At 41.1% G+C, this 135,481-nt stretch overlaps 1 protein-coding gene across 3 annotated transcripts; it reads right to left on the bottom strand.

The window, feature by feature from the left end:
- Nucleotides 1-14,287: 14,287 nt before the first annotated feature.
- On the bottom strand, nucleotides 14,288-122,902 carry cacna1ab (calcium channel, voltage-dependent, P/Q type, alpha 1A subunit, b). Of its 3 annotated transcripts, XM_085355563.1 has the most exons (47): nucleotides 122,726-122,902; nucleotides 120,990-121,129; nucleotides 93,004-93,095; nucleotides 92,509-92,661; nucleotides 91,911-92,098; nucleotides 89,706-89,809; nucleotides 89,468-89,583; nucleotides 89,286-89,330; nucleotides 88,917-89,009; nucleotides 88,521-88,718; nucleotides 86,052-86,164; nucleotides 85,210-85,322; nucleotides 84,611-84,742; nucleotides 84,443-84,515; nucleotides 83,102-83,222; nucleotides 82,722-82,789; nucleotides 81,875-81,981; nucleotides 80,668-80,821; nucleotides 78,224-78,837; nucleotides 70,949-71,256; nucleotides 69,907-70,039; nucleotides 69,571-69,700; nucleotides 68,327-68,386; nucleotides 68,022-68,128; nucleotides 58,003-58,102; nucleotides 57,292-57,452; nucleotides 56,831-56,968; nucleotides 56,267-56,468; nucleotides 56,004-56,168; nucleotides 55,805-55,915; nucleotides 55,398-55,481; nucleotides 50,605-50,721; nucleotides 50,447-50,512; nucleotides 47,585-47,676; nucleotides 47,258-47,408; nucleotides 45,908-46,035; nucleotides 44,760-44,856; nucleotides 35,688-35,793; nucleotides 35,264-35,371; nucleotides 31,718-31,821; nucleotides 28,019-28,140; nucleotides 26,618-26,753; nucleotides 25,214-25,327; nucleotides 22,952-22,987; nucleotides 18,899-19,091; nucleotides 16,191-16,429; nucleotides 14,288-15,016 (listed from the first exon to the last, which is right to left on the bottom strand). In XM_085355563.1, the coding sequence occupies exons 1-47, from the start codon at nucleotides 122,900-122,902 to the stop codon at nucleotides 14,288-14,290; spliced, it is 7,038 nt and encodes a 2,345-aa protein (XP_085211689.1). The 3 variants fall into 3 exon arrangements, with proteins under 3 accessions (XP_085211689.1, XP_085211687.1, XP_085211688.1); XM_085355561.1 differs by lacking the exons at nucleotides 58,003-58,102; nucleotides 68,022-68,128; nucleotides 68,327-68,386; ... (20 more) ...; nucleotides 120,990-121,129; nucleotides 122,726-122,902 and adding exons at nucleotides 18,088-18,092; nucleotides 29,272-29,280 and having other exon boundaries at nucleotides 16,191-16,444; nucleotides 18,895-19,091; nucleotides 57,292-57,398; XM_085355562.1 differs by lacking the exons at nucleotides 58,003-58,102; nucleotides 68,022-68,128; nucleotides 68,327-68,386; ... (20 more) ...; nucleotides 120,990-121,129; nucleotides 122,726-122,902 and adding an exon at nucleotides 23,453-23,470 and having other exon boundaries at nucleotides 55,392-55,481; nucleotides 57,292-57,398.
- Nucleotides 122,903-135,481: the final 12,579 nt, after the last annotated feature.

Here is a 135,481-nt window from a genome sequence, read left to right as displayed (position 1 = left end):
AGAGCAGTTGTGTAACCGAGACCTGGACAAATTAAACAATAGACTGTGTGTTTATAGTGCATCAACTGGACCTTTATGCAAAGAGCTATTTTTTGGCTTTATTTCCACTGATCATTTAAAGGATCAGTTCATTCTGTGGACTGTTAATTGATTATATTTTGATGGTAAGAATAATAAGAGAATATGTCCAGGCCTAGTTCTCAAAATGAATGAGGTAAACACAGCTCTTACATATCACGCTGTTGCTACAGCAGCAAAGCAAAGAGATATGATGGATTCCCTGGATCAGTGCTGCCTTGTGAAAGCCATGTAAGAAGCTGCCTGATTAAAATGCAGAGTGCAGAGGCCAGGCAGAGGCATGACGTAGAGCTGTAGCAGCTCGGAGCTAAAAAAAAAAGAACAGGCAGGAAATGTCACAGGATGTATGCATGCGTCCAATGACGCCGCGCTGCCTGTGATGGTGGGATATAACCTGTGTGATCGTGTACATGGGCGTAAATACAGATATTCTACACATTATAGCGCTGCATTACACTGCTTAGATGGTTTCAATTAATGTATCTGACATTTATATAAGCACATTAGCTATCGACATGTTAAAACAATGCATGTGCAAACATTAGCAGGACACAGAGCGGGATAGAATTGCAACTGACAGTCTCTGATATCTTAAAATAAAACATTGGCATTCACCACATTAACACATTAATGATTTCATGACAGTCACTCAGCCCACTTAGCACATCATACAGTCACAGGCTACAGACACCTCAGAAGGTCTGTTAGTACAATTAAGTGCACAGGAGGGCATGTTATTTGTTACATAATGACTGAGGTATAGTAGTATAACTAGCTGCTACAGTTTCCGGTTACAGTTATAGTCACAAAATCAGCATAAGATATACAAGGTACACCTGTTAAACTGTTGGTTAACACAAATATCTAATTAGCCAGTCTCATGGTAGCAACTCAGTGAATGTAGGCATTGACACATGGTCAAGATAATCTGCTTTCACATTTCCTACTTTATTCTGGTGACTTGTGTTTTGCTTTTGGTTTTACTTCCCTTATCTAATAAATGGTTTGCTTTTTGTGAAACCTTGCCTCCATATGTCTGCGCTTGGGTCCTCCACACTAAAGCTCAGGCTGCTATAATGGTCTGGGGGACTTTTTCTGGCACACCTTGGACTCTTTGTCTTCATTTAAACATCAAAGTATCTGAGTGTTACTGCTGACCATGTCCATCCCTTTATGACCACACTGTAAAGATCCTCCAGCATGATGTCACACAACTCAAATAAATCCAAAGCGATTTCTTGAAAATTACACAAAGTCACCAGATGTCAGTCAAACAGAGCACAACTGGGATTTGCTGGACTGGCAGATCATGGAAGTAAGAAAGTGCAAATGAAAATGATGGTAGAAACGTGACAAACGCAGCAACATGCAAAAACATCAGCTGTCTTTTTCTCAAATAAACAAATGAAACAAACATAAATGGCTATTTCCTCTCATAGCTACCACTTTAATTGCACGCTCTACTTGTGCAATGTTTCATTACACCTGATGGTAGAATTAGCACCACCTACGCCTTATGCTGCATTTCCATTACTGGTGAAGAAACAACTGTCCACAGGTCATTTTTAACAGAAGCCCACGTGATTGGCAGGAAATAAAAGTTTATCTGGCCTCAGCTTTTTTTTTCTTGATTTTTTTTTTTTTAATGTTTCTGCGATGAAAGGGTGAAGCATCAAGCAATTAAGAGATCATATGAGCCATATGAGTAATTCAAAGACAGGATTTTTGGGGGAAATTACCTTCCCAAAACTTGTCATGACTTTTTAAACACTTCATTGTCCTCCAAAACCCCCCTGCTGAACAAACTGAAGAAAGTTCTTTGAACAGGGAGTCCCGCTCTGTCAAAATGTGGTTAGTGAGTGGCCTTGGGCTTCTCCAGAGAGGAGAAGGAGGAGGAAGTAGTTAGGAGTTGCGGCTCTGTGCGTGTGATTGCTCGATGAGTCCATGTTAAAAGGCTGTGAACACATGATATCCCGCTCTATTAGTGCTGACTGATATGTTTCATTAAAGCAGAGGAACTATGAGCATGAATGAGTAAGATAGCCTGTGTGTGTTTGTGTGTGTGCGTGTGTGTGCGTGTGCGTGCGTGTGTGTGCGTGTGTGTGTGCGTGCGTACGTCTGGCAGCAGCAGAGCTGGCAGAGATGGGAAATGATGCCGACGGGCAACACATTGTGTAGGAGGAGTCTATTTTAAGACTGCAGGAGAAGGACAAAGCGCTCTAATGTATCTGGCCTTGTGTGACTGTGTGTGTGTTTGATGCAGTAGGCAGGCTAATGGCCTGTGGGTATGCTTTAAGTGTCCTTAAAGCACACAGATCATTGTATCTTTTCATAAAAATCTAATTAAGACGCAACTCTTCTCATGTTTTTAGTCTATTTGGGTATCTGTCACGTGCCACCCAGTGAATATTAGTGTGTGTGTGTGTGTGTGTGTGTGGGAGGAGGTGGAAGACATCCATGTGAGTGGAGACGCAGGCAGACAGAGAGGAGGAGGAAGGATAGATGTGAGAAGAAGGATGGCTCCAGGAAGAGGCATTCAGAGAGACGAAGGGAGGAGGGATGTCAATAAAACGTGACTCCGTGGGGAGGAGGGGAGCGTAGGACACAGCAAAGGCTGCATGTGTGCGAACATGTAGGTGTGTATGTTTGTGTGTCTTCCACGGCTGCCATCAGTGACGTAGTGCCAGACGTAGACAGAGAGTGGGAGGAGGAACAGGAGGGAGGCACTCTGGGGACGCTCGGTGAGGGGGCGTTTGATTTCAACATGCTTCAAATTCCTAAATAGAGAGGCAGCTTTTTTTTTCAGGGTAATCACACCTGTGATGAGCTGGCTGCATACATGGACCACTTTTTCATTCACTAACTCGCTCATCCATTCAGGGATCTAGTTTGCAGGAGATACTCAGGAACATCTCAGTGACGTATATATTATCACACTGATAGTGATTAAAGTGACAGCAGTGATGAGATGGTAGTAAATCAAGCCCTCTCCAGGTTCTACAGTGAAATGAAGCTAATATAGAGAAAAAAGAGAATCTGAAAAGAATGACTCATTAAGAGATAGAATTTGGATGACAGATGCTGTTGAATCATTGCAGTTTAATTGCTTAGCAATTGCAAAACTCTAAATTTCTAATATTGTGCAATAAATCTGCCTGTTTGTTTGTTTGTTTGTTTGTTTGTTTGTTTGTCCGGAAACTCCTCACGTATGATCAGGATCTGCGCAACCAAAGCTGGCACAGGGTGCTTCACAGATCTCTGAAGGTTCTTATCGATATCAGATCATGTTGCCTAGCAATCACCTACCAACAGGCCAAACTGACTTATTTGTAGCATTTATGCACCTATAACATATTCAAGAGAGTAACGACTAATTTATATCTGGAAAAGTTGAATTTTACACGATATATTGTAATGATTTCAATGAATAATAATATGCCATGAAGTTGCCTAGGAACCACCTAACAATGGGCAAAATTACCTGTTTTTTGCCAGGGCAATGGGGCTGTGACCCAGCATTTTGAGTTTATTATGTATGTCTGATTTCTTATGATGTAATGGTAATTTCTAGTGTTATTATTAGTGTGTCTTAGTTAGGTTTGGTTTCATCCACGCTCCCTTGTTTATGTGTAATTTTCGGTTTCCTGTGTAAGTTTGTCCTTTATGTGTGATTTTTAGTTACGTATGTGCCTCGTTTCCCTTTATCTGTTTCACGTTCCTCTAGTGTATCAGTCCTTCTCCCCAGACTGTTATGTGTTTCCTGTCTGTGTTTTCCAAGTCATATTGTCAAGCTCGTGTTGTCACAGTTTTCATCTCATTATGTTTCCTGTTTTATTTTTACGGTCTTGTGTTTCCATGTTCAGTGTGTTTAGTTTTGCTTCCCCTGTATCATCATTCATTTGTGTCAGCTGTGTTTCCCATGTGTTTCTACTTCCCTTGTTACTCTTCTAAGTATACATGTCCTCTGTCTGCCTTTATTCACTTTCATGTTTTTTTCAACTTCATGTTTTGTTCTTTGTCTCTTGTGTTTAGCATTTAGTTTTTCCCAGTTTAGTTCTAGTTAGTTTTGCCTCAGTGTGGATCGGCCTTTTGTTTTGTACTTTCTCCCAGCCACAAATAAACAGCTCGCCTTTTGTTAGATTATAGTTTGATTCCAAGTGTCTGTATTTGGGTCATTTCATAGCTAACAGCATGAAAAGATTATAATCATTATATTAACACTTACATTTATAGCTGCTTAGATTATAAATGACCACAATGTAGATATGAATGCTCAAAGTAATTTTTGCTGTGAGAAAGATTTTTCCTCTTTTGTATCTTTCGCCCACTTAAGTGTTTCAGTTCATCAAATCATTTCTATCATTACACTTAATACAAAATACAGTTTTTAAGTGAGGATTTCATTTCTCAAGGGAGAAAAGCTATCCAAAGCTATGTGGTCTTGTGTGAAAATATAAGTTGTGTGAGCGTAAATAAATCCCACAAACTTAGTTTCCCTGATACTGTTTGTTGCTTTTAAACTAAATGCAGATTAAGTAAAAGTTTCACCACATCATTCCTGCTGTTTCACTGTGAGCACGTGTGTCTGCTGTCATCCTGTTAGTGTGTAACACTGTATTATTCACATATTACTCTGTCATACCAAGTTGCTCTGATCTTGTGACGTCTGTTTCTGTCTTCTTGCTGTGACACTGTGAATAAAGTAGACAGCTGGTACAAACTAACATAAATGGTTTAAAAATGCATATAATAGTTTAAAATTGTTGTACTGACTTTTCTAAAACATTGTTCTGTCATCCATAATTTGGTTTAGTAATGAAACAGTACAAGAAGAAGAGCCACTGGTTACAGTGCTCACTGTCCCCGTATTTAAATCACCACACAATTTATTTACTCCTGTTACATGTGATCGTACAACATACGTCCTGAAAGTTCAGAAAACTCTCGCACGGACAGAGTAATTCATCTGTTGTTCTTCTCGGGATCTGGAAGCTAAAGGTTTAACCCTGAGTTGTCACGTGCCTCATTTATTTGGTGTTTTTTCATAATGAGAATCAATGACGTCTAAGTCCTCAGGTAAATTTAAAGAAAAAGTTAACGGAGAGCAATCTCTCAGTAAGAAAAAGAATCATGACAGATAGCTATTCCTATATGAACTGGGTAATGTCTTTGGATCCCACATCATTTGATGGAAATGAAAAGTATTGAGCTACAGGGGGCTGAATGGAAAGACAACCTGAAAATCAAAGTGACAACAGCTTTTTTTTTGTTTTTGAGCAGTGTAAATGACTCTGCTCCCAGCACGCCTGCTCATGTTTCTCATTGGTCATATGGTACCAGCACCTCCTCGTAAACAGATGGGTGATTTTTTCTTATCTTAATGAGATCTTAACAATTCACTTTGAGATGACAAAGTAAAAGAAGGCAGGCAAGTGTTTTGGGAGGATGTCTGGGCAAGGTTAGGTGGAGTCTACAGCAGCTAGCAACAAGAATAAATAAATAAATAAAAGTGGCACAAATATTTATCAAGACTTTTAACTAGCAGACACTATGAACTCATCCAGAAAGTATTTATTGCACTCATGAATCAGGGAAGGCAGAAAGTTGTTTTTTACAGACTTCTTTGCAAGTTGACTTTTATTTTAACACAAGAAGAGGCACCCTGCAGGCCATTAGAAATACTGCAGAGTAAAATGTAAGTAATGGTCATCCTTTATTTCCAGTTTGTGACTGTAGCATTTGGATTTGCGTTCAAGTTTGCAGAACATCACAATAAGCTTCTCCTCTCACGAACAACCGAAATCTATTTACATGCATTTTCCATGTGATCAATTCCAATGAGAGTTTGTTCAGTCTTGTATTGATTTCAGTGAGTCCACCTACAGTTCTTTGTGGAGCTAAAACAAGCTATTTCACATCTGTTATCACACCAACTGTGATTAGATTATGTGTACTCTGATTCGTCAGCGGTGTCACGGTGTGTGGCATCAATGAAGCAGACAGGAGGATGGTTAGAATGCATTCTCTCTGGTTTATTCAGGTTCTTTAGGAAGAGTTCTGTTTGAAATTACAAAATGCACTGGTAGAAACAGCAGAGATAGAGAAAGAAACAGGGAGAGAAAGAGATGGTCAGAGAAAGTGAGAAAGAGAGAGGAAGAGAGAAAGAAGGGAATTCATAAACGGGAATAACATCACCAGATTCAGGTTCAGGCAGCTCTTTACTCTCAAAGGGATTGTTTATCATCCAGGAAAAGTTTAGTATTCCTTCTCCCCCCTTTTTAAAATCTTTTTTTCTCTCTTTTTTCTTGTAATGTTATTTTAAGTGTTATCTATCCTTCTTACCCCATGGATACCCTCCCTCCCTCCCCGTGAAATAACTGGCAAATATAAGAAACAAACATTCTTTGATTTTATCATCAAAGTCATTTCCATTTTTTTTGTTAGCATGATTTTGTTTTTCCGTTTTTTTATTTGTGTTTTTTTTTATTTTTGTTTTTAAAAATAGAAGAAAAAAGAAACACATTGCTCTTAAAAACATCTATCTATCTATCTATCTATATATATATATTTTACATATATATACTTTTTCTTTATATTTAATATATTTTTTTTAATTCCTGAAGTTGACTTGTTACCCAACATAGTGGCATGCACATTGCACATGCAAATCTGTAATTAAATACTTCTCTTTTATCTTAAATTGCCATGTATGATTATATTTTTATCTTTTTTTTCCACCCCGACTTGCTGTATGGTTTTCTACTGTGGCACTGGTTTTGGTTCTACTGGGTCGAGGGTCGGATGGCGTGCGTGGCGATGGATGGCTGGTGGCTGCTCCAGAGAGATTCCCAGCTTTGCATCTCAGCGCTGACAAAGCGTTTTAATCGGCTGGTATTCGGATCCCTTGAAGTCAGATTGAACCCTTTGTTTTTTAACAGTTGATGGAGGGCTGTGTAACTGGAGAAGGTCACTCTGACACCTTTAACTCCTTCTGTTTGGCTCGGTGTGACTGTTCCACCAGCTGTTGCCTAACTGTCACAAAGCAGCAGATTAAACATCTCTAGTGGCTTGAACATGACGTAATAGCTCGTTTGCTGCATCACTAATATTCCCTAAACTGGTTAAAGGGATTCAGAGTCTTCTTCACAAGAACATATTTAACAGTATTTTCAAACCTACAAAACAGTCCAGTTTTGGGATCTATCAGCCTGCAGTGTCTGACGTTGAGAGCAAAAAGCAAAAAAGAAATCGAATCTTCTGGAGGCAACTCTTCTCTGGTGAGCTGATGGCGATGCAAACAAACAGAGAGCACAGAGATGGTGAGGGAAGAATGAAGGACATGGATGGAAACAGTGGGGAGCTTGCTTGAGGGTTGCAGCGGCTACAGCAAGAGGCATTTCACCCGTGTTTCTGAAGAATCGATTTACTGATTGGATTAGGGAACCAGGCAGGTGTCATGCTTTTGCATTAATAACTCTCTCCTTCAGTGTAAATGTAAAGACCTTATCTGCTAAAGAGATTATCGATACGTTAAATGCAGTTTAATCTGCTAACATACAATGTAAGGGTTTGCCGGGCTGTATTTGCTGTTCTTCTGTTTCCTTGAGGTGAGAAACTGATCACTGAGAATGGTTTCTTTTCTCACTGCTGATCAGATGAGCTCATCTGAGTTACAAATTATTCATCTAAGTGAATAAATTCAGCCCCAACACCTGCCAGGCTCCACGAGGAACTGAGCAAGGCGCACACGCGGCAGACAGACGCCTCCAAACCAAAAATGCGCACACAAGCATCAACTCACTCAACCGATCCACACGGGCGTTTCACAATGAGCGATGACTGTGAAAGCTCAATCCCACCACCTTGCGTTCACGGGTGGTATGACACGATGAGGGAGGGCGAGGGGACGGAGGGAGAAGAGAAGCGACACGAGTGTAGAATGAATGGAGATCTGATGAACACAGAGAGTTTTTCCACAAACTTTATGGATTGTATACACAAGAATTACAGAGGCAATATACACATTAGATGGCATCGGAGAGAGAGACGATGGGTGACACATGTGACATGATGATCTACCGAGCCCCACCCCATCCCCACCCACCCCTTACAAATACAAACACGCACACACACACCCTCCACACCATCCTTACCAATGGGCAATGAGGACGTTAAAACGTAATGTGTGTGCGCTGTGAATATCTCAGATGAAGAAATCATCTTAGTGTCCTGTACAGTGTAAGGCACTGAGGATTACCTTCTGTAGCCGATGGTGCCAGGACACACACACACTCACACACACACTAATAAACGGACGAATGCATGCAAACCCAGTCCCGTATCTTCTCACATGTACACACACACACAGTTAGTGCTGAAACGATTAGTCGATTATAGAGACAGCCAACGCAACCTTCCAAAACCATTTACTACTTTAGACTTACTTATTTAACTTGAACCAAACTTGACTGTTATTTTATTCCTTTCAAATAAAGACCGGGCTCATTAATGAACACTAATGGGAAAATGTGTTTTCAATGCTTGTAATCCACATAACAACAAACCTGCACTTTAACAGGAACTCTTAAGCCATTGCCAAAAATCTTAGAAGCTTGAAGTGATTTTTATTAGAAAAAAGCTATTAGTCAATCAGATATTCACTGGCAACAGTATTGATACCAGCGGTGCCGTGTTGGCCTCCCCCAGCTGACACTGAACTTCACACACTAGCAGACAACTCAACAGCTGAAGGAGATAACGCTCATAACTCTGAACAACAATGTCGTATTTTTTGCACACGTTCGCACAACTTAAAAGTACTTTTGCTGTTGATGTTTCTTTTTTAAAATATTCTCTCACTTTTCCCTGTGGTATTGACATTGGTTCTGAGGATTTTCCATGGCGTCAGTATTGACTTTTAAATTCTAGTATCGTGACAAACCTGATACGTATATGTATAATAATGACAAGGCTTAGCGATTAATCACACAAATCGATTTCAGCACTAAACACACTTGGACGCCACTCGAAACACCTGCTCAGTCATATACACTCACACACTGTCACAGACATCACAAACAGAGGAAATGTCTCCTTATGGCAGCAGTAGCCCCGCCTTCCTCACAGCGGGACAAAGCGTGGATGGGTTGACGGTGGAAAACATGGCTTCTGAGGATGAGTCTGAAAAGTGGTCCAGTGCCATTGTGAAATTGTGTAAAACATCTCTATGACCTCTGCTGCTGCTGCTCCCTGTCCTCCCCTCCCCCAAACTCCCCCCTCCATCCCCTGGAGTCACCAAAACCTCTAAGAAATTGCCTTCGGCCCCTCCCACCCGTCCCTCCCCTGCCTTGCTCTTGACCCCCCTTACACACACACACGCATGCACACATTTAGTGCTGTACAAAGGGGAGACCACAGAGTGGCTTCAGCTACATAAGCACAACTTTTGGCAGCACTACTGTACATTAAACCCCACGGTGTACTGTTTCTTCTTCTTCTTCTTTTTTTTTTTAAAGAGAGCCCTTATTTCTGTGTTTTCGAAACGTTGCCTCACGACTGACCCGCTGACACAATTTCACAGCCAACTGAGCGGATGGGTTGGTGCATCTGTTCGGTTTTCCTTTATCCCACAAGGAAGAAGAAAATCCAGAAATGATTAGTCACACATTTAGAAAGGTGACAGAAGCCAGAGGTGAAGATGCGAAGGAGATGTGGAGAGAAGTGATGACTGAGCAAAAAACCTTGCAGACCCTCCCCTCCCTCCCCAATCCTGTGCAAAACAAAGAGAAACACCCACAAAAACTAATAAAGATCAAATGCTCACTGATCTTTTATCGTCAAAGAGAACGGTGTTTGTTTTTGGAAATGCTCACACACAACATGCTTTCACAAAAGGGCAGTGTTGTGTGTCGGCCATTTTGGATCTGCTGTTACAATTCTGGACAAGCGAGTGGTGTCATGGAGCCAAAATGGAGGTGGCTTTTTAATGCCTGCCTGTCAACAGTGTGGCGTGTCGGCATGCTGTTGACGGAGAGGAGTCGGTGTATAATGTGCTAGTGAAAGCAGAAAGGTGGGGTTACCGTTCCAACCTCTGACACCACACCAGGTAAAACCATACAATAACTCAATCTGACGCCTGCGTGTTGTCGTGTAGCTGACTCTTTGTTATGTTTTCTATCTAGCTACCTAACTCTAGAGGGACCTGAGAAGTAAGCAAACTGCCGTGCACCTCTGTGAAACTCTCACTACACCGCCTGAAACTGGACCCAGGACATCTCCGGGATGGACACGAGATGGTGCCACACCATAGCCAAGAGGGCTAGCCAGTTAGCAGGATCCTGAAATGATGGTCATTTTAGTCTGTAGAGGCCAAAACCTCAAGGCTTTGATTCCAACTGTGTGGATCTCTTAGGATTTTGGCAACTTTTACAAAAATCTGTATGTCTGAATGGGAGTTTTAAAGTCGTCCGTCCCACTCTGGATGCGATGTGGCTTTCCTGCTTCGAGTCTAGCCTTTTGACCGTTTCCTCACTGTGGCCCAGTTTTAAAGTCACCACTCTCCCCATTTCTATGCTAGTATGGGCGCCAGTGGGACTCAACTTTTAAGGCGTAGTGTGGATGATCTCATCTACTACAGTGGGTTAAGGGTTGAGGGGGGTGAGCGATGGACAAGATGGGGCATGACAAATTTGACTCGGATACAGAAGGCACTGTGGCTCTGTAGGGGGCTTTGGGGAACATTCCCCACCTGCCGTAACCTCTTGATTGTAGGTGAGGACAGAAAGGGGGTTTCGTGTTATGCGCCCCTTCATGCCCACCAAGCAAATGAACAGTTAACAAAAAACAACCACCCCCCCAATCCACATCTTTCCTACGCAATGCTCAACTACTAGGCCTGGAGGCAACACATCTTTTGGAGAGAATAGAAATTTGTGGAGGAAAAAAGGGAATCGTCATCAGGAGGAGGGAGGGAAAAAGACAGCTACAGAGGTACATGAACTGTGGGGGTGTGATGTCATGTGAAGTCTGGGGAAAAAAACATCGGTGCCAGTGTTCACATTTTCTCAGATCTGCATGTTCCCGTTTCCTCGGCCTGTTTTACAGAACCACTGCGTCGTAGGTTCACCTTTTTGAAGTAATATGATGAGGATGCCTATGAGGTCTGCATAGAGTCAACACGTGGACTGGGGTTTGTTTTCTGGCTTTTGCAAACAGCGCGAGGTTTTAAGAGTAGCTCGATTCTTTGACTTCTTTGTGAGCATGATCGGTATGCAAAATAAATATTTATCTGAAACTCTAATTATACTCTTTTGTCTATAACTACATCTACGATATCATATCTAGGTTTATCTGTAGGTAATCAACTATATTTATCTATACTTTATCATTTTGTCCTAGAGTTATTGAATATTCAATAAGTGTTATCCCTCATAACAATAAGGATGAAATATTATTAGTCCTAAGTGTTTCTGTCCTGAACCTTCAGCATCACTCTCTACCAAGCTGAAAGAACAGACGTCAAATGGACAGCAAAAGAAGGATAAATTAGGGAAAAGAAGGTCGGTGGATACTGAGGTTGGTTTTGGCAGGGAATGGTTTGCTACAACCGTATGTGACTGAACTGGGATGACTAGTTGACTCTGGTTAGCCAGACCTGAGAGAAGGGGTTGTAGGGTGGGGTGGATGGTCAGCATTGGCGCAGACAAGCAAGCGGAAGGGCGGACTGACAAACAGATATTGTCTCTCGGGCTGCATCCATGTTTCCTGCGAAACACAAGGACTTAACATATATATCTTGCAAAGATATAAGGTAAAGATCAGCTTTGACTCCTGATCTTGAAACTAGGATGTGGCTCAGAGACTGTCCTGTAGACAGGAAAGGTAGGGCCAATAACATAATATGTTTATCACTGCCCCCTGGTGGCAAAAATACTGACCGACACCAACACTGTACCACTAATACTGTGCTGTTCTCACTACAAAACTGCAGAGCCCAACAGATTGAAAAGCTTTTTTTGGCAGCAAGTGGGAGAATTCAATCTCAGTAGAACTTTTAACTCGGTAAAATGACCTTTTCTGAGCACCTCTTAAGCGTGAAGAGAAGACAAAGTTTTCACGGCTCTCAATAAATTGTCCTACCTCTGACTCTGAACCTAAATTACTGATCTTTGGGTTGGCTTGACAGAGTTCTGACCCCTTTTGAACCACTTCAGGTCAGATAACTGAGAGTCCATCTGACCTCCAAATCCACCATTCCAGAGAGAAAAAAGTGTGTCTTTAAAGATTTGCATTATAGCACACAATGCTGCTCAGGAAGAGTTCCCAAGCCGCAGTTGACTTGAAACATTGCAGCAAGGCATCAGGAACCCGATAAACATCATTGAACGGGGGAATAATAACATAATGGATGTAAACAGGATGAACATAGCATACACAGCATAACTCCAAATAACATGACAACAAATCTACAGCAACAATTCAACCAATCATCACCATTATCATCATCATTGTCACCATCATTTTGCATTGACATTGATATCATTATTCATAAAAGTGTCATCATTAACAATAATAAATAAAGTGTGTTAGAGGTTCGCTTCTCCATGCCCTTTCTCCCTCTTGTTTCTCAAGTGCAGACAGAAACTTTAAGGTGCTCCTTGTCTTCTAACAGGTTGCAGTAACAGAGCTTTGGGCAGAAACGGAGACAAATAAAATACCCAACTGTCAAAACCTGCTTCAGGTACAAAGAAACCACAAAACAACATTTCTGCTGAGATCTGAGAGAGAAAGAAAGAGCTGGAAAGAAGGGAGCTTCTTTTGTAAACCTAAATGCAAAGTTTCCTACAAAGCCCCCCAGGTCCCACCCACACCAGTTAGATTTCCACTCTAATATGTATTTAATCAGTCATGCAGGTTTCCATCAAATTTTGAGCTCTGAAAAAGATCAAAGGAGGCTGAGCGAATGCAACAGAAGAACCAAGCTCCAATGTCCTAAGAAGAACAAGAAGTAAACGACAGAAGAAATACTGAAGAAATTAGTCTTTTTTTCCCATCCCTCCTTTCCTCTCCTCCGCCCTATTCAACTGTGTGATGTCATTTCCTGTCGGGTCATCCTCTGTTGAGTAACAGAGAGGGAAGGGGCTTGACAAAGTGTCCGACTCCCTTTCTCTAGTTACCTGAGCCCAGCCCACAAGTGCAAGTGAACAGGAAGTGAGCCCACACTGTGGCTCTCCCCCCTGCCACCACTATTACTACTACTACTACTACTATCACCACCATCTGCTGGACAGGAAGTGATGTCACATCAGTTCCATCAGCACTATGCGAGTCCTTAACAGTAAACAGAGATGATAAAACTCATCAAATATCAGCCAGCGCTGTGATTGGCTGGTTTTTGCAGTATAGGCGGAGCTTCCTGGTTCTGTCAGTTGGACAGGAAAAAGGTTCTAGATAAAGTGGTTGTTCTCCCTTTTTTTTCTTTTCAGTGTTTGTCATGTAAAGTTTCACTGTGTTCTTCATTGTTCAAGTTTGATTTTCTGGAGGCATAGCTTGGCATGTAAGGGTTGGGGGGGTCCTGGCTTTTTATTAATTGATGTATCTTTAAACATATCAGTCTAGGAGCAGAGTCTAAGCGGCGGACTCTGTGTTCCAGCTCATTTTCAGGCTTTTACAGTAGCAGTCTGGCCAGAGACAAATAGCACACGTCTAGCAAATCTAAGCAATCAGGCATCAGTCTGAGAGAAGTGCTTTTAGGCCTCATAACATCGCACTTGAATAACCTCGTGCTCCTCCCTTGCTTGCACTCCCACACCTCTCTTTTCCTCCTGCAGCCAGGTCTTGATGATCAAGGCTGATTCTGGGAAGTGTAGTTCTGAGATTGAAAGAAGCAGAGGTAAACTGTGTCCAGGCCTTGGCGGTCCTTTTTTCTTTTTTACCCATATGCTGCTCTGCCACTCATTTGAGTATTACACAAAATGTGTAAAAGGCTTTTCTGCTGCCCCCCCCCCCCCCTCCCCTCCACCCCTTCCACTCGTTCATAGTCTGAGAGCTGAAGGTAGAGGGTTTTGAGGGTATCCAACCCCTCCCACCACTCTGTTTAGTTTTTTGTTTTTGTTTGTTTTTTCTTTTAGTCTACATATCCAAGGCCAGAGCACTGGAGACTGCTGTTCTTCTTCTCCTCTCCTGCCATATCCCAAGCTCTTTATGGTTGCTAGCACCAGTCATCCTCATCCGTCTCACTATAAGGTTCATGCAGGCCCTTGCGGGGCCCTCTGGCATGGGCAGGCCGGTGGTGTGGGTGGGGTGGCACCCCTGGTGTTCCCCGTCGGTGTGGGGAAGGTGAAGATGAGCGGTAACCATTGGGTACCCTGCGTGGATGCGGTTGAGGGGGTGGAGGAGGCCCGTGGCGGGCAGTCCTAGGTGAACGTGGGTGTGGGTGAGGATTTCCTCCATGTGGGTGAGGGTTGCCGTGGGAGAGGCTCTGCTCGTAGGCGGGAGGCTCGTGGTGACGCTCATACTCATAATCTCTCTCGTAGAAGGGCCCGTCACACTCCAGGCTGTCCCCGGGTGGAGGCCCGCTCCAGCGGCTTCGGTGAGGCGACCTGGGTGAGCCGTGGAGGGGCGAGCGTGGGGACTGGTGCCTAGGGGAGCGTGGCGAACCATGCCGGGATGAAGAGCCCCCGTGGTGGGGAGAGGCGTGGCGTGACGGGGGTCGGTGGTGGTAGCCTCTGTCATGGTCTGGAGGGGAGAAGTGTCGTGGAGAGGGTGAACGCAGGCGACCTGGCCCTGGGGGGCCATAGCCAGGCTTGCGGACCGCGGGGGAGTAGGTGACATGTGGGCGTGGGACTGCAGGGGTCTGAGGCAACTGGCGGCGGCCTCTCCTTGGAGTGCTGGTCCCCGAGGTAGAGGGAACCGGGCTGCCGCTCACCGAACTACTGCCCTACAGCAAAATGTAAACAAGGAAAATCAAAACGCACCACAACAATAACAACAGAGACCAGAATAGAGCAGAACGGAGGTGAGATAGATAGACAGAAAGAAAGAGAGATAGATGGATAGAAAGATGGATACATAGACACCATTAAAAATCATCCAAAAACATAGTGATGAAGCAAAAAATTGACATCAAGAAGCCACATGTCACATTGAAGAAAAATGGACAGAGAAATGGTGACAAAGAAAAAAAAGCATAACAGAAAAAAGAGAGATTGATATCCATAAATAGAAGTGTGGAAATAACCTTTTGTGAACTCTTACTGGAGATTAAGGGTCACAATATATGTGAAATGATTAACTACTGTCCTCAAATCATAATAAGAAGATCCAAGTACATCAAAATATAGATCTAAGACAAAAACAGGTCATACCATACTATAATTGCATGTTTACACTGGTGCTTGAGACTTTGTGTACTCTTTTCTATATTTCTGCAAAAATGAAATTAAAACTTTTTGTTTTTAATATCAGCCCTAAAAGCAGATCCTGCAAATGTGAAGTATTCTACTTTGACTCTTCCCAATGTTACTTGGCTGTCAATAAATAGTACCTGAACCTGTTAGCCAGTAATTATTTTTTTAAACTGATCATCTCAAAGTATTTGCAGAAGTACATCGTTCAGGGCAAAAGAGGGTGAGTTGTTGATGTTCATTAGGCTGGAAATGTTACAGAACTATTTCTGAAGATATTGGATTTCATCAACCCACAGTTAGACACACTGTCTTTAAAGAATGAATTTCAGGACCACTATTATCCTCCCCAGGAGTGGTCGGCCAAAGGGATCGGCTGGGAGCTCACAAAAGAAGACTGGGTAACTTTTAAGCAGTAAAAAGCCATCCCGACATTACTGCATTCCAGCATAAGGACCTTATCCTATCTGTGAAACCGGGTGCTGACAGGATCATGTAGTAGGCCTTTTCTGATGTCCTATTAATGCCACCAAAATAAAAATCAACAGATCAAGTCATCTGTCTGTGAACTGAAGCTCAAGAGAAAGTGTCTCGTGCTTATGCAGAAATAGAGAAAATCTCAAACAATCCAAAATGCTCCCGATGAGACATTCTATAAAGAAATTAAACAGCTGAACCTTGACAATAATCTTTGCTTTTGGAGCCCACCTGTCTGTGACCTCGTCCGTCAGGCCCCTCGCTGGGTGACCGGGACCAGTGACGGTCGTGGGGATGCCTGTGGGAGTAGTCGTGGCGGTCGTGGCCGTACCGCTCCTTGTCCATGGAGCCGTGATGATGGTGATGGTGATGGTGGTGACGACGGTCCTTGGTCCGGCCACGGTCCCGCTCGCGCTCCTTGGGCGGCAGATCACCTGACTGTGTGGTGGTGCTGAGGTCTGTGCCCAGGCCTGGCAAAGAGACGTCTCAGTTTACATTTAAACCAATAATTTTATTATCCTTGAGAACATATTAACAAAAATTCTACTCAAAGATATTCTTAATTCTCAAGAAGTCTTTATCCACTTGATTAACACAATAAACTTTCCATGTTTACTGTAAAGCTAAAGTTCTTAAAACTGCAAAAACATGCAAGAAGAAAATCTACTCCAGTTGTGCAGTCAAATGCAGAACATCTCCACTCCAGAATCGATGTGGCAGAGCAGAGGATTCTCCATTAGATTAGAGAGCTCTTCAATTATAAAAGGGTTTTAGAGGTTAACTCTGTCAGCGTTGTTGCATTAGTTTTACAGCTGAAGCATGCAATTTGGACTCGCAATTAATGATGAAGTGGGCTGTCTGCTTTGTGCAATGTTCTTTTTAAGGACTTCTCTGTGCCAAGATTTGAATTGCACTAATATTTGTGAATATGATGATCTGTAAATGTATGTTGACTTAGGTAAATGGAGTAACTGCTGCTGAATTACTCTTGACCTGGCTGCAAACAACACTGCACGCAGTACTATATGTAGAAGTTTCTAAATGTCCATATGTTGCAATCTTAAAAGGTACTATCAAGGTACTATTTTGTCAGAAAGCAATTGCAAGTAGTTGCAGTCACCATCTGGTCACCCAGAGGTTCATTGGGCTTTACTCTGAATCGCTCAGTGACCACTTTCGATCACGAGGTGATTATACAGGTTGCATGGTGGGAGACAACCTGTCTCCAAACAATTATGGTCCTTCTAGGACTAACTAGAACCACTGATTGGTGAAGGTTTGTAAACCATTACCATCTAATGCATAAATGCAGTGTTAACGGATCGCAATTATGTGCAAAACACATCTGTCACATGATCTTTGCAATAGGAGACTCAGCTGATTGTATTTCGGTTCTATTCCTTTATAAAAGCAAGGTTGCTGAGTCAATTTGCAATTAAACCATTGCCCAATAATGGACCTAGCAACTAGGTCACTATTTGTGGAAGAATTTCTGAATTTCTGCTTCAAATCTATGAGGTTTGGCTCTGAATGTAAGCAGTTAATGTGAATTTCTGTGCATGTAGAAGGCAACAGCTTTCTGATGCAAAAATATTAATTTGAAGATGGCAGGTAGTTGCAGACATGGTCACCCTTGTTGAAGTCAAAGGCAGCAAGATTACAAATCCATTGCACACAGTTGCAATAAATTTTTGGACATGTTTTGGTCCTTAAAAACGTAATAAGTTAGATGAAGACAACATCGAACTTGAGGCTAATGTTTAATTTTAAAATATCCATTTGAATCTAAATCAATTCCTATGACCTTCCAGTCCTTAACTTTAGAGAAGGAAGAAGCATGTTTATAGCCTGGTACAAAAAAACCCCACTTTTGATTTCTATAGCTACTTCCCCTTGACCACAACTATGTTAAGGTTGCCGTGAGTCCTAAAGTATTCTTCTAAGTGATAGGCAGCTAGCTTAGCTGAACTGAGCTTTGACTGCTTATGTGTCTTTTGTAGCATTTTTAACTCACTTATTTTGCAGTTGTGGTTATGTGTACTAGCATATATATTACAAGAAGTCTATGTTACAATTTTTTTGAGTAGATATTCTAATACATTATTTGTATTTCAACATTAATAAGCACCTAGTCTCTGAATACATCTTGCTAACCAAGCTAATGTTACTAACAAATATTGTTACATCAATGACAGCCTTAAATAATAATTGATTTCTCATAGTGTCACAAATCACAAACCAATGGGTATTTTTTTTTATTCAGTCTACTGGTCAAACAAACGTTTCTTATGCTAACATGGCTAACATGCTAAAGTTTAGCATGCGAGGTAGAATTTTCTATTTTTCAGCTAAACCATCTATGATGTAGTATAGCTTAGCATAAAATGCCACATACTAATACAAATGGTAGCCTGTTAGCAAGACTTAAGTTTCTCCTTGTGTAAAGAGACTTGGTGACATGAGAAAACTCCTTTCTTCCAAAGCACAACCTGTGCTTGAATGAAATGACAATAACATATTTTCCAAATTAACTGTGAAGTCTTATGATTTTGTCTACTTATTTCCAAGCCACAGTTTATTTTTCATATAAAAGCAAAGTTAAATCAACAAATAAGTCAAATGCTCATGAACAGCCACAACAAACTTGCCCTATATTTGTGATTGTCCGTGATGCCAATTGTACAACCAATTTACATTATTTAATTTTAACACTAGCCCTCAAATATGGAAAGTTACAGTTTTAGGGATCTTCTCATGGTGTTAAACATGACAGTCTGACCACAGCAATCAAAACACCAGTCAGCTTAGCCACACCATCTGTACGCAGACGATGCACTGCTCTCACACTGAGATTTATGGCTCATCTTTCTTTGGTGAACTGAACACTGGTGCAGATGTTGGTCTGATTTCAAAGGAAATAACCATTCTGAGTTACTCACCCGTGTCCGCGTCGGTGTATCTGGTCAGGGAGCGCTGCGAGGTGCGGTGGCTTCTGTCCCTGCGTCCTCCATGTCTCCCCTCCTCAGACACCACCCTCTCCAGCGAGTAGTCGTCCAGCCTCACGCCCCTGCCTGTACGCCCATGAACTAGGCTGGACGTGGAGCGACGCATCGGACTTGTGTCAGTAATGGTCTGCGAGGACAAAGGAGGCAGAGTAGAAGAAAATACAGAAGAGGGAGATAGAGGCAGATAGAGAAATCATAAGGTAGGGGAGAGAAAGATAAAAAGAAGTGAGATTTAAGGCCTTGGACTGCTGGAGTGGAGTCCGTCCTCATGTCTGAGAAGGACACCAGTCACTTCAGTGACTTTTGCTGAGTATATAACATTATGGTATTGGGCGTATAAGTGCTTTATGATCCAATGCCAACTCTTGATTTAGATGCGTGGTGGTTCAGAACAAGACGGCAATTCAGGATTTCAGAAGGTGCAGTTTGATTTGATAATATGAATATTTGGCTTGTGTGCTGTAGTGTGTGGTGACCTATACAGATCTAAATATGATTTCTGAATAGCCTAATCTGACCCCAGCTAACGGCATTAGCATTCATGTAACTTGAAGGAAAGGACCTGAAATCCCTTAGTATTAAGTCTAAGTATGAAACAACATGTGACACCATGCCTCTTCACCAAAATATGGTGATATGAAACGCACAGATATAAACAGGGAACTCACAGGGAGAGGAGAAAAGGGTAGCGCGACAGAGAACAAGCATGAGGTTGAGCTTTAGAAACCATGCCTCACATGCACAGAGGAGCTATATTGCTTTTCCCCACAGCAGCCATATTTCATTTACATGAAACTCGGGTTGAGATACCAGACAGTCTTTTTATGGTTTGATTTATAATTAAAAACACAAAATGCAAAACTGAAAATTCCACATTACTTGGCATTTCTTAAAAAATGTGTATATATTTATAGCCATGAAAAAGAACAGATTTTATGTAACTTTTGCTTTTCAAACTGGCATATTATAATTAGCTGGATGACATAAATGTCATGCCAGAGGTATGAAACACATGGTAAGGAGAGCCTTAGTCCTCATCATTAATGAGAATGATGCAAAGATGGTGTGGGAAGAAAACATTACGCCAATCTGACAATAGAGCAGCAAGGGTTACATCTTATTCAAAGACTGATCTTGTTTCTCACTACATGCATACTTTCTTTCTAAGTATGATCGAATATAAATCAAATATGGACACTCTGCGGATAAGACAATCCATCATTCTAGGCGCTCTGAGCCAGAGCAAAAGCTCTTCAAGAACTCAACAGGAAAATCCTACACTAAAAAAACTACGAGACAAAATGTTTCACTGTCCACTGTCTGTTTGAATAAACAAAATAATAAACAAATATCAAAAGTGAGCTGGTGATGTGATTTACTTCCTGCTCACCATGAAGGCTCATCTACTCATCTCATCTACTCACAGCTGAAATGTGACCTACAACATATATACTGGGACCAGTTCTACATGATTTTCCTGCTGGGTTCATTGTCAGGCTTCTCTGATCAGGAAAAAGACCCTGCCCACACTGTGAACCCCCACAAAGCCTCACATTAACTCGATGATAAAGCAGGTCAGTCTGCAAGCAGCAGGCCAGACAAAGACAAACACAGGAGGATTCTCCGCCCTGAGACGAATGTCACCACTTACAGCAGTCTGTACACAAGCCATGCATGTTCTCTGAGTAGCTGGCAGTACAGAAATGTGTACACCCTTAATCCATCCACCCACACACACACACACACACACACACACACACACACACACACACACACACACACACACACACACACACAGAGAGAGAAAAACTTGTGTCGGACTTCAAATAGTTTATTTTGACAAAAAGCCTCATTTCTCCATTTTAAATTGATGAGTTTGACAAAACAGCATTTTGTAAAGTAATGTTTTATTGAAGAATAAATAAATATCATTAAAAACCATTAGATATTTACAAAGTTATATTCTTTTCCCCCATTATTTGGACACTACAAAGGCCAAAGCTAATATCAAAAAGTTGCATTGCTACACCCATAAATCGCAGAAACTTTACCTGCTGCCACTTTCATTGTTTTCAACATGGATCTTCAAGTTTCACAGAGAGGATCAAACTCTGTGTCAAACTGACCCACCCTCGACGTAGAGGAGCTCCACCCTTTGTGAGAGCAAGATTTCTGGCTATAATCTAGAGACCAAACAGAACTTTTGAGTGGAAGAGTCCAGCTGTGTCCAAATCTGAAGACGGCACATTAGGTGAGGAGCATGATCAGGAGTATATCTGTCTTTTTTCTTTTAATTTAAAAGGTTGTTCCCCAAGAATATGTCCCAAGAGTCAGACTGTCAAAGCAGAGTTTTAGGGAATGTTCTGAAAATTCTGACTGAGAACAATCAGCACTGGAGTGTGTTTTTGTGAGATGGTACTTTTTTGGCTAGAATAACAATATTTAGTCACTACCGATCCGACTTTCCAGATTTGACTAGTCTTCCCTGGTTTTTAGTTAGTTTATCAGTCTCTTTTGTGGTCTTATTGTATACCTTTTGAGAGCAGTTGACTCACATTCTTGTAGACATCCAAGCTCTCAGTAAACTAGTCCATTAACGCCTCATCAGGCAGGTTTCTTTCAGTTTTTCATTTTTGTTTCATCCCTAGTTATACTGTTAATTTTGAATTGAAAGCAACTTAATGTAAGGTGCTGAACACAACGCAGCTACATCATGAGCATCACACTCTGCCTTTCATGCCACCTTTTATGCTACTGAACATCAGGCTTTGACTAAAGCAACACCTTGCCTCATTGGCACACCACTTTCTCTCGCATCCACAGTGAGACTTTGCCACGTCATGCATGAGTAATGACATGCTGGCACCCTGCCTATCCCCGGTACTGGCCAACAGTCACATATCAGGGCAGTCCATGCTTTTCATCATACACTGTTGACCCGGTCTGCAGTGATGCAAAGGATTCAAATGCACAGGTAATAGACACACACAGACGAGCACACACAGACGCTGCGTACGAGCTGAACTCCTGTGAAACTCTCACAGGGAGTGAAAACAATGGAGCGCAGAGCGAGCTCAACATGAGCAAACTCGAGAGAGAAAAAGGAAGAAGAAAAAGAGAGACTCAGATAGCTCAAAGAAAAGCCGACAGAAGAGGAAGACAGAGGAGAAGGCCTGATCAAAGTAGATCTGAACAGTGACAATTAGGTCAAAGCTGAACCAAAGAGGCTCGAGTGCCAGATGGGTGGGGTTCACTGCATTAATGTAATAGAGGTTGACTTTTTCTAAAGGTGCATCAATGAAGGAGAACACAACCCATTACCACAAAAGACTATATGCAGACAACACAGAGATTTCTTTTAAAAGGCATAAAATTCCTGCTTGATGCTGACTTTCATATTGTGTCTACAGACATGAACACAAAAGTGTGGCACAGCACTTAAAATGGTGGCTTTTGAAAACTAGATAGACGTTTGATTTATCTGAAATTTGGGAAAATCGCTGAGTTTCTGTCCAAGAGATGAATACCCTTTGCTCAGAACACTTGAGTGTGCAGCCACTCTGGAAACACTGGAATATTTGGTGAATGAGCAGAAGAGGTTTTGAATTTCCATTCAACCGACTGACCCACTTGGTTCCATCTCAGTGTTTGATTGAAAACTCAATCATGGCCCGTGAACACTCTGAATGGCTGTTGAAGAACAAATGTCGGCCACACAGAGTGCTGAAAATTTTGCTAAAATGGAAAGGATTTGGAAATGCAAACTGCCCTGAATACCAGGGCAGGGGCAGTTTCTTTGACACCGAATGGCGAGTCGAACTGTTTCACTGCTGTTCAGCTCCACCCATATGGCACCTGATGTGGGGCGAAATGACCAGCAAAACTACAATCTGCTGCAGATCCAGTTTGGAAAGACAGACTGTCAGAGAGAGACAGAGGAAACGAGCGGGGGAGAGGGCAGATGGAGATAGAGCAAGAGGTACATACACTGAGGTTATTTCCGCGAGGCCTGTGTCTCCTCCGCTGCAGAGCAGGCGAACACAGAGATGATAACGTATAGCAGAGCAGTGTAGCACGCACACGCACGTACACACACACACGCACACAGAGCACAGGCCCGACGTAGCATAGCCACCAGGACCCGAGGAGAAAAAAGGATGGAGAGAGAGAGAAATCGATAACAGGATAAGACAGTGATTTGTGGAGGAGAGAAAGAGAGGATTTGTTTTTTGAAGAGGACAGATGAGGATGTCGGACAAAAACACAGGAGGATGAAAAATGAAATACAATAAAATGATATAAAGGAAGAAATGAAGGAGGAGTTGGGGTGCAGAGACAGGAGAAAGAGAGAAAGAGAGAGTTCAGTTAATTTCAGGATGTCTAGCGCGCAGCACACATCAGAGCCAAGAGATCTGCGGGCGAGCAAGAGGAGACAGAGGACATCCCGCCCCCCCCCCCACACACACACAAACACACACACACACTTACCGAAATAGCACGAGCACTCTGGAAGGCAGAGCAGTGTTAGAATACAGTAAGTAACAGTGTACAGACGCACATGTATACTGTTTACACAACACACACGCTTAAACACAGATACACACTCACAGATACACGCACAGGATATTTTCTACAGAACGAGCTAGCTTTCCGTAGTTTCTGGATACTTTACGATTATAGAGACATTTTTCGTTTCAAAGCAGCGTCATATTAAACTACACTAAACCTCAACTCTATTTTTCAGAGTTGAAGACTTAGCAATGTTCAAATGTATAGGTAACAGACCTGGGTCAGGCAGTGTTTGCTTTAATGAGTGCATACTGGTGCGCAGATACTAAATATGAAAAGCATCTAAGACAATACAGTACAATAAATCACAGCCATTGGATAACTGTACAACAATGTGAGGGTAAGGTGATAACCGTTAGCTTTATTGTAACGTTACATTTAATAAGTGCTTCCACAAAAACGTAAGTAAAAAGGTATAAGCTGATTTTTTATTATGTACACAATCCTGCTGTTTACTCCAACTGCTCGGACAGAAAAGCCTTATGAAGGAACCAACATACCAAAGTGAGAGCAACATGACGTGATGCAGTGAAATGCTGTGGACATGAATGTGTTGGTGTGTGTGTAACTGCAGCCAGAGGCTTCAAAGTAAGTACGTAGGTCCACAAGTGCTGTATGTGACATGTGCTGAAATGTTTGATTAACTGAGTTTCAATAATCCTTCTTTAAAGTAAAAAGCAGATTTATTGCGTTATTTAATTAGATCCTTACTGAACTATTGCAACACCTGCCTTGGCGTGACAGGTTTAGCTAACACACCTCCGACTGTGGAGTGCTGGAAAAGCTCTCTGTTGGAATGGATTTGTGTGCCACAGTTAAGTGAGGATACACAAACCTGATCTGCAGATGTATCGAATCTTTTTTATTTTTGTCAAAGTTTTGTCAGTTAAAAAAAGGCATGCCTTACATGCGTGCACCCATCATCATACACGCCACAGCTTCACTTCAGTGACAGCGTGGGTAGCTGAGATCATGCTCTTCATCCTGTCAGTCATGGCCCAGTATAATGAACGGATGACCCACTTTATGTGTAACTTTCACGTCAACAACCGTGTGCTTTGTTTCCCTTTAAGTGTTGCAGACGCTGAGTTTTATTTATTTCGCAGCTGAAGAGTGACTCTGGCCACAGTTCACACGGGACAGACACACCAAGGATTCAATGGAAATGGAGCGGGGAGCAGTGACAGGGGAGGGGTTAAATATTCTCTACACACAGGTCTTCTAGATGTATATTAATATACATATCTAGGACACTGATCCAGCCTTCAGACCCAGTTTTACATTCTGCAGTGCTGCTCAGAGATGGAGCTTGGAGATGAGCAGTGATGGGTCAGCTGCTGGAGGAGTGAAGGGTGAAAGGGAGGCAGTGCTGGTTAGAGGATGGGTGGAAAAAGAGGAGGGAAGGGAAACGAGACAGAGGGAAGTGAATTTACAGCAGTCTCCTGTCCTGACATTGCATCCTAAGTGGCACGTCTCATTCAGAGACCCAGAGTTACCTGAAATGCTTTAAGAAATATGAAAAATTATTATTCGAACGAGAAGGTTTTAGATGATGTCAGACTCGTTCCTTTTTATTTGTTTTAGGATGCAGAGAGAAGCTTTTCCAATTCACTTCAGCTGTCAGGCATAATGTGAGAGAGTGAGGATGACAGTGAGTGATGGTGAGATGAAGGTGCTCACTTGGTTGTCTGCCGAGAGGCGGGGCATGGAGAGGGTCCGCCCATGCCCATCCATTGGGTGATAGGGCTCAGTGTCGGAGTACCCGTCCCGCCCCATCTCCCTCATCTCTACCGTCTGTAAAACACAATGAGAGGGGGCGTGACCACTGTCTGCTGAGGGGGAGACTCACTGACCAATCGAGCGAGGGGCATGACATGATGTTAATGAGTTACAAGGATAGGATTATTCATATGATATTAGTTTTCTTTTTTTTCAATTGCAGGACGAATAATAGGACAATTTATGCAACAAGCTGCATAAATTTAGTGTGGGGATGGATTAGGTCAGCTTATAAACTATAAAACCACATAACCATAATATATTTAGATCCAAAATCCAACAAGGAAATACTTCTTTGGAACCACTGGAAAACTATTTTAATATCAAGCTGCCAACCCTCTGAAAACTGGAGCCTCTCAAGAGCTCAACAGCCAACTTACACAACTTGTAATTCACATTTCGTCTTTGTGCAGCCGTCATGGGATTCAGAAGAGAGACGAGGCACTGGGGAGTAGGAGCACCCCAACAGACAAGCGGAAGTAAAGGAATAGTGGGGAGGAAAAGGTGTAGGTCACAAAACACATCTGTAAACTTTAAGCCACTGACTCGAGAGGAGGTTGGAGAGGAAACAGGAAAACTCAAGGGAGAGGAAGATGGTCAGACTGAGAGAATAAGGCCGGGGGAACATGGACTAGGGGGAGGAAGATGGAGAAAGAGAATGAAAGGAGAAAAGTGGGCACATCTGGAAAAAGAAAAAGACTGCTGTTGTGCCTGCGGAGTAACAGCAGCAACATCGAAACGGCAGGAATGAAGGAGCTGATTAAGTGCAAAAGTCCAGGTCTGTAAAGGTGTCTTCCATGGCTTAGATGCCTATCCATCCACTTGTGTGCTTAGATAATTACAAAAAGACATTTCTAAATAAAATGCTCGCCAAGGAGCAAAGGAAACCAGGAGGTTAATGACACACCTTACCTGTCTTTAACTGCTCTCTTTAGAAAGCTGCGCTTTTCACTTTACAATGTAGAGCTCTGAACATTTTTACAGGTTAATATAAGATCGTTTCAGCTTTGAATTAGCAGCGGACACTGAAGTGGAGAAAAACCCTCTGAAATGTTTTGAACTGTATTTATTTAGCAGGAAGTTTTACATGTTAGATGCTTTAGAAAAACGTAATAGCAAGTAGGGTCACTGAGTAGCTACACAAACTGAAAAACCCTGCAGAAGTAGGTTGTTGAGTTGGGATTGCAGTTTCTTCCCTTCTCTATTATGTCCACAGATATTACTAGACCAGTGTGGAAGCAGGGACTGGTTGGGTTTAGACTGATGTTACCACGGTGACAACATGCATGTTCGGTGTCATTATACCTGGGGGTTGTGACGGTTGTCGTGGAGGTCGTCGGGGTAGGGTCTGTCCGGGCTCCAGTTACCCGTCTTTTGGAACATTTCCTGGGCTTTGGCCGTCACCCATGACTGGCTCTCAGTCATGCCACCCTCAGGAGGTCTGGCACCCACACACACACACACACACACACACACACACACACACACACACACACACACACACACACAAACATAAATATGAATATTATTGGAATGCTAGGGATACTGTAATTTTTCAGTAATCCTTAATGCAACAACACCGAATTTGCAGAAGACCAAGGAATTAATTTAGAGTGGGATCAATATGTCGGCTACTATTGACCTGTTTACTGATTTATAGAGTCCGTCTAAACAGGAGCTGTACTTCAAGCTTAATTTTAATCTTAGCATGGTAACATGATTACAGATACTATAATTATCATATTGTTGCTTATTTATTAATCCTTTATTTATCCAGGTAAAAAATCTCATTGAGATTAAAAATCTCATTTCCAAGAGAGACCTTATACTCATGTCTTGATAAACAGCGCTTGTACTTTTTCTGTATCTGATCTGATTTATGTTTACACTACATTTAAAATCCAAGGTTTGGAAATGAAAATGAAAACAAAATTACATTTTAATCTACACTTGAGGAAAAACTAATATCATAATTAACTGAAAAATAACTATGTTACAGAGATCACAGTGTATATTTGTCAGAGGTTTGTTTTAAGGATTAGGGTTTCTTTACCTCAAACTTCTCAATCACAGTAAAACATCAGTATATTATTTTGTTTGATGTGATGATATGATTTAAAAAAAGAGAAGCATGAGATTCAGCTGAGGTGCTGTGGATGAGCTGGTGCGAGCTAGTGGCACCATCTTTCTCTGCAAAGACTTTAATAAGTCTTTAATAAGAGAATAATGATAAAGTTATCAGAATTCCAGCAAACTTTGAAGCATCCTAACTGTGGCATGTTTTATAATCAATATCTTTCAAAGTTTAAATAAGGAGACCAAACTAAATAAGAGTTTTGATAACCTTCAAGAAGTCACATGATGCCTTATATTCTAAATATGGCTCCTAAAATATTATAGTGAAAAATGTACAAAAACTGTAATAAGGCATAAAAGGTCTGGTCAAAAAAAAAAAGAAGAAGCACATTTTGCTTGTTTTTACTTTCAAACCTTTCCTTTCAGCTCACTATAGCTCACAATCAGTGTTAAAGGCATTAGCTGGAATGGAACTGGCACAAAAGGGGGGAAAATAAAAAACAAACAAACAGATTTTTTGAATTGATCTACAGTGTGGATGCGACTGTATGCTTAATGTATTTGTACTGGACGTTTCTGTCTGAAGCGCCTCATTGCAGTGTGTATGGGCTTCCCCCGTTTTCTACTCACATGCTGTTGATGTTGTCTAGCTGCGTGCTGGAGAGGCCGTTCTGGCCCTGGCCTCCCTGGCCGTCCGTGCCGCCTCCCTCAGAGGGCGGCTCCATGCGCTGAAACATTAATGGCGTTCGGTTCTGTGTGAGATACACGACATGGCCTGCAGGCTTGCATCAGGCACACTCAGGGGGGCAGACACAGGACACAAACACAGGATGCACTCGCAGCATGCACCCACACGGGGGCGCCATCAGCAAGCACATGGCTGTGGGTATCCAAGGTAAAGTTTCCCCAAAGACTACTTGATCTGGAGTCTGCTTGCTACCCAGAAAGTGTTAAAGGGACACTGTTAACTCTGATATGTTGGGTAGAGATTCAGGGTAGCAAAACTGATCTCAGATCTGTGTCAGAGGGGAGCTTTTACCTTGAGGTAAGATTGCTCTTAAATCTCAGGTCTTGGACCAGGTTCTCATACTCACAAAGTATATCTATATAGAGACATTTTACTCAAAAATCATATACTGATCTGCCAAGTTGTTTTGAGTAACATGCCATTTCAAGAGAAGTAGTAATCTGATCCTAAACCAGCAGTATTAAAAAGCAACTTCTGCTTCCATCAGACAGGTCAAAGGTCAAGCCGTTTTACTCTCAGGAGATCCTGTTTCAACAGAGTCCTCTCTGGAGTGGCTTAGCGTTGATGGTTCATGACTGCGAGAGCCCATGTCATGTCCCTCCATGGTCTGGAAGCTAAAGGCTGGAGGATAAATGACTGAAGAGCTGCTCAGAAACAAATTCAAACCTCTTCAGACACATCAGGCTGATCTGTTGGACAGGAAGTCCGGCTACAATGTGCACCATTAATAATGGCCAGCTTTGGTTAGCTGCTTAAAAATGCTGACATTATCTAAGCTCGCCACAGGACACACGTCATACTGATTGTGTCAGACACAGAGACAACCGATATGACTTCTGTTTGTTCTCACGAATGAAGTCACAAAGATATCACTTTAAAAAAAAGCCATAAGTTTTTTGATCCTGTCCAACTGTCTTTTCCAGTGTCAAGGAGAAAAACTGTTTAAGTTTGTCTCTGAACAGTTTTGTTCTAGCACCAGAGTCACTGATGGATCCTGACAAAACTCATGGTAGAAATGTTTAGATGGATAGGATAATGACAAACAGAGAAACACTGAACACCTCTGGCTCCAACTGAGTATGTTTCTGCAGTTGTGTGTGTATGAATGAATGCTTCCATGACAGAATGATTACACAGGGAGACACTGGTCTCAGGAATCTTCCCTCAACGTCCCCGCAGACAGAGAAGGGAGCAGGCAGATTCAAAGAAACACAGGCTGAAGAGAATGGGTCTCGGTTAGAGAAACGTGGTGGCAATCAACCTGGATTGACCAAATAGGGAGAGCTTGACAGGTCAAAGTCTCTAGCTTCCTGGAAGGATAAATAGAAGACAGAAGGACACAGATGGCATGGAGGATGGGCACAAGGGACATCAGACAACATCCATGCCAAGGAAACAAAGTAGCCAACAAAGACAAAACAACAAAATACTGACAGACAACGATAACAAACAATGACTAAGACATTTCACACTTGACATGTGCACAGCAGGAATGAATGGAGGCAAAGAGGTAAACAGATGAGTTGTTAAAGAAAGGAGCCACCCTTAGCTTCTTTTATTAGTCATTTTAGGTCTAAAATAAATATTTGTCAATTTTACTTATTTTCTCTTTCTGATTTGGGGTCTGAGCAACAACAGGAAGCCGTCACGACCCGAACGCCTCACTGAGGACCCATCAGGAAGCATTCTGCCTCAACTGCCTCCTTTCAATGTGGAGGAGCAGCACCTGTACTCTGCCTGTGTGTGCAACCTCATTCTTCAGGGTCACTAACCACAGCTTGTGGCCATAAGTGAGGGTGGGAACATAGATCGACAGGTACAGCATCTAGATGAGGTCAAAGATATCACTGACGTTAAGTAACCTTAACCATTAACCATATGTTTTGAAGAAAAAACCCCTCAAGACTTTGGAGAACATTTTGCAAAAGCCCAAAGATCACACATTTTCATTGTACAGTGCTGCTAGACCTTAGAGCAGAGGTAGGGAACTCCAGGCCTCGAGAGCGGGTGTCCTGCAGGTTTTACATCTCAGTCTGGGTCAAAACACCTGAATCAAATGATTAGTTCATTACCAGCCTCTGGAGAACTTCAAGACATGTTGAGGAGATAATTTAGCCATTTAAATCAGCTGTGTTGGATCAAGGACACGTCTAAAACCTGCAGAACACCAGCTCTAGAGGCCTGGAGTTCTATACCTCTGCCTTAGAGGGTTAACCAAAAGTGGGCTTGTTGGCTCAGAAACTAAGGAAAGCAGCTTTCACTAGGGAGCACTTAAATCTGAAAAGCCACATCCAGGCAGTTCTGTTCACTAATTACTGTTTGCTGAAGAAATCAGCGTTCTATGTAAATGTGAAAATGTTCCATCATGCTGGATGTGAAAAATTAACTTCTGGCACGTGTGTTTCTTTTTCACTTGTGTGCCTTTATTGTGTGTGCATTGGCCACACATTGCACATTACAGAGGGTGGATAGTGTTACTTTAACGGCAGGATCCCAGTGGCAATGCTATGGGTAATGCCGCAGGGGGATGATAGGATGACTGAAAAGTGAAACCAAATGCCCAACCCTACTGGGTATCCAAACCTGATGCTACAGAAAAAAAAAGACTTCTCTAAATATACACGTGAAGATTGTGGGTGGATTCTTCCTTCAAAGCAGCACGGTAATATGAAAACAAAGACTGCAGCAGAAAAGAGGAAAGCAGTGGCGAGATAAAGTAGAGATGACGAGATGGTTAAAGTCATCGTGCACTGCTGATGTTGAGAGAGCTGGTGTCGAACTGTCCGTTCAGTCCGATGGGATAGCCTGCATTCAGGACACACGCTGTTTTTGACATGATGTAGTGTTGGTAAGAGAAAGGAACAACATACTCTCCATTCACCAATGCACTCCTTCATTCGACAAAATGGAAATCTGGAGACAAGACATGCATCTGAGTCAGTAAGAATGCGCCTGACACCATTTCATGGGCAAATCTAGGAGCGATTGCACAAGTGGAGAGATGTTTCCACACAAGCGAGTGCATCTTAAAGGCATTCATTGACACAAGGGGACCAGCACTGACAAGGAACAAAGGTAAGGCCATGTGGTATCATCATCATCATCACTGTTCAGAAGATTACAAGCAACAAAATCCTTAGTTTAACCTTTGGTTATGCTTTATCCTCCTTACCATGCTCAAATTATCCATGATACAAAACAAACAAAACAAGTGAAAGTGTGGGGGAGGGTCAAGTTGCTAACTGTCTGGAAAAGATTATATAAAATAACCCTTTTAGCAAGCTTTGTAAAATAATAGGCTTCTTGATCTCTTGGTTAGCCAAGAAAGCAAGAAGGTACTAGAAAAAGTATGCAGATTTTTAGAAGCATGCTAAAGAGACGGTACAGTGCAAGAGGGAGGTAACCTGTGCTCAGAAGTGTAGCTGGGAGTCAGCACAGGATTTAAATGTATAAGACATGTTTCTTATTCTTTTAAATCCATATCTGGCAGAAGAACGGCAAACAAGAGACGACCAGGAGGAGGAACACAAAAAGAAAAAAGTCTTTCGGTATTTGGAATATTTCTCTGGCTTGGAGTCTACCTGTTCCTCTCGCAGGGCCTGCAGCTTTTTCGTCTTGCTCTGCCGGTAGTACTCCATGATCATCATGGCAGCGTAGATTTTGCCCACCGTCAAGTCTGTGGCTGCTGAGAAAATGACAAGTTACCCTGCAAGATTAGACCCGAGTGTGATGGGACCCTGAGCCATGGGGGAGGGATGGGAGTGGGGGACAAGACACAAACACTGACAGAGAAATACACAACATGCATAATCCACCAGCAGCTGGACATCCTAGCTTAGCATTAAAAAATAAATAAAACTGTAACGTCAACAAAATACTCAGCATTTGCTTTTTCTGAGCTGAGGAGCTCCTAGCTTTAGTTGACAGAGGTACACGCCGAGAATATTTGATCAGAGGTTACTGATACTTCTGAGCAAAGAAAAACTTTAGTTTCAGCAGTTTTGGTATGTGGATAAATAAATCAAATATATAAATTAAATACATTAAAAGTTTACCAACCATTTAAGCAACTGGAAAGCTTTGGGTTTTGCTAGGAAGCATAAACACTTGACTCTGGACCAATAAAAGAAGGTAATGTGGTCTGATGAGCCCAGATTTACCCTGTTCTAGACTGATGGGCACGTCCCCGTATCATCGAGCGATGACGTTTTTCTCAAGAAGGCAGCAGCAGGGACAATTTCATGGTTTGAGCCAAGAGTTGTATCATGACCGCTTTCATACATTTCAGAATGTCAGTGGGACAGTTTGAGCTCTTGTTGGGAGAATAGGGACCAAATCTATTTAAACTGCTTCAGTCTGCACACAGTTACTGCTGCCACTGCAAGCCGATTTGCAACCCACCTCCACCCCAGCTTCTACATTTCATTCCATTATGACTTAATCAATGTCATGTTGACCCTATCTAATGTTTGTTATCAATGATGTCTGCTCTCGATTTTACTGGCGTTCTTCCCACCTTAGGATTTCCACATATGCGTTTTACAGGGTGGGAGGATCCCAGAACAAAGCCATCCCGGCAAATATGAAAACAAATGAATTCTTGGGAGAAATTTATGAGCAAGCACACAGTCTGAAAGTTCACATAGCAAATACCTTTAAATGTTAAAGGAGCATTTCTGGCAGTTCTTAAATTATATCTTGCTCATGAACACTGTAGCTTGTCATGTTTTAAAAAAAATTATATTGCACTTTCTAAGGGCAAATAAGAACCTGTATTACTTCATCAAAATACTTAACATTCAACAAACGAATAAATTTTTTTGTTTTTTTGAAGAATATCAGTAACCACTGTGCAAACATTCCCGAATGAAGCCTTAACTGAAACAAGGTTAAGCTCACTTGCTGGTGTACTACAGGCATATACGATATCACAACACAGTACAGTAACAAAGCTGGTAGTCTTTTCACAGGCAGATGCTGTTCTTATATCTTTTCAAAGGACATGCTCTTATTATTTCGCTATCATCTTATCATACAAGGAAAAGAAATTCCTTATAGATTAATATGAAGGCTTAGGACTAGGCAGCCACCTCATTAAGAAACGTGGACACCACAGCCAAGTGATCCCTGAGAAAAAAAGGAGCTCAATTTTTTTCCAAAAACTCCGGATACATATCCCCAGAGTTTGGGTGAAACACATAAATATTTAAAATCAGAAAAATATTGAGCTTTGTTTCGACTGTCTGTGAACAATGTGAATTACTAGATTACACCGCATACTTGTGGCGCCCTTTTCAAAGTGGCGTGGCTAAAAGTCTTCGAGCATTAAAACTGATATTAATGTGTGATAAGATATGACCACACATATCTTATATCTCAATCAATTCCATGCAAGTACTAAGAAGTAAACATGCACTATATACATTTTCATAAACTTATTTTTAACCAATCAGGCTTTACATTCATTACATTTGTATAAAGGTTTAATCCTAAAGTCTTCCTGTAGTGAAAAGACTTCTATAGAGGATCTTCTATAGTAGGCACCTCCTGATAACAGGAATGACTGAATGGGTGGATAGTTTCATGGTGTGGGTTTGTGTCCTGCTGTTTCTACTCTTATGTGATGTGTCTGTGTGCCCATGTGAATCTAAGTATGGTATGCTGTATCTGTACATGTTATCTGAAGGGTAATCCCATTTAAAATCAATGAAAGCTGAATAAAGTTCCCACCTTTTTTATGTACAATCACTTAAGTATAGTTAGTGAAGGCATATCAAATTTTACTTTACTATAAACACTTTTTCAACTACATGAGGGTGAGTCAAAACGTTGGTCCCTTAGTTTGCTGAATTTGAGCCCTTGTGTCTTTATGAGATAACCTCTGCGTATTCAACTTACAACAAAAGCCATCTTCAGGACTAAATTTATCTGATCAATGTGATATGCCCAGACTATATTATGGAACATGTGAGCACTAATGATGCTCTTCCATTTCAGAGCCATAAGCTATATTAGCAGATTACAGTGACACAGGAGTTACAGCTAGAAGCTGAGCCTGATACCAAAACACAAGGACGAAGTACAAGTAATCAGTTTTTCACATTGTTGTGGAGGAATTTTGGCCCACTGTTGCTTTTGTTCACTGAAGTCTGCAGGCATTCATTTAACTCTCCACAGCATTTTAATCAGGTTGCAGTCTGGACTTCATTGCAGCACCTTGATCTTTTTCTTTTTCTATTGTAGATTTGTTTCTGTGCTTGGAATCACTGACCTGCTGTATGTTGGGCCAAGCTTTAGCTGTGGGAGACACAGCCTCACATTTGAATGAGTTCATGGTGGACTGAATGAGTGCAAGGTGCCCAGGTCCCATTGCTGTAAAAAAAATCCCAAATCATCACTCCACCACCGTGCTTGACAGCTAGTATGAGGTGTTGTTGATGACGACATACTAATTTTTTGGAGCTAGTCATTATAGTCCAACACTTTTACTTTGGTTGTCCTGTAGAAAATGTACACAGAATCCTACAAGGAGGTAAAAAGGAGACCTTTTGTATTAACATTTTAACCAAGTTTATCCAAAATGCCCAATTTTGAAGTTTTCCCCAGTGAATGATCAGAAAACAAGTAAAACTTCCCAGTTACCAAATGATTTAGTGCCACAAATTATTCTCTCCTGGACCTGGAGTTAAAATTATTCAAATTGATTAAGTGCTAAATTTTGACCCAACCTCATGTACAGTGAAGGCTTTGAAGTAACTTTGAAAACTTCTAAAGTGTAAAGTTAACTGGATTTGGATTCATTAAATAACTGACCTTGAACACAAATGACACGGTGTGACAAAGAGGCATCATCCATCTAAATTTACCGCCCAATTGATGATATTAGTCTGGCTTTATGCATGTACTATTTTGCTCTGGCCCAAAGTATTGGAGCAACATTTGCAAAGAATTTACATTTGTAAATCTATGCATGTGTGTAAGTACTGTTAATGTGTGTGTTTTTTGTTGTTGTTCCCCGATCAGGAGATGCAAAGCAGTGAATGACACTGGCTGGTAGAAGCTTTCCTCTTGGTGAGTTGGTGATCGGACACACACACACCACTTTGTGCTGTTTTCCAACAACTTACCCTTGTGAGGGGTAACCAGCAAGTCCAGTGTCTTCTGCGATAGGTTGGGCCAGATAGCCATCATCTCCTTTCTAAGCTCTGCATCCATCTGGTGCTTATCTGCACCACCTGGGTAGCATGTACCAAAAGCGTCCATGCACACACATTGAAAATTTGTAGACACATGGAGACGTCCGACCACATGTGAAGAGCCCCCAGACACAAAAAGAGCAAGGTACCGACCAAAAGAGAGGCACAATGGCATGAAATCCAAAAAGAAATATATTTATCCATTCAGGCATCCAAACATTCACCCAAAAACAAAAAAGTAATTTGTTAGCAATTTGTCATATTTGCTACAATAATCTAAAACATACTTCTCAAGAGAAAGAGACAGAAACTGTGAAGAAAGAGACTCAAAGTGTCACAGTACTTCATACCATACCCTTAGCAATCTTTATGTCCAGTGCTGTCCTTATCAGAGCCATGAGCGTGGAGTTAAAATGCACCGTGCTGTCATCAGCAACTGGTAGATCCATGCGCAGCAGCCTCTGTGGAAAGCCAGTCAGGGATGAGAGGATGAGAAAGGGATGTGTCCCTGCTGAACTGTGGTGTGCCTGAACCTCCAGGAAGGGGAGGGGATGAGGGGTTGGGGGCAGGGTTGAGAGAGCTCCATAGACTACAGCCAATTCCAGCTGGACCGGATTTGCCCAGGTTTTAGTCAATATTCCCTGAGAGAGATTAGAATTAAGGCACAGATGCCTGGGTGTAGAGTCAGTGAATCCTCTGATAAAGGTGTGCCATATAGAGTGACTCTTGAGAATTCGTGGGTTAAGTCTGTTGCACAGCTTTGCTAATTTTTTGCATTGGCAAGTGCAAGAGCATTTACGTGATGACAGAATGTTGAATAGTCGAGTTCCAGTGTCTCCTGTTTCTTTTTTTTCCAGTGATACTCTACGAAACAGCACAGCTATATCCAATGAGGGCCATCTGCTGCTAAGCAACTGTGAGAGCTGAGAACCACAAGGAAGAACAATCGGAGCCGAAATGGCCTCCGACCCAACCTGTGCCCATGTTCCCTAAATGTGTGAATGCATGGGTGCATTTACACATCTCTGTTGTTACACACATATAGATAGATATAACAGTACACATACACAGACCCGACCCCCCCACCCCCCACCCTACCCCAACAATCATCCCTTCCCTCTACACTTACACACAATTATTTGCACAGACTCCAATTAAGAGTGCTTAATTGGAGTCCTTTAGAGACAAAATAAGTTGACTGAAGAACAATAACAGTATCACTGGTGTAATTCTGCTATTTTTCAGGAGACTGCTGTGGTTTTGTTTAACTGAGGCAACTGCTATAGAGCTCCCCCTACCTCTAAAGAGGTTCCCTGTCTTTACATGTCTATACCAGGTAAAACCAATGGAGAAACCTGCAGATAGAACTGAACAAGCTAGGCCAGCTGGGGTCGCTTGCCGTTCCTATCTTGACCAGTTAACATCCATCAGATTTACCTACGAACATGAGCGTTGGGCACTCACGATGGCAAGCACGGTAGTACGATGGCGGTGGAGTTGTGTACGTGCTCTTGTGTTCCTGAGTGTGTGCAAGTGTCGGGCATGCCCAAAGCCAAGTGTGCAGCAGGCAGAGGGCATCGGCCAACATCCACAGCGCTCGACAGGCAACAGGCAGGCAGGCTCGATGTCGCCCATAGCCATGCGACAAAGAGGATTTCATGCAACACCCCATCAAAAAATCCAACAAACCCGGACACAGCATGCAACATGCATTTACTTCACTCCCACTATCTAAGCCCAAACTCTTCCCACCCAGCCCACTACTCCCCATTACTTCCCTTAAAACCCACTTTTACAATACAAGCAGCCGTGCATCCGCGCAAAGAGAGTATCCTCAATCCAATCGGATTGATCCTACTGATTGACAGGTAATTTCACACTTTTTGGATTCTTCTTTTGTTTTCTCCTTCTACTTTTTACATTCATGGCTGCCCTAAAGTCAAATTGGACAGCGAGGTGTTACTTCGTATCAAGTCAAGATCTCTCTCAATGCCAGACGGGTGCAGTGTTTTAAGGGGGTGTAAGAGTTAGAGAGGATTAGAGTTGTGGCATTCCCTGAAAGAAGAAAAAAATCATATAGAAGTTTAAAAAACAGATGATTGAAGTTCTGTTTTTTCTGTTTATTTTATTTATTTTTTTGGTTTTGGACCAACCAGACTTTGTGGTAATAGAGCTGTAGGGTAAGGGGACCGGGGCGTATCAAAGGGGACACATGGCAGGGATAACAGTTAGTCGGGCTAAACTAGTCAACTCTAAGCTTGGTCATGAGATGTAGTTACAGATAAAAAGGTAAAGGTGAGAATGAGCAGGGAGAGGAGGGTTGTGAAAACACTGAAAGAGTAAAAGAGGAATCAGGAGAACGTGAGTCAGTGTGATTTAAACTGAGAGGAGAACTGAGAGTGTGTGTGTAGATAGAAAAGAGAAAAGAGAGGCTGAAAATTACAGAACACGACAAAAGATAAAGACGAAGACTAAAAACAACACTGACAGAGGTCAGTTCAAAAGAGACAATCTGTCGTAGCAATACACATTTAACAGCTTTTTCTTTTTTTACTTTGAGTAAAGGGCTTTGTGTCCACTAAAGTGAAGATCAAGAACTTTGCCTAAATATTAAGGGCAATGTAAACCTTCCCCTCTTTATTCATTAACTGTTTCTCATATCACAAGGTTCTTTAATTGACTTCTTTTTGTCGGATTTGTGTAAATGAATACTGGAAGGTTCTGATGGCTGAAGTATGTGATGGGTGCTAGTGCCAAGACAGTTTGACATACTGGAGAGGAAACCAAGAGAAAGAACAGGAAGGAGAGGTAAAGTGGAGACAGAGTGGGCTTGACAGAGGGATGTAATGAAGGAGTGAAGATGGCTCCTAATTGGTGACAGACAAGTGGATGTAGAAGTAGAAAGACAGAAGAATGTGAGGGAAAGGATGGCTGGCAGGCAGAAGGTCAGTGGAGAGAAGAGGAAAACAGAGGAAAAGGAAGAATGAGAGAGGCAAATGGATAGTACAAAGATTACTGACATCCAGATTCAAAAGAAATGAGTAACGCTGGAGATTTTCTAATAATTGTTAAAATTACTGCTTTTCACTCACCACATATAATAAATGGGAGGCTACTGTACACACAGATATTTGGAGATAAGTGGATCGACTGCACGTACAGATAATTGACTTTAGGAGTCATATCAGGTGTAGCTCATTACAGGAGCAGGCAGATCTGCTGCAGATGACTGTACTGTATTTATTCTTATTGTATTCTAATTTTTGCGTCATAACTTTTGCACTGTCCACTTCCTGCTGTGACAAAACAAATTTCCCACGTGTGGGACTAATAAAGGTTATCTTATCTTATCTTATCTTATCTTAACTTATCTAATTTGGTGCTGGCTAAACAGAGTTGGCCAATTCATTAAGTATTTGCGTGAATTAGTGACTGTTGTTTCTTGGGAAATAATTTTAAGGGACTTTTTTTTTTGCTGTGAATTCTTCAAATAATTAACATATTTGTAATAACTTTGCAAAAATTTAAAGTAAAGTAAAATTTTGAGGTAATAAAAGACATTTAAACCATTTTGGAATAAAGTTGTAACATTACAAAAGCTGGAAATAGTGAAGTACGGTCAGTACTTTCTGGATACACTGTAGCTATCGATTCCCAACTTTCTGAGCTACTATTTCTGAGCTCCTGCTTCAGGTAAGCAGCATGTTTCTAATTTCTTTTTTCAACCAACACCATCGCATGTGAGAGATTAGATCCTTTCACGCCAACCCTACAAAGAAGACCGTGACCATAAATATTACTATTTTTTAAAGAGTATAACATTTCAATAACTATAGTGTGGTTCACCAAAAAGGGAACACAGTCATTATTAATAATTTTCCAGTAGTGTATTTTACAACCTACTCACTTGTGAGTAGCTTTGTTTCGTCTCCCTTCTTCTCAGTCCTCGCGACAAATAAATTGAATAAAACTGAATAAAAAATTGACATGAATTTTCTGTGAAAAGTGAACCACAAAACCCTTTAAGCTGCTGCTGAATTTCTAGGTGTAAGTAACATATTTCCTGATTTTAATTAAAAAAAAAGCTTAATTAGATGTCATTTAAAAAAATAAATAATCAGAGAAATCACTTCCCTCCTGGTTGAAGCACAAAAAGCACCAAACCATCTTGTCAACAGTGTTTTAGTGAATCTGGATGGCAATAAGAAGAAGGACAGGTTGAGAAGGACTCAGCTGAGGTGTAAAGAGAGAGTAGACAATAAGACGAAGAGACAGTGAATGCTGAAATGCTCAATCCAAATCTCTACACTGGTGGTCTGAGGAACAAAGAAGCCAGAGATGCTTGAATGTCAAAAAATCATCTTGAAAAATGAGGAAAAAAACTACAAGGGCCAGAACATGGTTGTATAAGCATTGTATATGTGTATGGTAATGTGTGTGTGCGTGTATATAATACACAGAATAATAGAGCCATCCACAGGAATAAGAGGCACAGAGGTTTGAAGACAGAAACCACTGCCGGTCCTTCTGTACCCGCATCGTAAGCAAATATTGCACTGCGTGAACAAAACCCTTAATAAAATTATCTCAATTTAAGTGTTGCTTGTATATGTTTCCTGAAATAAATCAATGGCGTGTGGAAATTATGTATTTTTCACAAATTTTCAAGCATGATTTCACTGCACTAAAAATTTCTATAAGCATTTTATAGGACATAATTTTAAAATGCAAACCTGCAATAAATAATGAATAAATGTAGATTAAGTAGATGTATATATTTTAAAACAATTTTTTTTCTTAAGTTTGAATATTTCAGAACAAAATAGGCTATAAATAAATGAAAACTGAAAGTAGTCATTAATATTTAGTGGACTTACTTACACCAATCTAAAAACACATGGACGTCTGAAAGTTTTCTTACTTTCTAAGTTACACCTGTGCTTTAACTGTGTTTTGCTTGCGTCCGTGCAGGTTGCAGAAGGACTGGCAAAGCCTCCTCCGTTCCCTTACTCCTGTGGCTTGACGGGAGGAAATCAAAGAAAGAGGACTGACTACCAATCCACTATCACTGCACTTCACGACAAAAGCCCATCCCTCCATCCCCGCGGTCGGAGAGAAAGAAGAGAGGACAGCGCTCACCACCACCACAACCACCACTAACAGACAATGAGGAGAACACCGCTGGGAGGAGGGAGGGAAGAAGGGAGGGAGGTGGAGGAGAGTGGGTAAGAAGGAGGAGGAGGAAAAGGGACAGGGAGGCTTGAGCAAATGAAAGAGAAGAGGTTCTCTTCCCCAGCGATGGGGAGGCTGAAGAACGGAGACTTTATGGATGGGGAAAAGGAGGAAGAAATGAATGATGGGAGAGGGGAGGGAGAGGAGGAGGTGAGGGTGGTGGCTGAGGGGGGTGGAGGGGTAAGGTGGGGGGCGAGTCTACCTTATAGGCGACCCGGGCGGGACACCTCTTCCCGAGGCCTAGCGGCGGACACATGTGTCTTAGCATCTGATACATGTCTGTGTAACTGATCCGGCCGCTGGAGTGGCCACGAACACACATACACACACGCACACACAAACACACACACGTGCACCATATATGCACATGCATCCAACACCCCATACGCCAACACACCCACACCAGACAAAACAAAGACGGACGACGTAAAAACGTAAGAAAGAAAAACAATGGGGGGAGGGAGGAAGAGGAGGATTAAGAGGGAAGGACGGAGACAGACAGACAGAGGTGTGTTCGGGGGAGACATGAGGAGAAATAAAAAGAAACCGACAAAGGAAAGGAAGAGGGGGGGAAACAAATACACAGAGGTTATTGTTTTGATCACTGTGGATATGTGGTTGCTGTGGTGAGAGAAAAAGAGAAGGAAAGAGAACGAGAGAGAAAGAGGGGGTGTGTTACGTGGCTTCTAGTTTGATATATTGTAACGTTAGTGGAGAGAAGAGGAGGGAAGGGAGGAAGGCAGGGAGAAAGGTTAGGGAAGGGGAGGGTTGGAGGAGGTGTTATTTAGTTTAGTTACTTGCTATTAAGATACCGTTCTATGCGAGTCGAAAAGGGGATTTGAGTGGGTATTTTTTTTCGTTAAAAGTCGGTGCCCTCTTTCGCCGCTCGGATAGAACTGGCAGCGGGGCTTCTAGCAGGCAAAGAAAGCACCGCTGCAGAGATCGGAGTGAGTCACAGTGACAAGTCAATGCAGTCCATTATTGAGGCTTAGTCTCCACCAGGAACCTCCACTCACAGCTGTGCCTTTAGATGTTCAGGGGAGCCCTCCCTCAAGATGGGAAAGGTCACGACACATTTACAACAAGGGTAGCAGCTGAGTAGAAGGTATTCAAAAAGTTTTGGTTGTTTGAGAACCATTAGTTGTTTATAATACAATAAAATGCAACTGAATTAGCCTGTCCAGATAGCTTGTACCTATTAGTTTAGGTTGAATGAAGTGGAATATCTACTGAAGGGTACAAAGCACCTCAAAAAGAACCATTCAGTTTCAAAGTACTTCAATTTCGCAGCTGTTCAGCAGTAATAATCAAAAGACGTACTGTTAGAAAGAGTGGATTTGAGAGTTTTGCGTAATTGCTAGAGGCTGCCATGCCTCCAGACATGCTCGCAAAAGTATAGGATGAGTTTGATTATCATATGGATGTATGTTATGCATCCGGAGGGAGACACATCGAGCACTTGTGAACATCGTAAGTAAAGCTTTTTATTCAGCCATGTATTTAAAACTTTACTACAAAGTTCTATGTCTATTACTTAAACAAATATAGCCTTTTGAAATTGGGTGGTTCTTCCGATACACCCTGTATACAACAGGTCTCATACTACAGACATATTAGACGTCTCACAACTCAAATATAACTAAGTCAATAGAGGACAAGAACAACTTAACAAATGGAAAGGTGTAACATTGTGAACACACATATCTGCAGCCCGATGCAGATTGTTTGGGTTTTTTAACTGTTAAATACTACAATGTGAATTAAAAATAAATTGTAAGTTCACTTCAACTGGCTACTTAGCAGTAGCTTCAAAAAGCAAATATAAACGGTATGACTAACAAATCTTCCCACGAACCTCTGCTGACACAAGCAGTTACTAAGAGGTACCTGATGGACACAAGACTATTTTTAATGTCAAGAGTCCTCGCCCCAAACCACACACACACCCTGCCCCTTTCTTTTTTGTCCCCCACACACCAGAGCCACAAACAGAGCAAGTTTGGCCATCTCATCACAGTACTTCAGATAACAGTTACCCAACTCCTGCAGATTGATTTTACATGAAAATTATACTTAAAGAACTATAGGAGGTCGTTTGATAGCTGATTTGTTGTCTTATGAAACTAGTTAATAGTAGCTAGTCCTTTTAGCTTTAGGAAAAGTATTGCAAAAGTATGTTTAACTTCGATATTACTGTGCTAAAAGTACAGGGTGCATTTTATATAAAGGTAATGTAACAGGCTAAATACTGGTTTTGGTGTGTCTAATTTTTAAAGCCACTACGTGTACTGGTTTGAAAGTCCATACAAGTTAAGAAGGGTTTAGAAAAGAAGCTACTCAAAAAAAAAAACCCTTTCAATCATTATATTTATCATTTACCATTATATCTGAAACAACCTTTTGTGCTACAAGGACAACCCAATAAGGAAGTGAAGAAAAACTGCAATTCCTCAACTGGACACTTGAGGCTGACTCCAGTCCATTATTGAGAAAATCCATCTTAGTTTATACTTCGACTTTGAATAAATGTAGAGCCTACCATACACACTATACAAGTAGACAATGCTGTTAGCATTTATCCCCGTGCTCTGCAATTTTACCACCAACACCAGGTGGCAGTGAAGTTTCCTCTCTTCCATTCTCAATCACCAAATTAATTTCCAGTTACTAAAAAATTAGTAACTGGAAATCCATATAAACAAATGCTGATCACAATGGGCCATTCACAGCCTTGTGACCTGAGCTGATGTGACATGCTGCTACATTTCTAGAGATACCGACCAAGTTATGATAAACTAGTTGGAGTTGCTGAAGGGAAATGTTTGTAGATTTGTTGGCACACTTTTAACCTTCATCATTGGTGATGACCATAACGCTAAGGCTAGACAATCAAAAATATATCAAAAAGACTCTGTTTTGCCTTTCTTCAAAGTATGGGTTTAGGGTTAGATTTGCTATACACGATGACTTTGACCTCAGAGGGTTAATGCAACTACCTGATAAATAATATGCCTCTCTATATGACTAATTGTACATAAAACTTTCTAAGCGGTCCTGGCTCCAGTTTTGCTTTGTGGAATTACTGTTAATGGGCAGGTATTTGTGTATGTAATATAGCCATATAATGTTTGGTCACACCTTGTTAACACTAGGTTATAATGTAGCAATGATTTCAAAAAGCCAAGATGGCCATATTTCTATAATTGAGGCGTAATAACAAGACTTGGTGGTTTTGTCCATCTTTTATATACAGATTTTGGCTGAATTATGGCGTTTTTTCCTAGTGACATAAAACACAATGTTTTAGTGTTTCTGTGATCTATTTTAAAGAAATATATTCGATTTTTGTGTGAGTAATCTATCAGTATAAATGCACAAAAGACTACACATAGTGGCTTTAAAATGTAATATTACAAACAGGTTAAGACAGCTGTTCCCAAACATGTGCCATGGAAGTTAAAGATGTAGCAGCTTTTCATTTCAGCTAGCAACAAGAGCTCGTACTTGCTAGTTTAACTAGTGTCTGTCACCTGAATGAGCTGCTTCAGTGAGTACAATCAAAGTCTGCACACGTTTGACTTCCTGTGGCACATGGCTGGAAAACACTGGCTGTTAAGCTCAGACCAAACTCTCTTTGTATGGCTCTGTAATAACCCCTGCCTCCCGCACCCGAACCCCAACTCAAACAAGAACAATGCACATCGCTCAACCATTTTCTGCCCAGGCAAAATTAGACAGCAAGCAGAAATAAAACACAATGGCTGACTGGAGTCTAAAGTCTAATGTTTACACAATCCTGAATTCAAAGTAAACATGTCAGTGTAATTTTCCCCAGCTTTCAGTCAGAAGACAATAGCAAGTGCAGTGCACCACCTCATGCTTCACACACTGGTATCAGTGTGTGTGTGTGAGTGTGTACAAGAGAGTGAGTGTGTGTGTGCATTTCTGCATTGTCCCAAACATTCTCATTGTCATGTCAGAATGCATATACAACAGAACCCCCCCCACCAAAAAAATGGTTAAATGGTGAAATGAGCTTAAAGCAAACCCCCCAAAAAAACTCAAACCAATGGAAATCAAAAAGTTGAAGTAAGAACAAATTGGTTTTAAGAGTGATAGAGAGCAACATTCATTCCAGTCTCTTAAAGGCGAGCAGGTTGCGTTTAAGTTTGTGCTTTAGGGGTTTGGTCCAAACCTTGCAGGCCACCCTATGTGGGCACTTCTTGCCAAGGCCCAGAGGAGGGGAGATAACTCGCAATAAACTGTACATATCCTTATAATGTATGCGCCCGCTGCAAGAAAAATACAAGGAGGGGAGGTTAGGTGAGGGAACACACAAAATACAGAGAGAGAGAGAAAAGAAATACAAAGGGAGCAGAAAGAAGAAAAAGAAAAAAAAAGCAGAAAGATTCAGAAAATCATCTTTAGCATGCACGCTCAAAATTCACAGGGGAGAAGGGAGGGTCACATTCATCTCAACTTTGGAAGAGAAGGCATTTAAAGTTATGAGAGAGAGAGAGGAAAAAGAGAAATAGATGCTTGGAAACTGCTCAAGCAGGCCAGCCTTAACTGTCCCACTCTGAACTATCATCACACGTTGTAGATCCCATTTGATCTGCACGCTTCTCGGATAAGACATCGGCACGACAGCAGTCTTTACCCATTTCAGGGCAGGAGAGAAAGTCAGGGGTTAAGATGTTATTTTGCATTCAGCAAAAGACTATTTATACATTTGTGTAGATCAGGGGTGTCAAACATAAGGCCCGGGGGCCAGAATTGGCCTGGCAAACACACCAATCTGACCCACTGGACAACTTTGGAAAATGTGAAGGAGGCATAAATTTTGGACTTTAAATTTTGGAGTCATGCTGAAAGATTGCTTTCATTTACAACAGCACCATGTTTTTTTTATCATGTGGAAAAACTGAGAAATATTGTTGTGTTTGCATACTAAACAAATGTCTGTCCTCCTCCAGAAAATCGTATGTATGCAAACACGCGCTGCAACTTCTTATCTGGTGCGCGTCTTTTATTTTGACATAGAATGCTCAGCTGCGGACCACTTATGTGCACCCCTGTTTATATGGACGTTACCCTGGAAGCATTATAATGGTAACAGTACAATGGTATTCAAAAAGTTGACAGTATTATTTTGTAAGACTTTAATATAATACAGTACTATAAGGGGTTTTTTTACTCTAAGAAGCCATTTTTGGAGGTTAGTGTAGGTACACGGTAAAATAATAGTATATCGCTGTAAAATCAGAGAACTTTCCAACAGTGTGCAGTGTGTGTTTTAGTTGTATTTTTGTGTGGATTTGAGTCCACCTGTGTGTCACTCACCAGGCGGCAGGGTCGTACTCGGCCCATATCCTTACATACTCATCCAGGTGATGAGGCCCCAGGATGGAAGAGTCTCTAGTCAGGTACTCAAAATTGTCCATGATGACAGCCACAAACAGATTCAGCATCTGGAACAAGTATGTCGCAAACACAGTGATGTAAAAAATTTCTTCAAACAATAACATACCCTCACTGGCCACTTTATTAGGTACATGTTAGCCCTGGGCTGGACCCATGTTTTGCCTTCAGATCTGGCACAGATTCAACAAGGTGCTGGAAATATTCTTCAGAGATTTTGGTCCATATTGACACGACAGCATCACACGGGTGCTGCAGATCTATCAGCTGCACATTCATTAAACAAATCTCTATTTCTAGCGTATGCTTGAGGAATGCAGAGGCCATTTATGTACTGATTTCATTTCAAGAAACCAGTTTGAGATGATCTGAGCATGTTATACTGCTGGAAGCAGCAAAGTGGCTGGTGATACGAGGCTGGATGGATCCATGCTTTTATGTTCCATTTTATTGTTACAGCAGAAATCAACAGTCCAGGCAACATTTTATTCACTTCTGTTGAGCCTGTTATAGCCTCAGTTTCCTGTTTCCTGTTGACAGGAGTGCTACTTGTTGTGGCCTTCTGCTTCAAAGATTTGAAGTATTGTACACTCACAGATATTCATACACACCATGGTTGTAATGACTGGTTATTTGAGTTACTCTTGCCTTCCAATCAGATCGAAGCTGACTGGTGATTCTCCTCTGATGTCTGACATCAGCAAGGCATTTGTACCCAGGGAACTGCAACGCACTGAATATTTATTATATATATTAGAGATATTAAAGATGGCTGTATGGGGAAATCACGGTAGATCAGAGGTTTCTGAAATACCCCGTCCAGCCAATCTGGCAAAAACAAAGTGTCTGACACATTAAGCAGATTTTCTTGACCACGTCTGAATGCCTAAATGCATTCAATCTCTGTGATTTGATTAGTTGATTAGATATTTGCTTTATCAAACAGTTGAATAGGTGTACCTAACAAAGTGGCGGGTGAGTGGAATGGACTGAAATGCTTACATAGTGGCCTTCTTGCCCTACTTAAAGCACTTTCTAGTACAAATTTCACCTAATCAAACACATTCATACAATGCTTTTATCTATACCTAAGCACTTTGAACTAACATTCACACTCTGGTGGATGCATAGGAGTTTTTCGGGTTTCAGTATTTAGCCCAAGAATGCTTTGACGCATCGACTGAAGCAGCCACCGACCTTGTGATTGGCGACCTGCTCTATCACCCATATTTTGATCAACTGCGTAAAAGTGTATCCAGTGGGTTTTCTCACCAGAAAAGAGCACAAGAAGATAAAGGAGACAAAGTATGTGTAAGCGAAGGTGCTGCCACATTCTTTTTTATCATTCCCTGATTCAGGATCACACTCCTTCCTATCCAGGCAAGCCAACATGATCTCTTGCCACGCTTCACCCGTAGCACTCCTATGAGAGACATTAAAAAAAGAGGGCATTGTACACGACTTGATATGAACACAGAAGATTATTAATATAGAAGATATGATAACATTATACAATAGCACATCAGTGCTACTGTCCTGCTTCTAAGGAGAAAAAGACTGAGCGTCAACAGGAGAAGAAGAGAGGAAGTAAAGTCTTACCTGAACAGCAGCATTAGGGCCATGAAGAAGGTTCTGAAGTTATTGTGCTCATTGATTCCATCATCCTCAGTTAGTTTTAAGTTCCCAAACAACTACACACAAACAGCAGTCAAACAAGGAAAAATCAAGAAGTTTAGGCAACGTCGTTACAACAGGAACTGCCTTGTTGCAGCGTTTTCAGCACATTAACACATCAACAATAGATATTCTGCAGCACTCGACTTTTAATTGTCAATTTGCACATCATTTTCGTCGTTTAAGTTTTATTCCTACTAAATATTTCCATTTTTAAAAACATTTTCTTTATTCATATGTATTGCATTATGACTAAACCGTTAAAAGGAAACAAATAAGCAAACAAATAATACACAAGGTTTAATTTGGATGATCCCCCCTTCGTTATCATCTGTTGCATCTGTGGACAGACTCCAGGGATAAGATAAGATAACCTTTATTAGTCCCAAATTTGTTTTGTCACAGCAGGAAGTGGACAGTGCAAAAGTTATATAGCAAAAATTAGAATACAATAAGAATAAAATACTGTACACAACTGTACAGAATAGAATACAAAAAAAAAAAAAATACTATATACAGTAGAATGAATAAATAGAATAAAATATACAATAGGATAAAAATAGAATACAAATGCTTAATACAACTGAGTAAAAATACAACTTTGTCAGAAAAAGAGTATTGCACTTAGTGTTATTGCACATGTGTGGATGTGTGTGTTTGGTCAGTTGGAGTCTTTGTTGTGGAGTCTGACAGCAATGGGGAGGAAAGACCTGCGAAATCTCTCCGTCCCACACCGTGGGTGCTGCAGCCTGACACTGAAGGAGCTGCTCAGTGCTGTCAGAGTCTCCTCCATGGGGTGGGAGATGTTGTCCAACAGGGATGACAGCTTAGCTACCATTGTCCTGTCACTCACCACCTCCACTGGGTCCAGAGGGCATCCTAGAACAGAGCTGGCTCTCCAGATCAGCCTGTTCAGTCTCTTCCTGTCCCCGGCAGAGATGTTGCCAGCCCAGCAGACCACACCGTAAAAGATGGCTGACGCCACCACAGAGTCATAGAAGGTCTTCAGCAGTGGGCCCTCCACGCCAAACGACCTGAGTCTCCGCAGCAGGTACAGCCTGCTCTTCCCTTTCCTGTAGAGGGCGTCTGAGTTATGAGTCCAGTCCAGTTTGTTGTTCAGATGAACACCAAGGTACCTGTAGCTGTCCACAGTCTCAATGTCCATACCCTGGATGTTCAGTGGTTGCAGTGGAGGATGCTTGTGTCTGCGGAAGTCTACCACCAGCTCCTTGGTTTTACTGGTGTTGACCTGGAGGTAGTTCAGCTGGCACCAGTCCACAAAGTCTTGGGTCAGTCCTCTGTACTCCTTGTCGTCTGCATCAGTGATGAGGCCGACTATTGCAGAGTCAACAGAGAACTTCTGCAGGAAGCACTGGGTGGAGTTGTGGGAGAAGTCTGCAGTGTAGATGGTGAAGAGGAACGGAGCCAGAACCGTTCCCCGTGGGGCCCCCGTACTGCAGAGGTTCTCACATACTGTGGTCGGTCAGTGAGGTAGTCCAAAATCCAGGTAGTGAGGTGATGGTCCCCTCCTGAGTTCTCCAGCTTGTCCTTCAAGACCGAGGGAAAAATAGTGTTGAAGGCACTGGAGAAATCAAAGAGCATGACTCTCACAGTGCTTCCAGCGGTCTCCAGGTGAGCGAGGGAACGATGTAGGAAGTGAATGACGGCATCATCCGCTCCAATGCCAGGCTGGTAGGCAAACTGAAGTGGGTCCAGTGATGAGCTCACCAGGTGCCGAAGCTGAGCCAGGACCAGCCGCTCCTGCTTCATTTGGATTGGATCTCTTCAAGTTAGAGGTACAACAATATGGATGCTTGTTCAACATGCATGGGGCTGTGCACTGTTAATTCATCCTACAGGGTCAGAATGTCAGTGCAGATTTCTACTGTCCAGAGACATGTGAGGGAGAAGATTAGCCATAAAAGAACTGAACCGCACTGGTATACAGCACTTTAAAAAGGCAGGAGATTTTTGATTTCCCCCCTTGCAACTTTATCCTCTTTCTCAAAAGCAAATTTAAGATGAGATGTGACGATTTCGACCCAAAAAAGTAGATGCAAAAGTGACACTCCCACAGTGGCATCCAGAAATAGCAGCACCGCTGGAAGCAGACAACCTTACAGCAAACATTTTGATCACACCTTGCATTTTTAATATTGTACTGCAGTATTTATTTGCCAGCTTATTTTGCAGATTTTACGTCTATATACAAAACCTATAATGAAACCCTTGTGATGACTTTTTGAAGCTTAAAGCAGCTCATTACCTCACCCTGCCTTTGATTTGAGATTAGTATGTATACTTTGCAGTGCAATTTATACTATGATGTTTAAAAAACTTAAAGGAACACGTGGTCATCACAGTTAAACACAAAGTCAAACATCAGCTATATGAATCTGTCTAGTTAGTTATGATGCAACAATATTTTTGGCAGTTCCATCCATTCATTTTATTCCACTCCGCTGAGTTGCGGACAGCCTGATATCCCCCAAGTTTAACTGACTTGTGTCACACTGTGATGATGGAGTGTTCCCTTAGCGGTTCTGAGTATATGTATATGACATGTTTTATGAGACGCACTGTGACTGCACAAGAAGATCTTTAATTTAACCTCTTTTTATCTTACTTGCACTTCTATGATGTGTAATGTAAGTAAACCTTTGGATACAGGATAGACACTTCTATCCTTTGTGAACAAATTCTGTGTTGTTCACACTGTTGCTGAAGCATTTAACTGTCCCAACCCATCAAATGTAAAAATCTCAGGACTCTGTAAGCAGTACTCACCTGCATGCCAATGATGGCATAGATGAAGAACAGCATGGCAATAAGGAGGCACACGTATGGCAAAGCCTAGCATGGCAGATAGGAAACACTTTTTAGTCCCATTAAGTGTATTGTGACATGTGCATACCTTTTGATTGTGTCATTTATTGACTGAATACCTTGAAGGACTGGACGAAGGTCCACAGCAAGATGCGAATGGTCTCTCCCTGTCTCAGCAGCTTTATAAGGCGAGCTGCTCTGAAGAGCCTCAGGAAGCTCAAACTGAAGGCATTATTCTAGAGCACAAAGGGAGAACACAGTGAGTTTCACCGAGTATGCCGCACCTGCACAGCATTCCTCTAACAAACAGAAAAAACAAAATCAACACTTGAAGAAAGAGAGGACAAAGAAAAAGAGAGAAGGGAAGTCAAAACCAACTAAATGAATGCAACTGCAAACATAACGGCTCTCAGTAAAAAGGCTGAAGGGGAAAAAAGACAGAAAGGAAAAAGGAGGAAGGAAAAAAAAGAAGAAGAAGAGTTGTACGAGTTTAAAGGTCATCATCCAATCTGATACAACAAAACAGTTTTTTTAAGAGAAAAAAAATGCACTGATCTCTGGGGAGGGTGGGGGCAAGCAGGCCACATCAGATGGAGCATAGTGCAATGTGCCTGTCAACCACACACACACACACACACACACACACACACACACACACACACACACACACACACACACACACACACACACACACATAATGACAAACCCTAACAGAGCATGGCTTGAGTTTGCTCCCATCTAGAGGAAGCTAGGTTGCTCTCTGTTGTCTCTAGAGGAGAACAGCCAATCAGTATTTGACAAACCTTAATTTAGAGTGACATTACGATATAGATGCCTGTATGTCCTAAAGATTTTGGTATTTTTTGTTCCCTTTTGAAAAGAACTGATAAGTTAAATGTAAAATATGTGATTCTTACTGCTGGGATCTTTGCCAATGCCCTTGGGAATTTGTACTGAGCCTATTTCTGCTTTTTTGGCATGTCACACAGAGAAAATATTTCACACACAACAGCCAAACTCTGGTGAGGCTCTGGCATTTTGTCGTTCAAAGGCAAGGCAAAAAGAGGAGGATGAGGAAGAAGTGGTATAGAGGAAGGCGTGGGAGAAGGACCAGAGAGCAGCCTCAGTTCAGGCAGCATACTTTAGGAGAAAGGAGCTGGCCGACATGCAGTCCAGAGAGGGCCACTGGTGCAGATTGTACTTTTAACTGTATTTGAAGATTTAATACTCTGATACATTTGTGTGTGATACATTCTTGTGAGGAACACAGACATCTCAAACTACAGAATTCAAATATAAAAAAGTTTGGCTTTGCCTTGTAAGCAATATTTTTTTTAAACTGTCCACCTCGTGTTCTTAATCAGTAACCCTGGCAAGAAATTTACCAAACTACTGGAACTTTTATGGATGAATCTATAGACTATATAAAAGATAACACCTGGTAATCTTGGCCCAGGTGTAATGACACGGTGGCCATGTGCTATGAGCTTGTTGCCTGTAAAATGGTTACTAGACTGATGGTCAGCTGCTGTTTTTGGAGCAACTTTGGTGCATCAAGATGTTAACAGAACGGCAATAGGATGGAGTCACTGTGCAATCATTTTTCACTATTTATTGGGGTCAAGTTAGCAAATACATGTAATCTATTTGTAATAATACAGAAATAATGTGTCTAGTGTGGTTTAGTGGGGTAATTCGTTTTTTTACAGGGCAGGATAGGTCTGAATAATGTTTTTTAGTGAATGAAATAATCATTTAAAAGCTGCATTTTATATTTTTGTATAATATTAAAATTAGTTTGATGATCTGAAACATTTAAGTGGGACCAATATGCAAAAAATAAGAAATCAAGAAGGAGGCAAATATGTTTTTACAGCACTGTATGTAGATATTAACAGATTTGTGATTTTCATGGTGTATTATTAAAAATAGTCTGCATGAATTTGCTAACGTGACCTCATTTAATCGTAAAATGATAGTTGACTGAGTCCATCTTGACTCACCTAACTTGCTTCGAAGACGGCAACTGACTGTGATTAGTGGTCGCAGACCTGGTCCAGATCTGGGGGAAGATCCCCCAGGACATTTTGTTATCAGGAGCAAGCCCCACCATTGTCAGGCATGGATACAAGCATGTGGGGGCCAAACAAACTACTGAGTACTATTTCGAGCTGCTGCAATAAAATTTTGGCAAAATTGACTAAAATAGACTAGCGTGCCTCATTATTTATTTTTATAGTGTCTTTTAATTCAACCCTCTTTAGCCTGATAATTTTCATTTCCATATATTAATGTGGTATCCTTCCCCCCCCAAACACATTAGTCCTTATAAGTGTAGATATCCAGCATGCCCCCCCACCCCCCCACCCCACCTAGATCTGATGTGTTTTTAAAGTGTTCCTTTAATTTTTTGGAGGACAAATGTCCATCGACCTCACAGATCAATTTCGTCCCAGGAGCCACCTGAACTATTTTACATTCAGTCCACGGATGAGTGAAGTACTGTGACCAGGAAGTTCAGAGAGTTTAAAAGTCCAACATCCAGAAAGCGCATGCACTGGGTTCAGGGTTAAGACTGGCCATGAGAGAGCAGGTGACTGGGGAGCAACAAATGAATCGAGGGTGTGCACAGTCAATGAAGATGCAGGAGAAAGTTTTTGAGAGATAAATTACAAACCAACCGGATTCTACATATGCCAATATGTAGAAAGAGGAATGGGAGGATTTTTGTTTTCATTTGTAGTAAAATGTGAGTGGGTGAAAGATATTTTTTGGGGGAGGAGGGGAGAAGGTAAGTGGGTGGGTTGGCGGGTGTTGGTTGTGTGTTTTATTTGGACATGGAACACACACCATCACCATCATCATCATCATCATCATCACAGGACCACCACCACATGTCATGGTGCAGCATGGATGGAGAACACGATGAAGGATTTCATAGTGCATTTTGATTGGATGGATTTTATCAGAGGAGGAGGGAGTGGGAGGGGCGTAGGGCGCCAACAAAGTAGAGAGGTTTAAAGAAAGCATGTGAAGAGATAGAAGAGGAAGACAGAATCAATATGGGCGTCATCACAAAAGCACTGAAACACTTCAAGACAACAGCAGTTCATTTGGGAAAGAGTAAGTTCAGCCTCTCTTCTTTTCCAGCTTTCATTAACCAAAGTTCATTTATTTGAAGTCAAAGGCAATTTGCTGCTCCATATTTTTTATTCTTTGACACTAGTGGAGTAGGTGTGCATGATTCACAACTTATACAAGCCCTCACTGACAGAGATAAGCTACAAGAACTCCTCTCCCTTTTGAAGCCAACTATCTTCAGGTGAGCAAATCCAGGGCTGTGACTACAACATGGGTGCAAGATGAAACTATGACAAAGCAGACAAAGCAGCTAGAATATGGGTTTGTGAGATTTGCGAAACATTGCACCCTGTTTTTATTTACATGTTACACAGGGACCCAACTTTTTTGGTATTGGTGTTGTACAAAAGAAAGAAAAAAAGAAACAACAGCTTCCTTTTAAAACACTAAACGGAAGAATCCGGATATTTGCTTGAAGTGTTATTATTTGTCCAGATCCTAAAACTAGACAAAAATGAATCGACCTCTACATACATTAGTGTTTAGTCATTAACTTGAAAATGTCTGGGATGCTCTTGAGTTGACTGGTGTTTCGTGCCATTCTGTTTAGCAGATATGTCAAATCTTTAACAATGAACCAGACACAAAGCAAGCCAAGATGTTAAAGAGAAAAATAATAATCTTATTGGGTTTTTTTCTTTCTGTAAATATACAGCCAGCTCAGTTAACTTTAACCAAAAGCTGTTTTTGGCTATGTATGAAAATTCACAACAAAAGTAAGTGTTAGCTATTATGAACACTCAAATTTACTTGCGAAGCCAGTAACCAGCAGTTCAACTGCTACCACCTGGCAGCATCCTGACAAGAAATCAATCAGCTGTCTGAAACAATCAGTTCACTGTTTGAAGCAGCATAGGTGTCAATTAAGGCCTGTTCACATACAAATGTGGCCCCTCCAACACGGCCAGAGGGTGTTTTTAATCATCTGCAAACACTGCTAGACGGCAGTACTTAGCACAGTTACTGCTAATCTAGTCAGTGTGAATGAGAGGAAGACTTAGTAGAAGAAAGCCTGATGCCAAATTCAAAACACACCAAGCAAAAATGATACAACAGCTGGACAGTGAAGAGAGGCTGAAACTTCTACTGAAGTACTGGTCTCATATCCACACTTATATTAACTCATATGTACATACTATTACACATACAAGTACCAACAAACTCACAGGTAACATCGAGAGACTGCTCACTGAAGACAGGTTCAAAATGAGCTAGAAACAACAGCTGCACCGTGATACAATGTTCACCATCTACCGTAGCTTCCATAATAGGAGGAGCAGCCAGTGACTGCCTTCTTTTCTTTAAGTCCCACTTTTGCAAATGTGCATCTATATAATGTGAGGACACTTTTTTGGGTTGCAACCTACTGATCCAGATTACTTTTAATAAATGATCTCTGACAAGTCCAAAAATCAGTCCGAAGCTATTATTTATCTATGATGGACTGATGACTTCAGAAGGCTAAGCAAGATTTATGGAAGGATTCCTCATAGTCTTGCTGAAGCCTTAATATTGAATATCTCTTGCATCTAAAATAGTTTAATATCTCATGAATAAATTGCTTTAATACAGGCCATGACTTAATAATTCTGTCTGTTAGTGGTTTCAGTGAGGCCTTGGGTAGTGATTGCCTCATTTTAAGGACTTCACAGACGTCTCCAAAGGCCAGTCACCACATGTGCAAAAAAGCTGGCTTTTCCTCTGAGCCTCTTTTATATTCGACAAATCATTCTTTATTGTTCATTTGGGCCAAACACCGTACAGCACTTACCCCAAATTCTGTCACTAATATGTCAGTGATGCTTCCAAGGACAGACACAAAATCAAAAATGTTCCAGGCATCTCTGAAGAAATTCTGTCAGGTAAGAAAGACAACAAAACGAGAGATGTTTAAAGATCTGCATCTTTCACAACCTAAAGCCAGAAGGAGGTAAGGAGCCCCCATCCAATAGTGCTGATGTTACAGTAGAGACAGGGCGAAAGGAGGCTGCTAGCATGACTACTGCTCCACACGGTGCACTCTGGGTTTCTCCAGAAAAACATGATCTAGATCTGCCTCCCAAAATAACCTGCTTTATTAATGAATAATAGGATGAAATATTGGTGCATATAGACTGGGTCAGCCTACATAAGGAAAGTGTGTTTTTGTGTGCAGGTCGTTTTCATTTAAAGTCTCACCAGAGGGCCGAATGCTATGATCTTGAGCACTGATTCCAAGAAAAAGAAGGTGGTAAACACAATGTTGAGGTTCTTCAGGACATTATTGTAGACCATCGATGCACCTTCGAACTGCAGACACACACATAGACAGGAAAGCAATGAGAACGGCATTAGTGACATATGATGCATTATACTTCACTCAGAGGGCGACTTCTACCTTCATCATGAGGACGATGGTGTTGAGCGCGATTAGAGCCATGATGCTGTACTCAAAGGGCGGAGATACCACAAACTGCCACATACGATACTGGAAGCTCAGTTTGTTCTTTGGCATGTGGCGAGTCAGAGGCCTGGCATTGATGGCAAAATCTATACAGGCTCGCTGGATGAGGAGAACAGAGGGGAGGCGTGTTACGGTTAATTTACTTTTGGGACAAGACATCTGAAAAAGCACAAAGCAACTTTAATCTCTCTCCACACCTCATTTTTTTCTAAGCTGTAGTCCTCCATCATCTTATCCCCCTGTTCCTGGAAGGTGATGATGATGAGAGCCACAAAGATGTTTACAAAGAAGAAGGGGAAGACAACGAAGTACACCACGTAAAAGATGGACATTTCCATCCTGTAACCTGGGCTCGGGCCCTGATTCTCAAAGGTGGAGTCCACTGAGTGCTTCAACACCCTAAAAAAAGGGAGAGATGGAGGAAAAAGGCTAAATAAAAATGTACTGATACATATATTATCATCCCCAGTGGCTCAGTTTCACTCATTCAGTTCAGTTTTACATTTTATTTACATACAGCAGCACCAAATTCAAAAATTCAAATTCAAATTTTATTTGTCACGTACACAGTCATACAGAGTACGATATGCAGTGAAATGCATATATTAACGATCGTTGCTTAAGAGAAAAGAAACTTTTTGTGTGCTGAAGTAAAACTCTCGCTGTCACAAAGTAAAATTTGTATATCAGTAACAAATTTGATCAAAAAATGAGTTTATTATTTGTGTGTGGGTTTCTGTGTGTGTTTATAATCCACTCACTGTGGCCAACCCTCTCCAGTTGAGACGGTGAAGAGGGTGAGCAAGGCCCAAGCCACGTTGTCGTAGTGGAAATCGTACTTCTTCCACTCCCGCTTTTCAGCTTTAACTTCATCTTTCTCATATACCAAGTACTCGCCCCTGGTGAGATGGCACAACATGTTTTTTTAAATAATACAAACACATGAAAAACATTAGCCAATATGTAAAAATGTACGTTCACAAAAGCACCATAGCTATATGTATACTCATACTTAAAGGTATATTTCTGCTTTGTTTATATTTGACATAATAATAAGTTGGTTGGTTGGCCCAGTGTTCAGTAATGGCATTTTCCTATTGAAAAAAGCAGAATGTATTATGATGCCGAGCAAGCTCCTCTAGGTGGCAGTATAGCCATAAAGACTGTAACATTTATTTCTTGGTAACCAAAGACCGCCTCCCCAGAGAACACCTGAACCCACCTGCAGTCGCGCTCAAACTCCTTGGATTCATCTGTGCAATGGAAGAAGTGACCTTTGAAGAGCTGAACGGCCACCACAGCAAAGATGAACATAAAGAGCATGTAGACAATCAGGATGTTCAACACATTCTTCAGAGAGTTGACCACGCAGTCGAAGACAGCCTGCAGGGCAGAGATGGAGACATTTACAAATGTAATGAAGCCGTCTGAAAATTCTTAGGAGATGGCAGAGACAACTTTTAGAAAAGATTTTTAAAATGTAATTAAATTTGTTTGTATTTATATAGCGCCAAATCAAAACAACAGTTTTGAAGTGGTTTTATATTGTAAGATAAAGATGATACAGTAATAGACAGAAATTTCCAACAATCAAATGACCCCGTCTGAGCAACTGTACATGGCAACTGTGGGAAGGAGAAAGTCCCTTTTAACAAGAACCGGGCTCAGGGGAGCCATGTGCCCCACGGTTAAGGGTGATTAACTATAGTTAATTAAAACCAGGAAGTCTGTAAATCATCACAGTGTTTTTGCACTTTGGGGTAACACATTTCAGCTAGTTTACAACCTGTAGGATTATGATCCCCAGACAGATGTTGTTTTTCCCTCTTTTGGACACATTTTCAGCAATTTTGTCACAGTCGAGGAATTCAGTGAGTATTCAGTGAGTATAATGTTACCTGGGAAAATAAAAGTGATGGGCAAATGGCTCTACCTTTAACTTGGGGAGACGTTTGATGGTCTTAAGAGGTCGCAGCACCCTCAGCACACGAAGGGATTTGATTGTACTGATGTCTTTACTTTTGTTATTCCCCCTAGAGTTGATCCAAGGAATGACAAAAAAAACACAACGTTAGAAAAACATCTCAGCACCAAGTGGAGAACTGATGGGATGAAACAAAGAGCTCTTACCAAACCCTTTGAAATTATTCAACAATTATATTTGATAAAGGGATGAGGTGGGGTGAGGGACATTTTCATTAACTTTAATTTATCTTTTAAACATAACTTCTGTGTGGAAAACTAAAACAAAAACATATGATACGGCCTTGTATAAAAATCATACACATAACATTTGTGCGGACAGTCGCTTCTTCTGCAGGAAAAGAGAAACTTTGAACTGCACGTCAAACATGAAACCGGTGGGAGAGAACGTGTTCGGTTGTCTGACCGTTTGGTTTCATGGACATCGAGAAGCATCGCGACCTTTTCTTAAAATCTTCACTATCACACAACAAGACATTCACTCATTCCATACTGACAGGCATCTCCCGGCAGAGTGCCCAGCCAAACCTCTTTCTTTCTTTTTCAGTCATGCGCTGTTAGGTTCTCCAGGAGAAATGGATGTTTCGATTTGGCAGCATGAAACGTGAACTTTAAGTATTACATGGCTAGGATTATTTTTGATATAATCCTGAATTTGTTAAAGTTTAATGGACGTGTCTCCGATACGTTTCACATAGCTTCGTTTTTGTTAAAATCAGCTGTCACGTTTTGGATTTCTTGAAAGAGACGAGGGCAGTAGACAGAGGCTATGTGAGACACTTTGGACATGTGACATTGCTAGCAGAACACAATATTACATGTTGTAACACAAGCAAACACCAGGAGTGTTAAATGAGCCATGAAAGTGACCAGAGGAAATTATCTTGGGCTGAAAGTCAAGCGTTCTCAGTCCTGTGTTTTTAAATGCTTGTTTATGCCTGAAATCTATAGCTAAACATTTATTTGTGATTTGTGTACCCATATACCAATATCAGTGAAGAAAAAATTGAGGTGCCAAGGAACTAAATAGCTCAGTTGATCTTAACAGTAAGTGGATGGGCCACTTTGGGTGACAAAAACCAGAGGCCGGAGGCACTGGAGGCTTGCCAAAGCCAGTGCAGAAAAGAGGTTGTCCATCAAGAAGGAGCTCTTTAACTATGAACTCAGTTCCTGTGACAGAAAACATAAGACAATTCAATTCTTTGCTGATTGACTGAGTCGGAGCCTTGGCAGTTCTTCGTGTCTGCACAACAGGGTTTGTGTTGGTGCGTGTGTGTGTGAGAGAGTGGGACTAAATCGATAATCAATAGGAATTCCCCTTTGAAGTTGACTCCAGGCAGCTTAGAGTATTAGAGTAAAGCCAAGTAAGGCCAAAGGTGTTGGGAATTAACAATATCCCTGCACATACAGACACGCACAAGATCTCACACATGCACACTAGCATAATAGCAAAGGCAGCAGTCCTTTTAGTTTAATGACTGACATATGATTAAATGTTTTTGGTATTCTGCCAAGTAAAATGATGTATGACAGAAAGGGGAGCTCGTTAAAAAGCGGAATAAAGTTAAATATAGTTAAACACCTGTGATCTGTGAAGGACTATAAAGTCTCTTCTTGAGGCCGACGACTCTCATGTAAAAATATCACAAAATACTTTGTCTTGCATTTCAATGTGGGATTATCTATGACATTATCTATTGATAGAAAGTTGCCTAATTTAGCCCAAAGGCACATCTATAGTAATAGCCTGTATTTCACCTTCATCTGTGTAGCAACACAACCACACCAGTAGAGTCTTGCAAATATTCTACATTTTCTGGGTGACAAAACAAAAGATACCAGACTCAACACAATGGGTTTTCCTGACCACCAGATGTATAACAGCCACAGAATGCACTTGCTCAGAAGCTTTGCAGCGGTGTTTGTAAGGTGTAGAACAATAAGTTTTCCCGTGGGAGTTGCAAATTTTGCAAAACCACATGACTTTGCCTCGATCAGGTGCAAAAAAAAAAAGCTAATGTGACATTTAATCTGAAGGCCACCAGGACGCAAAAGACTTCTAGTCGTCAAAGGAGCTTGCAAAGAAAAGCGTCAAATGGTCAATGGTCAATGGTCAAATGGTCAAATGGTGGAGAGTCCCAGATATATCTGGGACTCTCTAGTCCTACAGAAGGACTACTGATCGCTCTACAGGCTTTCCTGCTGATGGCAAAAACGCTCATCTTGAGGCTTCAAAACAATGGCCGGTGTAATTGTAGCTACATGCATCTTTTATAGATTTAATTTACTGGTTAGGCTCTGCATTTCCTTAACCCACCACTTGGGGCTGGCTCCTAAAGTGAGTTGCGTGCTAAAATGTCTAACTGTTGAGCTGAGTATTTATGATTGCACCAAAAATTTGTTTTGGATGAAATTCCAGCAGGTATCAGTGTTTCTAGGATACACACCCATTTTTTTCACTAGTATAGAAAGTTAAGTTTTATATATTATTTTTATATGTTTCCACAGTTAAAAAAGGCTATTTTCTGTGAATTAACAAAAAGCTTTCTGATTTATAATTACAGAACAGTCTGGCCAATGAGCCACCAGAGGTTTTTATGTGATTTTGCACATTTATTTCTTACAATTTAAGCCCAAAGAGCCATGCACTTAGTTTTTTATATTAAGATATCTTAGGGATTCAACTTATTTACACTAACAGGAAGAGTTTCATCAGTCCGGTCTACTTGAGATGAAAGCGGGCTCCATGTGGCCCATGATGTAAAATGAGTTTGACATTCCTGTCACATGGTTTGTAGATGTACCTTGTAATGAAAATTTCATAGCCTTATTTAATAGAATTACACTCCATGCTTTTGTCTAAATTTGGTCACTTCTGGGACTGAAAAACAAGATTTTGGAGAAAGACATAGCAAGGCTTCAAAGTGCAAATTCAAAACGCTACGGATGACAGCATGATGGCTATGTCTAAGGTAAAAAAAACAAAAAACATTTGCTGTTGCAATTTAGCCAAAACAAAAACATAAATTCTAGGAAATTAGGTTAGAATACAGGCCAATAACAGGGAGGGACACACGCGCAGAAAAGGTTTATAGCCTCCTTTAGAAAGAGCTTACAAAACGACAGTGGGGGTGGGGTGTCACTTTGATACTATTGTTCTGGTAATTTTAAGTTGTGCGTTCATTAAACAAGGTATTATTACAAATCAAAGCCTTTAAGTCAAATCTACTGAGGTGTTTAGATGGTTTCCTGTGGTTTGTGGACACAGCGGTGGAAACGAGAACAAGTGGAAATGATACGGCGAGAATGAGTATGGATGACAAGAACAGTAAAGAAAGAAAGAGAGAGAAGCCAATTTGACCCGGTGATGGAGAAAAGAAGACAGCAGGATAGAGCAGGGCAGAGGAAGGACTTTACCCGCTGACGCTCCTGTTGAGTTTCCCCGAAGATGGAGACAGCAAGAGTCAGGGACAGCGACAGAAAGAAAGACCGAGAAAGAAGACGAGAAAGAAAGGAAGAGGGGGAGGGAAGGGAAAAAAGACATAGAAAGACACAAGCACACGCGCACACACAGATACACACACATACACAAAGAGGCCAACAAAGACAGACACAAGAGAGAGGGGGTTTGGTAGAAACAGGAAAAAATACATTCACATGAGAGACAGACAAAAAAGGACAGCAAGATGGGCATACCTGCATACCCGATTACAAATACACACCCTCCACCCATCAACACACACACGCATGCACACAGATTATTCCTTTCCATGCCCACCTCGTCTCCATAAAAAACACTGAGTGGGATACCGAAATACCTGTCAGCTAGAATATCACTCAAAAGTTTAGTGTAACTTATCAGAAATACACTATACTTAATGACTAAAGGAATCACTAATCATATATTACTTATGATTCTTAATGGAATATGTACATAGGTACACAGAAGCCCATTTTCAGTAACCACCACTCTGTTTTTCCAGCAACACATCGCATTACCTAATGCAAATTCCATCCATCTATTTTCTTATCGATGTGTCCAACCCTAATGTAAGCTTATTATATTAAAATGATTATTGATCTGAATATTTATTGAGCCAAAAACCACTTTACATTTGGCTCGTTGGGGCTCTGTAGCATTAGGCAATGTTGGCTTAATTACAGTCTTAAATTTTCACCTTGAAAAAAAAAACAATTTCTAGTTTAAAAAAAGATTTAAAAAGAAAGTTTGCAACAGGGTGTACGACTCCTTTGAGAAAAACTGGTGGTGTTCTGTGAAGGACGCACTACAGGCTGTCACATGATACCGTTCATTCCTTTGAAAAAATAATACTTTCATATTTTTCATTTTTTGTCATTTTGAGACAATAATTAAACACATATTCTCCAAACCAACTAGCAAGTGTTCTTTTTCTTTTTCTTTTTAGATCAGCACAACAGTTTTCAGTGCTGACCAAACTGGAAAATGATTTCTAATCATCGGTTCCTTTGAAAGGATTGTACTGATATTTATCCTTAAGCTGCTTTACTTGATTTAGCTTAATATTTTCTGTTTAACTGAGCTCCTTTTCTGAGCTTCCTGAGCTATGTTTTTGTCCAGGGAACACACTGGAACAGTGCTGGAATGAGTCTTTTAAAATGGGCTGTATCGCTTTATGTAGATATTCCCTTAAAAATGATAAATGATTCATGGTAACACACATGAACAACCTCACATTTTATACTTAACTGTTTATCAAGTGGTCTTAAGAAATACCTTTCCAGGCTTTCTGCAGATTTCATAAAGTTTTTATTTAACATCGGCTCCTTTTTTAATACTCAATTTTAAGTCCAGTCCTTGTACCTGAGCTTTCTCAGAGGAACGTTTTGGGGTTTGTGTTGTTTCTTTGTAAAACCACTTAACACTGACTGTGAGTTATTCACAGATAAAAACAGCACCTAACTCAAGGAATAAACCAGTGTTGTGGCTACACAATTTTAAAATCATTTGTTCACATTTCTGTAGCTGAAGCTACTAAAAAAGCCAAAGATAACACAGTTTGACATGGAAACAGGGAGAAAATGCTGAGGTGTGCTAAATTACACAAGAACTGGACTGAAAATCAGCGGCGACACATCTTATGGAGTCATAAATCTGAATTCAGACATCGACTTCATCGAAGCAGTCTGGGATCATAGTAATATATTATGCTAATATAATATAAGCACATAATGTAATGCTTTTATATTTTTTAGAACATTTTGGCTCAAATCAATCGAATGCAATAAAAACGGGGGCTGTGTAATTTATTAAATAACACTACAACTCTTTAGAGTAGATTCTGTAACATGACATATAATGTAAAAGATTTACACTTTAAAATAAAATATAATAATATAGTTTTGTTGAGCCTCTTCGTGCCTCCTTACGTTGCAGCAATGTACCTTTTATTCCATCAGTGCTGCTTTACTCTCAGGTACCTTATTGAGCTCTGCAGTTATAATAAGAGCACTTCTGTGAATCAGGCCCCCTGCTGAGACTCTAGACGTGCAAATCTTCCCTCCCTCCTGGCTGTCTTTTGCTGCGGCCTGCTGTGCTACCATCTCTATGAAGAATTACCTTCACGGCTGGAGGAGGAAACTCAATTGCTGCATCCATTTACACCAATTCTTATCTTATCACACCATAATGATCAATTAGACAAGGCCTACAGCACAAATTGCCCTCATTAGATCTGCAATCAAATCTAGCGGGATTTTATCAAAGCTTGCTTTGCATGCACATCTACACAGGAGAAGAGAAAGGCGTTAAATCTTTCCAAGTGGCCGGTTCCAGGTTTTCTTGACACGTTAGAGCGCATAGATATATACACAGGACATCCATCACGAGCGGACACTCAAGAAACCAGGATTTGTGTGCACTTTCCCATACACACACACCGTCAACGGGAGAGGAAAGACACTTTCACAGTGTACTGTGAGTGCATGCAAATTTCACTAATGACACTGTATCATTCAGCATTTATTTTGGAGAATGAAAGGTGCCAAAAGCGTGGTTGTTGTGTTCAAAACCCATAAAAATACGAAGCCATTGTACTGCGACCATGCTAAAAAACCCTCTGTACAATGGTTCTGTGATGTACCTGCTTTTAAAGAATGTCATGCGTCAAAGTGGAATTACACAGGTGGGAGTGAAGCCTTCGCCCCCTTAAGTAAAAATGTCTGGTAGCTCAGCCCTGAAGCGGATGGTAGGATTGGGGAGGCAAAGGAGAAAACTACAAAGAGGGCGGAGAGAGGAGGCGAAGGTGTGAGGGGAAATGGTGCGAGAGCATCCTAAAGAGAAACGGGAAGGGTGATTCAAGAAGTAAATAAGGGGAGAGGAGAGGGGAGGAACACCAGTGCAGGGGGGCAGGAGGCATCTTCTTTTCAGTGGCGAGTCATGCTGGGGAGGGTGCAGCAGTGGACTGATTTTTAACTTGCCATTACAAATTTATCATCCATCTGAAACAATTGTTTGTGTTTCTTTCTAAAGTGGTGGAAAATTGTCACCTTTTACTATTTATATATTTTGCTATTTATACTTGTGTGTGTTTGACATTTTCCTTGCCTAACCAAAATAATCTAAAACCCGGGTACTATAAGTGTGTGAATGGGTGTGTGAATGGGTGGATGACTGCATGTGTAAAGTGCTTTGGGGTCCTTGGGGACTAGTAAAGCGCTATACAAATACAGGCCATTTACCATAGGTGGTGCTGGATTGGTGCTTTTAAAGGTAAAACCAATTAAGACCTTATAATCAATTAGGTATAAAAAAGTTACTATTTTTATTACTATTAATATTATCTGCAGTGCTTCACCAACAGTGTGACAAGTTCAATTTGTAGAGTATCGCCTTATAATTTGATACCCTATTTTCTCTATGCTGTATTTGCCTGCATCTGCAGCTTCCCTGGTCAGCTAACATCTACTCAAATACTGACCAGCGCATATGTGTTCATTCACCCTTCAGCTACACCATAACTAATACTATGTTGCCCTTTCTTTGTCCTCCTAAAATAAGGGAAGGATACGGGACTTCGGGGAGCCTGGGATGTTTGTTAGCTATGGATCTTTTGTTGGTTTGTTGGGAATTTGGAAGCCAGATCAGTGCTTCTGGCTTCTTACAGACACACTTCTGGGCAGTTCTTTCCTACCTTATTCACTTCACCTATTAGTTCGTTACATTTTGTGGCTGATTGATATGTATGAATGATTGTACATAGTTGAGCTGAGCTGATTTTGTGATGATTTAGAAAAGAAGCAAGTAATTGTTCACATTGGGTGAGAATTCCACTTTCTGGCCTTATATCACGAATATAATTTGGTATACTCTGTGTCTTTGGACTCAGTACAAAGTGTCACAAGTTGTGGCATTAAGATCAAATGTGATTAAGTGTCAAGAATTAATCAAAGAATCGAAGGATATGGTAACAGCTAGCATTTGATTTAATCTAACAATGCGCTCGATCTGTCTAATCTGTGTAATCTGTATTGATGACCTAAATCCACAAAATAATAATTTGATAAAACAAAAAAGCTTTAGTACTCTCATCAAGTATCATTTTATGGTTGTCAGGATGCTGATTTAATACCAATCCCAGTTTAATACTTGATACTATTTTCGGTACCTCTGCAGTAAAGAAATGAGTAAATGTTCTTTTCTCCTTACGTTATTGTTTTTCTTCATATAACCTGTTTTAAAAAATGTTCTTCATAACAAAAATAAATGTTTGGATTGCTGTTGTGATTTTCTAAAAAAAAATAAAATAAGAAAAACAAGAAGCTTCACTTCACGTCACATTCCGATTTCTTACCCCTTAAGTTTTCATGCAGTGGTGCTGTCTCTAAAACACGCTTCATATTTAATCTGAACACTCCCTTACAGTAGCTATTTGCTCAGATACAGATGCCATATTTAGGAGATAATCCTTTGCTTAAAACATCATGAACATAGCTCTTAGTGATGCTGTCTACTGTCCATCACAGCAAGTGTTCATGTAGACACTAAGTAAGACATGCAATAGGCATCCAGAGAGCTGAGGAGAATGCATGTTTTTATTTTCTACCAAACACAAACACACAAATGATCCCTTCAGCTGTATCCATCGCAATAACGTCTACTAAATCATTCCATCCACTACACCCTGCCCCAGCATGCCTTGCTTATTACCCTCCCATGTACTTTCCTGGGTCGTGCAGAAAAAGGAGAGTTAAATACCTGTGCCTCCAGTTTCATTAACATGGTCAGAATGGTGGAGGAGTATGTGTGTACATTTGAGTGTGTGCTGGCAAAAGAGAAGTAAGGAGGGACGCTGAGGAGATGAGTCCTTCCTGGGACAAGTGTTCTTCCAAGTGGCGGATGTAGAGCCTGGGCAATTAAAGGGTTAAAGGTGTCTGGGGCGCCCTCACCCCCACGGAATGACTAATTTTGACCTCCGGACAGGGGCATGGGGAAGAATGACGAGGTGGAGGATGTTGGATACAATGGGTTTTGGAGAGTGGAAGCTTGAATGGTGCATTTGGTGGAATCTGAATAATCAGGAGCGGATAATAGGAGTTGTACTCAACAAAGATTGGAGGTTGTGGTTTGTGGGATTAATGGTAAATTAGGGAGCAATGGGCAACACCTCTTCTTAACATACAGCATGAAAATTCAAAGCAGGAGTACTCTACAGCCAGATGTGAACCATACGGCGAGCAACTTTGCACTGTTTCAACAACGTTGAATAAATCTGCATTTAATCTGATGGTGTTCATTTCTAAATTGAGTACCATCAGATTTTCTTACATTTCTTCCACTGTATCTTTGTGCCAAATGTATTTTAAATATATAGCACATTCTAGTATTATTACTTAGTTCCTAATAATGTTCCTCTGTAGTCCACCCTTAGATATCTCAAAAACTGACACTCATGGCCGACAGAGGATGAATCTTACTAATTTTGATGATCTCCCAACTTTTCCTGTGGGAGTTCTCATGGCATACACCCAGGGGCTGTGGTTCAGTACGGAGAGGCCAACTAAGATCATAGAGAGCAGTACAGCACTCCCTTGCTAGGTTACTCTCTCTGCCATATGTTAGGAACAACAGAGGTGTAGGCGATGACACTGAGAAAACGGGTAGGTGAATATAGAGAGGGGGAGGTGCTGATATGAGAGAGGGAGTTGAAAGGTGTTTGACGAGAAGGCCTCAGCAGGGACATGGGCTGAAGAGGACCTGGGGGGAGTGTTGGTAAGCAGGGCTTGGGGGATCTAAGTCAGGGACTGAGATGCAAGAAAAGGGAAGGAAGGACGAAAGAGATGACTCACGGCCTGGTTAGAAGGAAATCAGAGTGGCATGGATTGGCAAACAGGGAAAAAAGGGATCGGGAGCAAGGAAGATTTGGGAGGAGAAAATGTTGATAAGGAGCAGGTTGCACTTTATAGCTTATAGACAGTTGTGTGGGAAATGATTTGGGAAACTCTTACAGTGGTTGAAATGAAGATGACAGTATAACAAAAAGCCTCTTTAAATAAAAGATGGTGATGATCTTTTAAGTGTGAAATATCAGGGATACATTTTAGTTATGGATCGCCGTCAGTTGTCGAGATGAAGGTGGCGACTGAACATCGAGAAAGACCTGCTGATATGATGACACATGTGATGGCGGCCAATACAGAAATAGAGATGAAAATGGAAAGGAGTCAGCCTACAGAAAACAGAAAAGACTGGGAAAAAAGATGGACAGAAGCAGAAACGGGAACAGAGCGAAGGGGATACTAGACAAGAGGGGATGATGAGCTCTGACGCAGAGCAGACTGAGACAACAGGAGGGTGGAAGCCGGGCCTCGCCTAGTGTATTGGACGTACACGGCTGACTGACAAAGGTCTTTCTGTCAATGGTTAAATGTGTGTGTGGGTGTGGAAGGATAGTGGAGTAGATGAAGAGGAGGATGGGGAGGGGAACTTACGTGAAGGCGAAGGCCACCAGAGCACCACTAACCACTATAAAGTCCAGAATGTTCCACAAGTCACGGAAGTAGGATCCCTCGTGGAGAAACAAGCCCAGCACCACCATCTGGAAGACAAGGAGTGTGCTCAGCATGATATATACTCATATACACACATACACAGGGACACTGACTTTACCCTCTAAAGCACGCTGGCCTTAACAAATACAGAAACACACACACAAACAGAGGACGCCTCATACAACTGCACAAAAAAGGGCTCAAAGTAGAGAGTCACACACAGTCGCACTGTGATACTTTGTTACCTTGATCAACATTTCAAATGTGAAGACTGCTGTGAAAACGTAGTCAAAATTACGCAGCACCTGCGGAGGGACACAACACCATGAGATAAATTAACATATTAGAGAGAGCAGATGAATCAGAGTGAGAAAAGATGCGACAAACGGAGGAGAGATTAGCAAAGAAAAAAAAGTACACACTAGAAAGACAATGATCCTAGTTCTAAACCTATTTTAGGTTTCCATTTTCAAACAGCTCAATCACAAAATCCACTTGCCGTGAGTGAGATTATTCATAATTTCTTCTCTTTTGTCATAATATTTCTTTGCGGTGTTAACCTATCCTCCACATTCTCTAAATCTTGATTTAATGTAATAACAGAGAAAAAAAAGCTACTAAATATCCAATCTCCATAAAGACATGTGTTGATGCATGATCAGTCATCCAGGTAAGGAAATACGTCTTTATGGAAATCCCAAAAAGTTGATTCTGTTCATCGTGATGTAGCATTTTCAGTGGGAGGTGACTTCTTCAGTCTCAGCTGATGGCAGGTTTTCCCAACCCTCCATTTACATAATGACTAAGACGAGCACCAGTGACGATGATCAAGAATCATCATGGTTAATGATCAAGAAATTGACCCCACAGCTTATTTTTTGTTGGTGGTGTTAGTTTCAGTCATTATGCAAACGTACTGTTTATAAGGTTGGGGAAACCTGGGTTGATGAACAGAATCCGCAAAGAGATATTTGCATGTGATCTATAGCCAAGGGCCTACATTGGTAATAGAAGCTTTCTGGTTTGCATTGCTACCGACCAATCCTGTTTGAGTAAGCTTTGGTTGGATGCAAGGAAATCCATCGATGGAACAGGAAATCTTGTGTGCCGGATATGAACTGTCGGTTGCAAAACTGCAAAATATCTGCCTTGCAATCACTCCTTGTTATCACATGTGGGTGTTATCAATAGGTATGTAAAAAGGAAATATTAATTAGGATGCTGTGATACCTATGATTAATATGTATTATGAACAATTTAGCTGTAGCCAAATCCTTCTAGTCCTAGCACAAGCTATTTATATCACCACTGCTGACCTCTTCACTGACAGGATTTATTAACAACTAATAACTTTACTTTAAAACCATATACTATTCCCAGATCTTGCTAAAAGTTCTCAAAATATTCATTTTTATATCTGTTGTACACATCCCATCAAAAAAGAAGAACGATGCAGACAGAAAAACACAAACACATAGTCGTGTCTCACATCGTTTTGCGGTGACTTAGGGTTGACAGGGTCCTCTGCAGCAAGAGCGATGCTGCTCATAGCGATGACAGAAAGGATGGTGAACTCAAAATACTTCAGAGTCAGGATATAGTGACAGCACTTCCGAAACCTGGCGCAGACACACAGACGCGTGTGCATGTTAAGAAATAATAAACAAAAAACCCCACAACACATTAAATATGAAATATGTCTTAGGCTGTAAAGAAAAACTTTCCTTTACAATAACTTTTCCATATTCTAGAAAACAGCATGGTACAAAGCTTGGAGCTTGTGTTTGTGTATAAACACAGACACACACACAGAGTATATACTCACGGGTTAGTGGTGGACAATATGAAGCAAGAGCTATAAGGAGGCATGGGTTTGGGGCCATCTTCATCTCCGCCCTCGCTCTCCTCCTCTTTCTTCTCCTCACTTTTCTTCTGGTCGGTGTTGGCGTTCTTGTTCACTAAGAAAATCCAGCAAAGAAAACAGGGAGAACTCAGAATCGACAAACACAAAGAGACAACGTTTGACACATAAAGACTGATATTGCACTGTTGTTAAGTTCAAGAGGAAAGCCAACAATTTTAATTTAGGTGTCACTGCAGTGATATTATGCACAGTATTATAGTACAGTCAAAAACATGTTTTAAAAATAAATTAAACTGATAAAAAAAGTTAGACTGGGGTGCAGTATTGTAGTGAACTGCTCATGAGGGACCACTGGAGGGCGCTCTTTATTGGTTGAACAGGCAGCAGTCTGGAAGCAATGGTGACTGTGAACGTTTGGTTTAAGGTAAAAATAAAACTGCAGCCATGCAGTTTAGTATTAATAAAAAAAGGTGGAGGCCAGACATTCGTCTATTGCCATATCTAAGTGTATACAAATGCAGTTTATTGACCACATTGTCCACAATCCTATGTCCTTTCAGTAAGCGCAGGTAGCTGCTGCAGCAGAAATTATCAGGCATTATTGGAGCGTAAGGAGTGCATATTATTATAGTTGGGTACCTGCCAGAAAGGTTTTTCGTTACTGCGTTAGCTCTCGTTGCATTAGCACTACATTTTATTGTTGAAAAATACTCTGAAATACCATGAAGGTATAATGGCATCAGAAATAAATAATATTTTAGAGTATAATGTTTTTGCAATCTGACCCATAAAAAAAAAACACACTCTTTTATACATTTTTGAAAGTATCTTTGACGTGTTTCTCGAAGAGTCTTCTAACGTTAAAGTCAGTACAACCAGTCAGAAGTACAGTTTGTACTGCATTAATGTCTCTCTGTCTAAACTAGAAGATGCCTATCAAACAAATTATAGACCCCAAAAAGCCATCTTTAGTTTTATAGTCATACGAGCCTCCAAGATTCACCTTGTAAGATGGCGTTGGTCGAGGGGTAAGGGTAGACAGGGGGCATTTCTATGGCTGTGTAGTCAGGTTTAACCATGCTAGTGAGAATCAAGCTGTCCATGCTGTGAAGCAGCGTGTGGGTATCAGCATCGCGGCAGTTGAGCAGGTTATTGACATGGTCAGGATGGTCAGGGTGATCTGGTGGTAGGGCGTAAGGGTGCTCGTGGGCATTGGCCAGCTTGCTGTTGTTGCGGAAGTTGTCCAGGTCCTCATTATACTGCTGTATAGGACGGGTGGTAGAGAGGCTTGGTCCAGTACTGTGGTGTTCCCTGATGAAGGAAAAAGAGATGGGGGAGATGTCACAAGAGCAACGCAGAGCACACAGAAGGGCAGATTCTCTACCAAGGCCAATATCCTATGATGCACTTGATATGTGTCTTTATATGGTTGTAATACATAGCCTGGTAGTTTTAATTTAAAAGTCTTAAACTCTCAATAAACAGTCTTTACAAAATTCTAAATTCAGAACTAACATTTAAAATGGCCTTTTCATTTCTTTTCCATTCTATTATTTCATTGCATTTCCTTTTCCTGCTTTCTTTGGGATTACCTACAAAATTAGCAATGGGAGTAACTATGGAATTAGCTGTGAAATTAGCTAATAGATTAACTATTGTATTAGCTATTTCACTTAAAATTTCCCTAACTCCTTTGATCCTTGTAGACAATGCAATACAAATTAGCCATGTGGAGCAATGTAAGGAGCTATCTGATTGGTTACAAAGACACTGCAATTTGCATTTATAGCTTTGCACTGTTCAAGGACATTTAGCCTAGATGTTCACTGTCTTAAAATGTGCAACGCAGATATATGAAGAATGTTAAGGAACACTGCGATGAAATGGAGCCCTGATCAACTAAGTGTGCAGTAGATTTAATCAGTGAACAATTTGGTTGAATTTCAGATTTTAAATGGATCTGTTTGTTAGTGAATGACAACTAGCTCTGGGAGATGAGGTCACACCCTCATCTGTCCTAAACCATGTTCATGGAGGATGTTACAACATTGACAGACGATGACCTCTCAGCACTTTGAGTCAGCTTTTTGGCACCAGGGACCCTCATAGCAAAACAGCAACTTGGACTTCATGCAGTAAATTCTACCTTTCTGGTGTTTGATTCTACTAATTGCTCTCTCATTTAACCCACAACTAAAATCAGTCCCAAAGAGCTGGGTAAAAATATTAAGAAGGACATCTAGCGTGAACACATTTGTACTTTTACTTGTTCCGGGAATTACATTACTGAACAGTAAATCTATTAAAACAAATGAATGTCTTCTTTCATTTTGCATTACGTTTTGTATATAATATGAACAGGACTGCAGGCTGTTGAATAGATCAAATCACTAAAGTCATACTGAACAAAATGACCAGGTGAGTTAAACTAATTGACCACTTTTACAAGTTTTAGTTACATAACTGATTAAAGATCATCAAACTGAAGTGTGCTACCATATTCATATTCATATTAATGTACAGAATTCACCTGCTTGCTGCTACTACTGCACATTCACCCAGTGTATATACTATATGTGTATATATATATATATATATATATATATATATATATATATATATATATATATATATATATATATATATATATATATATATATATAAATATATAATGTTCTTCCTCTACCCCCCCCCAATTTTTGCACATGTCGAGGAGCGTGTCAGGCTACATTTCACTGTGTGTTATACTTGTATAACTATGCATGTGACAAATAATAAAGAACCTTGAACCTACCAAAGGAGATAGAACGTTGGACCAGGTGTACACCAAAATGGCGAATGCATACAGAGCCCAGGCTTATCCCCGCCTGGGTAAATCAGACCATCTCTCCCTTCTGCTACACCCAATATACACACAAAAGATCAAGAGCACTGGGATTACAACCAAAACCGTGAGAACATGGCCGCAGGATGCTATTCCGATGCTTCAGGACTGTTTCCACTGCACAGACTGGGATGTATTCAAGGTGCAGGACACTGACAATCGTGTCGCATTGGACAGTTATACCTCCACTGTCTTGGACTACATCTGTTTCTGTGTGGACAATGTAACAACTTGGAAACGACTCCGTGTGTTCCCTAATAATCCACCCTGGATGACACACGGAGTTCAACAACTTATTCGAACGAGGAACAACGCTTTCAAATCCGGGGACCAGGAGGCATACAGTGCTGCCAGGGCCAACCTGAGAAGAGGCATCAAGACTGCCAAGCAGCAGCACAGGAGGCGTATCGAGGCCAGGTTTGAGAACAACACAAACCCAAGGCAGGTCTGGGAGGGCATCAGGGCTATCACGGACTACAAAAGGAGAACACCATCACCCTCAGCCGACAGTTCTACTCTGGCTGAGGATCTAAATCTCTTTTATGCCCGTTTTGATAGGGAGAACACCGACCCTGTCCTGTCCCCTCTCCCCTCAACCGACCCTGCTCCAGTCCTGAGCACTCATGAGCTGAGGCGTGTGTTCCGGAGCATTAACACCAGGAAGGTGGCCGGGCCAGATGGAGTGCTGGGCCGGGTGCTAAAAGACTGTGCTGCGGACCTGGCGGATGTCTTCACCTCTATATATAACACCTCGTTGTCCTGTTCACTGGTACCATCCTGTTTCAAAGCAGCAACCATCGTTCCCATCCCAAAACAGTCAAATGTCACATGTCTGAACGATTTCAGACCTGTGGCACTCACCCCCATTCCCGCCAAATGCCTGGAGAGACTGGTCATTAAACACATCAGAGCTGCTTTTCCACCATCCCTGGACTCGCACCAGTTTGCATACAGGAAGAACCGGTCAACCGAGGATGCCATCGCCACAGTGCTGCACACATTACTGAAGCACTTGGAACACAGGAACACCTATGCACCGCTCCTCTTTGTAGACTACAGCTCGGCTTTTAATACCATCCGGCCATACAAACTCCGTCCCAAACTCCACCAACTGGGACTTAACTCCTCTCTGTGCAACTGGATTGTGGACTTCCTCACTAACCGTAGACAGAGTGTCAGAGTGGGTAAGAACACCTCTTCCACCCTTGTGGTCAACACCGGTGCCCCTCAGGGGTGTGTCCTGAGCCCTCTGCTATACACTCTCTTCACCCATGACTGTATTTCCTCCTGCGCGTCCAATCTCATTGTTAAGTTTGCCGATGACACTACAGTGCTCGGACTTATATCCAACAACGATGAGACAAACTACAGGACAGAGGTGCAACAACTAGAGTCATGGTGCCACGACAATAACTTGGTCTTAAACACCAAAAAGACCAAGGAGATCATTGTAGATTTCCGGAGGAAGGGTCATAACAACCATCTGCCTCTCTTCATTGGCAGTGAGGCGGTGGAGAGGGTGAGCAGTTTTAAATTCTTGGGGGTAACTGTGACCGAGGACCTGTCCTGGGGCAACCATATCACCTCAGTTGCACGGAAGGCCCAACAGCGCCTCTACTACCTGAGGAGACTGCGGAGCGCACACATTCCCAGATCTCTGATGTTGAACTTCTACAACTGTGCCATCAGCAGCGTTCTGACGTATGGATTTCTAGTGTGGTTCCCCAGCTGCACCAAGGCCGATCAGCAAGCACTCCAGCGGGTGGTGAAAGAAGCTGGCAGAATTATTGGAACAAGTCTGCCAGAGATTAGTAATATCTTCCCCTCTCGCTCAGTATCCACAGTATCCTGCGGGACCAACATCACCCTGCGCGCCACCTTTTCCACCTGCTGCCCTCAGGGAGAAGGTACAGGTCTATACAGGCCAGAACATCCAGACTGGCCAACAGCCTGTATCCACAGGCTGTGAGGCTCCTGAACTCTCTGCCCCCCTCTCACGGACAATAACCATATCCAACTTCTTAATAGCACTGAACTGGTCTGCATTGGTGCATCATATCTTTATTCTCTTTCCCCCCCTGCCCCCCCCCCCCCTTTCTTAAATAGATAACTATCATATCTGACATCATATCTCACAGTACAAAAATATTGAATGGGTTGCATTGTTGTACTTTGTCATGTTTCTCAGGTCTTTGTCTGAATTTCTTATGAACATTACTTGTCATGTTCTCATGTTGTTGCTAAGGATTGTCTTATTGCACTGGAGTCACACTGGGTTAAATATTTACACTTGGGTTTTAAGGGGTATTTATTATTTTCTTCATTATTTTATTTACGGGTTGTACGGAAGCCCCAAACACAATTTCATTGTTCTCTGACAATGACAATAAATACTTAAATAAAAATAAATACTAAGTAACTTTAACCTTTTATTTCATTTTTTTCAGTGTACAATAAATAAATTAACTACATACAGTGGTCACTCGCTATAACGCGGTTCACCTCTCAAGGCCTCGCTGTTTCGTGGATTATTTTTTGTGCAATTTTGCATGCTTTTTTTTTTTTTTTTACAGCTCATTGTGTTCTGCATCCTGATTGGCTGTACACCACTGTCAATCAATCCCGTGCCGTGTCTCCTGTACAGCACAGATTGCGTTCAGCTTGTCAAATTTACATAAATCTTTGATCGCTAGCAGCGTGACTCTGAAGTGCTGCACTGCATGTTTGTACGTTTTCTCCCCAACAAACACAACAATGTCAATGAAATGTTTTGCACCGTCAAAGGCAACCGCGGGTGACTTTGGTTTTATTCTATAATACTGGACTTGTTTTTCTACAAGGGTTTGAACGTTAAGAGTGTTTAAACAAGAGAGAAAAGTGTGAACATGTTCATGCCTGTCTGGAAAAAGTGTATAAAGTGTGTAGTGAGGGGTTTTACAGCCTTAAAACATCTATAATAATTGTAAAAAATAAAGCTACTTCGGGGATTTCACTTATTGCAGGTTATTTTTAGAACGTAACTACTGTGATAAACGAGGGACCACTGTATACAGGGAGTGCAGAATTATTAGGCAAATGAGTATTTTGTCCACATCATCCTCTTCATGCATGTTGTCTTACTCCAAGCTGTATAGGCTCGAAAGCCTACCACCAATTAAGCATATTAGGTGATGTGCATCTCTGTAATGAGAAGGGGTGTGGTCTAATGACATCAACACCCTATATCAGGTGTGCATAATTATTAGGCAACATCCTTTCCTTTGGCAAAATGGGTCAAAAGAAGGACTTGACAGGTTCAGAGAAGTCAAAAATAGTGAGATATCTTGCAGAGGGATGCAGCAGTCTCAAAATTGCAAAGCTTCTGAAGCGTGATCATCGAACAATCAAGCGTTTCATTCAAACATCAACAGGGTCGCAAGAAGCATGTGGAAAAACCCAAGGCGCAAAATAACTGCCCATGAACTGAGAAAAGTCAAGCGTGCAGCTGCCAAGATGCCACTTGCCACCAGTTTGGCCATATTTCAGAGCTGCAACATCACTGGAGTGCCCAAAAGCACAAGGTGTGCAATACTCAGAGACATGGCCAAGGTAAGAAAGGCTGAAAGACGACCACCACTGAACAAGACACACAAGCTGAAACGTCAAGACTGGGCCAAGAAATATCTCAAGACTGGTTTTTCTAAGGTTTTATGGACTGATGAAATGAGAGTGAGTCTTGATGGGCCAGATGGATGGGCCCGTGGCTGGATTGGTAAAGGGCAGAGAGCTCCAGTCCGACTCAGACGCCAGCAAGGTGGAGGTGGAGTACTGGTTTGGGCTGGTATCATCAAAGATGAGCTTGTGGGGCCTTTTCGGGTTGAGGATGGAGTCAAGCTCAACTCCCAGTCCTACTGCCAGTTTCTGGAAGACACCTTCTTCAAGCAGTGGTACAGGAAGAAGTCTGCATCCTTCAAGAAAAACATGATTTTCATGCAGGACAATGCTCCATCACACGCGTCCAAGTACTCCACAGCGTGGCTGGCAAGAAAGGGTATAAAAGAAGAAAAACTAATGACATGACCTCCTTGTTCACCTGATCTGAACCCCATTGAGAACCTGTGGTCCATCATCAAATGTGAGATTTACAAGGAGGGAAAACAGTACACCTCTCTGAACAGTGTCTGGGAGGCTGTGGTTGCTGCTGCACGCAATGTTGATGGTGAACAGATCAAAACACTGACAGAATCCATGGATGGCAGGCTTTTGAGTGTCCTTGCAAAGAAAGGTGGCTATATTGGTCGCTGATTTGTTTTTGTTTTGTTTTTGAATGTCAGAAATGTATATTTGTGAATGTGGAGATGTTATATTGGTTTCACTGGTAAAAATAAATAATTGAAATGGGTATATATTTGTTTTTTGTTAAGTTGCCTAATAATTATGCACAGTAATAGTCACCTGCACACACAGATATCCCCCTAAAATAGCTAAAACTAAAAACAAACTAAAAATTACTTCCAAAAACATTCAGCTTTGATATTAATGAGTTTTTTGGGTTCATTGAGAACATGGTTGTTGTTCAATAATAAAATTATTCCTCAAAAATACAACTTGCCTAATAATTCTGCACTCCCTGTATACGCTGTGTGATAATTGTGTGATTTTAACTAGAACCTACAAAATTGTACAGTACTCATGTTACTTTACCAAAGTTTTGGTGGCTAATTGTGCTGCTTAATACTTTTTATTGTTTAGATTCGACAATCAGATTTTAAATGGATTTGAAATGTTGTGAATAACACAAATGAACTTCAATCAATGGTGTCCTCACTAGTCTTTAATCATTCTATCTCAGGTCTTTTAACTCTTAACTATCATAAAGTTATGACAGCTGGACTGAGGAGACATTTATGATCGTGGCTCAAGAGTTGGCAGTTTGTCTTGTAATCGTAAGGTTGCCGGTTCGAGCCCCGGCTCCGACAGGCTCGGTCGTTGTGTCCTTGGGCAAGACACTTCACCCACTGCCTACTGGTGGCGCCAGTGTCCGGCAGCCTCGCCTCTGTCAGTGTGCGCCAGGGTGGCTGTGGCTACAATGTAGCTTGCCATCACCAGTGTGTGAATGGGTGGATGACTGGTTGTGTAAAGCGCTTTGGGGTCCTTAGGGACTAGTAAAGCGCTATACAAATACAGGCCATTTACAGACAGCGTTTTAAATAGTATCTTTAATGGCTGTAGGTTGTAGCCATTAGCCATCTAAGACTGTATGTAGGATGGAAGTGACTACTTCAAAGGCACAGTGATAGCAAGTTCATTGAAAACGTTTGCAATAATTTTGGTTGTTAGGTCATTTCTAACCACTGTATTCACCAGTACAACAACCTATACTGACTGACAGGATTAATTCGAGACTTTCCTTACCTTCTGCAATGCCCTTTGCTCTTATCATGGTTGCCATGTCGATGTCGTCTTGCTCTCCGCCCTTCTCCTTCCACGATTTTCCCCCCCTCTCCTTCTTTCCCCCTGGATCGGTGTCGCCTGCCTTCCTCTCCTTCTCTTGCTGCCCTGCGGTGCTGCCTGGCCCTCCTGTTCTCATTATGTCCTTCTCCTGCCTCACTCTGGTGGGGGGAAACACTGCGAGCTTCACAGCCTTCCCTGTTCCGGTGCCGATGGCCTCGATGGCTCCGGTGGCTCCGGTGGCTGTGCCTCTCCTCCCCTGGACGGCCCTCTATGCTCGCCTCCACATTACCCAGAGATGTGCAGCTGAAGCCGTGCTCCATACGGGTCTCTGATAGCTGGCTTGTCTCTCTGCTGTCTGGCCCAAAGGGTTTCTGATGGTGATCGCGGTCGTAGTGATAGCAGTGGGCGGCACGGCGGCAGTGATCTATGTCCTGGCGCCGGTACTCCTGGTCAAGTGGCAGTTCTCCAGGTTGGGTCTTGTTGGTGTTATTATTGCGGTTGTCCTGTGGGTTCACCACCAACGGCCTGTCCAAGTGGGTTTTCATGTCACCACGTCCTTTCCGTGGGTAAGACGCCTGAGTTAGGGTGACAGGGTAGCAGATGACATTACGAGGTTATATGCAAACATCAGCCAAATGTTAGCCCTGGAGTAGCTAGCCATGTATGATCATGTTTTTCTAAGCAGGTCTCAGTACACCACTTATAATACATTTCAATCAAATACATTTACTTGAATTTAATTGAATCCTAGAGACTGACTTAAAATCTTTCTTTATCATTTGCAAACATGAATCTCTTGTCTAGGTGATCATTTATGTTAAGATGTATATTTTTTAAATCTAAATTGTCATTTGGAATTTTTTTTCACGTAGCAAGTAGCAAATTTAAACATTAGTGGTTGTTTTCCATGGTATATTAATAAAAGACAGTAAATCATGTAATAATGAGTAAAAAAAACAATACTGCAAACGGAAAGAAAACAGCTGCTCTAGAATAAAACCACAGCAATGACACTGCCATCCATGCATGCTTGAAACCTTTTAAATTGCTGTTTTAAAGAAGCAAATGCTCATCAAGCCAAGCAAAATACATCAGCTTTTCATGTATTTTGGGTTGCAGTAGCAATTGCTTCTAAGCTGGCAAATCAGATATAGTCCGGAGTATTTTAACCTTCTTTGGTATCATATTTTATATATACATATGTTAACCCAGAAATAAACAAGTAGGATTTACAGCACTCGTGCCGGTCCCATTCCCTCCCCTGGGTCACAGATACACAGTTCAGCAAACAGACCACCATTTTTGGCTCCATGTGAACAAGTTTTTAAACTTTTTTTTTAATTTGTAAAGCCACAAAATGCTAAAACAGAACCAGCTGTGAACATACAGTTTGCTGAGTCATATCCAGCCAACTCCTGATTTGCACTTTGCCCCATTCCAGTTTTGAGTCCACTGCTTTCTCTGCATGCCCCACTTTAATATTGCATTGCTCCCAAGCACGCAGCTTCAAGCCGTCCCATATAGCATTGCAAAAATAACACTCCTTCACAGGCTTAAAGGGATATTACACTCTGGCATCAAAACATGTAGATTACGTTATGACCCAGAATACACAGCAGTTATTAGTTTTATATATGAAATCTAATTATGGAAAAGAAGACAAACACTGAGCCATGACTCCCAAAAAGTTGATCCTGTTCATCTTGACATTTTCAGCTGGACGAAAATGCAACGTCCAGATGAACAGAATCAACTTTTTGGGATTTCCTTACCTGGATGATTGAGCATGCATCAAGACACCAAGCAATGACTGTCACATTGACTGGACATTGGATATTACTGTGAGATAAAGTTTACCGATCTTAAATAGACTTTACATTCAATACCCATCTATGGTCTAAGTCATCATCAGTGGAAACCATAACTCTAACTCTATGCAATCAGAATATGTAATTCTTTTTAAGCTGTTTTCCAAAATCTTGGTAATCAGGGGACAAAAAAGGCACACATGCATAAGGTTTGGAGCAGCTGTTGGGGTTATAACCAATGATGACTTGGACCTAAGAGGGTTAAGATAAACTCAATCTCAGAATTATAGATTAGCTTTAAAATTACTTGCAATTGAGCAGGATCTCCAACTCTTGGAGAACAATGGACACAAACGTTCTGATACAATGTTTTTGACCTTACAATAGATGATTTTCAATGTCATGTTACATATTAATACATGTGTCACAAGTGTCCTCCAAGAGTCATCCATTCAAAAAGAAGTGGTGTTAATATCCCTTTAAGGTGTTTACAGATTGCTTTACACACATTACAACAAATATTTACCATATATATCAGGAGTAGACTGTATACATATGTGTATATGTGTTTTTTTCTTAGGGGGGGAAACACCTCACCTCTTCTCCCTCCACTCCCGCCTTCCAGTCTTCCTGCTCCAGCTCATTGTAGAGCGCCTCGCGGCTCGTCATTAGGTTCTGTCGGCGAATCTCACTTGTTCTCTGCTCCCACACCGACTTATTTCCCTTGGTGTGGTTCTTTTGCTGCTCCTTACTGTTGGGGGAAATTAGGGGATGTTAGGCAGGAGAAAAGGAGTTTTAGTTACAGCGAAGATGGAGGGGAAACACAAGAGGGTGTAGTAAAATAAAAGAAAGGCAGACGTGAGTGATTTCAGGTAAGGCAGGAGGACGAGGTGGAGATAAAGTGAAGATGTTGAAGAATGAATAAGCAAGGAAATTGGTGTCATTGTATTGTTGTCAGAGGTGTTATGGGGAAAGAGATGGTAATGAGTAAGTGAGAAAGAAAAAGGAAAAGAAGGATTAGACACTTGAGGACAAACCCACTGAAATTTAGCCACACATCAGTAGCAGTAATGTAAAAACGGTTCATCCTTAAAGGGAAAATCCAATTATATGTATGACTTTAGGTATGTTCTTATTTATCCATGTAGACTGTTTAGGTAAGAGCTTTGCAGTTTGGCTGATACTGGTTTGAATAAAAGAAATGCATCTTACTTGCCTTATTATTACTGAAAACAACAAATAAAATTAGATTGGAGTTTTTTCAGAAATTAATCAGACCATGTTGTGAGCAGTTTTATGAAAAAATTATCTTCACCTGTGACTGAGGACCATCTCTCCAACACAAATTTACCAGCACCAAATCTTCTCAGCACAGGCTCAGTTAGCCACAGCGACTAAAAAGTCTAGTGGCTTCCAAAGGAGCAGTGAGTTTATTTGAGCAACATTCTCATGTATACCATTGTCAGTGTTTCTGCTGCCAGGAGAAGATTCTACAGGCTGTCCGCCTCTCGCTCTTCTTCCCTTCACAAAGCCCTGAATCTGTTCCTTTCACTCTCAGAACAATCGCTTTATCGTGTTTTAGAGAACAGTGAGAGTATGATGGTGACTGTGTGTGTGTGTGTTGTGTGCAAATGAATGCCTGCCAATCATAAATGTTACGAAAGACAGTCCTGGAAGAAAAAAAACAAACATTGCACGTGGGATTGTGCCTCTTTGTCACTGCAGCCACATGATGGATTTTATGTGCAGTGTTTTGAATGTACTCACATCTTTGAGGGTTATCTGTGTAAATGTGTCAACTCACGCAGCAATAGACAGGTTGGCAGCTGACAGAGGGCTGACCTCTGCCACCTCCTTTGCCTTCTGTAGTGCTGTCTTCTGATTGGCTGCCTCTTCCTGTTCTTCTTCATCCTGTTAAAGAAGAACAGTAATCTGGTCTAAATTTTGGGTGAGCACAGAGTCCACTAGAGGATGCCAGACCCTGTTTTTGATTGTTTGGTCAGAGACATTCACACCAGTAACCTGCTAGAGGTCATGCTGGCCCTCCTTGCACAAATGAGCAGATACCGGTCCTGCTCATGTGTTAAGGACCTTCTACAGCCCTGTCCAGCTCTCCTGGAATCTCCTTCATGCTTTTGAGACTATGCCGGGAGAAATGTTCTGGCAGTGGCACAAATTGATGTGCCATCCTGGAAGACTATCTGTGCAACCTCTGCAGGATCCAGGTATCGCCTCATGCTACCAGTAGTAACACTGACTGTAGCCAAATGCAAAACTAGTGAAAAAGAAAAAAAAAACGTCAAAAGATGAGGAGGAAAAAATCTCAGTGTCTGTGAAACCGTTCCTGTTTTGGGGGTTGTCTCACTGCTACCCCTCTAGTGCACCTGTTGTTTTTATTAACACCAAAGCAGCTGAAACTGGTGAAAAATTCCCTCTGCTACTTAACTGACCAAATCAGTTTAACAGAGTATAACTTGATGTTATACTCTGATTAAAAAGTGTTTGTTTAATTTTTATCAGCCGTGTATATTTCTATAAACTGGCCCAAAGCATTCTCACAGTGAAAGCTGTCAGGAAGATCATTATGCTTGCAAGTGCTTTAGCTAACGACAACAGCTTGGTAACACATAGCATAACACGTAGACCTGTACCTTTGTAAGCTCCTGGGCATTGGCCAGATTGTCAACAGCGATGGCCAAGAAGACGTTAAGCAGAGTGTCTGTGGTGGCAGAGGTTAGGGAGAAATGCTGACAGGAAGCTGAGTGTTTTTCATGAAAAGCAAGTGGAGACAAAAAAGATACGACATGTTGTAGATAAGCAAATGACAGAAGAAGCAAAACAAGTTGAATTTTATGTATATCGTTAGCTTCATAGCATAAGTGCCTAAGTCATTGACTTAGTCAAATGACTTAGGCACTTATGCTATGAAGCTAACGATATGACAAAATATATGCATCTGTATAACTTTTCTTAGAACATATAGATACAGCACATTTGAGTACATGCACAGGTAAGCGTGAAGGCAGGATACAGTTGCCAAAGAGTGTCAGGACAATAAAGAAGATGGAGAAGATCATCCCCTTGTCTTTCACTCCACCCTGGGACTCAATGCCATAGTACATCACCTCATTCCAGTCTTCTCCTGTCAGGATCTGTCGAGAGAGTTTTAGTTTCATTGGTCTGATATAAAAGGAGTGAGTTTGCTGTGAAAGCCTTTAGTCGCTTCACTGCTTGACCACTTATCTGTTAACAATAAGTAATCAAGCAGTAATAATAACCTAACCAATAACATTTGGATCCGAGCTTGTGGTGTAATGTATATGCGCACTGAAAGTGTTGCATTTTTGTGGAATATTCATCCTCAAAAATCACATAATAAAGAGAACACAGCAGCTGGGAGAACTTCATGGTTTGCACATATTTCGCTCGATATTTCCAGAGAAATAATTTCGGAGATCTGATTGACCCAGAGCAGCATCTAGTTGTGTGTCTGAGCTAAAAACTGTATTATTTTACTATATTAGTACTGCGCGTTTTGAGCTACAAGTGCACGTATTGCGAAATGCAATAATCTGATTGGTCAGATCTGTTTATTCAGATCTGAAAAACTGGAAAACTGGAGCTTGGTTAGAAAAAAGAAATGTCGCAAATTCTTTCAGCAAAATTACACAGTTGGTGTGCACGGCTGCCTTTAGAGCACTGGAGTTCAACGAAATACACGACACGCAAAATATTCACAGAGATTTTACGTATTCTGGTGGTTTTTTTGCGTCAACTCACTTGAACACCATTTCTAGTTAAAAGGTTTTGGGAGTTGCTGGACTGCAACGTCTCCAAGCTGCAGCGGCTTTGCTGTGAAATTCCTCCATGCTACGATAACCGTCATGCTTAATCTGCTGTTGATGTGCTTTGTAGTAAACAACAAGTAAGCTGAATTTATCAGCCATACATACATTGTCCAATCAAGCTTTACGAGTAAGGATCGGACCACTGTCCAATCCAAATATCAGATATCCCTAATTAGACATGAAGTTGTGTTACTTTAAATGCCCTCAGCCCTTTAGATACCTCTACACACTCTGATACACACATACCGCTGGTACATTTGAGTGACACAGCTCTGACAAAGTCACTCAAAGAAAATAAAGCAAAAACTGCTCCTAACAAAAGACAGCTTTCTAAATCACTGCAAGACAACACAGAAACATTGGACCTGCAGTCAGAACTGAACAAGACTGATGACAGCACAACAATAGGCTTTGTTAATATTCAGTCATGTGAAGTGTAGAAATGAGTCTGGAAAACCGAGTTACTCTCATTTTAATATTTGCTTCGTTCTCTAAGAAACCAGGCACAAAGCTTTCTTCCCCACCTGAAACACTGTCATGATTGCTGCAGCAAAAGTGTCAAAGTTAGTAGGAGGCGTTCCGTCGTCAAAGTTAAATCTAAGGAGAAGAAAGGAAAATGTACAGTAAGAAAATAGATGCTCAAATTTAATACTGGCAGTTGAGCTTCTTCTTAAGTTAGTGGTGATACTGACTGTCCTCCAAACAGCTGCATCCCCAACAAGGCAAATACCACGATGAAGAGGAAGAGGAGGAACAGCAAGCTGATGATGGACTTCATGGAGTTCAGCAGAGAAACCACCAGGTTTCGAAGTGGTGCCCAGTACCTGAGGAAAAGGAGGACGTGTGCAAGGAGAAGGACACATGATGAGGATAAATGAGACAACAAAAAAAGTAAGCAATAGAAGAAAAGAGAGAGGAGGAAGGAAAGAGGGCAGCGATAAAGAAGAGGATCGAAACCATTTACGTAAACTCTGAACAGGTACATGTTTTTAAGCCAAATTCAGCCTTTATTTTGTTAATTTGAAATTTTAACATGAAATTGTGTCTGAGCTGTTTTGCTCCTTTTCATGTATACCCTCCTGTTTTTACCACCTCTGAGCTTCTCCAGTAACCAACAGGTGTCCCAAATAGAATGACGTGCACTAGTAAAAACATCCAACTCTCTTTCATTACATGTACCATAAGCTCAGCCTCTTATCATGTGCTTCATTATCATCATCGTCTCATTTGTGTACTGATGGAAGAGCATGCAAGTCTAAGAGAAGTCAGAGGAAGAGCGAGAGACACTTACTTTGTGACTTTAAAGATGCGGAGCAATCGCAGAGCTCGTAACACGCTGATCCCGAAGGACGTGCCTGGTTTTATGGTGGCCCACACAACCTCGAAGATACTGCCGACTATTACCTGCACGCACACACAATTCAATACAGTCAGAATGCTGAGTTCAATCAGCAGCTATTAGAAGTTTAAGCTTGTATTTATTTATCAAAAAAAAATCTCTGAAGCCCCGAAAACAGAATTTTTCCTCTGCCAAGGCACAAGAACCCTTGTTTATACCATAGACATTATTAGGATGCTGCTTAGTTATCCAAGAAGCCGAGGTAAATGCATATTTTTCTTTATTATTATTTTACTTTGAATTGTCGGGTCCTTTCCAGGGGACCACCGGCTTTGTCAGTAAACATTACTTATATAAAGAAGAAGTCATAAGAAGAAGATTAGTCTAGTATTAGACTGAAGCTAAAAAGGAGTCATAGGTTATAACTTTAAAAGAAATTTGACCAGGCACATTTTGCACTTTTAGTTTTTGAATGATCACAAAACAGAGAAAACACCCATGTTTACTAATACCTATCACTAAACATTTAATCCTGAGATGGCTTAATTTAAAACAAAAAACTGGAATTTAAATGGAAATGTCTCTGTGTTGGAGTTAGAGTCTTTGCTTCTGATCACATTTGCTGAGGAATTAATAAACTGATAAGAAAAAACCCCAATAAAAACAAAACTTACTACAGAAGCAGACCACCACACTAATAAATTCAGTGAGAGATTAAATGCAGTGTTGGATTTTATAATCAGTACTTTTTTTTTTTTTGCACTTAGTTTCAGTGTGTGAGTTTGTGCACTCACCGCACAGTCGAAGCAGTTGAATGAGGAATGGAAGTAGGGCTGGATGCCCAGACCGTACATCTTGATCAGCATCTCAGACATGAACAAACCGAGGAAGACAAACTCTGCATAGACTGGAGAGAGAACAAAGGAGAAAAGAATGATTTGGGGCACGAATGAAGCAAAGAGAAGGGATTTTGTTAGAAACAGAAGGCGAGGAATGTGAGTTAGAACAAGAGGGCGACGTAAGGATGTGGAGAAAGGAAGGTGAAAACGAAAGAAAGTGAGGCCACGGAGAGAAAAACCAAATGAGATAAAAAGACAAAAATCAAAATCAGGTAAAAAGAAGGTAGTAGTGAAAACCAGATGGGAGCATGACAGAGTGAGAGAAAGACTCAGTTGAGTGAATGATAATAGAGGTGCGAGCCACTAGCAAGTGTTGTATGAGATTGTGGTGATGAAGGGACTTCATCAGCAACGACAACTTTGTATGCTAATGCAGCTGAACACCAGCCAGGGACAACAAGCTGACTCCATCACGGCCTGTGTGTACACATGTATAAGTAAGTATTTATGTGTGTGGTCACATCAGCAGCAGCAAGCCAGCAACTAAAACTAAAGAGTTACACAACGTGTGTCAAGTGGAACTCAGCAAACAAAACTCTTCCGAGCATGATAGTGCAGATCAAGGATACGTGTAACTACAGAATGGGGATAACGCTTGAGAAATAGAGAACACACTCTGTTTCTGCTGTTTGGTGTAGTTAAATTTGTAAAGGCTTGTTTGCATGTGTAGGAGGAAACGGCAGATCTGAAGTGTAAAAAAGATGACTCAGGTTGGGACGAGGTGAGAGTGGGCAGCGGTGGAGATTAAACTGGAAACAGTGAAGCACATCACACGTAGTGTCAGATGTTTGCCTTAGTGTTGCATTTTGCATCCTGTACTCTTATTTGCATGTAGTCCACCAACGGTCCCTGCACATGGTGTACTGTTAATGCACATCAGTGCCAAACAGACATTCCTGTGACCCAAATAAAACATGCAGCATTAGTATATAAAGTAGTGTATAAATACTGAAGTAATCACTAGTTTTAATTTCTCCTGTTTTTAATCGTAATAATTCTTAATCATTAGCATTTAACATGCTGCTCACACAATAACACATGATAAAGAGCTGGGGTAGTATTTTCTTTTTAAGTTACATGACTCACAGCATAAAGGCAAGAGTACATTCTATATTGAGTAAATGTTTTGAGCCACCTTTTGTTTGTATTTTACTAGGGAAATGGGAAATATGTGCAGTAATTTATTGAAGCATATGCAAACATAAACCTGGGTATATAAACCAAAAACAGACGAGCTTGAAAGTCAACACCCGACCTCCTCTGAACATACTGATCGTGATTTCAGCTAAAGAGTTTGATTCATCACTCTGTGAGAACTGTTGGCCCTGATATTCAATCCAGTTCTTGTGTAATTAGGTTTACCTAATTATTATTATTCAGTTCCAATGTACAGCGTTTTGCGGCAGCTGTGGTTGTTTTAAAGTGCTTTATAAATAAAGACGACAACGATGATGATACCTGAGCCTTCTCTTCCCGTTTCTCTTCCTTAAGAATGGCGTCTTGATGGACAGCCTTCCACTGAGACCATTTCTGATTACGCTTCCTCAAACAATGGATGGATCAACTTAAGGGCATTTCTTAGGTCCTGTGTCAAGTCTTTGCTGGACTTTTGCCACAACTTTCAGATACTATTCATTTACCATAGATGAGGTTTTTTTTTTACTTCAAGCACTTCTACTTTCACCCGATTTCCTCAAATTTTTCAAGGACACTGCACACCATGCCGAGATACCCCAAGTTGTAAAATAATAGCTCATTGGGAATCACCTTGTTGGTACAAAAATACTATTTTATGTACAAAAATACTACTTTATGCCAGTTAAACTTTGTTATCTTTGACATTTTTTCATATATTAAAGAAATGGGAACAAATTATGTATTTTTGTGACAGGCTGCTAGTAAAAACGTGCTTTCAGATACAATTTAAAATTAGCTCTTTGCTAAGGCATGTGTTATTTGAAACACATACCTTATGTTTATTTGACTTAGGTGCTCAACAAACAGAAAAACATGAAAATGGTCACTTAAAAAACACTAGACTGAAAACAAAGAGAAAAAGCAGCCAATGTCCAAAGAAAAACATTGAATTATTTCTCAAGAGCACTTTAAAAATAATCAGAAAATCTGGCTCTAGCAAAATATAAAGGCAAACTGAACTAGTGGGGGAAATTCCTGTGTTAATTTATTAAAATGCTAGCAGTAATTAGCAGCGACCTGTGTGTGTGTGATGTGTCTATAGAATCCATGAATGTACCTTTGTACAGAGGGCATCTAGTATCAAAACTTAAAAATTGGGGTCCACAAACAAGTGTTTGTCATCACAGTGCATCCATCTTTTCTGTACAGTCTCTGGCTTTTACTCACAGAGAAAGTCAGTGAGCATCTCAGGCTGGTCGTAGTGCACCACGGCCACACAGATGGTGTTGAGGCCCACCAGAAAGAGCACTATCCAGTAGAAAGCCTGCGTCTTCACTATCTTACGGATGAAGAATCGCAGCCGTCGCTCTTTCTTGCTGTAATTGGAGCCCTCCTTACCGCTCTTTATGCTGGAGCGTGCAAAACCTAAGAAGAAGAAGGAGAAAACGGGGACGAAGGGGATATAAGGGAGACATAAGAGTCTATATTTAAGATTTAACAGATTTATATCTCCAGTTCAGTTTCCTCTATCTTTACAATGATGACGATAGTGTAGAATTCAAAACACGACTCTGTTCTTGGTCCTTATTCGTCCTTTGCGTGTCATCCCTGTGTTTGTCTTACCTACTGCATCTCCAATGTTGTCCTCTCCTTCCTCAGGGTTCAGCAGCTCTGTCTTGTTGTTTTTGGTTTTGATGGTTGGCCTACGCCTCGAACCTAGAGAGAGAGAAACGAATTGTCTCGTCTTCAGTCTGTCTCTCAGATGTCACTCTCTCACCCTTCCCACAGAATCTGTCACTTGCTGCTGTACCGCGCTAAATCCCACATTTATTTGCACATTTAAATGAGCAGCTCTAAAAACCGCTAAAGCATTTAAGATAAAAAAAAAATTGTACTAGACTTTTATTTGCTGTACCTTTATTTATACTCTATGGGCAGTGCCTTTCTCACTGTCATACAAAAACATTAACACAGCAAATGAAGTTTAGTTACCATCAAAGTTCCCTGTAGTATCTTCCTCAGCCAGAATCACCTCCTCTGTAGAATTCAATGAAATGAGATTTTGGAGCATTATATCAGGATTTGGTTGTGTGTGTGTGTGTGTTTTTTTAATTCTCTAGTAGGAGCTTGAGCAGCATGTGTCAGCACTGGTGTGAATGCGAGTGCGCACTGACCTGCTTTACAGATCCACTCAAGGTATCCGTTGAGCTCCCTCTCAATCTGCTGCTGTCTCCTCAGCTTGAGGAACTCGCTCCTGTTCTCCACTCGCTCCCTCTCTTTGGCAAATTCACTGTGGGAACATTTGTCATTTATTTTTTTTACTATTCATGGAACGAAAGTGCAAAACATAAATTATTGTGGGAAAAAAAACAAAGCTCAATTGTTTTTGTAAGACAAATGGCAGGCTTTTACCCTGAGAGTACACCCAGCACCAGGTTGAGCATGAAGAAGGAGCCGATGATGATGAGGGGGACGTAGTACATCCAATTAAAGTAACTGCCACTTACATCGTTACTCTGCAAGAAACACACGGCCACACATCGGTCATGCACTGTTGGTTTAACTTTCCTTTGCTTTTCTTCTGCAGAGAATGTCAACTACGTTTGTTCTAATAAGCCTTTCAACACTTTAGTCACTCTAGCACACAACTGTCAGATTTGATTCCTTTGTTCATTTTTGTGGAATGCTTCGGAGAGATGAGATCAAGGTTAACATGTACCAGAATGATGAGAGAAAGTGCACCACATCATCTGTCAAACATGGTGGCGTGGGCATTTATGTAATGCCAATGCCAGTGTGACTGTTCATACAAGTAGCACATTGAATTTTGAAATATTTGAGGCTAAACTCTTTGCTTAAACTCAGTCAGATGCTGCAAAACACAGAGATGGATAATGACCACTTCTAAACCAACCCTAAAGCTTCTCAAGGCAAAGAAAGGGGTATTCTTCAGTAGTTAAATCACTGATCTGACCCCAATCTGATCTAATAGATTAGATGTATCTCATAGATAGAACCTAACACAGCAGTCATTCCAAAAGTCAAGAGTGCTGTGGCCCATTTAAAACATCCCAATCTTAAATCTTCACTCTAATCAAACTACAAGATGAAGTGATGCACTTCCTTAAAATTTTTATTCAAGAAACCTAAACAACACAGGTTGCTGTCTATAAATTGCTAATGCAACCCAGTCTTATGCAAAGTGTTATTACCAAAACTTTGATGCAAGAACAGTAAATGCAGGTCAAAGTAATATCTCAAACTAACCCCCTCCTATTACCAGCTATAATTCACTTTTCATATAAATGAATAAATTCATACAGAAAAATTGTACCTGAACTACCTTCAATGCTCAACACCGCAGTTTGGGCATCACTGCAACAATGTATGCTTTTCAGTTACTAAAATCAAAACTGAAGGCAGCGAGAGCCACAAACAAGCAGCAATTGAAAGTAAAGTGGAAACGATTGTCCTCTGAGTATTATAAACTATACTAATATTTTAAAAATGTTTGCTTGTCCCATTACCTTTGAACCTCTGAAAACAGAGGACTGTATAGAAAATGTCTTTATACCTAAAGAGTACATTTTATTTTCATTCTTTTTTCTAAAATGAAAGCCAACACTTTACTCACATGCTGATTGTTTAATTTAAAATCCACTGTGGGTGGTGTACGGAGGCAAAACTAAGAAACATTTAGAAAGTATGTCCAAAGGTTTTTGGGTCTCCCTGTAATCCTCAGACACTGTGTGACTTACTTCTTTCACTCAACTCACAATAACATGAACCCGGCTGCTGGAGGATATTGTATTTCTTTTTGATAAACTATGAGCTAATAAGCTATGATTATAATCCACTGTTGGAGGGCTGCATCTATGCACTGGATTTTGTACTGCTGCTACAATGCTCAGTCCATCCTCTATTAAATTTTCATTGGTTTCCTCCCAACTGCTCGTGTGAGAGTGGAAGTCAGCCTTCATCCATCAGAAAAGATGTTAAATATAGAGCAAGACGGACCAGAATAGTGAGCGGAGGAGAAGAAAAAGAGAGCAGCTCCAAAAGCAGGAAAAGGACAGATGATGGATAAAGGAAGTCAAAGAGATAATGACAGAGTATACGGGATATGTCTTTTGGGCAAATAAATGGCATTTTGAATCAGATCTTTAAATACTTTATGCTTCGTTTGGATAATTGAAATTCAGCTCAACTCTAACCTCCAACCAATGTGGCAAGTCCAGTGTGCCTAAATACAAAAAAGAGTAAAAATCACTTTACTGCTTTTACCAAATTTAAACCTCAAACTGCAGTTCCTTGAATGACCAGAGGCTTAAAAGTGAGTCAGTCTCTACCGGCTTCTATGTTAATACATTGGAGCCGTTTTAATGCATTTATCTGACAAATAACATGGTTTAGTCAATGGTCACGTTTCAGCAAATTTTCATTATGCCTAGAGGATTTTATTTATGGTATCACGAATTAGTAAATATTGGTGTTGGTGCAATGCACAAACCAGTGGGTACAGGTAACTGCTTTCCACAGTGAAAGCATGATGGTTCTCCCCAATCGCCTGATGTTCAGTTAAAAGAAAAAGGGTCTCGGGTGGCTAGTCAGACATACGTGGTACAGCATGTTTGTCCATCCCTCCATGGTGATGCACTGGAAGACGGTGAGCACGGCGAACAGAATGTTGTCGAATTGGGTGATCCCGTAGTTGGGTCCAATCCACCCTTCCCCACAGTGCGTGCCATTGGAGCACAGCCGGGATGGCGATGCAGTACCACACGGCCTGTCATCTGCAGTCTCATCTGATCACAGAGAGAAAGATACAGCTTCACTATAAAATAACTAAATAACCCCCATTTTGGGTGTCAGAAAGAAAAAAAATGCAGTGACTGGCTGTGTTCATCTGTTCAAGAGGCTAACAAATTCTGACAAAGTAACACGCTTTTTTCAGTGAGTTACACACATCATGTATTTTGAGTCTATGAACCCGGTCCTGTCCTATTCAAGTATTAAAACAAGCCACAAGGATAGCATAAAAATACCAGGACCCAAAAAACCAAAGCCTCCATCATTCATTTTATTATTTATTTGTTATTTTCCTAATGAACAGAAAACCTATGTACACCTGAAATGGGATGGGGCCACCACCCTTTCTGTTGGAACAAGTCACAAAGGCTCACCACACATTGGTTTTTTACCACTTTCTACTTACTTGTAACATCATCATAGCAAGTCTTGTGGAACTGTCCCATGTAAAACTCCAGGCCGATGATTGCAAACATGAGGATGGCCACAAATAAGAGGAGACCAATCTGCAGCAGGGGGATCATAGCCTTCATAATGGACTTGAGCACCACCTGCAGGCCTGGAGGATTCAGCGCAAGACACGCAAATAAATAATAGACATGGAATAGCTTGGGTGCTTTTTAGAACAAATCAAAAATAAAGTAGACAGTATGATACTAAGTGATAAATGTAAGGTCGATGTTGTTAAATGTCAGTCAGTAAATTAAGAGCAGTGAGGTTAGCTTGTCTAGTAGCTCCTCGATTGGCAACCACGTTGTAATGACAAAGAATATATAGAATATCAAAAAACATTGCAACTTGCAGTAAAATTTAGATTTGTTCAGATTTTATTCATTGGACTTGAATGTGACATGGTTGGTATGGAAGGATCTGAAATTAGCATAGAAGCAAAAACACTTACTTGGAATTCCAGACACCAGTTTTAAGGGTCGCAGCACCCTGACGGCTCGCAGTGTCCTCAGGTCAAACGTAGACCCCACTGACGACAAAATACTACAGAGAAAGAAACAAAATACATGAGATCGTCTCTGAAAGCAGTCAACACTATCATTTACACTCTCACCACTTTTTTAGGTACACCTAGCTTAAACCAGTTCTGCTCAAGGCAGCTTCAATGAATCCTCTCTTTGTGCAGGTCTCAAAACCGATTTTGCATTCTGAATATTCACAGAGGTTTGTAGTGAAATTTAAAGATGCAGTTACGATGTGTTGTTGTGCTCTGTTGTGCTATACTGACAAGGTACTTCAACTATTTTACCCATCAATGCTAGGCTAAGGGCTAAATAACAGAAAACGTCTCAGTTGAAAGCAAAAATAACAATCAGAAAACATAAAGACAACTATATGTTCACCTTAAACCAATATCTATGTGTGTGATGTGTTACTTCAGTAACAATATGTTTGCTGTTGGAAACTGCTGACACATTCTGTATCTGTTCTGACTGCTCTGTGTGTCTTTAATGTGTAGGTGTGTGTGTGTGAGAGAGAGAGAGCTCTGGCACAAAGTCAGCTGGAGAAGGAGCATGGAATTTTCCAACCTGTCTTGAACGTAGGCGGAAGGCAGGGTAGGTCCTATAGGAGGGGGAGGGAGGAAGTGTGGGGGCGTAGACAGGGGATGTACTGAGGAAGAGGAGTGAGATAGAGGGAAGGAGCGCACTGCATTGGCAGACATCTGATGCTTAAAAGTTTCACTTTCTTCTTTAAAGCTCAGTTAGTTCAAACAAGGATACTTTGAAATGATTTGCTTACTGTAACTGTCCACACATTAGCTACCAATGACAAGAAAGAGAAGCCCAGCTGTCGCACAGCCTCAGCATCATTCTCATTCACTAGCTGGCATTTTTGTGCATTTGTATGACTATCCTTTGACCACTGAAAAAACCTCATAATTCATATCTGGACTCATTTATTAGCTGCTTTCTCATAAATCAGCTTTTACATTGCCTGTAGTTGTAAGCAAGCTTTCCTATAGCACCATAATACATGACACCGTGGACCGGATTTGCTAACACAAACTGTGGTTGGTGGGTTTGGTGGTTCTGACCCTCTTGTATTTGTCACAAACTGATATACTAATGTTTGTGTTATTTCATATATGGGCCATGATTTCACAGCCTATGCAAAGACATTCAGAATGAAATCACAGAAGAAAAGAGAGAACAGGGGGATCATGATGATGAAATCGGACCTTATCCTGAAAATAATCAGGCCATACATGAACATCAGCACGTCTGATCCATGCATATACGTTAATAACTTTACATTTTTAAAGATTGCATTTAAAGGAAACCGTTATAATTTCAGGACCATGGACAGCTCATACGGTTTTCACTGTGATCTCACGAGCTGTGCATACATGGCTGTTTGTAGTGGTTGACCTACACAAATTCAAAACGTGAGATATAGATCACAGATACAAAAAAAAACCTGCATATTTTTTTTAATTTAATTTACTTAATTTTTTTCCTAAACAAATCCACCATAGTAAAGTTGTGGTGGCACTGTTAACACAACCAGTCTGAGAGTATAGAAATGAACCTTTGTCAGTCAGACATTTACGGTTTGTTCTGAAGATGGACGAGATGTAAGTTGTCTTAATACAAGAACAGAGCGTGATGTCAAAATACTGTAGCACAGTTCACAGTCCTACTTTGGGCACCTGTCAGTTACTGAACCCCGTTTCTATTTTTATGACTCTGTCTGCCACACTGCCTACGTTTAGCATACACATTTATATGGTTTTCTGATTACAATTAACGAGCAGCGCCTGTCCTGTTAGTAAATGACTTGCAGCTGAATATCATCTCTCAGTTTGCCTAATTGTGCTTAACTGCACGACTCTTGGAAGAATATGCATGCCATGTTGAAATGAACAGATTGTGCCTATCATTAGAACAGCACAACTTTTGCAAATCACACGCAAACCTAACCCCACCTATCAGCACTATGTGGAAATGGAGGTGCTCACACGCTATTTTGTCCCATCTTTATGTGCCGTATAAATGTATGCCCTAAATTAGAAAAAAAGCAATATTGTATTTTTTTAACCATGTGTGAGAAAGGCATGAGATTTAACAATAGGAGTAGCATTTAGCAGTCAGTCGTACCACCCTTTCTAAGAAACAGGAAGTGGACTGAAACAATGACAAAAGGGCTGCACAAATCAAATCTAAAACTTGCTAAATGTTGGCATCTGCCACCCTGCCATCCATCCATCCATTGCTTTTCCTGTTCCAGCCACTACCTTCTTAATCTCACTCCCTCCTCCACTTCTCCACAGGTTGGTTGCTAATTCCAGTAAGAGGTCATTTATTAACAGACACAGGGACAGCAGCCAATCCCCTCATTCTCTCAATGGCTTTTTAACTGCCACAGCTAAAGGCAATGCTGCAGATTTGAAAATACCTGACCTCAGCAAAATAAGCAAACGGCTTCAGTCTTCAATCACCGCGTTCATGAGAGCACTCAGAACATGAAGCAAGTGAAACAGCATGACGTTTACCGGTGGCTTGAGCTGATGTTTAACTACAGGTGATCAGAACAATTGTTTTAGGAATGTGCACACGCTGCATGGCTGCTGCTAGTGGCAGTTTAATAAGTTAACATCTACTTTTAAAGCATACTTAAACATTATCAAGTTTCATGGACAAAACAGATTTTGTCAATAATAAATGAACAAATGTTCTCGATGAGAACATCACGACGAGGTTCTAGTGAAAACAAACAGCTCAGAGCAGCTTGTTTAAGGGAGTCTACACTGAGATAGTTAGGTAGTTTAATAGTAACCTAAATGAATTTAAACCAGATCATTATAATCAGTGTAAACTGAACTTCCGTTTGCCCTTTTTTCTGCCTTGCTTAATTCATTTTTCTCATACACTTTCCCACAGCATGATATTATATAACACTGTAAACCTGACATACACCACATCCACTGAATAGGTTTGTTGTTCATGATTTAATCTATTGTGGATGACTTTCTGTTGGTTTTATGATCATATCGTTTTCTTTTTTGGCCTGCACAAATTACTGCTTACTCACTTGGAGCATTAAAGCTTAGGGGACATTTTTCTGGGCAGTTGGGTTTATGCCTGGATAAACAAATGGATGAGGTAAGAGAACAAAGGGTCTGTTTTGATATCATTAATCTGACTTTTCTGCTGTTCCGTCTCACTGTGTCTGTCATTTATTGCCTTGCCTTTCGCCCTCTGTTTATTTTTGTCCCACTTTTTTTCTCCTGTGACAATCAATTTAAGGTGAATCTAGAGCTCCAAAATTCATTCATGTGAGACGGCATCTACCGCTTTTGAAGACAATTCTAACACTGAGGATGCAGTCGCCACTGTCAAAGGATGAACCTGCCCACAGTGTATTGATGTGGCCAGTAGAGGGAGCAGAGAGTATGCTGCTGGTGGTGATAGATGGATGAAGTGGAAAGCGAAGTGCATGGAAGATTGCGAGAAGACACAGAGGAACAGCTATGGGTGACAAATCCCTAAGAGTTAAGTTGAAGGAGAGGAGGCAAACGTGAGGAGCAGAAGGCTGTGTAATCATGTTATACATGACCATTATGATCTTTTTAATTAGTATCACAACTTTTGCTTAAATCTTTCATGAAAAAAGGCACCAGTTAAACAAAGCTTTGATGCCACAATATTAATTTACGATTGAAAATATGAATATTTTAATAGTCAAGACAGTTATTAAAATCTTTAGTAGGTGAATGCAAAGATAGGACTAAAACCAAAACTATTTTGAAGAAAAAGTTAAAACCAATACTCAAAATAATAAAAGAATAGCACCTGAATGGACCACCAACAGTAGGGTCCATTGTATATACCTAAACTAGGCTGGCGTCTTTGACGTTAGATTTATTCTTTAGTCAAGATTGGGATTAGAAAGTGATTTAACTAGCTCCTCAGTGAAGCCTGTGGCACGTTGGCATTTTGGTATTGTTTGCTAATGCTAACTGACATATTTCTGTCTCTGAATTTGTTTAAATGCTAATAACCATACACAATTAGTATGTTTTCTCAGACATGGATTACACTTAGTAGCATACAAAAAGAAAAAAAAAGCTCTCCACTAAAAAAAAGAAAAAGAAAAAAAGGTCATGGCCCTTAATTAGGCTTAAAGAAACAAGCTCTATATCTCTATTGCCCTAAAATCCAAATTAATTCAAATAAACTGGGAATATAGGCTACAAACACAGGGTATTACAAGGGAGATTTATCTTAAACTAGACGCTCCCTAATGAAATACAGACTGGGAAGAGGGAGACGAGGTATCCCTTAAGAGAGAGTAAGTGTGAGATAGAGTGAGCGGATTGAAAAAGAGTGATAGTCCTGTGCGTCAAAAGTGTGAGATTCAGCAGTAGAGACAAGCAGAGAGTCAATGAACCCCCAAAGAGAGAGCTGAAGAGACTCCAGAGAGAAAGACAGAGTGTTTCAGCTGCAGAGGGAGGAGGTGTTTGGACAGTGATGACAGAGGATCTCACTGCTGGGAAACACCTAGCTATCAACCTGCAAAGATGCACACACGCACACACACATGCATACACATACACGCACACACATATACAATTACATATGCTAACAGTGTGTTAGCTTTGCCTAAGTTCACCTGAACTCTATTGTCTTGTACAATATATGATAGAAATGATAGGACGCAAAAAAACACAAGACATCTGTGTAACAGATGCAAATGAATGAAGTGTTAAACAATGGCCTAGGTCCAAACATTAGTCAGATCTTTGGACAGGTTTAACTGTAATCAGCCTAATCACTATCTCCTAGCCTTCACCTTATTTAACTCAAATCGCTGAATTAGACCTCTCATTCATGTTTTTGTTGTTAATGTCGGCTGTGTATTGTTATTTCTATCAAGTCTGTGCTTTAGTTTAATAATTAAAAATCATTTAAAAGTATTTTAGTAATCATTTACGTAGCACTGAATCTATGCATTGCACCTACAGAATCTAAAGATGCGCCTAACCAAGCTCTACGGTCACGTGATAACTTACCACTCCACCCTTTTATCTAAATATACCTTTAGCTTAAAAAACACCCTGTAGGGTGCTCAAACTGAGGTTTCAAAATAGGCCTTTTCAAATGAACAGTAGCTACATGCGCCTTTCATAAAAGGTGGACGTAAATAAGATAAACACTAAACGTCACGAGTATCCCTTCCAGCGTTTAGTCATTATTTTGATGGCAGCAGGTTTAGAGGTTAACTGGAATGTCCTGTATAAGTATTGTAAGCCTGGTGTGCTGTTGTTTCAACATTATTTTAATCATGTAATTATAACTTGCATGTTAAAGATTGAATTCATTTCCCCAAATTTCTTTACAATTCACAGGTACTGTTCAGAGAATAACATGCGAACTATCCTAAGTATCAAAGTATCAAATCAAGGTCCAAGACCTGCTGCAACATGAGGCTTCTGTTTGCTGCTGTCCCGCCGAGGAACAGCGCTTTGATGATGATGATTGATGGCACTGATTAAGATCTCAGAGGTCACTCGCCACCTTCACTCTGCTCGGTCTATCCCTGTTCATGGCATTGCCATGGCAACTGGCAATTCCTCTCTTCACTTAGTCTCCACAGTTACCGACCTGCTCTCATTCATAAGCGTTGCCAGGGAAACGCAGCCCATGCTCATTGATGGAATCTTGGCATTGCCGCAGAAACAGGGATGGGAAGTGGGTCTCCCAGCGATTGATTTTCCAACCCCTCCAAACACCCGCATCTCCCACCCACATACACTTACACACATGACCCTCACCTACCCTGCTGCCCCTGCAGCTCCCCTGTTCTAACCACAGATCCTGAGCCTGCTGACAGGAACACAGCACACAATGCAAGAGCAGCTTCTTTGCATGCAGACTGATGCTTACCAGCGCATTGTTTTACTGCATGGAAACACAGACACACATATTAGACACGTGTGTGTGCATACACAATGCATGATCAGATGACAGTGATGAATGAAGCCCAGGTAGAATGGATGATCCACTTTCTCTGCTTCTGGTTTATTCTGAAATGGCTGTATTGTACAAACATCAGACATCCCACACACGCACACATAACATAGATGTTATTATTTATGCAAATGAAAACCGGCCAAACCTCTTTGTAGACTTGGATCTTGATTTCACTAATTGGTCTTCCTGTGAACAATTCTTAACCTTTTTGTTAGACACAGCTAAGAAGCAACTATTATTTCCATGAGATAAAACAGGAAAAATTATCCATACATCCATTACTTCTGATATTTTGTGCACGTATTTTAGAATTTTCAATGGTTACTTATAGGTCTTGCAGTTGAATTCAAGCCTTTACTAATTACCTTGGATGTGTACCAGTCTTGGCCAGAACTGGCAAAACCCCAAGCTGCAGTTTGAGCACAGGACTTTCTCTGATCATGTCTTTGTCTTAAGTGTTTGAGGTTTTTACAAAATACATCTAATTACCAAAATTTAAAAAATAAGACCCTACTTGTACTTATACAGAGGTTCTCTGTGTGGTTTCTACTGTTTCAATTGGATCCACCTTCTTAAGAATTTAGCTAGGCAAGCACTTAACTAGCAAATGGGGCGTGATAACCTAAAGTGGTAGTTGCCATATCAACAGACTAGTATGTGTATGATGTTTCTTCTCGATTGGGCTGCGATATAACTGTAAGTTGCACACATAAAATAATGTGATTCACATTAAAATTAAGCCACTGTAACATGGACATGACAAAAACTTCAGTTCCTTTAATGGCTACTTGAGGCTGGTTTCAAAGGTGACCTGCCACAGCCTGCCATGCCAAACTTTGCATCAGTACAAAGCAGTACCTGATTAGCTGAGTTCTACAGAATGAAATCATACAGTAATTAATAAAGATAAATATGATATTACATTAACAACCAAGCTTATTTTAACTGAATAATTAAAAAAATGATCCTAACTTGTCTGCCATTTTGGACCAGTGGAAGTTTAGGGTCAAAAGTCATAGAGGCAGAGACGAGTTGGCGACCAGTTTGTAACCAACGGTCACAGGTTAAAAAAACAAAAAACATTAAAAAACATTCTTGCAATTGATTAGGCCATTAGCCAGTTGCCCCAGTCACTTATTCTATTGAGTGTTCACTGGTGGTGACTTGCATTGACTTGGTGAAGTCAAGTATCCCAGAATGCATTTCATCTGAAACCCCACAGAAGAAATAATGGAAGAGAGCAGCTAAGGCTGTAAGCAAAGTTTTAAATATTACTGTTTCTGTGACACAGAAATATATTTTTTAAATATTTTCAGGGAAGAATGTAGATGTGTAAACTTCAAATATCTGCTCGATTTATTGCCTATTAGTGAAAGTGCTCCGAGGTTTCCAGAGATCAGGGAGGTTGAGACTCATCGTTTTCAAAAACCCTGTGTGCTTTTGCTACTCAGTAGAGGTTAAACACAAAACACGATTTATAAAGATAATTTCTAACGGTTTGTTTGGCTTATTTTAGTGTTTTATTTGTTCCCGATCAAATCAGTTAGGCTGAGATTAAAGTTAAGTTTCATAACTGCATTGTTTTATTTAACTTTAATGTCTCACTGGAGAGCTGTCAGTATATTTGGAATTGAATGTCTCACTTTATTCCCTGATGTACAAATGTGCTGTTCTTATTTTAACAGCTTATTCTGCATCAAATCTAACATTAAAGATATTTTAATCCAGGAGGAAAAAGCAGAAACATCTGGAGCAGCATGTTGATACGTGGACATCTTGAAGACTGCTCCCGAAATGATTAACTTGTGTTTTTAACATTTATTCTTTTCTTTTTTTCCCCCAAACACCAGCTGTCTACTGTTTTGGGTGTCAACTAAAATGAAAATAAAAGCATTCTCACATCAGACCTGATTTTTTTTATCCAATAATCATCTTGAGTCCAGACTGCCATGTGAAATACAAACTACCAAGAATGCAAGTACAGACTTGAGTATTGCGAAATGTCAATAGTGAAGCTGAAAAGTGCAACACAAACTGGAAATGGAGACTGCCTTCAAAATAAAGGTTGTGCCTTCTGAAATGTGTTGACCACAGTGCACAGTTTTACTGAAAACTTACAGTGTCAATACATGTGTGTATGTGATGCAGGCTCATACAGTTATCTGTATGTAGAAGCATACAATGTTAAATGTTATCAGCGTATACACAACACGGTCTGTGTGCAAAAGCCACGTGTGCTGCGTGTTTAAACACACACAGACAACATGAAAGAGCCTTGGACAGGTTCCAGCCAGTCACACGTGCATTAGCTGTGCTGTGTTTGTGTGCATGTGTATTTCTATGTAAATGAATTCCACATAGCCCATGTGTGCCTTGTGTGGAAATAGTGTAGGAGTGCCATGTGTCATCACAGTGTGAACTCCTGTCCCCTTAGTGTCTCCCACTGAGCCCTCAACCATTAAACCCTCCACACATATTCACACATGTACTGGACAATATACACATATACATATTTAAGGGATGTGTTTGAACCTAATGTAACAGATATTCAAATTGCATCATGTGTCTCATAAATCCAATAAATGCTGCTTTCATTGATACTAATCTAAACTTAGAGCGCTAATTCTTTGTTTTTCTTTTAAAAGCTTTTCTAATGTATTTAGTAGTAAAGAAAGATTCTTTAAAAAGACATGTCAGAGAGTTTTCCTCAGTTCTTCTGTGAATTAAAGCCATCTTAATTGTTTCAATGGCTTCATTTAAACCCAGAATGATTCAATGTTTTCGGCTGAAGTGATTGGTGGTGCTGTCATGATCATCATGATTCCTACCTAACTGGGTTATGATAGCATGAAGCCAAACATCTTAATTATCCTAAAGCTTTTGCACAGTACTGTGTGTGGGCCAAATGCATTATTACAAATAATACATTTCCTCAGTGTACTTTTAGGGACAAACAATAACTTGTGCTCTGGTTGTTTATAATTAATTAGTTTTCTGCAATTACTTTATGTTTAGAAGCTAGAAATGTGGCCTCATATTTAGGAAAATACAATCCAGATTGGCTGAATGGACACAAGCTTTTTGTAAGTAGAAGCAATATCACAATATACAATAATAATGCTGCATTACAACCTAAGGGTTAGCCAGTGCTTCCAATGAATTCCAACAGATAATGAAGAATAAACAATGAGATGACTGAGCATGTTTTGTAGCGTGCTGTTCATTTCAAATTTGTTTGTGGAACAGTCATGATGCAGTACAGCATTTATATTTTCAATCAAACAACTGGTTTGTTTTTTACTCATTTCATTCTTCTCTGTGTTTGTCCACTCCTCTCCGTCTCCTCATAGCTGAAGCTTTCATTGGCAGCAGCAGGACAGAAGCACTCATTCTCACCACATTCTCCACCCTCATCACCCCCTTCCTCTTGCTTTCCCTCGGTTAATTTTCTCACTCTAGCGTTATTGCTGATCTCAGCAGACTACTAACACTCAGCTGATGGACTCTCTGTCCATCCTTCTATCCCCACCCAAACTCACTCCTTCCCACCACCTTTCCTCCGTTCTCTTCAGTTTTTTTCTCCTCTCTCCTCCTTTTTTCTACTTTAACTTCACGTATATAGGAAGGAAAAGGACAAATTGAGGAGGTCATAAAGAGGAATGAATCATTCTTTCCCCTGGTCACCTGTGTTTTATTAAAATGTATGCTGTGCTTTTCTGACCCGTCTGGCCAACTTAATGGCTGGTTTTCAAGTAATTAGGAGAGGCAATTTTCTTATATCGGTGGGCAGTATTCTTTTAATGAATACTTTGAACATTTGCAGAATATTTTCTTTAGTAGGTACAAAAGGTGCTTCCATTTCCAGGAGTAGTTGTGTCACTAGAAGTTTAACTTTCCGATATGTTGTATTTTTAAATTTTCTAATTTTCTGTGTAATCTAATTGTCAAGTAGAGTCACTGGTTGTCAGTTCTTCTGCAACCTTCATTTCATTCCTCTGTCCTTTAATTATATTGGGACATGCCTGTTGCCTTTCTCCTCCTCACACAATCTTTCCCATGGCTCTAATCTTCGGTTTTTCCATTCACCTCTCTCCCTTGTTCCCTCGATCTCTGCCGGACCGGCTGATTTGCCCACCTGTTCCTCCGTCTCTTGCCAGCATGACTGCTGGACTTCACAAGGACACGACGTCTGGACTTCTCTGTCCTTGTTAGCGTGTGTCTTTCCTTTCAGTGTGTTGTTGGACACTTGTGTGCATGTAATGTTCTTGAACGTTTGTGTTTACAGCATGTTTGATTTCTGGAGTTTTTGCAGCCAAAATTCCCAACATGTATAATCATGCTGCCCACTGTGAATTGCCTGACTCTAATTCACTCCATCCATCAAGGTTCATCAATATCATTGCATTTGCATGACTATATACAGTGTGAAAGGATGGGTTGTAACCAAGTTGCAAAGAAAGAAAAAAAGTATCACAGTTTTGCAGCAAGTCTGTCAGACAAAACCAGCAAATTATCCACTCAAAATGACATCAATATTAGAACTTATAATATGACACTGCCAATGCATAAACAACGTACAGAGATGCAAAACTGCGTCGCTGGCTAGGAGTCCGAACTAGATCCAATGACAGTTGCCCAGATAGCACCCAGAAGTCCTGCAGGGAGCATGTCCCTTGAATTTTGAACATTCACCAGGTTGTGCACGTGGAGTCATCCCAGAAGGTTAGACAACTAACAGGAAGTTCTACTGTAGGACATCTGAGGAAGAGCGTTTAGTTTTTGAAACTTACATCAAATTCTGTCAAATACAAAAAACTTTCTGTTTCTTTGAGAATACAATGTCTAAGCTAACTGTGCAGCTGACAGCTTTTAGTGAGGATAACATTATCTGTTCAAAAAGCCATTAGCCTGATATTGGTACATCAACACAATCGTTATTCACCATTCACCCTAATCCATCTCTGGTTATTGCCCTACAATTGGCCAGTCTAGTCCAAAATAAAGTTCAAGTTGAAGGGTTATCATCTTGAAGCAGCAGTGGAGATCAGAGGCAACTGCAAGTTGGTACACAGCTGACAGCCGTGTTTAACAACTGTTAGAATTCATATCATGGTAAGAACCAGCTAAGCAAAGAGAAACAACAGTCCATCATTATTTTAAGAACTGAAGGTCAGTCAGTCCAGAAAATTGCTAAAACTTTGATTGTGTCCACAAGTGCAGTTGCAAAAAATGTTGTGCTACAACAAAACTGGCGAGCATGAGGACCGCCCCAGGAAAGGAAGACCAAGAGTCACCTCTGCTGCTCAGGATAAATTCATCTGAATCACCAGCCTCAGAAATTGCAAGTTAACAGCCACTCAGATTAGAGCCAAAATAAATGCCACACAGTTCCAGTAACAGACACATCTCTACATCAGCTGTTCAGAGGAGACTGTGTGAATCAGGACTTTATGGTCAAAAAGCTGCTAAGAAATCTAAGGAAACACAACAAGCAGAAGAGATTTGTTTGGGCCAAGAAACACAAGGAGTGGACATTAGACCAGTGGAATCTGTGCTTTGGTCTGATGAGTCCAAATTTGAGATCTTTGGTTCCACCTGTGTCTTTGTGCGATGCAGAAAAGGTGAATGGATCGTCTCTACATGCATGGTTCTCACCGTAAAGCATGGGGAAGGAGGTGTGATGGTGTGGGGGTGCTTTGCTGGTGACATGTTGGGGATTTATTCAAAGCTCAAGGCACACTGAACCAGCATGGCTACCACAGCATCCTGCAGCCACATGCCATCCCATCTGGTTTGCGTTTAGTTGGACCATGATTTATTTTTCAACAGGACAATGACCCCAAACACACCTCCAGGCTGTGTAAGGGCTACTTGACAAAGAAGGAGAGTGATGGTGTGCTGCGTCAGATGGCCTGGCCTCCACAGTCACCTGACCTAAACCCAATCCAGACGATTTTGGAAGAAATGGATGCAGAGTGAAGACAAAAGGGCCAACAAGTGCTCAGCGTCTTTGCGAACTCCTTCAAGACTGTTGGAAAACCATTTCAGGTGACTACCTCATGAAGCTCATCAAGAGTGTGCAAAGCAGTGATCAAAGCAAAGAAGAATCTAAAATATAAAAGATGTTTTGAGTTATTTCACACTTTGTTTACTACATAATTCCATATGAGTTCAGTCATAGTTTTGATGCCTTCACTGAGAATCTACAATGTAAATAGTCATGAAAATAAAGAAGAACCTTTCAGTTTTAATATGATTAAATCACATCAGAGTAAGGAAATGATAAAAAACACGCTGTTAAGAATTACTGTACACAAATTGCTGCAAAGGTGTGAGAACGATTGCCATAAGAGGTCACCTAAAATATTTGATACTGTGATGGAGAAAATCTCAGTGTGATCAGAGGTCAGAGGTCAGAGAGAGTGATTGCATATCTTGGAAAAGGACACTTTAAGGCTAAAGAATTCGGGACAGACATGCTTGTTAACTCTGTGTGTATGATAAACGACAATTACTGGCTTACCTTTAACACTCTGCTGCCCTCACATTGTGTGTCTGTGGGTGTGTGTTTCTGTCTGTAACTCTATTTTTGTTCACGAGGGTGTGTGGGTGAACACAAAGCACTGCACACTGAAGCAGCAGCTTTGTTTGAAAGACTACTTCATTGTGCAGTTGTATGGTAAATGGCAGGCTGATCAGTAGTGTTTTCCTCAAACCACAAAAACAGATTTTAATACAGCTCTATTGTGCATTTACCAAGAAGGCAGACCCAAAACTGCTCTCCAGAGTGGCACTTAAAATAAGATTGTTTCTCCACCCCAATAGCACGTCCCTTAAGAACCACCTGTCCACCCTATTTTCTTCCACCTACTTCAATATTGGTTTGTTTATTGCTTTAAACCAGAAGCCAATGCTGCTGTTTTTCCAGTGAATACAGTCAAGCTCATAATGTAACTCAATGCCATTACTTTTGAACAAGAACAGCTGAGTGAGTATCATCAGATATGTGGCCACTACAATCACTGTACAACCTTACATCTATTTTTTGTCCTTCTTGTTCTGTGGGTTGCGGCAGATAAGCTGCAGGGGACAGAGCTTGAGGGTATGGGAGAACGTATAGGGGAGAGATGAGCCTGTAAATGACTGCAGACCAATAATGATAATGGAAGTGGTGGCAACAAGACAACTTTCAAAAAGTACGCGCTCCGTCTCTGACCTCGTTTTTCTCTCCTTGTTGGACTTAAATTCCTCTCTCAGTTGTTAATGCAGTTGTTCTGTACCCACTGTGACACCCCTGTGTACCGCTTCTTAATATTTGATTACATTTTGATTTGCTGCTGTAATGTTACTGTAATGTGGCATGCTTCACATCAAAGTTAGCCAGCATTACATGCACACAGAAGGAGCTATTCATAACTCGTAGGGCCTGAGTCGATACGGCCGAGAACCATTTTTATGAAGACTGGTTTCATCTCATCTGTCCTGTTTCTGACACAAAAGTGAGCTCAGCTTTCCCTGCAGTGAGTCAGAGTTTTCTGTTACTCTCCGTCTTGGGTTCTGAGGTAATTTGGTGTCACTGCCAAATACACCAGTGACTCAATAGAGCATCTTTACCTACTGAGATGGGGAGAAATGCTCCAAACCTCTCAGATTCTATTTCTCAAATGTACAGTGTGTTCTTGCACATTTTTAAGAGAAAGAGCAAGACGGTTTTAATCTTAAGCATGGTATGCTAAATTGGGAGCTTTAATAGCAGGGACAATCGTTTATAGTTTACTTAATGATGTTTAATTTTGCTGTATTCAAGAGCAGCACATAGCCTTTTCAGTGATTTGTAGATCCAACATACACTGCTCAAAAAAGAATAAATAAATAAATAAAAGAACATCCAGCATAGCATCAAGTCAGTTAAACTTGTGGGCTAAACTTGATCTGGTCAGTTAAGTAGCAGAGGGGATTGTTAATCAGTTTCAGCTGTTTTGAGGTTCATGAAGTTAACAACAGCTGCACTAAAGGGGCAACAATGAGACAACCCCCAAAACAGGAATGGTTTCACAGGTGGAGGACACTGAGATTTTCTCTCTTCTCATCTTCTGACTTCCTTTCACTAATTTTGCATTTGGTTAGGGTCAATGTCACTGCTGGTAACATGAGGTGATACTTGGATCCTACATAGGTTGCACAGGTAGTTCAGCTCCTTCAAAATGGCACATCAATGGGTCCCTGTGTTGAGGTGTGGTCGGCGGTGCCGTGCGGACGCACCTGCATGTGCGGCTGGTAGCTTGTGAGCTGCAGCCGCAGTAAATAAAATGGCTCAAAACAACACACCCGCATATCTCAATCACACCACAGTGCCATTGCCAGAAGGTCTGTTGTCTCCCAGCACAGTCTCAAGAGCATGGAGGAGATTCCATAGAGGAGAGCTGGAAAGGACAGTAAAAGGTCCTTAACACATCAGCAGGACAGAGACCAGAACCAAGGAGGAACAGGATGAGCACTGCCAAAGCTACAAAATGACCACCAGCAGGCCATTATTGTTAATGTCTCTGATAAAACAATCAGAAACAGACTTCATGAGGGTGGCTTGAGCATCTTACATCCTCTAGTGGGCTCTGTGCTCACTGCCTGGCACAGCGGAGCTTGATTGGCAGCTCCACCACTGGCACCGTGCTTTTCACAGATAAGAACAGGTTCACCCTGAGCACATGTGACAGACGTGAAAGAGTCTGGAGAAGCCGTGGAGAATGTCATGCTGCCTGTAACATCGTTCAGCATGTATGGTTTGGTGGTAGGTCAGTGATGGTCTGGGGACACACAGACATCTACAGGCTAGGCAACAGCAGGCATCAGGATGAAGTCCTTGGACTCATTGTCAAACTCTACACTGGCGCACTGGGTCCTGGGTTCCTCCTGGTAACAATGCAGGCAATTGCCGGATGATAAATTAATTGATACCATTGACTAGCCCGCACACTTGCCTGACCTAAATCCAATAGGCAATGCGTTTCAGTCCATCTGATACCACCAGATTGCATCTCATACTCTCCAGGAGCTCAGTGATTCCCTGGTCCATATCTGGAAGGAGATCCCCCAGGACACCATCCGTCATCTCATTAGGAGAATGCCCCGATATTGTCAGACATCAAACACGTGGAGGTCATACAAAGTACTGAGTACCATTTTCAGTTCCTGCAATAAAATTTTGGCAAAATGGACTAGCTTGCTGCTCATTTCATCACTTCTGTCTTTGAATTCAGCCTTTTGTAGGTCAATCAAATGATGTGGCATCCTTTCATTGCATTACCTGACCCATATCAATATAGATATGGGTCAGGTAATGCACGATTTGTTTTACACCATTGAGATGTGATGTTTTTCCAAAATGTTCATGTCTATTTTGTGCAGTCTATCTTTTTATGGTTTTAATCATATGTTTACGCTGTAGATAGGTAAACTCATTTAACTCTCTGTATGTCATGATAACAGTATAGCATCATTAGCATGATTGTACATTTCTGCACTGGTGTCTATTTGTCTATTTCTCTGACAGAGAAAAGGATTATGGGAATTTAACAAATGCCTAGTTGACTGGGTACTGCTTAAGCAGGAAAGGGAATGGTCATAGCTCACTTCACAAAGAAGAGAACGAAGTTCATATCATTCAAAAAAAGATCAAAGAAGCACAGTTGAGCAGCTGAGAATCACAAACAGGGGATAGTTTTGTCTTTGTCATCACCCAATCGCTTCATTTTGGTGTAAATAAGTTCTTTGCATATTACGGTTTCTGTCTTCTTTGTGGTAAAGTTAAAGAACCAGCAAGACCACAAACATGAACAAGACATTACCAGTTATTCCACAAATGCTTAACAATGCCTCAGGTGGCACTAGACAGCAACAGAATGTAAAAGCTCTGTACAGTAACTCGCTGATCTCTACAACTGTCAGTAGTACACTGTAAACCAGGTATTAGTACCTGTGCTGCTGCAACATCAGGTTCTAGTTCTTAGTGTTTTTCTAAATCCAGCCAAAATTGCAACAAATTACAGAAAGAGGTTCTGTAGGAAAAAGAAACAAAAGAAAATGTTGTTTTCTTATGCTAGCCCCTTCCATGGCTACAGATGTTAGTGGTGTCAAGTTTTGTCCCTTTTGTGACGTACCAGTGCCAGTTGTTTTATCAGTGGGAATGCCAGCTAGTTCTAGAGTCGGTGCCCTGTCCTTGTAAAAAGAGGTATAAGCTATGACGTATGCAATTTAATAAAAGATAAATCCGTAACAATAACTTTGCCTTATAATGAAAGCCAATGAGACTGCACATGCAAAAAAATATACCTGGCTGAAGAATGAGCGAGGTTTATATTTAACATTGTCTCTGTGACCATCCATTAGGAGAATCACAGGGGCATATATGGTGTCCTCTCATTGACTGACTGGCCCAGACTCTACTATAAATGATTAAATTACTTTGTGACGTCACAGTACTAAAAATCAATGGACTGTCATCCTTGAATACTAAATACACTAGTCACTGTGTGTGTGTGTGTGTGTGTGTGTGTGTGTGTGTGTGTGTGTGTGCGCTCCTGCTCCTCTTTTCTTCCTCTCATTAATTCTTGTCCTCATCAAGTATCTGTCTCACCAGTGTGTTCGCCAAGAATGAAGTCAGCACACGTGCATGAACACAGGCAGACACACACACTTCACGACACAGTGGCAGAAGCCTTCTCAGTCACGACTCACACAGCACAAGCACACACTCTCCCAGAAACCAATAGAGGAGATAAAAAGTGAGAAAGAAAGAGAGTGACAGTAGTAACACTAAAAATTGAAACTAAACTACAGGGAGTGCAGAGTTATTAGGCAAATGAGTGTTTTGTCCACATCATCCTCTTCATGCATGTTGTCTTACTCCAAGCTGTATAGGCTCGAAAGCCTACTACCAATTAAGCATATTAAGTGATGTGCATCTCTGTAATGAGAAGGGGTGTGGTCTAATGACATCAACACCCTATGGTGTGCATAATTATTAGGCAACGTCCTTTCCTTTGGCAAAATGGGTCAAAAGAAGGACTTGACAGGCTCAGAAAAGTCAAAAATAGTGAGATATCTTGCAGAGGGATGCAGCAGTCTCAAAATTGCAAAGCTTCTGAAGCGTGATCATCGAACAATCAAGCGTTTCATTCAAACATCAACAGGGTCGCAAGAAGCGTGTGGAAAAACCAAGGTGCAAAATAACTGCCCATGAACTGAGAAAAGTCAAGCGTGCAGCTGCCAAAATGCCACTTGCCACCAGTTTGGCCATATTTCAGAGCTGCAACATCACTGGAGTGCCCAAAAGCACAAGGTGTGCAATACTCAGAGACATGGCCAAGGTAAGAAAGGCTGAAAGACGACCACCACTGAATAAGACACACAAGCTGAAACGTCAAGACTGGGCCAAGAAATATCTCAAGACTGGTTTTTCTAAGGTTTTATGGACTGATGAAATGAGAGTGAGTCTTGATGGGCCAGATGGATGGGCCCGTGGCTGGATTGGTAAAGGGCAGAGAGCTCCAGTCCGACTCAGACGCCAGCAAGGTGGAGGTGGAGTACTGGTTTGGGCTGGTATCATCAAAGATGAGCTTGTGGGGCCTTTTCGGGTTGAGGATGGAGTCAAGCTCAACTCCCAGTCCTACTGCCAGTTTCTGGAAGACACCTTCTTCAAGCAGTGGTACAGGAAGAAGTCTGCATCCTTCAAGAAAAACATGATTTTCATGCAGGACAATGCTCCATCACACACGTCCAAGTACTCCACAGCGTGGCTGGCAAGAAAGGGTATAAAAGAAGAAAAACTAATGACATGACCTCCTTGTTCACCTGATCTGAACCCCATTGAGAACCTGTGGTCCATCATCAAATGTGAGATTTACAAGGAGGGAAAACAGTACACCTCTCTGAACAGTGTCTGGGAGGCTGTGGTTGCTGCTGCACGCAATGTTGATGGTGAACAGATCAAAACACTGACAGAATCCATGGATGGCAGGCTTTTGAGTGTCCTTGCAAAGAAAGGTGGCTATATTGGTCGCTGATTTGTTTTTGTTTTGTTTTTGAATGTCAGAAATGTATATTTGTGAATGTGGAGATGTTATATTGGTTTCACTGGTAAAAATAAATAATTGAAATGGGTATATATTTGTTTTTTGTTAAGTTGCCTAATAATTATGCACAGTAATAGTCACCTGCACACACAGATATCCCCCTAAAATAGCTAAAACTAAAAACTACTTCCAAAAACATTCAGCTTTGATATTAATGAGTTTTTTGGGTTCATTGAGAACATGGTTGTTGTTCAATAATAAAATTATTCCTCAGAAATACAACTTGCCTAATAATTCTGCACTCCCTGTAAAAGTCTGAAGCCTTATTTGTGTACCCCAGATGCTGCACTGTGTGTTACATGAGTTAATATTGCATTGTTGGATGAGCTGGATTTATTAAAGCCAAAAATACTGGCCACTGCACAGTGAAGGTAACCGCCATAATGTTAGAACAACTTACTAGTTATCTTTCCTGCAAAATTTCAATATTGGCCTGGCATTGATGAGCACTGAAGAAAAAGTGAAGAAAATGATGTAAAATGGACAGGGTTCATCTTCTGGGCACGATGAGAGACACTTTTAGACATTTAGTAGTTTATATGGTTTACTGTATTTACATTTTGTGTATTTATAGTGATATACATGCTTTATTTTAGACAATAATATGAATATTCTTCATGTACAGTGTTCCCTCATTTATCGTGGGAGTTATGTTCCAAAAATAACCTGCGACAGGTGAAATCTGCGAAGTAGCCAACTTTATTTTTTAAAATTATTATAGATGCTTTAACCTCCTAAGACCCGAACTCTTCCACAGTATGCATTTTTAATTTCTCTTTGATATTTGGGCATACTGGGGCCCAATGAATGTAAAAACAAAGAATTACCAGATTTTTTTTTAACCTTATTTTTGTTTTTAAGAAAAATATTCGTTTAAAATTTTGATAGAACAGTAGCAGTATAATGTCCTCGTAAGTGGATATCAGGCCCTTGTAGAGCAAAATTGAGTATTTTGGTCTAAATAACCCAAAATGTGATGTCCACATATGTGGACGCCAGGTCCTAGGAGGTTAAGGCTGTAAAATCCCTCACTACACACTTTATACACTTTTCTCAGACATGCATCGACATTTTCACTTTCACACACTGCAAAACGTTTTGTCGACATTGTTGTGTTTGTTGGGAAGAAAACTTACAAACACACAGTGCAGCACTTCAGAGTCACACTGCTAGTGATCGAAGATTTATGTAAATTTGACAAGCTGGATGCATTCTGTACTGTACAGGAGACACAGCACGGCATTGATTGAAAGTGGTCTACAGCCAATCAGGATGCAGAACACAATGCGCTGTGTTCTGCATCCCAAAAAAAAAGCATGCAAAATTGCATATTAAAAAAATTGCATATAAAAGAAATCAGCAAAACAGTGAGGCTGCGAAATGTGAACCGCGTTATAGCGAGGGACAACTAGACCTTCATGTATAAAGGGGAACTGCTACCTGTGAGAGACTTACATGTACTGCTGTGAGGTTTCTTATGTAAGGCTAAGTAACCTCACCTGAATGATTGAAAACAACTGTCCAATACAGCGTATAGACACTTTGATTTTTCTTTTAATAATTACTTTTGTCAAATATAATATTCAATATTCAGCACCTCCAAATCTGAGGCCATGGTCCTCAGCCGGAAAAGGGTGGAGTGCCCACTCCGGGTCAGAGACGAGACCCTGCCCCAAGTGGAGGAGTTTAAGTATCTCAGGATCTTGATGATGGGAGAAGTCTGCAGTGATGCTGTACCGGTCCGTTGTGGTGAAGAGAGAGCTGAGCGTAAAAGCGAAGCTCTCAATTTACCGGTCGATCTACGTCCCTACCCTCACCTATGGTCACGAGCTGTGGGTAGTGACCGAAAGAATGAGATCACGAATACAAGTGGCGGAAATGAGCTTCCTCTGACGGATGGCAAGCCTCTCCCTTAGAGATAGGGTAAGAAGTTCGGCCATTCGGGAGGGGCTCAGTATAGTGCCGCTGTTCCTCCACATCGAAAGGAGCTAGTTGAGGTGGTTCGGACATCTGACAAGGGCGCCTCCTGGGCGAGGTTTTCCGGGCATGTCCCACCGGGAGGAGGCCCCGGGGCAGACCCAGGACACGCTGGAGAGATTATATCTCTCGGCTGGCCTGGGAACGCCTTGGTATTCCCCCGGATAAGCTGGAGGAGGTGGCTGGGGAGAGGGAGGTCTGGGCTTCTCTGCTTGGGCTGCTGCCCCCGCAACCCGGCCTCGGATAAGCGGAAGAAGATGGATGGATGGATAATATTCAATATGCATCTATATTCTTAAATATCAATATTCACAGAATAGGACATTTAATCTTAGTTCATCTAAGACCAGTCAGATCAGCCTGGAGGCTGCTTAATGACTACCTGGCAACTATTAGTTGCTAGGGAAAAATTAGTATTCCCCAACTGGCTGGTCAGTGGTTGTAGGTGGCTTTTAGCGGTTGGGGAAATCAGTCACAAAGAGGTGCATGGTGCAGTGTTAAACATTGTAAAACCTTGTAGATCCTCTTGTAGATCTGATGTTATTTTTGATCACAGACATGTGACTTCTTTGATATCTCACTGGCATCTTTGTTGGTCCAGATATCAGCAATGGTAGTACCAGGCCTCAGTCACACAGGCCTAGAAACCAGGTGGTGACCAGTAGCTAGAGAAAATAGAAATTCAAGACTTTGCTGCGGTGTATTACTCGTGATTCAATGACAAATTTACGTGTTTTGCAATAAATTGCAAATAAGACAGTGGTCAGAACTCCTGAGGTAGCACTGATACACTGTACAAAAGGGAAGACCACATCTTAACCCTAAAATCGCACAGATATAGCGTTCACACATAGGAAGACTACAGAAGGTTGATTTCAGAGTAAAATATACATAGTGGTTTGAAGTATGATTGCACTTGGCAATATAGGCCAAGCATAGTAATTGTGCGTAATTGTGTGTGTCTACATACAGTGTCTATGTGTGTGTATGCACCATAAGCTACAAGCAGAGTGTGTTATATAGGCTGTGGCGAGTGATTGATCGTAGGGAGCAGGGAAAAGCAGGTTACTGCAGCGCTTACACACACACATTCATTCCCTCTCTCAGCGCGCTCCTCTTGGCATTTCTCCTTTCCCTCTCTCTTTCTCCCCCCTCCCCCTTGTTCCATCTCCATCTTTGACTTCCCTCCTCCTCCCATTTCTCTTCCAAACCTCTCTCTCATTCTCCATACATCACTTTCACTGCCGCTGTCCCCCCAGCCATCACTTTTCCTTGCTTCCTGTGGTCTCCCTCCTCTTGCTCTAAACTCTTCTCTGCTCTCCATCCTTCTCACGCGTTCTTTAACAGCCAAGCCCATCTTGTATTCTTTTTCTGTCCTGTTATCCAGAGCCCAGGGGAATAGAGAAACAATGTCACGTGTCTTCTACTTCCACCTCCTCCTCCTTTTTCCCTCCCTCTGCTCTCTAGCTGCAGTAGTACTCTACTGCTACTCTGGCAAGGGGCTTCATTGCTCTCAGAGGACTCACTCTGCTTCTCTCGCTCTACCCATATCTACATCTATCCATTTACTGCATCTATCCATCCATCCACACAGAATGCTGCAGGACGTGTTGAATTTCAGTGACTGCAGTTTAAAGCTGTATTTAAAGTTGAATGTAAACATGGCAGCTATGAAGCACTAGCCGTTGGTTCCGTTATGATGTGAGATGGCACTTGGATGTAAAAAGCGATTATGTGCATACTCAGCTAATGATTTTAAAGTAAAACCCTTCTTTGATTAATCTGAGACATCTGAATGTGTCAGCTTCATGTCTGAATGAGCACCCTGGTAACCTTTTCATAAATGGAACAGCAGGTTCATTTATGTATCACTTTCAACACAACACAATTCTGAATGTATGCAATCACATTAAAAGATAGGCAGGCACACGGTTGCTCTATGTTTTCCCTGGATCTCAAATTGCTCATTTCACTAACGTGACAACAATTCAAAGTAATCCAAAACAAGCCAAAAAATCACTTTCTTTTACATTGTGTTGTTCCCCACCCACTTAGTGCTACAACTTTACAATTATTAAAATATTTATCCTCTTAGCATATTAAAAGGTGTTATAAAAAGGGCAAAATGTTTTCACAAATTACTGAAGCTACTGATGTCACCTGCGATCAGGTTGTGATTTGTGAAAACAAAATAAAAAAACCCTCTAAAAAACAGTTTGACCAGGCTTGAAACTTAACCTAAATATTTATCGGCTTTGGCTGCAAGGTGATTGATGCCTGTTGCAGTGGTAATTTCTGAACCAAATGGTAGACATCGGAGGTGAAGGGAGCCATCAAGCTGAAGGAGTCCTATCAGCTTGGTTATTTTGTGGGACTTACAGGTACTGACAGGTCAAGCAGAGTGTGGGTATGGTAGCTGAAGTAAAAACATGTGTGGGAGGGCACTGAGACCACAGAACAAGAGAATCTAGCAAACTGTCAGGTGACTCTGGTGGAAGGAGCAAGGATCTCCACAATTCTCCACAAAATTCTGCTTTAGTAGAGGAAGCAGACTCTGGGGACGACTGGCACGACCCATCCATCACTTGGGTTGAGGTCACTGAGGTATTTCAACAACCCTTTGGTGGTAGGGGTGGATGAGGTTTCCCCTGAATTCTTTAAAGTTATGGATGTTGTAGAGCTGTCTTGGTTGACACACCTCAGCAACATAACAATGACATGGTGCCTTTGGACTGGCAGACTGGGGTGGTGTTTCCGATCTATATTGCTGGCCATAGTAAGACTCAGTTCTGGTGGGTGTTGGACTTTGCCAGGGCTGCCCAAAAATTGTGTTCATTTCTAGGCGCAGCCAGGTGGCAGAAGGCTTCCACTTTAGTGGCCTAAGGATTTTGTCTCAGATTTTTGCAGATAACATAATTCTGTTGGCTTCATCAGATGGTGGCTTTCAGCTTACACTGGAGTGTTTTGCAGCCAAGTGTGAAGCAGCAGGAATGAGAATCTGTCCGAGGCCATCATCCTCAGCTGGAAAATGTGGTGTACCCCACTCCGGGTCAGGGATGAGTTGCTGTTGCTTACCAAAGTGGAGGACTCCATGTATCTCGGAGTCTTGTTCAAAAATGACGGGCAAGTGGATTGGGGGATTGACAGTTGGATTAGTGCAGCATCTGGAATGATGCTGACACTGTACCAGGCTGTCATGGTGAAGAGAGAGCTGATCATATAAGGAAAGCTGGTGATTTACTGGTCGATCTATGTCCCTACCCTTACCTACGGTCACATGGTTTGGGTAATGACCAAAAGAATACTGTTGTGGATAAATCAAGAGAAATTTGTTTTCTCTGAAGGTTGGCTGGACTCAGCCTTAGCGATACGATGAGACGTTCAGTTATTAGGAAGGAACTCAGAGTAGAGCTGCTACTCCCTGCACATCAAAAGGAGACAGTTGAGGTGGTTCGAACATCTGATTAGGATGCCACCAAGGTGCCTCCTGGGTTAGGGGTTCTGGGTATGGCCTATTAGGAGGATACCCTGGGGCAGACTCAGGACATGCTGGAGAGATTATGTCTCTCCACTGGCCTAGGAAGGCTTCAGTGTTTCGCTGAATCAACTGGAAGAGGTGGCTGGGGAGAGGCAGGTCTGGGCTTCTCTGCTTAGCCTGCTGCCTGGATGAGCAGTATCAAATGGATGGATGGATGGATCCTTGTCACACTAACAAAATTATCTATTTTAGTGACAGACCTCTGTGAAGGGTTCATCTGTGCAAATCTTGCACAAAAGACTGAACAGGGAAGGAAGCAACCCCTAGTCCATATACTGAGAAAAACAGCAAGCTTTTGGAATTTGAAAAAAACAAAACAACTACACAAAGTAAATCATTAGACTGTATCATAAAATGACTCCTGCCTTTTACTGTTTTTTAGATCATCCCAGACAAAAAGTTCTAACTTGTGACTCATGCTTTAAATGAAAGTTACCAGGGTGGTTGCTCTTCTGTAAAGCTTCGCCATCAGTGGCAAGGCCAATAAGCCATCAATACAGTACAGTACTACTGAAATGCTCTTCATATAAGGCTTAGCAGAATGTCATAAGTAGCAGCCCTACATGATGTCCATCTTTTACGTATCACCTTCATGGGGAAATAATTGACTGATGATGACTATCAGGTGTCTGGTTAAGACTAAGACTCAGTAATTATATTTCTAGGATTTTGATGGTGCTGTAAAATATGAACATTTGTTGTTTTCTTTCAATCATCTAGCTGCAATTTCTATGGTGGGACAATCTATTTGTGCTCAGTGGCATAATGAAAAGTTAGGTATGGCTCAAGCTAGCTCCCATTTGCCATTTGAGCTTAACTGTCAAAGGAAAGTCAGTGAAAGTCCATTTGTGATGTTATTGTTGTTCACACTCTAGAAAAAATCACTTGGGGAGAAATTTATCTCCACCAGGGGTAAAAATAATTCAGCAGAGGCAAGAACATGTAGACTGCCCCCCAGCAAATCACACTGAGTGTATTCCCAGTCCGAAACCATTTAATTTTTTTTTTTCAGGGAATACAGTTGAAGAACAACCTGATGTGCTGCTCATCAGTAGGTGAATCCACTACGCTGTAAATCCCCTGTGTTATTCCAGCATATCTATAATACCCCTTAAACCCAATAAATGTTATAATTTTCCTTACTGCTTTTTTAGAATTCTCTTTTTTTCCTCTAAGAAAAGAAAATTTAGGGAACCCATTAGATGGGACCTGTATTTCCATTCCCTTACAAACCCAGAGACCTCTAATATGGTGCTCTACAGCAGGACAGTTTGGTTGTGATCTGCCAAAGATAAACAAAAGAAACTACAGTATGCTACTTTCTGAAAAAGTATTGCATTGTGCGTGGCTTGTCATCAGTTCTCTGGAGACACTATGTGGTAGCAGAGGTGATAAAAACATCACTACATGTGAACACACCTTACTTGAGGACTGGCTGCGATTTATGCTTGCCTGTTTAGCTCCCATGGCATCAGTTAACATCTTGTAAAGCTGAGTGACATGATGATGGGGGTAAAGCGGAAGGGCTAACAACACTACCTCAAGCAGTAAAAGGCCACCAGTTTAAAGCTCTAGTTAAATCCAGCTGGGATTTTCTCTACTTCTTGTTTTAGCTTCAGCAACTAGCGCTTTCAGCTAACTAAATACAGATAGAATAGCAGAAGAAAAGAGAAAGAAGGATGCAGAAAACTATGCTACCACTCTGTTGGCTATTGCCATAACAACAAACCAGCTCCCCCATCTCTTGCAGAAGTGACATTTCACTTTGCCCTGGTTGCTGCTCCCTGCAGGGACGCTCTGATCCAGCCTGTGTACGTGTATGTGTGTATGTGTCCTCATTAAAGGAAGAGTGACTGAGGAGGAGTGGCCCTGATCACAAACACACACACACACACACCTTGTCAAACCAGACCTCTGCTGAGTCTGTGTGAGTGTGTTTGAGATTAGAAAAGACACAAAGTCAAGCTACTTGATGCAAACACACAAACAGACTGAGTAAGGATTCATCTAAAAATTACTGATGATGTGTTGTCTGTAATATTGTTACACTATCACCGAAATAAGTGTGTGTATGTATATGCGTATCTGTTATTTGCCTATTTCTCCTCTCGACATCTTCTTATCATCTGTACCCCCCACCCACCCACTATGGTTTAGGCAGCCATATTTAGATCACCTGGCAACCACATGACTACTCATGCCACCTGCTGGCATATATGTAAAGACAATGCAGCTGGGTTGGAGACATGACAATATGAGCAGGGCTGTTCACTGGCATTTCAATGATATACTGCTGCAGGAGCAGAGATTCTGACATGTTACAGTCAGTAAAGATGAAATGTTACGTAAAACAATACTGTGATTGGTGTTTCCTGTTTCAACATCTATTCCCATATCAGCACCGATACAGTGGTTTTTGTTTTGTTGTTTTATTTAGAAGATTGCAGTGAGTCCAGCACACCTCAAGTGCCAGTATAAATGGTTAATGGGAGTGTGTTGATGTCACAGATTGAGGGAGTACTAACCACCACATTAGTTGTAACTGTGGCTTTAGACACATCCTGTTTCATTGTGGTAAACTTCTGTTGTTTAATTTCCCACCTTTGTCTGCTCAACAATCTATGATTTCACTTTGTTAACTCCTTCTGTACTTATACCCCTCATTACTTAGTCTGATAGTCTCTTTACCAGCTCCTGCTCTACCTTGTTCAAAGTTTGTCTCCTTGTGCCTCGCCTTGTATTTTTGTCATCCGTGGTTAAGAGCCAGTATTCAGGCTTCTTTACTCTTGGATATTTATGATGTCATAGAATATCACAAATATGGTCATCTCAGGCACTGAGCTCTGGCTATGAGCAAACAAGGTCCACCCATTCACATGTCTGAATATTTTTTGTGGGGAGGGGGATCAAATCAGAAGAAAGTTTCTTTAAGGGAATTGAGAAAAAAGCTAAAACATCTTGTTGTGGAGAGAAGATGAACTGAAGGGCTGCTCGAAGATCCATTATAAAATCAAATAGTATTCTTTTGAACCATAAACTATAAACCATACAGAATGACTCCATTCATAGAGTCCAAGAATAACAATATGGAGCTAGAGGTAAGTGTGATGGACCCTCTTTGATATATTTTGTTTGCCTCCATTCGTGTCCCCTATTAAACATGCATACCATTGCAGGACACTAAAATACGCAGTCATATGAACAGCTTACAATTAAGTCCAAGTCGGGTAGTAAGCTGGCATGTCATTGGTTCTAGTTCTCCTTGAGTTTGACTATCCATAAAAAAAATGCATTTTCTATGTGGACTCCAATGGAGTTAAATGAGCTGCTCACAGCTTCCTTTTGCAGAAACCTGTCTAGGTCCAGACCTTTGACATATTCCATCTGACTGGGCGGACTGATTCATCTCGCACTGTGACATGAAACTCCAGTTTCTCAGCTGAGGAACAACCTGTCCATTGACCGCTGCAGAAGGATCAATGACTAGTCAGTCAGCGCCATGGGTATGACTAAAGCAATTATCTAATGATGCACGACTGTTTATTCTGGCACTCCTGAGGAATGGCTACAATACATAAATGGAAAAACGTGGTGAACCTTAAGAGATTTAAGAGCATATATTGGTCTCTAGTGATTGATTTGGGAAAATCGAATTCCTGCCTGAATGAAATCAGTTAGAGCAGAGGAGTGTCAGACTCAAGATGGAAGCTGAATGTAACAACCTGGAAATTCAGTTATAACGCTTGGCAGAGACAATATTTCAACATTTTCTGTCCTAACTGTAAATCTAGCCTCAGCCATCAGGTTAGAAAATGAAGAGAAATTGGCTGACACTAGTGTCGTTATGTGGACCCACTGCTGTTTTTTTAAAGCTGAAATGTTTATGTTTGTGATAAATGCCCAAGCAGAAATTAAACTGAAGGAAAATTACAGCAGGACAAATGTCCACTTTAGGCTAATTACAGATGTATGAATCCCCACACAAATATCCCAAATTATTCACTCCAGAGGAACAAATTTTAACAAAGCCTCACCATGCGATTACCCCACCAAACTTGGAACTCGAGTGAAATGGGTAGCCATGGAAACACAGCCTACACATTTCAGTGTCCAAAAGCATGTACACATTAGGAACCACTAACCACTATAAACACAAACAGGCACAAACACAGACAAGAAAATAAAACCTCATCTTAACCCCACTTAGAAGAACATCGCTAAAATAAATCCAAAACTAAAACGAGAGCTGTGGACTCACCCGGTGAGGACAACTACAAAGTCCATGACGTTCCAGCCGTTCCTCAGGTAGGAGCCCTTATGTAACGCAAAACCGAGAGCCAGGATCTTTATTCCAGACTCGAAACAGAAGATGGCTATGAAGTAGGGCTCTGTCTCCTCCTGCAGGGGAGAGGAAAAGGATGGAAAGGGAAAAATGGGAGAAGGAATATAAAAAGTGAAGTTATGGGTAGTTATGTGAGTAGAAACACAAAGAGAAGGGAAGAGCAGACAGAAAAGTGAAATGTAAGAGAGAAAAAGAAAAAGGGTCAAGGAGATTTTTTCTTTAGGGTTTTTGTTTTTAATGGCAGCCTAAAACTTCTTTACACAAATCGGGCATAACATTATCCCTACTGTTAGGTAAAGTGAATAACAGAGATTATCTCGTCATCATGCCATCTGTTAGTGGTGGGATATATCAGGGAGTAAGTGAACATGTGGTCCTCAAAATTGAGGAGAGCTTAGAAACAGGAAAATGGGCAAGCATAAGAATTTGAGCCAGTTTGAAAAGGGCCAAACTAGACTGGGTTAGAGCGTCTCCAAAACTGTAGCTCTTGCGGGGTGCTCCTGGTCTGCAGTGGTCAGTAAGTCCAAGGAAGGAACAGTGGTGAACCAGCAACAGGCTCATGGGTGGCCAAGACTCATCGATGCATGTGGGAAGTGAAGGCCAGTGTTGTCAGATACAACAGATTAGCTACTGTAGCTTAAATTGCCCCAAAAAGTGAATGCTGGTCCTGACAGAACGGTGTCAGAATACACAGAGCATCACAGTTTGTTGTGTATGGGGCTGCATATGCAGACACCTATCCACTGACGAAAGCACCACCAAAGATTAGAACTGGGCCACAGAGCAATGGAAGAAGGTGGCCTGGTCTGATTAATCATTTTGTCTTTCAAATCACATGGATGGCCGGGTGTGTGTTGCTTACCTGGTAAGATGTCAGCAGAGGCTGCTGTGCATGCTGGGCCCTGTCATCCATATGGACGTTACTTTGACACATACCACCTACCTAAGCATTGTTGCAAACCATGTACACCTTTTCATGGAAAAGATATTCCCTGATAGCTGTGGCCTCGTTCAACAGGACAATGCACCTTGCCAAAAATGCTTCAGGAATGGTTTGAGGAGCATAACAACGAGTTTGAGGTATTGACTTGGCCTCCAAATTCGCTAGATCTAAATTCGTGGGATGTGCTGGACAAAGAAGTCTGATCCATGGAGGCCCCTTCTCGCATCTTAAAGGACTTAAAATATCTGTTGCTGAGATCTTGGTGCAGATACCACAGCACACCTTCAAGGGTCATGTGGAGTCCAGGTCAGGGCTGCTTTGGCAGCAAAAGGGACCAAAACAATATTAGGCAGGAAGTCATAATGTTATACTTAATCGGTGTAAACCTATGAAGTGCTGAGAACAATATCAGTCAACATGGTTAGAAATGTACCAATTTGCTCCAAAGTTCAATTCACAGGCCTGATCACATCAGAAATAATGATGTGATAAAAATGATGAGAACGTATTGTTTTTCTTTTCTTATTTTAGCCTGTGTGAGTGAGCTCTGCATATTTGGTATCAGTGTGTCCAGTGTACCTCAACGGTCTCCATGTGTATGTACTTCCATCTGTGCGCACACTGAATATGTATGAATATGTTGCACATGTACATGAACCACATTTAAATGTGTGTGTATGTGTGTGTGTGTGTGTAAAATGTGTGTTACCAGTCGTTCGGACAGAGGCGTCTTGTCTCCATCGGGAAGGTGCTGTTCCAGAGCCAGGACGATGCAGTTTGCAATGATGGTGGTGAGAATCATCCATTCAAATGGAGTACAGCTGGGGTTAAAGCCAATAGCACCAGGAAGAAGCACCTCATATACAGTACACAACACTGCAGCCATTCACACCACAAAGATCCAGCCACCGACACATGCAAACATTTTTACAATGGATTTGAAAAGAAGTCCAGCCTACCAGGTGACATTTTTCTTTCTGTTGCTCTGAATGTCTGTTTACATATTCACTATTCTTTGTAATGTCACACAGCCAAGGAAATGTAAATCTGCAAATCTCAGTGCTTTATTGGAACAAGTAAAACAAGTAGAATTCTTTGGTCCTGCAATGTTCTTAAATACTACAACAGAAGATGTAGTATTTAAGAACATTTAGAAATAAATATAAAGATTGGAGCAATAGTTCAAATAATAAATAAAGACTAATAACAAGAACAGCAATGACAATAAAAGGGGAGATGGTGCTCAAAACAGTTTAAAACATTATGATAAATAAAGTACAAATACATAGGAATTTTGCTACATATCGTATAGAAGGCAGGGCTTTTCTTCACTGTAGCTTTTCCCCCTTTGTTTGTGTCCATTTTTATGTCTGTTACCATTTCTGTAAAGCACCGTGTGACTCATCTGCTTGTTTACCGTCTTTGTAAATACACTTAACTGGACATGAACTTCAGTTAATGTTGATTTTACCATGTCTTTATAGGTGCCACTGCAGCACATTACGCTGTTATTATATTATTTATTGTACTTAAACTTTATTTAAACAAGACAACCCTAGTGCCACCACCATGAACTTTACCTTCAACAACCTTTAATTTTACCGAACAGCAATGAACGCGAGACAACAACAACAAAAAAGCCAAATAATATTGCGTATGCCTCAAGAATACTGCAGTACTTCCGTGTACGATTCTCGATATTCCATTTTCAAACTCAGACCCATCAGTTTGACGAAAGAGAAAACCAATAAAGCCCGAGGGAAGATTGATTTGCTTTGTCAGCACACCACGTTGCACAGTTTTGTTTCTGCAGAAGAAAACGCCAGAGAAACAGTGACTGACATTATGAAATTCAAACCGAAAACGGTCACTTTATTACAGCAGTACATGAGAGTTAAATTCCAACTCCCACCACAACACACAGACACACAGCCTGACTCACAAAGGTTGCCTGGTGGGGCAGCCAGCTTTTCACAGTGCTCCATCCAGTCAAGTGTGTTTGAATGTGTTGCGCTTTGTGTGTGTGTCCATGCCTGAGTAATGGCTGCTGGAGGGGCTAAGATGACCGGATACATCTAGACAGATCAAGCCTGTGCCTAATTGTCCAGTCATTATCCTGTTAGCTTGCATGTGTGTGTCTGTCTCTCTGTGCGCGCGCTAGTATGCGCCCATTGTCGTGTTTACACTGACACTATGGCCTGCAGGACAGCCTCTGTGCATCAGTGTGCGAGTGTGTGTGTGTGTGAAGGATAAGAGGCGAACGGCTGACGTGAGAGGATGAGACAGGTCGGTCTACGGAGTACACACTAACAAGACGGCACTGAACTCCATGGCACATGCTGGCTGGCTGACACAACACACACACCTATACTTGTGAAAGGTGCAGTGGTAAGAGGCAGACTACAATTTCCAAAGTTGAATCTTATTACTGGTGAAAAAGTGCTTTGTCCAGATGTTCCGTTATTTAGCCACTGGGTAGCTGTGGTAGTAGTGCTAGGTAGTATACCTGATGAACTGGTATCCTGGCTGTAATTTAAATAAAGCTATATTGGTCAAAGACAAAACACCCACTATGGCTCTTTAAGGGGTTCACACCTATTATATTATTAGCCTCCGGGAGCACTATTGAGCAGTAGAGGAGCTGCATTCTTCTTGGTCATAGTTCTAATTATATGATGCAAAAATCAAAATAATATCACCAGCAATAGTCCACAAATCTCTCTCTTCTACATGAAAACCATCCTATGAGTAGTCAATTTAATAATAGTCCACTGGCCAAATTACAGCGGAGAATGGCAGCGCTACTGGAAAGACAGATGGAGAATGTAGAGATGACTTCAGATTCTTCCACCAAAGATTTTTTTTGTGTGTGTGGCAGTATAAACCATCTCAGTACCAATCATCCTTTCAACTGTCACAAACCTAGACACTTGTTAAATAGGTTTAGCCACTTTTCATTTAACTTTACCTTATCCAAAATGTATGGATGGTATCCTGCTGCTTTGCAACATTTCGCTCCCCTGTCACAGGAACACTGCGCTTACACTCTGCGTTTCTGTGCTGTGCTTGGTGCGCCATGTGAGAGACCACTTTTGCCACTATATCACAAAGGAGAGGCCAGTATCTAATGCAGAAACAGTTCTGCTCACAGGTGTTGAAGCAAAAAAGCAAAAAAGAGTCGCAGAGTTGGAGCGTGATGTTAAAACCAGACGATGTCCAGATGTACCCACAGATTCTGTCTGCCATGATGTCCTAACCACTCAAATGACTACTCTGGTTATTAAAGGTGCTGAAGACAGAACTGGTTCCATATCTGTAGAAAGAGCTTTTTGTTGATCTAAGTGCAGGATTTACAGCACTTCACAGTGTGTAAGTGTTTTTACATGGTTACTTCATATTTAAGTTATTCCTTCACTTTTAGGATAACCTTAAAATGTATTTCATTTGAATAATCTAATTCAGGCCGCAGTGCAGAGAGTGCATGTGTATGTGCTTGATGACTACATGCTAGCCTGCCACACCATCTATTATTCAGCAGACAGACACTCTACTGGCCTAACAACCTGCTGAAAGCAGGAGGTAACACTCTGCCTGTGTGTGTGTGTCTTTCTCTTTCATTTCCTCCCATTCCTTCAGATCTTTATTTCTTTCTGTGTGTTTTTCATTTTATCCTCAATGTTTCTCTTTCCATTTCCTTCTTTCCTTAGTCTCCTCCAAATGTGACCATTCCTTGTTTTTGTCTTACTTTACCTCTTTCGTCTGACACATCACTCTATTCATCTTTTGAGAAAAAAAAAAAAGAGGTGAATCGGAAGCAATTAAGGAGCTGAAATTTCTGGCAAGGGTATTATTGGTGAGCACTGCAAAAATGAGTGTGTGTGCTCCTCTCTTGTTAATTAAAATGGCTTTCTGATGGCCACAAACAAGCTCTACCCTGCCAAATACACTGACCGCGCGTGCACATCCACACACTCACACGCACACACACACAGTTATTGCAAAAAAGGTTTCTTTAGCATTTCTAAACCTACACAATCTGAATATATCATGTTGTCCTGCTGCTGTACTATAGTATGCATTATTCCCTAATACTGCTACTACAGTAGGAGCTTTTACTATACTCACAATGCAATTGCAGTGTGGGTATAACAAAAGCTGCTACTACTGTAGCACTCTTAGGCAGTGAAGCTTGGACTTTTGTACAGTAAAAGCTCTCAGCAAACTGTTAGACAACAGACACAAAGAGGACTGGCAGGTACTGCAGTCAATTTGCAGAAAGAAGGCAACAATTTGGATAGTTCATTAATAATTTAAGTCATTTTAAAAAAAGAGCCATAGATTGAGCAGTTGTATTATCGTCAGTGAGTCGCTTCAATTATCAAACAAACAAATTACATAATAAATAAAAAACTATATGAAATAAGTTTGCAGAAAACAATCACATAGAAGTAATCAATGAAGTTTACAATAGCCATCTCTTTGCTACATTAGAACAAAAATCATATAATAACAATGTCATAAATAAATTCAGTGAAAAGTTAAAAAGAAATTGTAAGTGTAAGGTTAATGATGCTAAGGGCCATGAAATCAACAGCCCAGCCATGGTAAGTGTGCTGGTAGGAAAACATCAGACAGGAAGTGGTCTGGACTATCTCACCTGCAGGTCTTTCAAAATAAGAATGAGCAGATTGTTAACCTCTAAAGAATCGTTGAACTTCTTAAAGGAAACTATCCCCCAAACACACATTTCTAAATACACTTGTACAGCCAGTAATATACCCTGATGACCTACGACTATGTTTAAGTTTATGTGCACAAAACACTGTAGACAATTTGATGAGACATTTACATTATGGAAACTAAATTAAACTAAATTATGGAAAAGTATCTCCCAGTTTTATTGACATTATAATTTAATGCAAAGTTTTAAGTCATTTTAAATTCCTTCACTCAACCTGACAACTGGGCCCTAATGAGATAAATATCACATTAGTCATTTTATGGCATATGTTTTACACCCAAAGACCACTAACCAGTTCATTCAGTCTGGTTAATTTAAAGGCTGACAATAACAGGATTTTTAACTCTGTAATACCAAATGTATTGTATTTGAAACAGATTTTGTGAGTTTTTTAGACCGCTGCATTATCAATGTCACTTTTTGCTGCATGTGGCAAAAATAACACAAATTAAAACATCTTTTGTATTTTCTTTTAATTTATAAGAAGGTTAAAAGTGTGATACTCTGATAAATCAGCTGATATTTTTCTTTTTCACACTCAAAAAACAAAAAACGTATTTCCCTGACATTTGTTACACCCTGTCACTGTAGGTCATGGTGGCTGACTCCACAAAAAGTTGGCGATACATGCATTCTGGTCACAGTTACTTTTTTACATACACAAACTTGCATTATGCTTTTGAAAAGGAACCTTCACAGCTACGTGATGGATGCATGTACCCACTGTAGTAAAGAAATTTGTCCATGTAGACAATAAACTATTAACCTGCTCAAAATTCTTCATCTGTCCACACACCATGACCCCAAACCTCCATAAAACTGCCCACACCTATTTAAATTCCTCCGTCTCAGTCATCCAGTGAAAAATGTCCCAGAGTACCAGCTTGCATTGTACACACACACAGACACACATCCATGCCCACACCCGCGCGGGAGGCTGTGTGTGTTTTCAGCTGATGAGGCATTTTGGCGTGGCGCTGAGGCTGTGCTTTAGGGGAGCCGAGCCTGATGAGGGGGAGATTTTAAATCACACCAAATGAAGCTTTATCAAATAAATGAAACAGTGTAGCACCCAACTCAGCAAGAGTCAGTCCCTTTATGGGAGTGACGCAAGCACTCTCTCTCTCTCTCACTTTGTCTCTCTCCATCCTCCTTGAAAAACGCTTTAGAGTTTATAAAGAGCATTTAACAATTTCATGCAAAGACACACATCTTCTAATTTTTTAACTCCACTTAAGGTTAGAAGAGTCTCTTCTGCACTTTTGTCACATTTTTCAAGTGGAGTGAACCTGAATGCAACTTGCAGGCGAAATTGCAGGGAGGCAAAGTGAAAATTAGAGAAGACATAAATCCAAGAGCCTAAACGGAAAATGTAAAAACACTTAGGTAGGTATCACCAGAGCACATAAATAAGTGCTTGTTAAATGAGACTGAGATGGGGGCAACGTCTACAACCACTCGCAGTCAGTAGCCATCTCTGAAGAGACTTTTGCTGTATACATACACAGAAATTCACATTAAACAAGAATTCACATTAGCTACTTACATTCAGAGTCCAGTCAGTCCTGGAGTTGAAACAGAGAGTCAGTGAAACATGACAAAATCCTCAGCAACCTTTTATATTTTACAGCGTAACCAAAGTACAGCAAGTTGGAATATTTGAGTCGAGTCTCCTATTGAAGACAGATACATGGCACATGATTGTGCCCACTGGTGCAGAGCAACTCAGATTAATTTCAACATGTGTACGTTTAGAAAATAGACGGAAACTATTTGCAAACATGTCCCGATCTTTGTGACAGAGGTCAATGTGCGTTGACTGTGATTGATTGGAGACAGGTTGACTTCTACCACAAAAGTGGCCTCCCAGAAGTTGAGGGTGTTAAACACTCAACCACTGGGAGAAGAGCTAGTCATTGCTGCGGCAATTAGTTGCAAAATTCCAAAAACTTCAATGCAACCAATTTATATTTGTTGCAAGGAAATTGCTGTCCTCTTTTTGCTCTAATTTCACAAAACCACAAGCCAATCCAAAAATCTTAGTGGTCCAAGGGATCTCTGTTGATCCATGATCCGAACCGATCCCACTTCTTGGCACGCACGTGATCCGAAGATTTGAAAAAGAAAAGAAAAGTATGTGTATGGTGTGCGTGGTCAGTCTGTCAAGCGATAGTCATGGCCAGCACTAGCAGACCAAGTGGAGGAGCAGAGGAGTTTGTGGCATTTAACCCTTGTATGGTGTTCGGGTCTGTGAGACCCGTGTTCAGTTTATGTCAAAAGAAAAATTAAACAATTAATTATTTTTTCACGTGTAAATGTGTTGTGTCTTTCCACTCACTTGATTATAACTGATTTATTTATAACATTTTATATAAAAGAAAAACGAGAAGCACATTAATTCATAAATGTGATCTAACAAAGGTAAAGGGAAAAAATTAACCATGTTTGCTGTTCATATGTCTTGTAATTGGGATGAAGTAAACATCTGTTGAGTAATTTAACATAAAATTGTTTGATAGTGTTAATTTGGAAAGCCAAAACTCTAGCGGGTCCACCAGACCCATGAACACTGGCTGAGTAACAAAAATACGAACACCACACAAGGGTTAAGCAGCCCTTTGCTGCCCAATCGGGCTAAAGCTATTACAAAAGCTACAGACATGCGTGAAACAAGGAGTTTAAACATATAATGAACGTGCTTGAGCCATGCTATGTTATCCCGTTGCACATCCACTTCAGAGACGAGATCGTTCCAAGCATGTATGAGCAGGAAAAGTCTAAAGTTATGGCTGAACTGTCACAGGCATCTTTTGTTGCTCTACCTACAGATGGGTGGACCTCCAGGGCAACGTAAAGCTACGTGACCATGACCACTCATTATATTACAGTGGAGTGGTAGATACACAGCTGTGTACTGCCCTATATTGCACCTTAATTTGTTTTTACATAATTGTGTGAAATGAGTCTTGAGTTGAATGTTTTATAATGGGCAAAAAATACTTAAATAAATAAATGGCAAGTTAAATTTTTCTTGTCTTTTTTTTTTGCTGATCCGAAAATTGATCCGATGATTTGAAAACCGTGATCCGATCGGAACCGTGAGTTTTTTCATCCGTTGCACCACTAGCAAAAGCTAAATCAAAAATATTAAAATACCACAGAGAGTGTCATGATGGTGATGGGGGGAGCTGTGGTATGTTTGTGGCGATCATCCAGTCTGCCATTACAATAGTGACCTCAGCTCCCTGCCTGCCTTACTATGATTTATTTATTTGGTTCGCTCTAACCTGCAGATTTTCCACTGAAGTCCAGTTTTACCGGCAGGCCTCTCACTTTCCTCGTGTGTCTGTCCCCCCACCTGACTTTTCCTTGTCTCTGTTCCCTGAAGATGGTACCAGCAGGTTGAAAGCATTCTCCTCCTTTTCCTTTTTTAAATCACACACACAGATACACACACGAAAAAAAAATCACTCTATTTCTTTCCTTATGCTCCACTCTAATTCAGCCATCTTGCCTTCTCTCCATCCTCTCCTCCTCTACCTCAACGTCCCCTCCCTCCCATGCTGCTCCACTCTTCTCCACCATGAATCGCTATATATAGACATGTGAAAGATAAAAGGGTGCGTCTCTCTCTCTCTCTCTTGCCTGACCCTAGCTCTTTTTGATTTGTGGAAAAAGCTTGTGTGTGTATCTATGTGTGTGTTTGTTTGTGTGTGTGTGCCGTTCTGGATTTTTTATTTTTTTTGCAGAATATACGCTGTGCCACTTTGCAGGCTGGTAATGAGAACTGCATAGATTCTCGCTCTCTGCAGCCTCTCGCACACGCTCACAGACGACGTCTGCTGCCCGTCACTCTCTCGTTTCTTTCTGGCCCAAGCGGAGCCATTGTACCCACCGCTTCCACACAGAATGTGAACCACACACACAAATAAAATGTCACACGCACACAAGCATGCATAAACACACAAATTATTCACACAGACCACATTCACAAACAAACACACAGTTACACTTGCAGCATCTCCCATGATGCAACTGAAGGAAAGAGTCTCCTCTCCAGGGAGCGAGAACTGTGACACACACACACACACACACACGCATAGAGATCTTATAGCACACACAACTGCTGAACCAGCTCTGATTGTTGCTTTAGCTGGGCTTCTGGTTGAAAACACCCACTTTAAAATGACAAAATGTCACAACAGCGCACACTCAAATATGATCTTAACCCAGTGAAATCATCTTCAATCAGATTTCTCCCCTGTTTAGTTTACTCACACAAACAGAAACGGAAACTACATTAGATTATGCTAGATTAGATTAGAGTAGATTTGATTTTAATTATTGCCATGGGAATTAAATGAAAGCGGCCAATAATTTAATAAAAGAAAACAAATGTATCGACCGATGAAAATCAAGAAAAAAAGTAGATGACACTTTTCAAAGCTAATTTTAAAAGCTAAATCAGTTGATCTTTTCTTAAAAAAACAAAAACAAAACAAAACTATTTGCAATACGAGACTCGGAAGAAGCAGTCCGACTTTCTTTGACGATTGCAACGTTGGCAGGTGTGTTTGCTTGAGCGGCTTCTTTTGTAGGTCAACCATCATCTGGAGTCCTGTTCTATTTTAACAATCTAGTCATCTTCTGAATTATTAAATGTAGTGGCTCGTAAATTTACCGGCTGCAGAGGACAAAAACACTTTCATGTGACTTTTCTTTTTAGCCATTTGTTCTACTAAGCAAGAACATTTTTTAGGCCATTTAAGCATTTCCACCAAAATTATGATGCAGCTTTAACAATCCAACAATGTGCAATAAAAAGCTAAGAAGCACACAAAACCCACTGGTTGGCATTGGTTACAGCAGTTTTAACAATGCTCTAGTGAGGATTTAACCGGAACAAGAACACTGAAATGAGTGACTGGAGGGTTTCGTTGTTCTAGTGTATTGGTTCAATTTATAGGCGTAAGAAGCTACAAATCAACAACCAAGCATTCCGTCATTTTTCTAGTTTTAATTTTCTTCTGAAATTTTAGCTACAATCTAACTTCCTTTCATCAGTGTTAAATAGTAGTTTAGACTCAGCATCAACATATAATGACCAACAACCTAGAGTCCATCATTTACGTTTAATTTAAAAAAATAACTCCCTACCCCTTTTCTTTTTTTTTTCCTAGCCAAAAGGATCACATCTCTCCACCATCATCCTCTCTTAATCCTCCCTCCCAGTCTCACACCATCCTGTCTGATTTAAGGTCTCTATCTTTTCCCTTTTAATCTTGATTACTAGTGCCAGAAGACGCGTTTATACCTACATTGCCTCCTTTCTTTCCATCTTTTGCTTCCTTTCCTTAGAGTTAAGGAGAAAGGGAAGTGAAAAATATGAGGGTGAAATGTGCAAAGAGACTGAAAGACCTAGACTAAGACGGAGATAAAAATGTGATACAGGAAAAAGAAGAGGGATTAGAAAATAGGAGACTTGGAAGGAGTGATGGGACGAAGGATGGAGAGAGGAGGAAAGAGGAGATGGAGTTAAAGATAGATTGAAAGGAGGAAGAAAACAGAGAAGGAGGAAGAATTGCAGTATTTTTATCATTCTGAGTGAGTGGGCTCCATTAAAGTAGGTTACTGTCAGCAGACAGACACACACACACACACACTGCTACATGTAGCCTCTCCATTTTACTTCTGCTGAAGCAGCTGCAGTATGTGTGCATAAACGTGTGTGTATGTGTGAGAGCGAGAGCCCTGAGCATGCTCACTGAGCCACCAGCTAAACTGTTGGTTCCAGCAAAAAAATACCAATGGACTGTCTAAATGGCAGCAGCAGATATTTCAGCAGCAAGAAAAACCCCAAAGGACCAGAACATATCCACCTTAAAGGCATTCACGTGATGAAGTCACACTGAAATTAGCATCAGCACTGCGTTAGCTATGAATACAGCCATTGCCATCTCTGGCAGTGGTTACCATGGCCACTGCTGGTGTTCCTGTCTATTGCTAGGCTATCCGGTTGTTCAGTGATGACGCGACGAATCCTACTTCCGGGTCTAAAGTAGTCTGCGTTTAATATGGCTTTTGTGTTGTTAACATGTTTAATGTTATGTATTTTCTTCTATTTGATCTCAAAAAGCTCCTAAAACAGTCGGTGATCCCTGTTGACCTCCCTCGGCTTTTATTACCACTAATCATTTATTTAAGCTCAGTTTTTAAAACCTTAGGATGTAACTACAGCCCAGCCCATGCAGCAGTATATGAATGACTAACCTGGTATTGTGGATGGATTATCTCAGTTGTTCTCCTGGCTGAAGTTTGGTCCTTTTACAGCATCCTGCCATGCGATTACATTTGTTCCTGACCACCGACAACACTCACGGTAACTTTTATCGAGTGGAAAAAAAGTTAGCTTGTTTATATTATGCTAACATAGCTGTGTCGCTAGCGGTCACGTAGCACATCATTATATACCAGCTAGCCAAACTTCAGTAACCCTGCAAACGTCACTGCTGTTTAGTTTTCTGTCTTCATTTATGCTGGAAGTGATAACAGAGCTGTACGTTTTAATTTGTTTCCAAAACCCCGCAGTCAGGACATGCTATATTGTATTTAGATAGAAGCTAGCGAGCTAACTTCCTGCTAACTTCTAACTCCGTTAAATGTCATAAATTCCGTTTTCATGGATGCCTGGATGTTAAACTCAATTTTTACACCTGGTAGAGCAGAACGCTGATCATTTTATTAAAGATGAAAGACTTTAGACAGTTTTTCAACTCTCAGTAATGCCATAGTGATCGTTTGATATATGGACCTGCAGCGGAGTTTAGACCCAGACACGGCTAGTGACGTCAGACTGAACAACCGGATTGGAGAAGGTTCATTGTCCCTTTCCATTAGCTCTGCAGTCAGACAAATGCACATTCTCACTTTAGTGTTTCCAATAGAGTACATTTGTGGCATTAGTTAAGCAGAGAGTGCTTGTGCATGTGCCCTTGCATGAGCATTTGTGCACTAAAGGAAGAGCAGTCATGCTGTTTTACATACACAAATAAATAATATCATTTAATACTTTGTAATGGAGCAATAATCAGCTATCCTGTTCAGTAAATTCCTGAGCTCATGTATGTAACTTGAGTCCCTGTTCTGCTCTGCTCCCTCACAGCAACCTGCTGGAGGTTGAGGTTCTGCTTGCACTGGCCTTACAGCTAGCAGAAGCTCCCAAACCAGAACAAGGATTACACTCGCCAGATGCAGACCAAGACAGTGGAGACGGAGTTCATCCAACCGCTGGACAAGAGATTCACTATAGCTCAGTGATATCAGCAATCTAATCTAATCTAAGGGAAACCTTAGATGGAGGGACAGGAACCATTCGCATGTCAGCAACTGAACTTTCAAAACAGAAGTGAGGGGATTATCCACTGCTAAATCAATTGCATTGTTGTTTTCAATGGATGTCAACATTGAAAAAATATCCCTCAAATATGCACCATGAAAAATGTCTGGTCCTTTATGTGTTAACTGTTTTATTTATAGACTATAGTACATTTACACAACAGACGCTGACCCAAAGTGATTCTGAGACAAAACCCAAAGTTTCAAAATACACAAAAAACTAAAAGGCATGATTTAGTGGTCATTAAAATGTGGTCACAATTTTCAGATTGATGATGATTCACCTCATAGGTCATGACACACTGCTCTCCCCAGCATACGTTGCCTTTAAAAGAAAAGCAGGTGCCAGTTAAGTACTGACACTGCAATACTGGTCCTGTATTTACTTGGTATCAGATTGATACCAAAAGTTGCGATATCTCAGAGCACTAAATATCTATGTGTAGGAAACAATACATTCTCAACTGGTATACTTGGCCAGGAGGCCTCTGCATCACACAATAAAGCACTTGGTACCAATTTTACATACAAAGTGAACACTGCAGAAATACTGATCTTTTGATCACATGACCACTCCATATTCCTGACATAACAATCCTGGCAATGCTGCTTCATAAACCTTTCAAGTGATGAATGTGCACACTAACAAAGCTCCATTGCCAGCCAGTTGAAGCGCAGTCAGTACCAACAATAGAGTGCATGCTCAAACATGAAATATATGTGGTTGTTTAAAAGGGAAGGCACTGCATACATTGTTACAGGATTACATTTTTCACGGGGAGTGGTGTCCAGACCCATGCCAAAGATGCAAAAGATCTTTATTTGCTGGTTCTCTGTAAGGTTAGCAAGAATTTGAGCATAATATAACGGCACATTATGGATAAGTTTGTTCAGCCTTTGTTGCTTTAAGGGCTATGAGTGTGTTTCAGGCATTGAAAAGAATGTAACAGGAAGACCTACAATGGTACAGAAAGTGAAAGAACACATGATGCTAGTATAGCTTATGATAGATTATTAATATATAGGCTATACCAGCTTGTCATAAAATGAATCTCCAAGTGTTTATAAGAGCAAGTGGAGAAAATCTATTGTGCATCCACCTCCTTCCTGAGATTGTAAAACAGTTAGCTAACTGCCTCCTTTCATGAACCATGTAAAATATAGATTAAAATTGAGCTTTTTTCCTCCATCAGAACTACAGGTAGACTGGGCAGGGTCAAAGCCAGTGAAACACACACACACACATACATACACACACACACACACACACACACACACACACACACACACACACACACACACACACACACAGGCACATAAAGTACTCAT

This window comes from Diplotaxodon limnothrissa, linkage group LG6, assembly GCF_057381915.1.
Source record: "Diplotaxodon limnothrissa isolate DT_005_m linkage group LG6, D_limnothrissa_male_GT1.1, whole genome shotgun sequence".
Classification (NCBI taxonomy): Eukaryota; Metazoa; Chordata; class Actinopteri; order Cichliformes; family Cichlidae; genus Diplotaxodon; species Diplotaxodon limnothrissa.
Note: the sequence above shows the minus strand (reverse complement) of the source record. Positions and strands in the feature narration are given on the sequence as shown.

Excerpts from the sequence above, each read along its gene's own strand:
- cacna1ab (XM_085355563.1), bottom strand. The coding sequence starts at position 122,902 with ATGGCTGCAGTGTTGTGTACTGTATATGAGGTGCTTCTTCCTGGTGCT. Across the intron at positions 55,916-56,003 it reads CCATCGTCCTCATGATGAAG|TTCGAAGGTGCATCGATGGT; the intron begins GTAGAAGTCGCC and ends GTGTGTCTGCAG. Across the intron at positions 28,141-31,717 it reads AGGCCCTGCGAGAGGAACAG|AACCGAACGCCATTAATGTT; the intron begins GTAGACTCCAAG and ends TATCTCACACAG.